At 52.2% G+C, this 139,031-nt stretch overlaps 6 protein-coding genes, 1 long non-coding RNA gene and 1 pseudogene across 12 annotated transcripts in view; 7 read left to right on the top strand and 1 right to left on the bottom strand.

Annotated features, from left to right (window-relative positions):
• The first annotated feature begins 17,995 nt into the window (after window positions 1-17,995).
• On the top strand, window positions 17,996-22,267 carry LOC112547168 (uncharacterized). 2 transcript variants are annotated; one of them, XR_012896292.2, is made up of 4 exons: window positions 17,996-18,428; window positions 20,187-20,463; window positions 21,188-21,785; window positions 22,103-22,267. It is a non-coding gene; the product is annotated as an uncharacterized LOC112547168 (long non-coding RNA). The 2 variants fall into 2 exon arrangements; XR_012896290.2 differs by having other exon boundaries at window positions 18,010-18,428; window positions 21,188-22,267.
• A 3,033-nt stretch (window positions 22,268-25,300) lies between these two features.
• STING1 (stimulator of interferon response cGAMP interactor 1) lies at window positions 25,301-43,373 on the top strand. Of its 3 annotated transcripts, XM_089769555.1 has the most exons (8): window positions 25,301-25,580; window positions 27,019-27,156; window positions 31,747-31,991; window positions 32,810-32,996; window positions 38,041-38,149; window positions 38,300-38,538; window positions 41,948-42,134; window positions 43,022-43,373. In XM_089769555.1, exons 3-8 carry the CDS (start codon window positions 31,747-31,749, stop codon window positions 43,204-43,206), a joined length of 1,152 nt encoding a protein of 383 aa, XP_089625681.1. In that variant the 5' UTR covers window positions 25,301-25,580; window positions 27,019-27,156; the 3' UTR covers window positions 43,207-43,373. The 3 variants fall into 3 exon arrangements, with proteins under 3 accessions (XP_089625681.1, XP_075756230.2, XP_089625680.1); XM_075900115.2 differs by lacking the exon at window positions 27,019-27,156; XM_089769554.1 differs by lacking the exon at window positions 25,301-25,580 and having other exon boundaries at window positions 25,598-27,156.
• Window positions 43,374-46,746: 3,373 nt separating this feature from the next.
• Window positions 46,747-50,923, bottom strand: SMIM33 (small integral membrane protein 33). The gene is made up of 2 exons (XM_025188735.3): window positions 50,716-50,923; window positions 46,747-48,227 (listed from the first exon to the last, which is right to left on the bottom strand). The coding sequence occupies exons 1-2, from the start codon at window positions 50,719-50,721 to the stop codon at window positions 47,784-47,786; spliced, it is 450 nt and encodes a 149-aa protein (XP_025044520.3). The 5' UTR covers window positions 50,722-50,923; the 3' UTR covers window positions 46,747-47,783.
• Window positions 50,924-57,654: 6,731 nt separating this feature from the next.
• On the top strand, window positions 57,655-85,141 carry ECSCR (endothelial cell surface expressed chemotaxis and apoptosis regulator). 2 transcript variants are annotated; one of them, XM_006110351.5, is made up of 7 exons: window positions 57,655-57,808; window positions 75,268-75,384; window positions 76,231-76,344; window positions 78,093-78,191; window positions 79,499-79,535; window positions 81,612-81,708; window positions 82,661-85,141. In XM_006110351.5, the coding sequence occupies exons 1-7, from the start codon at window positions 57,751-57,753 to the stop codon at window positions 82,667-82,669; spliced, it is 531 nt and encodes a 176-aa protein (XP_006110413.2). In that variant the 5' UTR covers window positions 57,655-57,750; the 3' UTR covers window positions 82,670-85,141. The 2 variants fall into 2 exon arrangements, with proteins under 2 accessions (XP_006110413.2, XP_075756233.1); XM_075900118.2 differs by lacking the exon at window positions 57,655-57,808 and adding an exon at window positions 73,549-73,689.
• Window positions 85,142-87,614: 2,473 nt separating this feature from the next.
• Window positions 87,615-115,771, top strand: DNAJC18 (DnaJ heat shock protein family (Hsp40) member C18). 2 transcript variants are annotated; one of them, XM_075900120.2, is made up of 8 exons: window positions 87,615-87,798; window positions 91,277-91,460; window positions 93,957-94,102; window positions 95,480-95,665; window positions 97,802-97,881; window positions 99,410-99,519; window positions 103,283-103,455; window positions 110,480-115,771. In XM_075900120.2, exons 1-8 carry the CDS (start codon window positions 87,762-87,764, stop codon window positions 110,602-110,604), a joined length of 1,041 nt encoding a protein of 346 aa, XP_075756235.1. In that variant the 5' UTR covers window positions 87,615-87,761; the 3' UTR covers window positions 110,605-115,771. The 2 variants fall into 2 exon arrangements, with proteins under 2 accessions (XP_075756235.1, XP_075756234.1); XM_075900119.2 differs by having other exon boundaries at window positions 87,617-87,798; window positions 97,769-97,881.
• Window positions 115,772-118,843: 3,072 nt separating this feature from the next.
• On the top strand, window positions 118,844-126,296 carry SPATA24 (spermatogenesis associated 24). The gene is made up of 6 exons (XM_006110349.5): window positions 118,844-119,002; window positions 119,583-119,648; window positions 121,476-121,606; window positions 123,244-123,314; window positions 124,137-124,239; window positions 125,383-126,296. Exons 1-6 carry the CDS (start codon window positions 118,907-118,909, stop codon window positions 125,477-125,479), a joined length of 564 nt encoding a protein of 187 aa, XP_006110411.2. The 5' UTR covers window positions 118,844-118,906; the 3' UTR covers window positions 125,480-126,296.
• Window positions 120,028-120,159, top strand: LOC112547400 (U4 spliceosomal RNA; annotated as a pseudogene).
• A 7,146-nt stretch (window positions 126,297-133,442) lies between the features above and the next one.
• PROB1 (proline rich basic protein 1) overlaps window positions 133,443-139,031 on the top strand; it is a 10,598-nt gene continuing 5,009 nt past the window's right edge. The window contains exons 1-2 of the mRNA XM_014577533.4: window positions 133,443-133,709; window positions 135,730-139,031. The exon at window positions 135,730-139,031 is cut by the window's right edge and continues 5,009 nt beyond it. Coding sequence (XP_014433019.3) covers window positions 135,940-139,031 — 3,092 coding nt within the window. The 5' untranslated portion in view covers window positions 133,443-133,709; window positions 135,730-135,939. The remainder of the gene's footprint in view (window positions 133,710-135,729) is intronic.

Below are 139,031 nucleotides of genomic sequence, written 5' to 3'. Positions count from 1 at the left end.
TTGGGAGGGTTGGACAAAACAATGTGGAAACTTCCTTAGTTGCACTCTCCCTAATACAATCCAGGTTAAATGTTCAACATCCTTTCAGGATGGGGTTGTAACAAGTACAAGACATATTCACTGGGGACCCTATCCTGAAGGAAATCTTTCCTGAACCTTCCTCCTTAAAACACCCCCAACATCTCTAAGATCATCATGAGACACAAGCTCCCCGCCAACCCTGCCAATACAGATGCAGAACCAACATATCAACACCACTGTAATGATCAATACCCCCCTCAACATACCTTTCAAGGTCCATGGGCCCTACATGTGCCAATCTCAACATGTGGTGTACTTTATCCACTGTATTACATGACACCAATCACTAAGTTCTCAAATGAGCTCACATAAGAAAACGATAAAAGTCAGAAAAACACTGGATTACCTATGGGTGAACGTTTATCACAAAGTGATCCCTCCATATCTGACCTATCAGTCCTCATCCTCAAAAGAAACCTGCACAGTACTTTCAGAAGATGAGTCTGGGATCTTAAAAGTCATAACTTTGCTAAATACTAAAAGGTATGTTCTTAATAAAGATACCAGGCTTATGGTTTATTGCACAATCTGAAACCTGCTAGCCCCTCCCCCTGCACACTTTATTTTTGGCCCTACACGGGTGTTAACAGGCCACTTCACCTTGAATTGTCCCTTAGAATATGTGCTAAACAATTTGGACTAATTTATTCATTTAATCTTGTATTTAGTTGTGACACTGAACTTTTCCCAGAGAGCTCTGTACCTCAAAACTTGTCTCGCCAACAGAAGTTTGTCCAAAGAAATTGTTACTCCCTTTGTTTTGCTAATACCCTGGGACTAACACAGCTACAAGACTGCATACAAACACTGAGTCAAATGCAGAACACTTGTTGGGTATGACACACCGTGCAAATGTTGCCAAACTTCTAAAAAAGGCAGAACTCCGAGATCTCTGAGCCAGATATAATGCTTCAAGGATTTGCCCAGGATAGGGTTTACAGTATGACTACGTCTACACTGGCATGATTTTCCGGAAATGCTTTTAACGGAAAAGTTTTCCGTTAAAAGCATTTTCGGAAAAGCGCGTCTAGATTGGCAGGACGCTTTTCCGGAAAAGCACTTTTTCCGGAAAAGCGTTCGTGGCCAATCTAGACACGCTTTTCCGCAAAAAAGCCCCGATCGTCATTTTCGTGATCGAGGTTTTTTTGTGGAAAACACTACTGTGCTGTGTACACTGGCCCTTTTCCGAAACAGTTTTCCGGAAAAAGACTTTTGCCCGAATGGGAGCAGCATAGTTTTTCCGGAAAAGCACTGATGATTTTACATTAGATCATCAGTGCTTTTCCGGAAATTCAAGTGGCCAGTGTAGACAGCTGGCAAGTTTTTCCGGAAAAGCGGCTGATTTTCTGGACTAACTTGCCAGTGTAAACACAGCCAATGTGTAGGGGTTAATCCTACACATCCATTTGTGATTAGTGCCTGTTTCTAACCCAGCGGCAAGTTGCCAGGTAACATACAGTTAGGCTATGTCTACACAGAGATACCAGAGGTATCTTGAAATAGCTATTCTGCATCTTGTGCCCATTATTTGGACATAATGGGTTTGCTGTTCCAACATCCCTGCAAACCTCATTCCACGAGGAGTAAGGGACGTTTTGGAATAGCGATGTATTTCCAAATGAGTAGTCTGTAGACAGTGCCAAATTTTGAAACTTGAAATAAGCTACATAATTTGCGTAGCTCAAATTGCATAGCTTATTTTAAGCTACAGGTACAGTGCAGACATACCCTTATACAGGCAGTCCCCGGGTTACATGGATCCGACTTACATCGGATCCCTACTTACAAACGGGGTGAGGCAACCCCGCACTAGCTGCTTCCCCCCAGCAGACCAGGGAGACGCGGAGCGGCTTTTCTCAGCAGACACCTCAGCTTGAGACTAAAGGACTGAGGGAAGTGAGGTGTGGGAGAATAAAACTGAGCTCTGGAGAAATGTTTGGCTAGAGTTTCCCCTACAATATGTACCAGTTCCGACTTACATACAAATTCAACTTAAGAACAAACCTACAGTCCCTATCTTGTATGTAACCCGGGGACTGCCTGTATGTGCAATTTCTCCTTTCTCTCAGGGTCAGGTGAAACTTGATAGGATAACAAGTCTTGTGGATAAGGGAGAAGCAGTGGACATGGTATACCTAGATTTTAGTAAGGCATTTGATATGGTTTCGCATGATATTCTTATCAATAATCTAGGCAAATACAACTTAGATGAGGCTTCTATAAGGTGGGTGCATAACTGGCTAGATAACCGTTCCCAGAGAGTAGTTATTAATGGTTCACAATCCTGCTGGAAAGGCATAACAAGTGGGGTTCCGCAGGGGTCTGTTTTGGGACCGGTTCTGTTCAATATCTTCATCAACGATTAAGATATCGGCATAGAGTATGCATATTAAGTTTGCAGATGATACTAAGCTTGGAGGGGTTGCAACTGCTTTGGAGGATAGGGTCATAATTCAAAATGATCTGGACAAATTAGAGAAATAGTCTGAGGTAAACAGGATGAAGTTTAATAAGGACAAATACAAGGTGCTACACTTAGGAAAGAACAATCAGTTTCATACATACAGAATGGGAACTGTCTAGGAAGGAGTACGGCAGAAAGGGATCTACGGGTTATAGTGGAGCACAAGCTAAATATGAGTCAACAGTGTGACGCTGTTGCAAAAAAAGCCAACATGATTCTAGGATGCATTGTGTTGTGATGCAGGTGTGTTGTGAGCAAGACATGAGAAGTCATTCTTCCGTTCTACTCTGCTCTGATTAGGCCTCAGTTGGAGTATTGTGTCCAGTTCTGGGTGCCACATTTCAGGAAAGATGTGGAGAAATTGAAGAAGGTTCAGAGAAGAGCAACAAGAATGATTAAATGTCTAGAGAACATGAGCTATGAAGGAAGATTGAAAGAATTGGGCTTGTTTAGTTTGGAAAAGAGAAGATTGAGAGGAGACTTGATGGCGGTTTTCAGGTATCTTAAAAGGGTGTCACAAGGAGGAGGGAGAAAACTTGTTCTTCCTGGCCTCCGAGGATAGAACAAGAAGCAATGGGCTTAAACTGCAGCAAGCGAGGTTTAGGTTGAACATTAGGGCTGCGTCTAGACTGGCAAGATTTTGCCCAAAAGCAATTGCTTTTGCGCAAAATCTTGCTGCCTGTCTACACTGGCCACGAGTATTTGTGCAAGAACACTGACTTTGTACTGTACAAAATCAGTGTTTCTTGCGCAAATACTCCGACACTCCTGCTCAGGGATAAGCCCTCTTGCGCAAGTATTCTTGCGCAAGAGGGCCAGTGTAGACAGACAAGTTAATTTCTTGCGCAAGAAAGCCTGACGGCTAAAATGGCCATCGGAGCTTTCTTGCACGAGAGAGCGTCTACACTGGCACGGATGCTTTTGCGCAAAAGCAAATCTTTTGCACAAAGGCACCTGCCAGTATAGACGCTCTCTTGCGCAAATACTTTTAACGGAAAAACTTTTCCCTTAAAAGTATTTGCGCAAAATCATGCCAGTCTAGACGCAGCCTAGGAAAAAGTTCCTAACTGTCAGGTTGGTTAAAAACTGGAATAAATTGTTTAGGGTGGTTGAGGAATCTCTATCTCTGGAGATATTTAAGAGTAAGTTAGATAAATGTCTATCTGGGATGATCTAGACAGTACTGGGTCCTGCCATGAGGGCAGGGACTGGACTCGATGACCTCTCGAGGTCCCTTCCAGTCCTAGTATTCTATGATTCTATGAAATTAACAGCAGTAGGAGTGCTTGCTTATGTCCTTTTGGGCTTCACACCCTTACTCATTGTTTGTATAGCTCTTAAAGTCTTCCGTGAGGTTGGGAGCCATATACTAGGTGCTGTGCTGACATATAGAAAGACAGACTCTCTGCCCCAAAAGTTTACATTCGTTAATCTGAATTTACTGCCGGCCTAAACGGGCAGCTCTGTCAAAAATAGTTGCTCACATCAACCCTGGAGCTTATTCCTTTGTCTTTCCATCACAGCTTATGACTGACCAAAAAAAAAAAAAAAGGGGGGAGCGAGTTATGGGAAAGGACGATGTTCAGGTGTTATGGTCACTGTTGTATTATAAATGTGCAGGAAGTCAGCCTAGAAGATCATGAGGGTCCCTTCTGATGTGAAAGTCTATGAGTCTAATCCTTTGTAGTCTGAAACTGAAATCAATGCCCTTTGCCTTTTTAGCTATCATACCAGCACTATGACTTCTTCTTGTAGGATTGCTCGAGTGTGTGTGTATACATGAACATAGGTCCAGATTTTTTACATAGGGTTCTGCCTGCACACCTAAAGCTGGGCTTTGGAGTGGGCAGGTAGGTTATCAAGGTGTACAAAAGAAGGTGAACATACACAGCTGCTCTGTGGACTGTGTATTTCACCACTGAAGTCATTGGAAGTTCTGCCATTGACTTCCTTGAGAGCAGGTTGGAGCCCTTATTCATCAGTGCTCAGAAACTGGAGGCAAAGGAGATGGTACAGGGCTTTGCAAAAAGTGCTGAGAGCAGCTCAGACAAAGGCCATGGCAGAAAATGGGAATACCCCAGAAGTGTGTTAAAGGAGAGGGAAACGTTTCTGGCCGCTCATTTTAACTGCTAGAATGGCTTTAATGGGCTAAATTATACATTTCCAGGTTTAGGAGGCATAATTCTGTGGCATATAGCAACTTGTATTTTTTAACCGCAAAATGAGACATTTTGGATAATTTTACAGCTTTGTATTATAAAGATTATATCAAGCAAGCAATATTTTACCTGCAGCAGTAAAAAATCTAATTTGTCAAGCCTCAAGCTTATTGAACTTGTCAATAAAGCAGTGTACTAAGGAAAACCAATCATGACATTATTTAAGCAAATATAATGCTTGTGGAAAGCACTAATTTGTTTGAGAACCTGGAGAATAAAGTTTTCTACACACACAGCAGCTACGGCACATAAAGCAGTAATGCAAGATTCAGTTCTGTGGAGTTGTTGGCCTCTCCATCAAGAGCACCAATAACCATGAAGATGAGAGTAGCAGTTTTGTGAGAGATGTGCGTCCAATACCTGTGTGTTTGGTTTCATGTAGGCTTTCATCAAAGAGTCCAATCGTAGCTTTTGATGCTTGTCAATCAGGAATGGAACCAAACCAGTAACTATGAGCTGTGTCAAGCTCTTCCTGTTTGTATAGCGACACTTTCACAGCATGAATGGATGAGCATCATGAGAGAAGAAATAAAAGAGTAACCTTTCTGTGCTGGACTAGCTAGACGCAGAGGAGCACCAGGGTTAGAAATAGTGACTGACTAGGTAAGTGTTACTGTGACGTAGTGGGGGTACTTGCTGGGCTGGGGTGACCCCTGCTGTCTGGAGCAAGACCCAGCAGGGAAAACCTCACTAGGCAGAGGTAAGGCCAAACTTGTTGAACCAGTGGCCAGACACCCCCCATGGAGAGGAACAAAGGAAGGTGGATGCTGCCCTGGCTGGGGGGCAGGGCTGGAAGTTAGTGAGTTGGTTGCTGGCTGTCGGAGGGCATGGAGGAGAGCCTAGGGGAAGGGGCTGGAGTTTAGGGGCCCAGTCTCCCCCATCTCAAGGGGGCCTGAGGCATCCTAGCCCAGTTCCTGTAACCAGATTACATCTGTGCTGCGCTGTGCTGGAGGAGCAATAAACCACCCTCAATTCCACTGGCTGGTGCAGTCTGTTTGTGCCATTTCGGGGTGCAGGAGACGGGGAACCCCCAACGTGCCGTCACAGTTACTTTACAAACAATATCCTTAAAACTGCCGTGTCTAGGAGCTCTTAAAACCCACTAAATGGTCTCCAACCATTTTTAAGCATGAGATCACTTTTTGAATTTAAGTGCAATCCAGGATCTACCTCAGACCCAAACACCCTTGCCCCATCTCCTTCCCACCCCTTCTCTGAGGCCTTCCCCCTGCTTACTGCATCCTCCCTCCCCCTCCTCACTCACTTTTATCAGGCTGGGGGCAGGGGCTTGGGGTGCAGGAGGGGTTCAGGACTGGGGCTGGGGTTCAGAATGCAGGATCCAGCTGGGCACCGCTTACCACAGATAGCTTCTGGGTGGTGGTGCAGGGGGCTAAGGCAGGCTCACCCCTACCTACACTGGCCCTGCAACACTCCCCAAAACAGCCAGCAAACTCTCTCCATACCTGCCCCTTCTGCTCTGTGGAGATGGGGTACAGGATGGAGGGAGGGGCACCCTGACATCAGCACCCCCTCCTCTTTTTCCCATGCCCTGCACAGCAAGCAGGGGGCTCCCGAGGTGAGGGGTACCTCCAAGGCAGAGGGCAGGAGCAGCATGGCAGTGCTGAGAGGGGCAGATGAAGGGCTGGCACTTGACAGCCTCCTGGCCAAACCTCTCAGGATCACCTGTCAACGGTTCCAAGATCTACCAGTAGATCCCGATCTCCTGGTTGGTGACCACTGCTCTAAATCAAACCTCTTACACACCTCCAGGCTTCTCCTCAAAGCTCTGAGTTACTCGTCACTTCTTCGACTAAATTAGATATTTAACATTCTTTCAGTTGTAGCGATCTAACATTTTCAGTGTCTATATTTCTTTCTTGGCCATCTTGGCACTGTAGAATGAGACTGTTCAGTTGCAACTCACCGTTGGATTTTCCTTTGGTTCTTACGCTGTTGTGCTTGGGCTCCTAGCACGGCAGGCAGGCAGGCAGGCTTCTCCCATTTTGGCTTTTCTTCTCTCGCTTTCGGAATGCTGAAGTTTTTGGTGGCGCTCACACCCTCTGAAGAAGACATCTGTGTCTGTTTGCTCGTGCGTGTGCAGGGGACGTCAAGCTTGGCTGGCCTTGTGACTTCCCCAGTTTTAAAGCAAATCCTGTGGTGAGCAAGGAGCAGAGGTCCCAGTTGCACGTGCTTAACCTGAAATTGGTGGGACTTAACGTTCAGTCATGATGCAAGGGCTAGCCTAGTGGCTTTCAAACTGTGGGTCTCAACCCAGGACTGGGTGGTGGAGTGTCGGGCGCTGGATCTCGCTGCTGCAGGGGGATCAGGTGAGCAGTGGGGGCTAAGGCAGCTCCTAGCTTGTCCTGGCCCTGCAGACTGCGCTGCGCCCCAGAAGTACCCGGCAGCAAGCCCAGCTCCTAGGTGGGAGAGCGCACAAAGCTTTTCTCACTGCCTCTGCCCTGAGCACTAGCTCCGCACTCCCATTGGCTGGGAACCTGCTGCCGGCTGCTTCTGGGGGCAGCATGGTCTGCAGGGCCAGGAGGAGCAGGAAGCTGCCTTTGCCCCCCTCCTCTTCCACTGCATCACTGTCCGGGAGTGGCTCAAGGTAAGCCCCTCCTGCCCCAGCCCTGACCCCCCCCACCAAAGTTGGAGCCCCCTCCTGTACCCCAAAGCTCTCATCCCCAGCCCCACCCCGGAGTCCGCACTACAGTCAGATTGGTAGGTCGCAACATCACCAATTTTCTTCAACTGGGTCAAGAGAAAAGACAGTTTGAAAACTGCTGATCGAGTTGACTGAATGGAAAGAACATCTCTGTCCTGATTACTGATGTTCAGCCTAACATTGCAGCCATTCATTCTGACGGAAAACAATGTGTGTTCAAACAAGCACCCGTGCGAGGCCGTGGGGGCTTCTGCCACTATGTAGGAACGCAATCAACAAAAGCAGAACCACAGCTGCTGCACGCTGCCAAGCCAAAAATAACCAAGCACAGCAAAATCAAGCCTGACAATACCGCCCATCTCTTGCAAACAAGAGCCTCTGTCCCAGCCCTCTTGCCTCCAAAAGCCTGGGCAAAGAGACATTCCTGGCAGACAGCCGGGAAAGTCACCAGATCCAGGCCGGAGTAAATTCTGGGCGGAAGGCCCTTCAGAGAGGATGCCTAGACAACATCTTTCATTCTTGTTTAGCCCCAGGGGGTTCCAACATCTCTGCTGAATATTGGCAGTGGGGCACAGAAGGAAGGAAGGTCCCTCAGAAGACAGCTCTGAAGTCAGTTAAAGCCAACGTACTGCATTCCACGCAGACGCCAAAAGGCAGGCGAACAGAGCTCTCCAGCCATCCCTGTCGCGGCCAGCCCCTGGTGACCCACACTGCCCGCCTCGCTCAGATGGCTTCATAGTCACAAACATATCCCAGGCTGTGTATCTTTCACTACACTGTGTATTTATTCCCCTCTTCCATAGGATACCAGGCAACTCAGGCCTCCTCCAATGGCAGGCTCCATGGGAGTGAGAACAGTTTGGATAATGGGGGTGCTGAAAGCCATTGAACAAAACTAAGTTCTGCATATGATGGAAACCGCTTCAAATTATGGGGCTACCACATCCCTGGCACCCCTAGTTCCAGCACCTGTGGTGGGCTTTCCTGCAGCTCTCTCCCTCCCTCCCCTCCCCCCCCGATTACCCTCTAAAAGCTTCTTCCGAAATACCCCTTGCTTCCTGTTTCATCCTCTTAGATTCCCTGGGATCGGCTGGCTCTCACCATCCAGTTTTTAAGTTCTCAGCACTCTTGTGCTTGTTTACACTTGATCAGTTACAGCTGCAGGACAGCATGGGATTTCCCCTGGCGTGACTCGGAATGGTGGAGATGATGGGAACGGGTAAGAGGAATGAAAGCATTGCCATGGTATCTCAACAGCTCGCCGTCTTTCATTGAATCGTGTCCCCCCTTTCTCCTCCACTCAAGCTCAGCTGAAGAAGTGGGTTCTTGCCCTGTGACGGACCAGGCCGGGTCTGGGCACCGCTAAGGGCATCCGCTCAAGGTGAAATGCTCAAAACCAGGGCTACTTACAGCCCTTAACTGGAGACCTTTCCCAAACAGGCCGCAAACCAGTCACCCAGAGCGCTTCAGCTGCCAATCCGGACAGCAGAAAGCCTCACGAGCAAAACCCCTCAGGGACCCCAGCTCCCCGTGTGCCACAATCAGCCCCAGGCCTACACACAGGGGAGGGGTTATAGGACCCAATCCCACCTACCCTGAACTGGTTCTCCTGGTCCCAAAGAACCAGCCACAAATCCCTGGTCAATTTACACTTTAGATCTTACCCACAAGATCATTCTGGGCCAACCCTTTAGAATCTAAAACCTAAAGGTTTATTAACGAAAGAAAAGGCTGAGAGTAAGATTGTTAAGGAGAATACATGACGTACATCAATCAGCAAGTTCTTGATGAGGGCTCTTCGCAGAGATGTTACAAACTACTAGCTTAGAAGTCTCTGGCGTACATCCTATGTCAGGGTGGGTCAGCAGTCCTGCCTGGCTCTCTGTCCCCAGCTAGGCTGCATCTGGGATCAGTAGCAAGATTGGAGACAAAATGGAGTCTGCCTCGTGGCACTTATATATCTCTGGTGTCTCCCAAACGGGAGCGGGTCACATGATGGCATGATTCACATGCTAGCAGCCATGAGCTACTGACTGGTTTGCAGGTTTCCGAAGCATTCCTCAGATGTGTATTGGGCCACCCTAAGGCTGTGTCTAAACTACATGGCTCCATCGATGGAGTCATGTAGATGAGGGTTGTAGGTAAAGGGAAATGAAGCCGCGATTTAAATAATCGCGGCTTCATTTAAATTTACATGGCTGCCGCGCTGAGCCGACAAACAGCTGATCAGCTGTATGTCGGCTCAGCGCGCTAGTCTGACGCTCCCACGCCAACTTGAAAGCCCTTTATCGACATCCCCGTTATGCCTCGTAGGATGAGGTTTACCGGAGATGTTGATAAAAGGCTTTCATTTCGACAGGGGAGCGACAGGATCAGCTGTTTGTCGGCTCAGCGTGCTAGTCTGACGCTCCCACGCCGACTTGAAAGCCCTTTATCGACATCCCCGTTATGCCTCGTAGGATGAGGTTTACCGGAGATGTTGATAAAAGGCTTTCATTTCGACAGGTGAGCGACAGGATCAGCTGTTTGTCGGCTCAGCGCGGCAGCCATGTAAATTTAAATGAAGCCGCGATTATTTAAATCTCGGCTTCATTTCCCTTTGCCAAAAAAACAAATCTACATGGTTCCGTCGACGGAGCCATGTAGTTTAGACGTACCCTAAGAATCCTGGTCCCTGCAGCCGTGCTAATTAGCATAGTCATTGACTAAACAATCCTTTACAACAGGCAGTCCAGGTCCATTGCTCCCTCCCAGGCAGAGAACATTCACCGTACAAGCACCGAGTCCATATTCATCACTCCACATACAGACATCACCCAAGTACGCGAGTAGCACACATAGAATCAGTAGAACATTCGCTTTCATTTGACACCTCACATGGCCCACTTTGTATAGACTTTGGGGCAAACACGCCCTGTGGGCGCAGCAGCGATCTGGCTGCTCCCCTTAAAATCCAATAACGCGACATGCCCAAGAACGCTCATGATACTGTATATATTTGTCACTTTTTAAGGTGACATAGGACTACTCATCGTTTTTAAAGCTACAGACTAACAGGGCTACCCCTCGGAGAGTCTTTAATGTGTTTGTCCTCGCAATGACCTTGTGAGGTACCGAGTAGGGATGTAATAGTGTAGTTGATTAACTGATTAACCGATAAACAAAAGCGTGTAGATTAATGCTAGAGACTACACACATTTCCCTTCCCTCCCCCCGCAGTACATTTTTTTAGCAGGCTGGCCAGCAACCCGGCTCAGTTGTGGCTTGCGCCAGGTCCAGAACCTACCCCTGCTGTGGCTCTGTATTTAAAGTGTATTAGGAGTCAGGCGGGCAGGCATCCTGGCTCAGTTCCAGCTCTCGCTGTATCAGAGGCAGCAGCACTGGGCGATAGGCAGCTGGCCCACAAGGGGAGCTGGCATTTAAACTGGCTCCCCTTGTGGACCCGCTCCCGCCAGGCACCCACACTGCTGCCTCTGATGCAGTGGCTGGTGGCCCTGCTCCTGGGGACCATAGAATAGTCGACTAACCGATAAGGACAGCAGCCCAGCTAAAAGCACTCCAGTGGCAAACGCACTTTAGAGGGGCCAGACACCAGGCAAGACCCTCTAACCTGGAGAAGGGAAATGTTAATTTTAAAACAGTGGGTAACCCATGTTAACTTTACCTCGCCACCAGGGCCGGCTCGAGCCATTCCTGTGTCCCGGGCATCAGGCGCGCGACGCATGCGCAGCTCTGCCCCCGGGCGCATGCGTGGCCCCGCCCCCTGGTGCACTGCGCATCTTACAGCTGCCATCATGCGCCCCCCATAGGTTGGCGCCCAGGCAACTGCCTGGCTAGCTCCCCCCTTAATCCGGCCCTGCTCGCCACACACAGGCTGTGCACATAACCCAGCAGTTGTGCAATGAGGGTTTGCTAACAATCCGGTTGTAAAATCAATCCCTTTCTAGTGTTACTCCCTGCAGCGTTTCACCATGAAATTAGCACAACAAACCAGATGAATTCCCGGAGTCAGTGGAGTTATTCAGCGATGCATTTGCCCCAGTCTGCTGGGATTGGCAAAGACAGCAAGCTCTAGAGAATATTGCAGGCTTAGTGCCTTCAGGGAGAAAGTCATGTTTTCCCTTCCCAAAACCACAGATCACATTTTTCTCACCCCAGCCCTTCAGCTTACCAACTTCAGAATGTGGGATAAAGTTCTGACAGTGCTTCCCTCCTCCTCCCCCCGCCCCGGCAGAAGGAGCTGGTAGCAGCTAAACCGATACCGTGACTTGGTAAGTGTCACCTGAGCTGATTGCTGAGCTATAGTAGCCAGTAGCCAGCTGTTCTCCTGATGCCTTTAGTCCCACCCAAGTTCCCACAATGATGTTCTCGAAATTTTTCATGGGCGATCAAGTTTCGGGTGAATGTCCAATTAACTCCTCTGCTTCTATGCATTTGGGTCCATGGAAACCTTGTTCTCATCCCTTACTTGCTGCTGCCTTTCACCCCTTTCTCTAGCCTTCATTCCACGTTGCCATTAGCACGTGGGTCTTAGCACCTCTTTTTTCCCCTCCACTGAAATCAGATCAAGAAGGCCATGTTGTTGCGTGCTCTGTTCCTTTCAGATAAAGCATTCAGGCTTGCCTTGCGTCCCACAAATTCCCCAGCGGCTGCTTTGGAGGAGACAAAAGAAGGCAATGAGCTCTCTTGTGCTCAGTGAACAATTGAATTCCCTTGGGGGAAGAAAGGTGTGATCCAGTCTCAAAAGCACCTTATCTTTGTGTAAGATGCAGCAGGACGGATCAACAGAGAGCGCTCCTCACTCTGGCACCCCTCTTGCAGAAGCGATAGTGCTCCAAAAGGTTATTTGGAGACAATGAAACTGATTTCATGGGTTCAGAGGGCATCGGCATGAAAGCACTGAGCAGAATGTTCAAATCCCCAGACCAAGCAATATGTGCTTTTAGGAGGGCGGGGTAGCTGACATGCTGTAATGAAGCAACGTGAGTCCTCATAGTGGGGAATGGAAGATTTTCTGCATATACTCAGAACTGAAGACAGTGCAGAAATGTGTGTTTTGAAGGTATTAGCCTGCAAACTGATATCGATCGAAGTCATCTTGTACAAACTCCAGAATATGAGATTTTGGCTACCTGATGCTGAATGGGTCTGTCTCTGTACCAGATCATGAAATAAGTCCTGTTGTGGTTGTTTATTCCTTGATGCTAATGGAGTTCCAGTGAGACCAGACGAGTAACTCCTTTCATTTTAGAAACCTCCTTTCAAACGCCAAGCTGCGAAGTTTCACTTGCTTAGATCCCCTTGAGAAACTGGACCCTGAGATACAGACCAGGAATTGGATTTGGGAACATTTTAATGAAGTTGATAGACCAATGTCTACTGGCCATTGAAGGGGCAACTAAGACCACTTCTGATTTCTCCTTGGTGAGCGCTGAAGGAAAAGCCTAAAGCAGGTCCTTTGGCTATTTCAGCAACAGGGCATTTGTACCTAGTGCTCTTGGCTCCATTTAGCTTGCAAAGTATTGATGAATCTGGTTTGCCCTGGATGCAAACCTGGATCCATGATCACTTGCTGGGTTCAGTTGTTGAAGAGCTTACTTTATTCCCCCCAGCTCTAGGAAATATTTTTCCCTTCAAAGAGGGTCCATTTGTACTACCAGCTTCTCAGAGAATGTGCCCCATCTTTCCAGGTAAACTTCTCTGGCTCTGTTCCATCTGTGCCACCCCTTCCCTGGAGTTTCTCTGGCCTCATCCAGCAAACCAGGGTCCTCAATTCAAATGATGGAACATTCACATTTCCGACACGGAAAAATCAGAAGATGGTGGGGAAGAGACAGCAGAAACCTCTGAAGTCCCAAGTGCATTCTTGTCCAAGTCTCTATGCCTCTGCAGGACATGGACAGCCTTAGGACACTCATGAGAGTGCCTATCCAATGACCTGGGACACCTCTGCGGGCAGGTAATTGTTTTGATCTCGTCCCATCTTTCAGATGACACATTTTGTGGGTCTCTGTGTCTGTCAAGGAGCTTCAGGAGGTAGCCGAGTTAGTCTGTTAGGGGTATGTCTAGACTACATCCCTCTGTCACCAGAGGGATGTAAATTAGACACACCGAAATTACCAATGAAGCGGGGAATAAAAATGGCCGCCGCTTCTTGCTGATGCGGAAAGCCTTTTCCGACCGATCCTGTAAACCTCATTGCACGAGGTATAAGGGATCGGTCGGAAAAGGCTTTCCTTGTCGACTGACACCTGTCTAGACTGCCGCTTTTTGCCAGCAAAGTGCTGTGTCAGCAAAAAGCGGCGGCCATTTTTATTCTAATGAAGCATGAGATATTTAAATCCCCACTTCATTAGCAATTTCAGTATGTCTAATTTACATCCCCCTGGTGACAGAGGGATGTAGTCTAGACATACCCTTACAGAAAAAAACAACAAATGGTCTGGTAGCACTTTATACACTAACAAAACATGTGATGGTATCATGAGCTTTCGTGGATGCAGTCCACTTCTTCAGATGATCGGAGTTATGAGTTTGGGATATGAAAACTCAAAATAAATAGGAGAGGGGAAGGGAAGGGGAGAGAGAAAAAAAGGGAGGGGGGTGAGAGACAGAGCATCATTAAGTACCTGGAGAATGGGTACTTAAACCTAAGCAGACAAAAATCAAAGTCAATAGATTCCCAAGACAGGAAGGGATTGTATCTGTCAACAGTCCTGATGAATAGGCTCTGAGTTGAGGCAACTCTTTCCAAAATGTACTGTAAATCCTAGGCTGTTGCAAGTTTTTAATCATTCACTGGGTCATTTGTCTGGACCCCTCTTCCGACTAGAATGCGTTTCAGGACAGGATATACTTGTAACCCTTCCTGCCTCAGAAAAGTAAGTCACCAAAGCAACAAGAACTATTGGGAACATTTGAGGTGCAGATGACAGTCTGACAGACTGTACAGAACATTATCAGTCCCATGAGTGAATCAAAATGTCCTTTGGCTGGTGAATTGCTACATGAAGATAGGCATCCTTCAAAGACCATTGACGTAAGATTGCTACTGCTACGGCTTGAAGTTCTTCATCTTAAATCAGTCCTCTCTATGAACTTATTCAGGGAGTTTTAAGTCTTCCCTAGTCACGTGGGTACCAGAAACAAGACTGAATAGTGGCTTCTGAACATTTCCACCTTAAGAACTCCATTGTGCTGTTTCACAAAATAGGATCTATGGCCTTTAGCATATTTTGCCTCTTTTGTAGATTTGAAGATTGTAGAGAAAGGGGGAAAAATCACAATCTTTGAAAATCCTGTGATATGCTTTTGTTGAACCACATCTAGGACCCCTCTGTCTGACGCGAAGGAAGGCCATTGGTCCTTGAATTTTATAGTCTCCCCTCAATGTGTTATGTGTTGGAATTTTCCTGGCTGTAGTCAAGAATGGTTTCTAGTGTTGGGTTTTGCTTAGCAGGAAACTGGTCTCTCCCCAGCTTGGAGATGTTCCATTTGCTTTGGCTGAAGTCTTGCCTTATGGACTTTGAGGAGTAGCCATAAAAAGTTTATCTTAGACATGTAGTAAGGGGCAACACTCCCACTTCCTGGATTTGGAGTTAGAAATACTCTGTAAGATCTTTTTGATTTATCTGAAGATTCCACCACAGATTTGTCTAACAGCTCCCAAAATGAGTGATATTCTGAATATTTCAAAGCTGCTAACATGATTTTGGCCTGTATCTCGCCCCTCCAGGCTCCGAACCAGACGTGCAGTTTGCTCTCCACACTGGAACCCGTGGACATCAAAGCATTCCTGGCTGCATTCAGGATGAATGCTGAAACTATAGCGATTGTTTTTAACGCTGATTCTAACCACGATGATTTCTTAGCCATTTTTAGTCAATCGGGCTGCCCAGTTGTTAGGTCAGGCTAGTACAGTTCTTGCAAAACATGTTGCAAAACCCTCAGCAGAAGATGCCGTCTCAGACATACAGTACAGAGAAAGTTCCATTCTGCTTCTGCGATCATTGGATTCTTCGGGAGGCAAAATCCCCTTCCATTAGACAGCCGTGTCTCTCACTAATTAAAATGCAAGTGTCCTGGCCACTTTGGGATGAGAACCAATATCTACTTTGCCGTGGTGCATTTAGCAGAATTGTTGTGTATGCCTTGTCAAGCTCATCGGCGTTGCCTGTGCTCCCCATTCAGCCTTAATTACCTTTTCCAAAAAGGCATGTAGGGGAATGTGGGGTTCTAATTTTGAAACATTTGAAAAATACATTTTTGTCACATAGAATCATAGAATCATAGAATAATAGGACTGGAAGGGACCTCGAGAGGTCATCGAGTCCAGCCCCCCGCCCTCAAGGCAGGACCAAGCTCCACCTACACCATCCCTGACAGATGTCTATCTAACCTGTTCTTAAATATCTCCAGAGAGGGAGATTCCACCACCTCCCTTGGCAATTTATTCCAATATTTGACCACCCTGACAGTTAGGAATTTTTTCCTAATGTCCAATCTAAACCTCCCCTGCTGCACTTTAAGCCCATTACTCCTTGTCCTGTCCTCAGAAACCAAGAGGAACAAATTTTCGCCTTCCTCCTTGTGACACCCTTTTAGATATTTGAAAACCGCTATCATGTCCCCCCTTAATCTTCTTTTTTCCAAACTAAACAAGCCCAGTTCATGAAGCCTGGCTTCATAGGTCATGTTCTCTAGACCTTTAATCATTCTTGTCGCTCTTCTCTGTACCCTTTCCAATTTCTCCACATCTTTCTTGAAATGTGGCGCCCAGAACTGGACACAGTACTCCAGCTGAGGCCTAACTAGTGCAGAGTAGAGCGGCAGAATGACTTCACGAGTTTTGCTTACAACACACCTGTTGATACAACCTAGAATCATATTTGCTTTTTTTGCAACAGCATCACACTGTTGACTCATATTCAACTTGTGGTCCACTATGACCCCTAGATCCCTTTCCGCCATGCTCCTTCCTAGACAGTCGCTTCCCATCTTGTATGTATGGAACTGATTGTTCCTTCCTAAGTGGAGCACTTTGCATTTCTCTTTATTAAACCTCATCCTGTTTACCTCTGACCATTTCTCTAACTTGCTAAGGTCATTTTGAATTATGTCCCTATCCTCCAAAGAAGTCGCAACCCCACCCAGTTTGGTATCATCTGCAAACTTAATAAGAGTACTCTCTATCCCAATATCTACATCATTGATGAAGATATTGAATAGTACGGGTCCCAAAACAGACCCTTGAGGAACTCCACTTGTTATCCCTTTCCAGCAGGATTTAGAACCGTTAACAACAACTCTCTGACTACGGTTATCCAGCCAATTATGCACCCACCTTATTGTGGCCCTATCTAAGTTATATTTGCCTAGTTTATCAATAAGAATATCATGCGAGACCGTATCAAATGCCTTACTAAAGTCTAGGTATATGACATCCACCGCTTCTCCCTTATCCACAAGGCTCGTTATCTTATCAAAGAAAGCTATCAGATTAGTTTGGCATGACTTGTTCTTCACAAACCCATGCTGGCTATTCCCTATCACTTTATTACTTTCCAAGTGTTTGCATACGATTTCCTTAATTACCTGCTCCATTATCTTCCCTGGGACAGACGTTAAACTGACCGGTCTATAATTTCCTGGGTTGTTCTTATTCCCCTTTTTATAGATGGGCACAATATTTGCCCTTTTCCAGTCTTCTGGAATCTCCCCTGTCTGCCATGATTTTTCAAAGATCATAGCTAAAGGCTCAGATACCTCCTCTATCAGCTCCTTGAGTATCCTGGGATGCATTTCATCAGGACCTGGTGACTTGCTGACATCTAACTTTCCTAAGTGATTTTTAACTTGTTCTTTGTGTATCCTATCTTCTAAACTTACCCTCTCTCTGCTTGTATTCACTACGTTAGGCACACCTCCAGACTTCTCGGTGAAGACCGAAACAAAGAAGTCATTGAGCATCTCCGCCATTTCCAAGTTCCCTGTTACTGCTTCTCCCTCCTCGCTAAGCAGTGGGCCTACCCTGTCCTTGGTCTTCCTCTTGCTTTTAATGTATTTATAAAAGGTCTTCTTGTTTCCCTTTATGCCTGTAGCTAGTTTGATCTCATTTTGTGCCTTTGCCTTTCTAATCTTGCCCCTGCATTCCCGTGTTGCTTGCCTATATTCATCCTTTGTTAGTTGTCCTAGTTTCCATTTTTTATATGACTCCTTTTTTATTTTGAGATCATGCAAGATCTCCTTGTTAAGCCAAGCTGGTCTTTTGCCATATTTTCTATCTTTCCTACACAGCGGAATTGTTTGCTTTTGGGCCCTTAACAACGTCCCTTTGAAATACTTCCAACTCTCCTCAGTTGTTTTTCCCTTCAGTCTTGCTTCCCATGGGACCTTACCTACAAGTTCTCTGAGCTTATCAAAATCTGCCTTCCTGAAATCCATAACCTCAATTGTGCTGGTCTCCCTTCTACCTTTCCTTAAGATCATGAACTCTATTATTTCGTGATCACTGTCCCCTATACTGTCTTCCACTTTCAAGTTCTCAACTAGTTCCTCATATATCAACCCAATTCTTTCCTCCCTTGCAATATTTTCTAATGGGCTCATCTGATGGAAACCCCAAGTATCCACTCCCTTCTCATTACATCGTCTCAAAAGATTCATTTGGGAACGGAACCGCTTGCTTTGCTTAATTCATTCTTGATCAACATGTCATTCAGACTCTGAGACTGAGATCTCTGGGGAAAGTCAGGATCTTCTTCTTGACTTCTTTTTTCCTCTCGTGGAACATGACTGAGCAGATTGGGTAGCCTTTTTCCCTGGTGGTGGCCATGAAGACAAGGATGAACATACATTTGTTGAAGAACCAGACCCATAAACAACTCTGTGTCTCTTTATGCTTTTTATTTCAGAGTATAAAACCTCACCAGCAGACCTTTCAGCTCTGGCACCCACTGGAGAGGAAACAGAGGAACAGACCAGTTTTCTCCTTAAGTTTGAGGTAAAGTCCTCTACCAATTCATTTTCCCTCTTTTAATTTCCCTCCTTAAGACAGGTGGGAATTGGGAACCTGAGTCGTGAGGCGTTCTTCTGCTAACTGACAGTTTTTTCAGCTTTGCTCCTTTGAGATAGGGTAGAAAGCTGCAGTGTTCCTTGTAGGCCACTACCCAGGGTTCACAAGATGGTGGCCGCTGATGTAAAGGCACCCTTCACACCAAATCCAAGAGCTCCCTCGTTGAGAGAATTTCTTCCTCAGGGAAGAGTCCCTTCTTCTCCCCTCCATGCACAATTCCTGACTTCCCTTGGGACTATAGACCAGCCAAGTTGCCCAGTGAGGGAAAGGAGAGGGAAATGATGAGATTGGAGGGTGCAAGTTCCCAATGGTATTAGGGCCTGCTCCTTAATCTGCCTTGAGGAGGCAGCCATCCCCTCTGGTTACCCTGTGAACGGTTTCCTCACATTGGGCCGCTGGTCTTTGACATAACTGCCTCTGGCCCGCAACGGGCTCTTTTCAGCTTCCCGCTCTCCCTCATGACATTGGCAGCTCACTGATGAGGAACTAGCTCCTGGATCAGGTAGAGCAGCCAAAGCGAAACCTTTCCAACCCAATGGATGAGGCACAAGCCATGCCTGCTCCCTCTGGAGAGACACGGCCTCCGTCTCCTGTGTGGACCTTTCTCCGCCCTCCTCCTCTCCTCTTACCTGAGCAGTCAGTGAGGGGTAAGCTGAGGGGGGCAGATCGCTGAGGTGCTGGGGTCATTTCATGCAGGAGACAAACACCCCTTCAGGGCGTTGGGCTGGCTGGTTTTGTTACGAGTTTTCTCTGGTGCCGGATTCCACTTCCCTGCAATAGCTACAGGAGGCAGAAAACAGGGCGGGGGTCCAAAAGATGGGAGCTAGTCTCTTGTGAGCTGTCCAGTGAACTCTGATTCTGCCTAGGGTCGCCAGGTGTTCAGTTTTGAACCAGACAGTCTGGTATTTGAGAGTTCTGTCCAGGAAACAAATTAAGAAAATACCGGACATGTAAAATATCCGGTATTTTCTAATTAGGTCAGTTTTATTATTATTAGGAGTATCAGTACCTAGTTGCAAACTGCCTGGCTGGTCAACACACTCACACTGCTTGAGTGTGTCTACAGCCAGGCAGTACGCAACTACACGAGGGGGCGCGGGGGCGGGGCCGGGGCAGGATGGAATCCCTGGGGCCGGACTCACATGTGCTTTTCCGGGACCGTGCGCAGGACGGGCAGCGACCTGGGATCTGCATGCACCCAGGCCAGCCCCGCACCCCACCAGCCAATTCTCTCTCCCCACTACCCACCCCAGCCAGCCCCACTTCCTCCAAACACCTCCCGGCCAGCCCCGCTTCCCATTAGCCAGTTCCCCCACCCATCCGATTTCCCATGGCCAGCCCCGCTCCGCCAGCCCCGCCCTGCTTCCCGCCGGCCGGTTCTCCCCCGCCCCCTCCTCCTGATATCCCCCAGCCAGCTCTGCTCCCCCTGACCCTCTCTCGGCCAGACCTGCTTCCCTCCAGCCAGTGGCCGTGGCCAACCCCGCTGCCCCCGACCCCCTTCCCCATGTCAGCCCTGCTTCCCACCAGCTGGTTCCCCCCTCTCCAGCCCCCCCCCCACATTGTCCCAGCCAGCCCTGCTCCCCTCCTGGCTGGTGCCCCCTCTCTCCCCCCCATAGATCAAGTGTGTCCAGTATGTTTTTGAAGCCACCTGGTAACCCTAATTCTGCCCTGTACCTCCACAAACAGGCGACTTCCCTGCACTGAGGCTCTGTGGACCTGGCTGCGCCAGAGAAAGGCCGTATTCAAAATGGCCAGGGGAAGACGAGCACAATACGCTGTGGACTTATTGGCCAAGATGGTCCTCTCTCTTCCCTCCAGAAGTGGGATGAAGGGGACTTGCTGAGCGGGGGAAGAGACCAGCTAGAGTGAGAACCAAACTTGAGAGCACTTTTCTTGCCTGGAATTCTGCTCCTCTGCAGAGAAAGCGCAGAAGAAGTCAGTAGGGCCCTGCAGTGATCGAGAGGTAGGTGCGTTCACACTGCCCTGGGGAGCAGCACCTTGTGTACTTGGCCTGAGCACACAGTATGCACGTGCACCTCGCGTAAACTGAGACCCCCGACCAAATGTCTTTTGCTGCGGTCTCCGGGAAGGGTGGATTTCCGAGCAAAAGAGCTGGGATTTCAGGGGCATCCTGCAACCCGGCACCTGCATGAGCTTGGCCTTGTGCTGAAGGAAACCCAGCATCCACATCCAGACCTACTCCTGTATCCTCCCCTCCTTCAGCTCACCTGTGCACCAGTGGTGGGGGGGACCGTAACATGCCTATATCCCCAGATATAAAAAGAATGAGCTTCTCAATCCAGTGAGCAAAAGCCAGTCTTTCTGGCCCTATGCAACCTGCAGGGCCATTGTTCGAATGCTAAAAAGAGAGACTCCCTGATAAGACACAATTGGAAAAAGTTACCTCTGTTCTGTGCACACATGAGGTGATCAGCTTCAAAGCCAACGCACAGAACAATAGGTGTGAAACAGCAGGGAAAGGGGAGCTAAGGGTTAGCTGGAAGAACCTGCTCTCTCTCTCCCTCTCCCTCAGAGATAGGCAGCAAAGCAGTTTGCATTTCCTTCAAAAGCCAGGCGTTGACAGGATTTAACTTGGCGCTGTAACTGCTTTAAGTTTTATGTCATTAGAGGTATGAGACAAAATCAAATGCAATGGCTCTCAAAACAGCCTCTCTCTTTTTTCCTAGCCGCCTCCTCTGTGTGTCGTCTTTGTGTGTATTCCAAGACCTATTTGCTGCCCAGTCTTGCTGTGCTAAGCCGGAACAATCCTTCACTAAGTATTTATACAGTACCTTGCACAACAGGGCCACAATATACATGTAGAATAAGAATAGGGAGGTCTCCCTACTTTTTACTCCTGTTACATTCCGGAAAGCCAACAGAGTTGGGGTCTATTCTGGTTCTTGCATCATCAATAGAATTGTTAACTACAGAAAGTTCCTCTGTGCAATCTGCAGGATTCGGATTTCAGAGCCAGAAAAAACCACCCTGATTTGACTCTCAGCTCCTGAAGGGAGGGGGTTTGCAGGGTCAGCAATTAGGGGTGCCATTTCGTTTGCTTGGGAACGAAACAAATTCAATTTAGAGACACTGAAACTTGGTGAGCTTGGCACTCCATGCGGCCATTATTACTGTCACTTTTCAGAGCAGGCCAGTAAGTCACAAGTCAAAACCATCATAAACCAATAATAATATTTCTCTATCTTATTTACTACATATTTTAGAGAGTGCGTGCATCTGTGTATCCTTCCGAGAGTCCATTTCTTCAAGAACTTCTCCTAAATGGTATGAGCTAGATTCACCACATTTGGCAGGCAGCTTCCTCTTATTCTAACTTAAAGCAAGGGCAGGGTTTGGCTGTGCCAGGACACTGGGACGTGCCTGGAATTTGATTGTTTCTCATAAAATGGAAAGGGGAGGATTTGATGGGAGGGACGGTTATACTTTAGAATGACCACTGGGGGCATCAAGGGGCCAGAGATGGGGACTGGGACAGCTATAATCCCACTGGGCCAGCAGAGGGCAGAGGTGGAGTAAGGGACAGTTATCTGCTCTACGTTTCAGAGAGTTTTTCTGTTTGTTTCTCTGCACCCCTCCTCCAGCTTCCACGGCCATGGAGAGGCATTTCTCACCTGGCCCCCAGCTACTGTGGTGAGAAGGGGCTGGGACTATCCTCTCTCCCCGGAACAGCCTGAAAACGGAACCCCTCCTCTCCTGCCGCACCCCAGAACAATGATTTACATGAAAAAAACCAAAACGTTTTTGAGCTGAGGACCTGAGCGGCGCTGGGTACATCTTTCAGTATCTGTACATCAGTACATCTTCTAGGCTGTCTGGCTGATTTCTATGTCATGAGCCCACTTCTCTTCTCGTTTCATTGGCTGTGTGTTCAGTTGACGCTGAGCACTTGGCTGGTGATGGTAGGGATGTGGAGAAGCCTTTTTTGTTATTCTGATAGCTGCAGTGATGTGGAGAGAGCAACATTTGTCGTCTCTCCTCATCTCAAGGGGAAAGATGATTGCAGCTCGGTAAGAACATGCTAGTAGGGTGAAGTGAGGATGGCAACTTGCTTTAGTAGATTTAGACTCATTTGATTTTTATACAGTATGTGAAATGCCCGAACAGTTGTGAATAGAAATAACGAAGACCGTCATGGCCAAATTACCTGCTCAAAAATGGAGCTAGAAATCAGGTAGGGCCAAGGCCACATGGTCTGGCAGGACATTGATTGTACAGGAATCGGGCACATGACCCTACTAGATGTTCCTTCCAAAGTGCTGCAGAGAGGCAACAAAGTATCAGGGACCCTGCCAGTGTGCCCAGGTGGAAAATGCCTTCCAGACGTCAAACCTGGCGATCGATTTCACTCTAGGAATGTTAGCAAAGCTTTCTAGAACATGGCTCTCGCATTGGTCCATCTACGCCAGCAGCTCATCCCCAACACCTGAATCTGGCCAATGTCTGAAGCTTCAGACAAAGGTAAAAACTCCAGAATAGTGCCCACTATACAGGAGTGGGAGGGGGAGAAATTCCTCCCTGGCTCCCCGGCACAATTTTTAAAACACATTGAATTACTGTATATTCCAGTTATTTTTTACCTCTATGTCCTTAACTACTTGCTCTTTCTAAATGTGTCCCAAGACCTTGCATACAACTGAGGTCAAACTAAAAGGCTTGTAAGTCTCAGAGGGGTAGCCGTGTAACTCAAACAACTTAAAAAGCAACGAGTGGTCCCGTTGCAGCTTGGAGATGAAACACAGAATACAGATGGTATCATGAGCTTTCGTGGGCACAACCCATTTCCTCAGAGTAAGGGGCCCAGGGGTACAAATATATAACAGAAAAAGTGGGGAGAGGAGGAGGGAAAAAGAGAAAAAAAGACCTGTCAGTTAAAGTGTCCCTGCTAAATGAGGCTAGTAGAGTGGGCTGTACTAATCCTTAGCTTTTGATGTCATTTGGGTGTTGAATATAAGGGCCATCCAAGAAATATCTTTGTTCAGTCCCTGGGTAAACGTGTCACATTTGCATATGAAGGCCAGTTCCGTAGTCCCTCTCTCCGGTTGGTTCCTGAAATTACTTTGTAAGAGGATAGCCACTTTTAAATCCATTAATGAGTGCCGGGACAGGTTAAAATGTTCCCCAACAGGTTTCTGCGTGATGGATTTCCACCTCGGATGTGGTAATTTCTACTCCCATATCCTGTTTCCATTATCCACCCTGCCACCCCCACAAGCCTCCTCCTTACTCTTATGAAAAACTCAGGCACTGTATCCGTTGAGGCGTTGGGCCAGCCATGCCTAGATTATCTTTAACCTCATGTAGCTGCATGGGCTTGTTCCTTATGTTCACCAGCAAGTGGAGCCAGAGAGTCACTTTTGGGGAGACAGCCTTGTCTTCAGTAACTCACTTGCTGTCAGAAGTCAGGGGACCTGACTTAAAAATGCCTTGCTTACAACGTAGGACATAAGCATAGCAAAGTGTCACAACGCTCTGAAAAATTGCCAACTTTCTCATTTTCACCATAAAATAAATCAATTGGAATAGAAGTATTGTACTTACATTTCAGTGTACAGTATATAGAGCAGCATGAACAAGTCCTTGTCAGAAAGTTTAATTTGCCCTTGCTTCACTAGTGCTTTTTATGCAACCTGTTGGAAAACGAGGCATGTATCTAGAGGAGTTGATGTTCCCCCCGTAGGCCTCTATGTACCCTCAGGGTCATAGGTACCCTAGGCTGAGAACCACGGCCTCTTTTGTGTGTGAACTGTGAATTCTATTTGCTGTCTTTGGGCCTGACCCAAACCCCATGTAGATGCTCGGGGACCTCATTGGGCTTTGATTCAGACCTTATTTCTCTCAGAGTCTGTCTACAGTGCAGTTTTTCCGGAAAAACTACACTTAAGTCCACACTGAAATTGTGTTCTTTGGACAGAAAGTCGAAAGAATGCAGGGGGTTTTCTGACAGCAGTAAACCTCTTTCTACAAGGAAGAAGCCTTTTTCTGAAAGAGCTATTTTGGAAAAAGGTGTGTGTGGACAGGGAAGAGGGTTTTTTTTTAAAAGAAGAGGCCTCCAGGAAAAAGCACAGGTGCCCTGGTGACCACTCCAACTATAATAATCACAGCTCAAATGCGAGATAGCAGCCAATCAATGTGGATGCTATCTTTCGAAAAAGCACATCCCCTTTTCAGTGCGCTTTGGCAGTGTGGATGCTCTCTTTCGACATAAGTGTTTCCGGAAGATCTCTCCTGGAAGAGCTTCTTACGAAAGAAGCCTGCAGTCTAGATTTAGCCTCAGAGAGGATTCGTTAGTGACTTTAATGATTAAGGTTGGGCTTTCTAAAACTAGGTAAGGTAATTAAGCACCCCAGCATCACTGAAATATTCAAGTACTATTTTCCAGTGTGTTTGGGGAAGCTATTTTGTGTGCATTGGAATTCCCCAATCTTGACTGCTTCTCGTCTGTGGACCTATAGCTACAGCAGCATGTGGCCGGGCATCCTTACATGTGATACCATTTTCCTGTAAATGCCCATTGTCTGTATATTGTCTGCCAGTGTTTACTTCTGCAAACTGCTGATCTCGACAAGTTCCAGTCCTGTTTGACTTCCTTTTTTCAGATCAAGAAAGAGGGGAAGAAAGGGCTGAGACGCAGACTCGTCTAGGAATGGCCAGTGCCTGTTTATCTCACAGACGTCTTCAGCTTCCCACGCAGCTTTGCAAAGACCCAGTCCCTGGGCTATGGATTGCCGGCGCAGCCACAGAACATGAGGGGCCATAGTTCTCAGTCAAGGGTGAACCTGTCTGGGCGGGAAGGTGGCAGGGCATTCATCACTGGTGCGGGCTGCTGGTTTCATTTTCGTTCTCTGTGCTGCTCTTCCCAATGAATCATTGGGCTCTGAATGCGTCCCTACATGCCCCCACCGTGGGTACCTTCCTGCAGAGATCTCGGTTGTGCGGCAGAGTGACGGGCTCCAGTGTCTGCCCTCGCCTCAAAGCACCAGGTGCAGTTGTCTGGGCTGGCGCAGAGCCCAGCACCAGAGCAGGAGACGTCAGGGCAGCATCAAGAACCACACTGCACAGGTGAGCCCAGCCCTCCCCAGTCTGGGCAAAGCAGCCCCCCTCCAGTGCCTGGGGAGGAGGAAGTCTGCCTCTGGCTTGTTCTTCTTCACTGGCCCAGGCCTGTCAGCAGGGGGGTGGAAATTACGCAGGGGCCCCGCGTTTCAATGGGGCCTCGAGCTCCTGGCTGCCCCCTTTGAATTGTTGTGGGAGCACCCCTCTGCGCGGCTCTGAGGGCTGGGGGGGAGGGCCCAGCACTGTGCTCTGGGCAATGCTAGGGATTGACTGCCCTTGGCCCCGCCCTTCTGCCCCAGGCTCCACCCCTTCCGGGGGCATGGAGCCAGGCCCCCCACCTTACCCCCGGGCCTGTGGTGGCCGTTGGCCCTGCTGCATTGGCCCTTTGAAGGCCCATGGCTCTGTGATCCCACTGGCAGTAGTTCTCAGCCTGGGATCAGTGCACATTGACCTGGTTGGGGGGAGCAGGGAACAGGGCTGGGAGGTGTCTGGAGGGGGGGGTAGCAGGAGGTGCAGGGCTTGGGAGGAAGTGGTGACCCAGGGCAGGAGTGTGCAGAGGGGTTGGGCGGTGACGGTGGGCGTGGGGCTACAGGGAGTTGGGGTGTGAGAAAGGGGCAGCTCTGGCCGGGTGGCGCTTACCTAGGCAGCTCCCAGCCAGCCGCCCAATGGGACCCTCTGCCGGGCTCCCTGCCTGCCGCAGTCCTAGAGCTCCGAGTGATTGCTCCATGTGCCTCTCTGTGCCACTGGGGGGGAGAGAATCTTCACGCACTGCCCCTGCCTCCAGCACAATCTCTCCACTCCCATTGGCTGCTTCCAGCCAACAGGAGCTGAGAGATTGTGATGGGGACAGGGGCAGCCAATGGGAACCAACCAATGGGAGCTGAACGATTGTGCTGGGGGTGGAGCAGTATGCAAAGCTTGCCCCCTCAACTCGTGCAGAGAGCTCGAGCGGCTGCTTGTTCCTGCCTGAGGGTCCCAGTAGGTGGCCGTGGGCCGGATTGAAAGGCTTTGCTGGCCAGATTTGGCCTACGGGCCGGATCTTACCCACCCCTGCCTTAGTGCATGAAGATTTTCAGCGACCGTATAAACATGTAGCTTTAAATGTATAAGCAACAGGAAAAAAAAGTGTTTCCATCTGGAAGTGCACAGACGAAAACCAACACAACCTCGGATTGTTGCATACGTAGCCGCTGCAGGCTGGCTTTGTTTTCGCGCCACATAAAAGCAGCTGTAAGTGGAAGCAGGGTCTGAATAAACTCTCCCTGACATCTAGCGATGAGCTGAGGAAAAGCATTTCAGGACCAGAGCTCGTCTGCACAGTCATGCCTCCTGGGCCTAGGCGTGTGGCCGGTTTGCCAAAAGGATGCCTTTGGCCTGGCGCTGGATTGCAGATCACGTCAGTACCGACAGCAGGGTAATTCAGTGCTATCCTTATCATGTGCATAAGGCAGCACCAAACAGCCAGGTGCAGAGGTGCACTCGCCCCGCCGACTGCTTGATGCCCCAGCCCTGTTCTGGGTGAGAGGAGAAGCCCTGTGAACACCCCTTGGAACTCAGGGTCTTTGCTAACCAAGGATCGCTACCTGTAAGTAGAGCGGAGTGAAGGGAAAACGGGGTGGTCAAAGGGTCATGCCTTTGTGGGATTGGCCCACCACTGTTGGGAAACTGAGGCAGAGGGCACTACCCAGCCTGCTGTGAGGCCAACTTCACTTGGGTTGTGTGCATTTCAATGTGGCTGTGGTGTTTTCCCAAACAAATGCTGGTTCCCTTTTCTCACGTTTTGTTCTCTTGTGTGATGCACAGATTTAGTGCTTCTGAGAGGGGAAGTGTTGGTTTTTAGAGGCGCTCCAGGGTGGTGGTAACTTTTCCCAGATTACTAGGTGGTGGCTCAAACTTGGTTCTGTTTGTGCTGTTAAGAGAAACCCCTAAATACCGAAGCCAGCGGTCATTGCTGCCAGTTTCCCTTGGCAGAAGGGTTACCTGAGCTTTTGGCTTCATTAACATCTCACAAGTTTAACAGCATTTTTATAACTTCTCATCAAATACAACGTGTAAATCCCAATTTTAAAATAAAACATTTGCAAACCTTAAAATACAATGGGTTTTCTGTCTGTGGCCTTACACTAAAATAAGGGTTGTGTCTATCATTGTGGTTTTATGAGCCAGAACAAAAGTCTGGGCCTAGAGGGAACTGATCAGTTAGAAAGAGGGATTATGCTGTAATAATTGGTTCTAAAAATGTAACTTACCTGTGAGCTCAACTGTAAAACAGACACGTTATTTCATGAAATAGCCTGTAATAACGCATGCAAATGGCGGAGTTGCACAAGGAATGCACAAAAACGAGATCAGTCCAAACAGAAAGGCTCCTCGCACAATTCCAGGGCGAGGTTCACATCTTTTTGGTGCACAAGCAAAGTGTAAGAGCAGCAAGCGGTGAACCAAAATTGGACAGTAGGGCTAATTGGAGGACAAAATAATGGGGGGCAGGGGCACCAGAAGGGGGAGCCAGGGAACTGTGGCGCCCCTCCCGACTGTTTGCCAGCTGCAAGAGTGGGGAAGAACGAGTGGGGGTGGGGTTTTAGGGGAAGAGGCAGTGTAGGCGTGGGGCTATGGGGAAGGGATGATGTGAGGGCAGGGACTTGCGGACAGGTCCTGGAGGGAATGGGTGGGGCTGGGGCAGGGTCTTGGGGGGAAGAGTCAGTGTAGGGCCACGATTTGGTGCTCGTGGCCCTCCCACTGTTAGAGACCTTCTGTCGCTCCTGCGGGAGGGGCTAGTCCACCTATGGCTCACATTTTGGATCCTTAAAGAAAAAAAATTGGGGGAGAAAAACTTGACTACTGGAGGGAGCTTCGTCCTCATGGGTGCCACCCTACTATGTCCTGGGACTCAGGGTCTTTGTTATCCTAAGCCGAAAAAATGTCCCAAGCAGACTGGGCCAAAAACCCCAAGCCAAATGACATTGTAAAACTTTCCCTGCCCCTCCCCACCAGCCTGTCCTTTTCCTTCCCCACCTTTCCTTCTGTGTGTAACCCTTCTGCCAGGTAGCGCCGGCAACAGCCAGGTCCGGGCTCAATATCTAGGGGTTCCTTTTCATCCATCTCGAGCCCCCACCCAATAGCCTGGGAAATTCACACATCCTGGGCACCTCCGAGAGGCAAGGCTTCCCCATTCACACACTCAGAGTCTGAGCATAGAAAAGAATTGTTTAATGAGAGAGAGAGAGAGAAGTAACATGGCATTAGCCTAGGAAAACACCATACCCAGAGTTCATAACCAACCCACGCATGAACAGCCCAGCTCAAATGGATTGATCAATGTCCTTTGCCTCTCAGGGTCACAAGTCCAGCAATGGACATGTCCCATTCACATGCCCAAGCTTTCTCCGTACCCCACTCACAGTAGCTGCCCATGGTCAGGGCAGATCAGAGTTCAGAGGTGATTTTCAGCGCTCACCTCCCACCCTTGGGGGAGGTGGGGATAGGAGGCATCTCACCCACTCAGTTGGCCTCTCGCTGCTGCTCCTGTCAGCCACTCCCGCCAGCTGCCCCGCTGGCTGCCTACCCCTGTTCCTATCACCCACCTGCCAGCTGCTCCTGCCAGCTGCCCTGCTGGCCGCCTGCTCCTGCCAGGACCGCTTGTTTCCACCAGCTGCTGCTTCCACAATGGGTCTGGCTTTGGGCTAAACCTAGTGATTCCAGCTCTTTGTCAGTTTCTCAGTGATTTCAGCTCTTGGCCCACCACCTAGGCTGGCTATCACTGGAATAATATTTCAGAATAACTAAGACCGCTTATGGAGTCTGTTTTAAGTCTATCCTTAGAACAGCAGGGGAGGCAGGGGGAGGTTGAACCAGTCTTACAGCTGACACCTGGAGAGCATGTAGCTGCTGGTTCGAACTTCTTCCCTCTCCCTCCCCCCATCCAGTTCACTTGAGTCTGGAAGGGGGAGGCTTGTCCATCCAAGACTCTTATCAATGGTGGTGTCTCTCCTGCAAGCACTGATGTCATATTTTACAATTCCTACATTTAGGGTTAACATGGTTTGTGACCCCACAACAGCCAAATTAGTTACAATACACTGCATTCCATTCCAACAATTGACCATCCATCAGGCCTATAGCATTGGCTGAACTGGATTTACACAACCACCCCTAGGATCTCTTTCCCATTCCAACATGAGCTGTATTTACATATCAAAAGTTGATTAACTTGCAGGGCTAAATGACTGAGTGAGCATAATCACACCCAGGGCTCCTTTCCCTTTTCAGCTGGCTGCATTGGAAGCAGTGGTTCAGACCCTGCTTACATGGGTAAGCAGAGTCTGGCTTAGCCAGTCAAACGAGTCAGAAGGTAAATTTTGCAACATGGCTGTGCCCTAGAACCAAACCGATGCAATGCCCGAAAGAGTCGAATGCTGCTAAAAGTTTGCCAGGTCCCAAAGTCTGGTAAAACTACCAGTGTTTTTCCAGCAGTAAAGTTGCAAGTAACAATCCACCGCAGAGACGGAAGTGGCATTTTTGATCTTTGCTGCTCTGTGCTTTCCCCTCTGTGTTTCTTTGTCTTCTAGGGAATAGGATGGAACTTTAACAGCTTCTGCATTGACAGCTCAAGGCCCTATCAACTAATTCCCCCCGCCCCCTTAAATCCCCTGTTATTGTAATCTTTAATACCATCTAGCAGACTGTCCATCAGGGTTGTTTTAATCTGAAAACCTCTCCAGCTAAAATGTAAACAACCTCAAATGTAGTTTTAAAAGCCTGTCTTAAAGTGTTTGGAATGTAAGAGTTTACTCTTCCTATGTATTCTAACAGAAAAGGATTTTTAATGGTATCTTTGCCATGGTACTAAGCAAACTGAAGTCTTGGCATCCGAAACCCAAAATCTTGTTTAACGTTAAACAGTGAGGCTACGTCTACATTGGCCCCAAATTCCGGAAAAGGGATGCAAAGCAGGTAAGTCAGCATAGGGAAATCCGCGGGGGATTTAAATATCCCGCGCAGATTTATATAAACATGTCCGCCGCTTTTTTTCCGGCTTGGGGAAAAGCCGGAAAAAAGCGTCTAGACTGGCGCGATCCTCCGGAATAAAGCCCTTTTCCGGAGGATCTCTTATTCCTACCTGAAAGTAAACTCTTACATTCCAAACACTTTAAGACAGGCTTTTAAAACTGAAAGTAGGAATAAGAGATCCTCCGGAAAAGGGCTTTATTCCGGAGGATCGCGCCAGTCTAGATGCTTTTTTCCGGCTTTTCCCCAAGCCGGAAAAAAAGCGGTGGACATGTTTATATAAATCTGCGGGGGATATTTAAATCCCCCGCAGATTTCCCTATGCTGACTTACCTGCTTTGCATCCCTTTTCCGGAATTTGGGGCCAGTGTAGACGTAGCCTGACAGTGTTGTGTTATCTCTTTTGGCCCATGTAATCCATCTAATTTAACACAGCAGTTTTGGTCCCCACAATGGGGCCTAACGGGTTAATACATACCTAGAAGCTAATATCTTAGCAAACACGCAATTGGTTTTAAAGCGGATTTTAAAACAATAGTTTTAAACATCTTTACATGTGTTACGCTAGTTATGCTAATAAGCAACAAAGCAAAACCATTACTGCTTGTACTTTAAAAAAAGCTAACAGTTGTTTTAAGCTAAAGAAAAACATAATTTTAAATTTTTGAACAAATGCTTTGATTTGTTTCCTTTTTCCCCTTTATTTTAGGAGTTGTTTGTATAGACTGCAAACACGTTAAAGGTTTAATGCAAAAGCATTTTTTTAAGAGGGCAAGTAGTAAAATAGTGTTTTAAATTGTTAATCTTTTACTGAAATAACATCTCAAATTACCCCCCTGTGGTAACAAAATGCCCACTTAATTAAAAGCTGATACTGCATTAACGATACAATACATTTCAAGCCACCAAAATTTATTGCAACACCAAACTTTACTTGCAACCCCAGGGAGCCAGAAGCTGCATTTTTGACATTTGCTGTTCTTTTCTCTCCCCTTTGTGTGTCTTTGTCATATTTTGTCTTCTGGGGAACAGCCGGTTTCAACTAACTTCTTTTCTTCCTTCTAAAATCTCTTTCCAGCTAGAGGAAAAAGAAATCGGTTGCAGAAATAAGTTTCACTTGCTATTGTATAATTAAAATGCTGTGACTGGGTGTGTCTGCTTGCTGCAGATGTCTCATGAGATGGAAAGACCCAACGTCCAAATCCACCCCCTCCTCCCCAAACCTCGGGAGAGAAGGGATTACTACATGGCCTACCTCGTCATGGCCGTCTGCGTCTTTATCCTGTACCTCCTAGAGCATCCCTGGAACTATATGGCCGAGTATCTCACCCTCCACGTCACGGCCCAGCTGATCAGCGCACTGCTCAAAGGGTTTTGCAGCTTTGCCGAAGAGATCTGGCACGTGTCATCCAGGTGACTGAGTTTCCAGCCCTCTGCTCTTGAGAGCCATGCTCCGGATGATGCTTGTAAATGGTGCAGCAATGAAGGGAAGGAACTAATCCTGGGGGAGGAAGGCAGGTGCCTGCTTCCTACTAGCGATGTAGGAGCTGTAAAGGAATCCAAAGAGGCATAAGCTTTGCAATCTGGTCTCTGCGGTGGTTTCCCATTCGCCCTCTCTTCTGTCTGTTGACGTCCCTCAGGTTTCTTTCCTTGGTCCCTACCTCTCCTCTCTTGTCCCTTTTAGCAGCTCTGCAGATGCCCTACCCATAATACTCAGGCAGGAAGATGCAAGACTATTAAGTCTCGTGCCCCTGTCCCACCCGCTATGGGGGCTCTGCCGGAGACGTCTCTGGAGGGCTCTCTCACGCATTCCTGGGGAGGGTCAGGGTCTGCTTCCTTCCAGCCAGGTTCATGTCTAAACCCACTAGGTCTCAGATGTCCCTGGATGTCACGTCACCTCAGTGAAGCCAGGCTGCCCGGGCCTGCTCCAGCTGAGGTAACCCCTGCCCCCCGGCCGCCATTGTGGGGTCTCCGTAGTAACAGCACCCCATGGGGGGGCCGGATTGCCTTCCCCAGGAAACTCTCCAGCACGGGCGTGTGCGCAGGGGGGACTATGTCACTGCCCCAGTGTGGGCCCATGTGCACCCTGCTGGCCAAGCCCCAGCCATTTCGAGGGCCCCTGGGTGGGGGATCAGTGCGGTGGGGTCTCTCCTCAGGGCAGTGGGGCGCTGGGCCTGGAGAGCTCTCTGTGTGCACAGACTGACCTGTCTCCTGGTCTCTCTTTCCCTTAGACACCGCGGCAGCTGGAGGAGGGTGGTGAGCGCTTGCCTGAGCCCCAGCCTGCACTACCACATGCCCCTGCTGCTGGTCAGCGGCTTCGCCTGCAAGGCCCTGTTCAGCGGGAGCTGTCTGCAGCTCTTCCTCAAACTGATCCTCGCCTGCCTTTGCCATCTCCTCAACTTCACCTTCGGGCTTCAGGTGAGGGCGGGACAGCCCAGTCCCCACGGCCCGGCAATGCGCCCGCTGCTCTCCAGAGAGTGTCAGGCCATCCTGGGGGCCTACGCTAGGCGGCCTCCCCGCTAGCGGACAGGCCGTGTATGGCACTTTCGGAGTTACTGGTCCCGGGGCGGGGTCTGTGCCCCGGCCACTGAAACAGTCTGTGCACCGCGTTTTCTGCACCATTCTGCGTGTTTTATTTGTCAGAATCACACCAGTTTCAGTTCGTTTGCTTGTTCATTTCACAGTGCCCCTCAGCAAGTGTGTCAGGAGCATACAGACACCAAAAAGGGTTGAGGAAATCGGTTTTGACAAACAGATCCCGTACTGGGCACATTGACACAGAACTCTGAGTGATTCTCATGTAAACTGCAAGACCGAAGTGTGTTTCCCGCGCCTCTCGGGAGCAGCGCGGAGTCAGGAGTAACGGAGGATGGGAGGGGGTGGGGAGTCGTTGCTGAGAAGAAGCCTGGGGGTGAGCTTGGAGCGGTTTGGGGTGAGGGTGGGAAAAATATGGAAAAGGTTCTTTTTAGGAGGAGGGATTGGTAGGGATTTCTTCCATGCAGACGCTGGCTGACCCCCAGCCTCTCCCATGTGTCCTTGCACCCCATGTTCACGTGTCCCTCCATCTCTACTCAGACACCCTCTCTCCCCCCCCATGCCTCCTTCATGTCCCCGTGTGTCTCTGAGCCCCCACTCAGCCATCTCCTGCCCCTGTGTGGCCCTACACCCCTCTCCTCTCTCTATGAGGCCCTGACCGTCCTCCCCTCCAAGGCCCTGCACTTCCATTCCCATTCAATCTCGGTCCCCATCTGTCTTCCCCACCCACCCTTATGAGCCTCTGCCTGTGTCCCTGTATCCCAGCTGCCGACCTGGCCCGGGATGCTATGAGGAAGTCGGGCTTTTTCTCTGCCCGGCTGCTGCTCTGTTCTAGCACCATAGCGCCTGGTGGTGGGCAAACGGCAGAATCGCTGCAGCTTTGGAGAAGCCCTTTTCCGAAATAACAGCGCGTGCAGCAGATGCAGTGGCCTAGAACTCCCCCAGCGTAGGGGGGGAGCCTGGGTTCCTTGGCTCACATCATGGACTCAAGCTTTGAGGTCCCAAAGTGCTACCAGTGGTGACCTTTCCCGAGAAGACTCAGTGCAGCTGCACATGGGAATTGCACCAACTGACTCTCACCAGTTTCTCAGTCAATTTTGTGAAATGGCTGCGGCCCCGCCGGGAGAGGCTGCTCTGAAGCACCGCGCAGCTCGCTCCCGCGGCCTCATCAGACGTCGGCTTAGGAGCAAAGGAACACTGCGAATGAAGACAGCTCACGTGGCGGGGGGGTGCTAGTATCGAGGGTGGGCTGTGCATCTGCCACGGCTGTGACAATCACTGGCACTACCGAGCATTATCACTGGTAATAGTTCATTACAACAGAGCCTTCTTCAGGGTGAGATCTCGGCGGAAGACACGCCTGGGTCCTTTATACCTGGACTTGGACAAGCCCGGAGGAGTCCAGTCCTGCAGCACCGAGGGCGGAGAGCTGAGCTGTGAGGTCAGGCCCTTCCCTGATGTCTCGGGAGGCTGGGTAGGGATGGTTTCCCTCTAGCCTGTTTGCCAGGAGCTGGGAATGGGCACCAAAGAGTGGTTGATGGTTACTCGCTCTGTTCGTTCCCTCTGGGGCAGCTGACATTGGGGCAGGATATTGGGCTAGATGGACCTTCAGTCTGGCCCGTCTTGTGGGTTAATCTGGACAAGGAAGAGCTGGGTTCGATCTGAGGAAACGCCGACTGTATGGCGAGCAAAGCTGAGGCCCGGGTTCCCAGGGGAGCCCCCCTCATTGGAGGTTTGTAGGAGCAGGGGGCTGGCTTTGATGACCTCTCGAGGATACACGCATGGTCTCCGCATGCTGCTCGTCTCGCAACGGAACCATTTTAGAAGCCTCGACGCAGCAGAATTCCTTTCGTTAGCACAGCCCATTAATATTGGATGCGTCGGCCGGGTACTGCCATCCATCTCAGCAGGGCAGCCCGCTAACGATTCAATCCGACTTGCTCTTAATGAGCACGGCCACCCCAGGTTCCAGCACCGCCCGGACCCCCGCCGAACTCCCACGGCATTCGAATGCTCCATGTTTAAACCTGTCACTCACGCCCGTGCTCGGGAGGAGGGCCCTCTGTAACTGCTGTCCCCAAAGGGTTAATTCACGGGTGTGCTGCAGGCTTAAAGCTGTTCTTTGTTCTCCGTCGGACCAGCGTACGTCCCGGATAATTCTTATGGCTTCTGGAGGGCTACTTTCAATCGATGTGCCACATTCAAGGGTTAGAACACCTGCCTTAGAGTAATAGACTCCCGAAAGCTCCGTCTAATTAGCTTAGCAAAGAGAAGCCTAAATGGCGAGTTGATTACACTCCGTAAGTACTTCCACAGGGAGCAAACATTGAATAATTGTGTCTTCGACCTAGCAGAGCAAGTAATAGAAGATTTGGTAGCCGGAGGTTGAAGCTACCGGAGATAAGGCACACCTTTCTAATGGTGAAAATAATTAACCCCTGGAACAATTCACCAAGCATTCAGTAGCTTCCCCATCACTGACAATGCTAAATCCAGATGAGGTGTTTCCTCTAAAAACTCTGTTCTAGGGCAAGTTTAAGGAGGGTTCCCTGGTCTGGGTTATACAAGAGGCCGGATTAGATGAGCGCTGTGATCCATTCTGGCCTTGGAATGTAAGGGACAATCAGAGAGCGGAGTTTGGCCCATGATGAGATATAGAGACCCTTACAGAAGTTTTGAACTGAGAGGAGCAAAAGGGAGATCTGGGACCCGCCTAGGGATTCGGACACCCAAACTATATAATGCGCTTCTGGGATTGTCACCTGTCTGTGTGTTACGCTACAGCTTAGACTGTTGAGTCAGGGTGAAATGAAAGACACAGCTACAAGTTCATTTGTTTAGAGCAGTGGTTCTCAACTCGTTTCAGTCCACGGACCACCAGGCCAATCAACACATTTTCGTGGCCCACCTCCTTTTTGAGACATAATAAAAAAGAGCAGACAACGAACATTTTGGCTTGAAATTTATTTCTTACTAACAGATTTTTGGATTCTCTTCTCACTCACAAGCTTTTCAATGTTTGGAGCGGTACTTGCTAATGCACAATGAATATCGTTTTCCACTGCAAGCCCATTCCTCTGTTTGGACTTAACGTGCAACAAACACGAAAATCCAGTCTCTCACATATGATGCAAATGGCAAAAGAAATCTGACTGCTTGTGCTGACAGATTTGGGTAACTCCCGGTCATGCTGGCCCAAAATTTCTCTATGGTAGACTGCTGGTACACGTCTTGAGCCGCAAAATCATTTTTCAGATCCAAGAATTCCTCCTGCAGATCCTCTGGAACACTATTAACATCTGTTGTAAATGGATTCCTGATGAAAGATAATCCACCCCTTCTCCTGACCACCTCCGGAAAGTATCGTTGGAATTGGTCTCGTAGCTTCTGTAAATGATCGAGAATTTGCGTCCGAATGGCTTCCTTTTCCCCGAGCATGGCATCCACAAAGTATTGCCTTCAACTCTTACGATCCAGAGTTCCAATTTGTCAAGAATAACCTTGATGATGCTTTGGTGAGAGAACAGATTTGCACCTTTCTCTTGCAGCTGAAGATTCAGTTTGTTCAAGATTCCAAAAATATCGACAAGATACGCAAGTTCTAAATTTGACTGCGTCAGCACATTTCGGAATTCCTCTTTTCCTTGAGCCTGGAGAAATAAATCCAACTCCTCTCTCAATTGAAAAACTCTGTTGAGTACATTCCCTGCTGACAACCACCATACAGAAGTCTAGAACAGCAACACATCAAAGTCGGAACCCATGTCCAGGCAAAATCTTTTGAACAGCCTGGTGTTCAGAGCCAATGATTTGATGTGATTCACCACTTTCACCAACCCTTTGAAAACGGCGTTCAGTTGATCAGGCAATGTTTTTTATGCCAAAGCTTCCCTATGAATGAAGCAATGAACTCCGGTTACCATAGGCGTGCGCTGTTTCACCAGAGTTTGGAAGCCTGATCTTGAGCCCAGCATGGCAGGTGCACCATCAGTGTGACACCCACAAGATTTACCCAATCCAGACCATGTGCTTCAAAGACATTGTTAACCATTTCCATCACAACCTGAGCCTTTGTGGTGGTACCAAGAATCTTACAAAAAAAACCCTCGTCTTTGAAGTCAACCATGTATCGTGCGAACACCAATAGCTGAGAGCACGAGAGCTTATTCCGCAGCTAATTAGCATGCAGCGGTTTCTTGGCAGTAGACACAGACTCAGGGCCTGCTTACAATTTATGGAGTCCCACGCAACTGAAGATGCCCCCCCCCCCCCGCCCGCGACTTCTGTGAGCTGCACTGGGACTTCCCTCCATGCCCCCACCCGTGCAGCTTCTACCAGATCTTGGGGGTTTTCCTGAGGCTGGAGCGGAGCCGCTGGGGATGAGAGCTCCTCTCCACTCCCAGGCTAACAGGAGGAAGCCCTCAGTTAGTGGCTGGCAGAGAAGGGGCCAGGAGAAGCCCTGGCAAGTGAGAGCAACCGGGGGAGGGCCGGAGAGGACCAGGCAGCAGAGGTGACAGGGCCGTACTTAGGCATACAAGGACACACAGCTGTGATGGGGCTCCAGAAAATGTGGGGCACTCAATTTTCAGGAGCCCCTATGCAGTCACATATTTTGCATATGCCATGGGATGACCCTGCACAGACCATGCAGATGAGGGATCAGGCGACCACACAGTCTTCCAGCCTCTGGTCCACCCTAAAATGATCAGCCCCTCGGGTGGCTGTGAGCATCTCCAGCAGGGTGCTTGCAGTCGGGAGTTCTCTTAGCCCTCAGCATGGTGTACGGCGGGCAGAGACGCTACAGAGCGCGTGATCAGAACTGGGCCCGCTCTGTGATGTGGAGGCGCAGTCAGCAGTGGGTGTGGGAGGACATCCCGCTCAGCTCGCGGGATGGGTGAGTGATGGCATTTCTTCCTTCAATCCGCAGCGCCCCTCCGCCGTGGAAATGTCTGAAATCTGCGAGAAGAACAACCGCAACGTGGCCCACGGACTAGCCTGGTCTTACTACGTGGGCTACTTAAAGTTTGTTCTGCCGCGTAAGTGACCGTTCCCCTGTTGACCTGGGAATACAAAATATTCCGTAATAAAACTCCTCCTTTGCTCACATTAAGGGAGAGCCAAGTAGCAAGTCACAAAGCTGCCACCCTCAAATCATTTCTCTCTGCTCCATGTTCTGTTCCTTGAAGGCCTCAAAGACTTGATCAGCGAGTTCAACCGAGACAATAAGAATTTGCTGGCATGCAAAGAGACCTGGAAATTGCACATCCTGCTCCCACTGAGCTGCGAGATCTACAATGACCTGGAGAAGGCGGACAGCCACATCCAGTACTGTAAAGACCTCCCGGAGCTGGTGCTGGACCGGGCTGGCACTAAGCGGAGAGTCTACAAACAGAGCATCTATGGAGTTATGGGAGAAGACAAAAAGGTACGTTTCTCGCCACGCGTCTCTAGCGGGAGAGCCACAAGGAGGACGATGTGAGCCGAGATGGGCCTGGGAGACACAGTTTAGCTGTGGATCCAAACTCCCCGAAGGGTTGGGAAATTCAGGTGCAGGATTTTGGTTTGGGCCCATCTCTGGCCAGAAGACGTGGCTAGTGTAAAAGTGGCCATGCTCCCAGACGGTGACATGTTCCCTGTGAGCTGTGCACTTGGGCAGCCTCTCAGGAGTGATTCCAATGCTGCCGAGCTGATTAGCGGCGCGCCCACTGCTAGGTTGGTTTCTACTGGTGGTGCACATTCGCACATGCCCCAAAATTATTCCTCACATCGATGGAAAAGATTAGCAGGAACGTTGTTGGAGACCCTCCAACGGGCTAGTTCAGGACAGCATCCAGCAGTTGGGATGGATAGAAGCACATGCCTCTGCATAGCCCTGGGATTTACACCAGGCCCCTCCTTGGAGCTCGGCAGGAAAATCCCACTTTACTTAGCTGGATGTAAACCCTCTGTGCAGCAGTAAACCCAGCTACAGCCAGGAGCAGACTGACCTTGTTGTACTGGCAGCAACAGTCATGGGCTTATACCCCCTGCAGCAGGATACGGCATCCCTCTCCCAGCTTCTCCCCCGCAAATCAGTACACACTCTGCCCATCTGATCACTGTCCCTGATTCCCTCTCCCTGTTCTAATCTGCCTCTGCCTCCGGCTGTGCAACGTACAGGCAGAGTGAATTTTGTAACGTGGTACTACACCACTGTGGGTTCAGCTCTGGCAGCTACAGTCTGAGGTGGAATTAAGGGGAAGTCACCTCTGCTACTTTCTTTAGAGTTAGAGTCTCTCGGCACACATCAAGACCAAGTGTACTGGCAAGGCCAGATTAAGCAGGGGGGCTAGCTGGGCAGCTGCCCGGGGCAGCCACCTATGGGGGGGCACCTGATTGAAGTGGTAAGGGGGGCCGCATCAGGTGCGCATGCCTGGGAGCGCAGCGCCCCGTACCCGTCAATCAGGTGCCGCGCGCCCGTTGCCCAGGGTGCAAGAATGGCTCGGGCCGGCCCTGCGTACAGGCGACCTCTCTAGTCCGGCAACATCCCGTCTGGCAGGACTGAGTGAGCTGCATGTCCACTGAGCTTGGGTGTGGCTAAGTTTCCCGGGGTCCCATAAAGTCTGTTTACAGCTGCCAGTCCTGGCTCTCAGTGTTCTGTGCTAATTTCCCCCTAAAAATCATCTAAAGGTCTAGAGAACATGAGCTGTGAGGGAAGCCTGACAGAATTGGGCTTGTTTAGTTTGGAAAGGAGAAGACCAGGAGGGGACATGAGAGCCGTTTTCAAGTATCTAAAAGGGTGTCACAAGGAGGAGGGAGAAAAACTGTTCTCCTTGGGCTCTGAGGAGAGGACAAGAAGCAACGGGCTTAAACTGCAGCAAGGGAGGAGTAGGTTGGACATTAGGAAAAACTTCCTCACTGTCAGGGTGGTTAAACACTGGGATAAGTTGCCCAGGGAGGTTGTGGAATCCCCATCTCTGGAGATATTTCAGAGCAGGTTGGACAGACACCTGTCCGGGATGGTCTAGACGGTGCGTGGTCCTGCCAGGAGGGCAGGGGACTGGACTCGATGACTCTCGAGGTCCCTTCCAGTTCTAGTGTTCTAGGATTCTAAGCACCCAGCGAGCAGGGGCAGTGCTGGTAATGCTGCTGGACAGTACTGTCCTGTGGGCCGGCAAATTCCCTGCCTCAGCATTTGTCAGGTCCCCAGGGTGCCGGTCTAGAGAGGTTCGACCTGTGTTGGCCAACAGACATTCACAAGCTCAAGGTCGCATCTTATGTACAAGTTTGATTCCAGGGTTACAGTGAGGGTTCTGAGTACCCAAGCCTACAGAAATTGAATCCAGACCTGTGCACAGGTTGCAATTAATACTCACATCCCTAACAGCAGTGCTAGGGTCTGATGGGCTGGGTCATCAGGAGAGGGTTGGCTTCTGCTGGTGTCTCTCTGAGGGAATTCAGTTTTCTTGTTCTTGGGCAACCCCTTGTATAATGTGATTCTGCCTGTACCTACAATCTGCACATGTCCATAAACGTGTCAACCTGCTTTTCTTTATTGGTCTGGGTTCCCTGGAAACTTAAGGGACCCTGATTTTCTTCAGACCGTGTGAGTTCTCTTTATTCTTGCTAGCTCCGATACACAACCTCAGTCCCGTGGTTATGTCTGAGAGAGTACGTTTATGAGCTAGTATTAGTCTTCTGGGTCATTCGATGCAATATTGATGCCTCTTGTCCCGTAATCCTTGGGCATTAGGTTATTTCTCGGTCCCTTGTGTTATCATCGCTTGTGTCCAAGGCCCAAAAGAGCTAAGCTAAACCCTTGCTGACCTCAACCTACAGGTTCTTGTGTTTCAGCTTGTCTCACTTACGTCTAACGCTTAGGCTACGTCTACACTGGCCCCTTTTCCGAAAGGGGCATGTTAATTTCAGAGGTCGTAATAGGGAAATCCGCGGGGGATTTAAATATCCCCCGCGGTGTTTAAATAAAAATGTCCGCCGCTTTTTTCCGGCTTTTAGAAAAGCCGGAAAAGAGCGTCTACACTGGCCCCGATCCTCTGGAAAAAGCGCCCTTTTCCGCAGGATCTTATTCCTACTTTTTCCGGAGGATCGGGGCCAGTGTAGATGCTCTTTTCCGGCTTTTCTAAAAGCCGGAAAAAAGTGGCGGACATTTTTATTTAAACGCCGCGGGGGATATTTAAATCCCCCGTGGATTTCCCTATTACGACCTCTGAAATTAACATGCCCCTTCCGGAAAAGGGGCCAATGTAGACGAGCCCTTAGTTCCTCTAAAAACTGATCAAGCGTACACTGGTATATGGTGTTCCCTGTAAGCTGTGTGCTTGTGCAGCCACCCAGGAAAGAGACACATGCCGCCCGGCTGATTATCAGAGCACCCACAGCTAGGTTTGTGTTTCTACTGATGGTGCACATTCACACATGCCTGGGTGCACACACAAAAATTTATTCTGCACACAGATGGACAAAATTTGCATATAGCTGGAAAAGATTAGAGGAAACATTGCTTGTGTAACCCTATGAATTGGCTGTAGCACACAGCGAGTACCTGTGATGCAGCAGATGGGTTAATAACATCCCGTGCCCATGGCTTTGGCGACCAGCCCACCCCGTGCTCAGGAGCAGGCAGAGGAAGCAGCTGTGGGGAGTCTGCTGGGTGAGCTTGTCTGGGGGGATTCACACAAGGCCCCCACAAGCCTTGCTCTGGCAGCACTGTGCAGAGAAGGGGCCCACAGGGTCTGGGATTCCCAGGGAGGGAAGGAGGGAGGAGGGGGCCGCTTTGCCGTGGTCTTGGTCCGGCTGGGGTAAAGCCTGCACGTCTCCCTCTCCCGCCCCGCCAGCTGAGTTACTGCGTTGTGGAGTACGCCACCCCGCTGCAGTCCCTCTACGCCATGTCCCAGGACGAAAGCGCCGCCTTCAGCCGGCAGGACCGCCTGGAGCAAGCCCAGCTCTTCTGCAGGACCTTGGAGGAGATCTTACAGAGCTCCAAGGAGTGCGCGGGCTGCTACCGCCTCGTTGTGTATGAGGGTGAGGCATGGGGGGGTCTCACGGGGAGGAGACACCCTGGGGTCCTCTCCATGCCCTGATCCTTGGGGGCCGGAGCTCACCGTGGCCTCAGGCGCATGCCCAGCCCTGCAGCTCGTGTCAGAGCCGTCCCGTCATCTCACAGGTGCTCCCTGCTGTTTACGCGGGGGCCCCGCGTCCAACTTTCGACAGAACACCAGGTCGAAAGGGGACCCTGGGGCCACGCCCATTTGCACTTTCTCTTTCACGTTTCTCTGCCGGGGAAGGTATTACACGTGTGCGAGGAGATTTTTTTCCCCACTGCCTCTCTTTTTTACACGTGTTCTCCCATTTTCCACAGGGGAGGAGAACTTAAAATGGGGCAGGAGGGTTCCCACCCGAAGGAAAATGCTCAACCTGTCTTTGAGAAATTCGTCAGTAAATGAACAATTTCCGCCCGTTGCGGTGGGGAGGGACAGCTGTGAGAAATTTTTCCTTTCAGTCCAAGGTTGTTTTCTTTCCCCTCCCGTCCCCCGAATGTTGGGCTGGAGAAAGCATCAGGCAGGTCGACATTTCACCCCTTCTTTTAGACGCCAGCCAGCTGGTCCCACGTCACGTGGCTGGCTGAGCTGGCGGACGCCAGGAGCCAAGCGGCGATCCTTACAACACCCCCACATCCGCTGTGTGAGGCGAAAAGCCCACCTCCCCTCGCCCATCCTGGCGCCGGCTCCCTGCCTCCGCCTGTGTCCCAGCCACGCCAGCGGGCCTCACCGAATGGGCGTGGGATGCCAGCGCAGCAACGGTTCCTCGTCTTGCCGAAGGGCTTGGGGACTTCGCTTGCTGGGGGCTCGGCTCTCCTGGATTCCAGCCCATGGCAGCCGGTCAGGTTTGTTTCCCGATTTGATTTCCAGACTCGGGAGACAGCAACAGCCATTTCCTGTCGAAGGAGCTCCTCCGGCACATCCGGCAGCAGCACCTGGAGGAATACGCCATGTGCAATGGGAGCCACCAGCCCGCCACGTTCCTCTCAGAAGAGCCCCTCATCATGATCAGCAACTCGGAGCTACCTGGGCCTCTGCGGAGCGACGGCTTCTGAGCCATGCGGCCGGACTGGCAGGTTCCTCCCGCTGCACGCTGCAAGGAAAACACCGAGACAGGGCGACATCCTGGCTTCATTCCTCCCTCCCTGGTACGAGCCTCTCTCCTCAGGCTTGTAACTGGGGTTTTGTTTTGAGAATAAAAGTTCTTTCTTTTTGTTATTAACCTGGTATTGGTTCATTTCTGTGCCCTGGAAAGTCTGTCTGTGGGTATCTGCATGCCTCTGACTAGGGGGCAGCTACCACAGCCTGCAGCTGGTATTTTCTCTTTTCTTTTTCAAGCTCTTTAGGGAAAGGAGCTTGAGGTGTCCCTGAGGTTTTTAAGAGAGGAGACTTCCCCGGTGATCTCTTCCCTGGGTTTTCTTGGAATACTTGGGTGGTGGCAGCGGTTTATATTCTCCAAAGGCCGGGTGTTAGGATTTCGGGGGGAGTTTTTGTACCAAAGCCTGGAGAGATCGGGTTTTGGGGTGCTTTTGTGGGCTCCCACTTCTGCATTCATCATGCCAGAGTGGGGAATAGCCTTGACACAGCTGATGCCCCGGGCGTCATCGTTAACCATTTCACTGCTGACCCCAGTGTGTCAGCACGGAGTGGGAGGGGGCCGTCCTGTCGGGGCTGCAGCTGGGCCAAGTGGGGGAGATGTGGTTGCTTCGTTCCTTTTCCCCGCTGCCCCCATGCAGCCAAACAGCCCAAAGGGGGGATGTGATGGGGCGCTTGCCCTGCACTGGCCCTTTAAGGACAAACCCCAGCCCTGAGTGAGGGCTGAGAGTGAAGCCCCAGCTGAGACAGCTCTGCTGATGAGGGCCCAGCTGGGGGTGAACTAAAGAAGGGATCCTGGAGGGATCCGGAGAGAGAGCAGTAGGGACCTGACTGCCAGGGAAGCAGAGCAAGGCTGGGGAAGCTCTGGCCAAGCAAACTCCCAGGCCGCAGGGCCTGAGGCTACTAGGGCTGCAGAGAGGCAGCGGATCCGCACCCCCTGCCGATGCTGAGGGGCCGTGCCAGGCTGCAGTTTGCCCCAGAGGCAGGGCTAGGGGAAGACAGGCCGTGGGTCACTGAGCCAAGGTGGGTGCAGGGAAACTGGGGGCTCTTGGAAGGGGAGGACCATGGAGAGCAACGCTGGATAAACACCCCTTCCTCCCCGCCCCCCGGCAGGGGGCTCAGACACTGGAGTGGCCCTGCCGGAGGGCCGTGTGCTGGAGAGGACGCCGTGGCCCAAGAACGGCGCGGTCAGGACTGGAGGGAGCAGCGAGACCACGGGGAGACGCCAGCCAGAGGGAGGCGTCCAGCGGGTCGACGAGCCGATTCCCAGGGCTACCTCGGTGAGTCTGCCCCGTGACAGGGGGCACAGCCCGGGGCCACCTGAGTCCCACCAGGGCTGAGTCCCGCAAGCGTCGGAGCCCACGGAGCGGCCGACGGAGCCAGCGGGCAGGAGGGGGAAGCCCGTAGCCTTGCAAGCTGGAGGGGCGAGGAAGCGGCTGGGGGGGCCGTGGCTCTCCCCTGAGTCCTTTCCTCCCCTTCTCTTCCCCACTTGGGCCCAGTTCCCCTGGGCTGACTTGCAGGGTTGATCCTTCCCCATCCAGAGAAGTGCTGGGCCCAGCAACGTCCCCCCCCCCCCCTCCCCCCGCTCACTGCCATGTCTCCCAGCAATGGCTGCTCTCCCGGCCTGTGTCAGGAGTGGCAGCGCCTCTCAGGGAACAGCCAGGGGAGGGCTGAGTTAATCTGCTCCCGTGGAAGCAGGGCCTGACGGGAAAGCGATTTGAGAAGCGCCGGCTAATTGACGCCTGCGGCGCGGAGCCGGGAGCAACGCCAAGCCTGGCCCTAGCTGCCCTCAGGCATTCTCTCTCCTCAGGCAAAGGGGTCGCTGCTGGTCACGTCCCCATCCCGCTGGCTCGCCCTGCCCTGCCCCGATGAGACGTGCGGCTGGCTGGGGCCTGCGCCACCCGGCACGGCCTGCCTGCATGCGCCTCGCCTTCCAGACAGAGTTCACCAGGCGTTTTGCATGGGTCTCCCCTCCCTTTTGCCCCCACTTGGTCTCCTTGCTACGAGCTGGCCAGCGAGACCGTAGTGTTCCCGTGCCATTCCGCTGGACGCCCTGACATCCCACGCTCGGGCAAAGCCTCACCCCAGGAAATCAATGAATTGGCAGGTGATCAGCACCTCGTGGCTTCTCCCGGTGACTTCAGCCTCAGGGTTCTGTCTGAGAGGCTGCATCTAGACGGGCGTGATTTTCCGCAAATGCTTTTAACAGAAAAGTTTTCCATTATAAGCATTTGTGGAAAAGAGCGTCTAGATTGGCACGGACACTTCTCCGCAAAAGCACTTTTTGTGGCAAAGCGTCCGTGCCAATCTAGACGTGGTTTTCCGCAAAAAAGCCCCGGTCGCCATTTTCGCCATCGGGGCTTTTTTGCGCAAAACAAATCTGAGCTGTCTACACTGGCCCTCTTGCGCAAAAGGACTTTTGCCCGAACGGGAGCAGCATAGTATTTCCGCAAGAAGCACTGATTTCTTACATGAGATCGGCAGTGTTCCTGCGGAAATTCAAGCGGCCAGTGTAGACAGCTGGCAGCTGCTTTTGCGGAAAAACTTGCCAGTCTAGAGAAAGCCAGAGAGAGTAAAACCTGAATAAGAGCCGCAGGGCTTGGCTGATCGGGCATTGGCCAGTGTCACCTCTTTGGCGACAGTTATAATACCTGAACCCCTCTAGTCCGGCACCCTCGGGACCTGACCGGTGAATTCACCAAACCACGGGACGCCAGTGTTGTCTAGCAGCATTACCGGCACTGCCACTGCTTGCTGGGCTCTGAGAAGATAACAGCGCCGGACAGAGCCAAAATGGGTGGCTGGCTGTAAACAAACTTTATGGAACCACAGACAACTTGGCCACCCCCATAGTAAGTGGACACCCAGCTAACTCCAATCCTGCCGGACCAGGGGTGTTGCCGGATCAGAGAGGTTCAACGTGTCATGATGAACCAGGGCAATGGGACGTTTCTGGAGGGAACGGGGCAGCTCAGGGAAGTGTTGAGAGCAGAGTGGAAAAGTCTCCACAAACTAGCATTGCTGTGGAATTTGTTGATGGGGCAAAATGGAAACGGTCCGTGGCCACAGGTCTCCTGCCGACGGCCTGACTCCTCGGCCCTGCCCGCTCTGTGGCTGGCTAGGCTACCCAGCGGGCCGGGTTCTCCAGGAAGCCAAACCAACTCCTTTCAGCTGGGGGGGCGGGGCGGGGAGGAAGCAGTTTGGGATCTGGGCCCTCTGCTGTAACCGTGGCTGGGTTGGGGTGCCCCGCCCCCGGGTACGACATGGCTGAGGACGGCCTCTCCTGGCGCGGCTTCCCCTGTGGCCTCCCCCGTGAGGAACGAACCGGCACCGGAAATCCAGCCACAGCACTCGGGGCAAGAGTGTCCCAGTCGGAGATGGAGAGGTCCTGGCAGGGCTTCGATCTCCCCCCCCCCCCGCTCCCAGCCTGGCCTGTGGAAGGCCCCAGAGAGGTCACCAACACGTGGGGCAGCAGCAAAGAAACGCGGAGACTCCCCTCCTAACGTTGAGCGAGGAGCTTTATTGGGAAACGGCCACAGTCCTCCGCCAGCTCCAGTCCTCTGGTTTCCTCCTGCGGCCTCTGGCTCCAGGGCAGGCCTCTGCCAGTGTGCCCGGGAGAGCTCGTCGGGTTACCCCCCAGTGTCCGGGGCAGCCCTGGGCGGTGACTCCAGCCCTGTCCTGTAAGAGGAGCGGATGAGGAGACCTCCCGCCCGCCCGGGCCTGCCCCCTGCAGCGCGGTTTGCCCTGGCGCCGTGGAACTGCCCCATCCTGCTGCCAGGGGCGGGTCCCAGGGAAGTGAATCCAGCCCCAGGGCTGTCCCAGGTTGAGCGGACTGGGGGTGGGTGACATGGGAGGCGATTTAAAGGGCCGATGGCAGCAGCAGTTGGGAGCCTGGACCCCTTGGAATCACCTTACACACCCCCCCTTCCCCGTCGAGGTCCCTGCTGAGGGCAGCAAAACGCTGGGGGCATAGACCGTTCAGCGGCCGTGCGAAGGAAGGGGGGAGCTGGGAGGGCTGGGCATTCACCAGATTGCCTAGGGCAGGAAATTCTCCCTGGCAGCAGCATTGGGTGCTGCCATCTGGTGGCTAGAGCCTGCCCTCTCCCCAAGTGCCACTGCCGCAAAGCTCTGTGCCTCAGTTTCCCCAAGTCAGTGAGAGGCTAGTGCAGTGATGTGTGTCATTAGCACATCACGTGGGCAGACATAGGGATCCGCCACCTTCCTGGCGCTGGCCGTCTCGTGTCCCGTCAGCCCTTGGGAGCAGGCCTGGTCCGGCCCCTCTGGGGTGCACATCTCAGAGCGTGTTTCAAACGCGCGTCGCGACAGCCGCCCGCATGAACTGCTTCGAGCCGCCAGAGCGGGCCCTTTCCCGGCCGTGAGTCTGACTCCTGGTGCGTCGGAGCCGCCGCGCTCCCGAGGCGATAGCGCCGCCGTGTCGGAACACTGGCGAGTCCAGGCAAATGCTCTGCGTCAGACCCTGCTCCCCTCCGCCAGAGCCACAGGCCCCCTGGCGGCTGCCCAGCCCCGGCGGGTGGGGTCACAGGTAGCTGATCTCTATGACGTTGGGCTCCGCATTCCCGCAGAGCGGTTGGTGTGCACAGGAGCACGGGACGGGCCACGTGGCGGCCGTGTGGCTGCCTGGCTCGCCCTGGAAGCTCGGTGCGGGCTGGGTGCTGCTTTTCCGCGTGGAGCCCAGTTTCTTCCAGTCTGTCAGGCGCACCCCGTGCTCCAGGTCCTGCGGCATGGGCTCGTGGCGCAGGGTGAGCTGTAGTACGCGCAGCTGCGAGCCGTAGCGCACCAGCACGATGATGAGCACGGCCAAGAGGACGAAGAGGCCGACGATGACGGTGATGGTGGGGAGGGCGTCGGCCTTCTTCGTCACCGCCCGGGTCACGGAGCCTGGCGTGAACCCAGCCATGTGCGCAGGCGCAGGCGGGCTGCTCAGGGCGGAGACGTTCATGGCGGCAGCAGGGACGCGCACCTGGGGAGAAGCAGAGCGGGTTGGGTGAATGGCGCATGGCGTTCTAGCCTGCTCCTGCCCAGCCACCACGTGGCCCAGCGCAGCAACTCGTCCGCTTCGCTCCGCGGATGGGACCCAAGAACTCGGCAAGGATGCAGCCGGTCAGGGCCAGCTGCAGCAGAGCCCTAGTGATGGGGGAAGCACGAAGAGTCTGAGAGCCACTAAAATCGCCCTGGGTCACTCGGGATGCAGGATGGGCAGAGCCCTCCGGGGCAGGGTAGAGGTCACTACAATTTCAGTGTGATGGGCCCTCCCTTCTGGTCCTGGACTGTCAGGTGACACCCAACCTTCACCTCCCTGGTCCTTCTGCATCAGAACGGCCAGACTGGGTCAGACCACAGCCCAGGGTCCTGTCTGCCGACGGTGGCCAACGCCAGGGGCCCAGAGGGAGTGAACAGAACCGGGAACCATCCAGTGATCCCTCTCCTGATACCCATTCCCAGCTTCTGACAGAGGCCAGGGACCCCTCCCTGCCCAGCCTTGCCAGCACCCAGGGTATGTCTATGCTAGCCTCCTAGTTCGAACTAGGGTTGTTAATGTAGGCATTCGAAGTTGCAAATGAAGCCCGGGATTTAAATATCTCAGGCTTCATTTGCATCTTCCCGGGCGCCGCCATTTTTAAAAGTCCCTTAGTCCGAACTCCGTGCCCGCGGCTACACGCTGCACGGAGTAGGTCGTTCAAATTAGGATCTCTACCGTTACTCCTCGTGGAATGAGACATACCGGTAGTTCGGATTAGAGATCCTAATTCGAACGACCTACTCCGTGCCGCGTGTAGCTGTGGGCATGGAGTCTGCGCTAAGGGGGATTTAAAAATGGCGGTGCCCGGCAATATGCAAATGAAGCCCGGGATATTTAAATCCCGGGCTTCATTTGCAACTTCGAATGCCTACATTAGCCACCCTAGTTCGAACTAGGGGGCTAGCATAGACATACCCCCATTGATGCACCCAAGCTCCATGAATTTATCTACATTTTTTTGGAACCTTGTTACAGAGCTTTCATGGGCAAAACCAACTTCTTCAGAGGCGAGGATCTTTAGTGGAGGAAAAAAGGGGAACCCTCAGCCCCCCCTTTTCTCCAGCTTTTTTTTCTCCACTCAAGATCATCCCATCTGGGGCAGGGGGCTTTGCCCACGAAAGCTCCTGATCCTAGAGAGAGATTTGTGGGTCTCTGAGGTGCTTTGAAAGTTACAGACTCGCAGCGGAGGGGAGAGAGGTCACGTTTCTTACTGGTACTGTCCTGTGCCACCAGGTCCCTGCCAGCTCTTGCGCTAGCTCCCTCTGGCCAGAGCTGTGCACCAGGGCGTCCCCATGTCCTTTCACCTCTGCTAACCCGGCTCCCCCCGAGACTGTTCCCCGTGTAAATGGAAAAGCCACAGGGCCCAGCAGCCACCCCATGGGGCGTGGAGGGAAGGAGGCCGGAGGGGCCGGGAAGATGAAGGATGCGCTGCACTTCAACACGCATTTAATGCCCAGCTTAGTCCCGCTGCAGCGAGGGGCCGTGAAGGGGGGTTAGAGTGACGTGGGCGCTCACCCGCCTTGCTAAGCCGAGGCCGGGAGGCGCTTGTGTGAGTTTCTCTAACAGCCACTGGGCCTTCCCCCGCTTGCTTCTCCTCCCACTGCTGGAGCTCCAAGTGCGGTGCGCTGATGCGTGCTGTCACAGACTCAGCCGCTCCCCGGCCGAGCCAGCCTCCACGGGCGGCCTGTCTTGAGCAAGCGGGAATGAAGGCCGCCGCTTTTCGGCACTGCCTGGCCCTCTCTCCCACGGGCCACACCCCCTCTCCGGCCAGGGCGCCCGGCATCCGTTCCAGGTGATGGAAATTCCATGGGAGCAAATCATTTGTTCTGCCGCTCACGCAGAGACGGCAAAATTCCCAGCTCCCTTCCTCCAGAACTGTGGCGCTCAGACCTTCCCAGACGACGGTCCCCTGGCCGGAGTCTGGTCTCGGACCCCCCGCGTTTCACCTCGCTTACCCGGCTTGCTCACACGCTCCGACAAAGGGTCAAAGCGCACTCGTGCTGAAAAATGGCCGACTTTCTCACTTGCCCCCTATCGTTCCCACGTAAATCTCCTGGCCCATAGAGCGCTGGTGCTTACACTGCTGCTTGGCTAGTGCTTTGCATGGAGGCTGTTGGAAACCTCGGCAAATAGGCCCCCCAGCAGAGACCTGCGTACCCCGTTCTAAACCCTGCGCCGGCTGGACAGTTCCTCAGCCAGGGAAGTGCTGGGGCACGTGCCGTCTCTTCCCAGGGCACCAGGATCTGGGGGCAGCGTGTGCCCGGCACACAGCGTGTCGCACAGAAAACGTGTGCGAATGAAGGCGAGAAAGCAGGTTGTGAGCCGGGGGGAGGAAGTGACTCGGTGTCAGGGAACGGGGGCGGGGGGCTGAGGGGAAAAGGAAGCTGAAGTGAAAGAAAACCCTGCAGCGCGGGGACTCTGGCAATACCTTCATGTCCCCGTCGCCATGGCAGTCCCGTTCATGTCTGGGGGGAAGCCCTGAGCCTCAGGGCAGAACTCGGCAGAGATGGCTCCCGGCAGGTCAGATGAGGACTGAGAGAGCTTGATTGGAACTAGACTCACCCAAGAAACTGCCACATCATTAGACACACACACCCCCTCGCCGGGGAAGAGGAAATGCCTCCTCGCGCTGGCTGGCCAGGTGCCATGCCACATCACGCTTAGGTACACACCAGAGGCACTCCGGGAAACACGGCGTCTCTGCTCTGTCACACGGGCGCCCGACACACCCTCCTCCACGCCCCCACGCAGCATTCCTCCGGCCGGGCGCACTCCTTCCTGCAGCACAACGCCCTTTCACCACGGCTAGTGTGCGCATGCACAGCGCACGCCCCACCACTGCGGCCTGTTCCCTTCGCCTGACCCCGCGGCCTGTTCCCTTCGCCTGACCCCGCGGCCTGTTCCCTTCCCTGCGGCCTGTTCCCTTCGCCCCGACCCTGCGGCCTGTTCCCTTCGCCTGACCCCGCGGCCTGTTCCCTTCGCCTGACCCCGCGGCCTGTTCCCTTCCCTGCGGCCTGTTCCCTTCGTCTGACCCCGCGGCCTGTTCCCTTCACCTGACCTCGTGGCCTGTTCCCTTCGCCTGACCCCGCGGCCTGTTCCCTTCGCCTGACCTCGCGGCCTGTTCCCTTCCCTGCGGCCTGTTCCCTTCGCCTGACCCCGCGGCCTGTTCCCTTCACCTGACCTCGTGGCCTGTTCCCTTCGCCTGACCCCGCGGCCTGTTCCCTTCGCCTGACCCCGCGGCCTGTTCCCTTCGCCTGACCCCGCGGCCTGTTCCCTTCGCCTGACCCCGCGGCCTGTTCCCTTCGCCTGACCCCGCGGCCTGTTCCCTTCCCCGCGGCCTGTTCCCTTCGCCTGACCCCGCAGCCTGTTCCCTTCGCCTGACCCCGTGGCCTGTTCCCTTCGCCTGACCTCGTGGCCTGTTCCCTTCGCCTGACCCCGCGGCCTGTTCCCTTCGCCTGACCCCGCGGCCTGTTCCCTTCGCCTGACCCCGCGGCCTGTTCCCTTCGCCTGACCCCGCGGCCTGTTCCCTTCGCCTGACCCCGCGGCCTGTTCCCTTCGCCTGACCCCGCGGCCTGTTCCCTTCGCCTGACCCCGCGGCCTGTTCCCTTCGCCCCGACCCCGTGGCCTGTTCCCTTCGCCCCGACCCCATGGCCTGTTCCCTTCGCCCCGACCCCGCGGCCTGTTCCCTGCGCCCCGACCCCGCGGCCTGTTCCCTTCGCCTGACCCCGCGGCCTGTTCCCTTCCCTGCGGCCTGTTCCCTTCGCCTGACCCCGCGGCCTGTTCCCTTCGCCTGACCCCGCAGCCTGTTCCCTTCGCCTGACCCCGCGGCCTGTTCCCTTCGCCTGACCCTGCGGCCTGTTCCCTTCGCCCGACCCCGCGGCCTGTTCCCTTCGCCTGACCCCGCGGCCTGTTCCCTTCGCCCGACCCCGCGGCCTGTTCCCTTTGCCTGACCCCGCGGCCTGTTCCCTTCGCCCGACCCCGCGGCCTGTTCCCTTCGCCCGACCCCACGGCCTGTTCCCTTCCCCGCGGCCTGTTCCCTTCGCCTGACCCCGCGGCCTGTTCCCTTCACCCCATCTCCCCGCCTCCCTGGGAAACACCCTCCGGCTCCCCACGGCTATGCTTTCCCTTCACTGCTATTGGGCTTCTGAGGAAACAAAGGGCAACACTAAGCCGGTCTCTGCACCGCACACCCGGCCGGTCTGTCCTAACAAACCCATGGGGCCTGGCTTGGACACACAAAAACAGGCACAAGCCCTGCCCAGGGCCGGCAGCTTTGCAGAAATGTTGGGGGGGGGGCCAGAAGCCAGACCCTTCCCCCACTCTCACTTTCCTCCCTCCCCGGTCTGACCTACGGGGAGGGGCTGCAGGCTCTAGGAGGGAGTTGGGGGGCAGAAGGGGTGAGGAGTGAGGCTCTAGGGGTGCTTGGGTGCAGGTGGGAGTTTGGGGTGCAGGCTCTGGAAGGGAGTAGGGGGATTGAGGTACAGGCTGCAGGTCCTGGAGAGAGTTGGGGGGCAGGAGGGGTGAGGAGTGTGGCTCTGGGGGTGCTTGGGAGTCTGGGGGTACAGGCGGTGGGAGGGAATGGGGGTACAGGAAGATAAGGGTGCAGGCTCTGGCCTGGGGCAGCAGTTCGGGTCCTGGGGTGCAGGCTGTAGGAGGGAGTTTGCGATCTGGAGGGGGAAGGAAGTTTGGGGGCAGGCCAGGATCATGGGGGGGAGCATGCAGGCTCTGGAAGGAGGGGTGCAGGAGGGGATGGGGGAGGGGAGGAGTGGGGTGCCATGCTTACCTGGGGCACCCCCTCTGGCAGTGGCTCCTGGAGCAGACGGGGGTCTCTGAGCACTGCTGCCCCCGCACAACCCCCCCGGAGCAGTGCACAGCACAGAGACCCCCCTGGGACACAGAGACACCCTTGCTGGCAGCCGCAGGAAACTGGGTGTTTTAAGTTGCCCAGGAGCGGCAGGCAGGGCTGGGGAATAGGGGAGCAGGGTGCGCAGGGGGCCCGGGGGACTCAGGGGGCCGCAGGCAGCAAGTTTTGCTGGAGCCCAGTCCGGGGCCAGGAATATTCCTGGTGCCAGGGCACCACGGAGCCATGTAACTCCCCGCCTGTGCCCTGCCATGCAGGGTCCCTGGCTGTTTTCTCGGTGCCTGTCTGTGTATAGAGAGCACAAGCAGCCTTGGCGCTCCAGCAGGACTCGGTCCTGCTTTGACATCCCCCCCACCCCGCCCTGCACGGGCACTGGGCCCAGGCTCGCCCGCACTGGAACGGGGGCACTTCGGGGGACAGAGCCAGCGTGACAGCAGCAGCCGCTGCCCTGGGGCGATTCGTCGGCAAGCTGCTGGCGTCGCACCGGCGCTGTCACGTGGCCCTGTGCTAGCCGCGTGCACTAACATCTCACCTGTGCTATTCCGCACCGCGCGGGTCGCTGGGACCTCCGCGTCAGTGTCTCAGGGCTTCCCCTCCCCTCTGTGCGGCAGGACAGCGCTGGGAGCCCCATTGCACAGAGGGGAAACCGAGGCACAGAGCAGCACCCCAGGTCACACAGGAAGCCTGGCAAAGCCGGGACTTGAATCCAGCTCTGCCACGTCCCACGTGAGTGCCCCCACCACTGGCCCAGGCGTATGTCGTCTCCCTGAGCCACAGGCGTGGTTCTCAGGTGCCCTGCCTTCCCCAGGCCAGTCGGATGGGCAGGAGTTTGCTCCGTGAGGCCAGACAACTGGGCGCTTCACACCCCATCCGCAGCAGCCCCTGCAGGGACCATCAGCCCCAGTGCTCCAGGTCTGCTGAGCCAGATGCACCTTCCACCCCCTGGGATCCTGGCCCAGCAGGATGGGAAAGCTGGTTCCCCCCACTGGGAAACCCTCCGCCCACTAGCCCCCGAAGCAGGCACTCCCCACTCATAGACCGTCCAAGTCCAGCCGCTCTTACCTGGGGTGGCTTTCAGAGCAGCGAGCCCTGGCGAAGGCGGGCTACGGATCTCATGTGCCGGGGGAGCCTGGGCTGGCTCTGTCCCTCCCAGCCCCCCTCGCCTAATGCCAGAGCTAGCGGGGCGGCGGGCTGCTGTGCCCGGGAATTTGTCCTAAAGCCTTAATCTAGAGCTTAATCCACGGCCACATCTGTGCAGAGGGTCATGTGCAAAGGCCCCTCTGGAGAGCTGGCTCCTCTCTCGGCCTCCCTGCCGGGCTGGGGGAGGAGGCGTTAAAGTGGGCCATGGAAATGCAAGGAACCGCACAGTGCCAGGCTGCTGGCAGCCTTGGCGCCAACGGACCGGGCTGCTCTTAAAGCGACGGCAGCGAGCAAGGCCCTGAGATCTCGGGGGGAGACTCCCAGGCACTTTACCCCAGACACTGGACCGTGGCGCTGGCTGGGACGCTGCCATTGACGTCACTCAGAGCCGGTCAGCGTCAAGGACGGCCTGTTTGGCTCCCAAACCGCAGGGCAGCCCCTGCAGTCTGGCTGGGCACTGCTGTGGTCCAGGGGCACCCAGGAGCTCTGGGCTCGGGTGCTGGCCTCTGTCCTGATCCACTGCAGGCCTTAAGAACATAAGAACGGCCGTCCTGGGTCAGACCAAAGATCCTTCTAGCCCAGTATCCTGTCTGCTGACAGTGGCCAGCACCAGGTGCCCCAGAGAGGGTGGACCCAAGACAATGATCAAGCGATTTGTCTCCTGCCATCCCTCTCCAGCCTCTGACAAACAGAGGCCAAGGACACCATTTTATCCCCTGGCTAATAGCCTTTTATGGACCTAACCTCCATGAAATTATCTAGCTTCTCTTTAAACTCTGTTATAGTCCTACCCTTCACAGCCTCCTCTGGCAAGGAGTTCCACAGGTTGACTACACGCTGTGTGAAGAACTTTCTTTTATTAGTTTTAAACCTGCTACCCATTAATTTCATTTGGCGTCCTCTAGTTCTTCTATTTTGGGAACTAATAAATAACTTTTCTTTACACCAGACACTGGACCGTGGCATAGGGAAAGGCTGTATCCTGCGGGGCTGAATGCCAGGAGCTGGTGGAGTGAAGGACACTCCCCTCCCCAGCCCGCTAAGAAACACCTGTCCTGCAGCCTGGCCCGGAAAGCCCCCGATGGGCGTGTCAAGGTGCGAAGCTCCTGCCCCCCACTCACTATGTATCATGGGCCTGCCCTAACAAGGGGAGGGAATAGGGGCTGTGTCAGGGTGCAGGCCACCGGCAGGGATACAGGGCAGTGTGTGTTTTAATCTGGCTCGGTGTCGATGTGCCACCTTGGACCAGGGCCTACGGGCTGGGGAACTGTCTCCTGGGACTCCGAAAAGTGTCTGGGTGGACAATCAGCTGGGCTGTGTACTGTGGGGGTTCAGAGGTTATTTTCCCTCTGTATCTGGTACCGCTGTGACCGCTGCTGGACTCCTGTGTCCAGGTCTACAGATGGAGAAGGAGACTTGGGGGGGGGGGGGTGTCGGAGAAGAGCCACAATAATGATTAACGGATTAGAAACCCTGCCCGGCGGGGACAGACTCAATCAGTGTTGCTTAGCAAAGGGAAGGCAAAGGGTGACGACTACGGCTTGTACCTATCTCCATGGGGAACAAGCATTGAACACCCGGCTCTCCAACACCGCAGTGAAAGTTCTATCATCCTCCTGGGGCGTGACGGTGAAACTAGACAACTTCAAACCAAAACTAAGGCACAGTCAACAGTGAGCATCACTAGTGGGGACAAAAATGGTGGATTTTCCATCACTGACCATTTTTACACCAAGACAGGATGTTTGTCTAGAACAGGCAATTCTTGAAAAAATATTTTGGGGGTGTTCTATGTGTAAGGGGACTGTTACCCCTTACTAAAACTCTGTGGGAGTTTTTTGGTTTACCAGCTTCAGAAGGGGAAGGGTTCATGAGACTGACAGACCCCAGAGACAATGGAAAGCAGCCAACACTCCAGCTCAGCCTGACTGACAGGTTGTAAGTGGGGATTGTTCTGGCTCTCTCTCTGAGCAAACAGGGAGCTGAAAGAGCAGAGCCAGCTGTGTGCAGAAGAGGTCCTGCAAAGACAGAGAGCTGAAAGAGGAGGACAAGAAGAAGTCCTGCAGCGACAGAACCAGACACAGACAGGCCAAGCAGTGCAGACCCTGTGTTGAGCAGCAGACTGGCAGTGCTCAGAAAGCCAAAAGGAACAGAGAAGCAACACAAGGAGCTGGAACTGGCCAAGCAGCACAGCCTGCAGCTGGATGTGGTGAGCTACTGGGACCTGCAAAGTGTGGGGAAAGGCTCTGGACTGGGAGAGGGGTCTGGCCACTTAGAGACTGAGGCTGTGTGGTCACTGCCAGTGCAAGCGTGTCCAGCCTGCAGCCCCTTGCAGCACATCCAGGGCTTCTAAGGAAGAGACTGTGAACTGTCCTTACACTCTGCAGACTGCTGTGTTGATGTCCCTGTGCTACAGAGCAGGGCTGTGTGTTCCCATTTAACCATTTTCATTGTTTCTTATTCTATTCTCTTTAATCAGTTGATGTTTAATAAATTGTATTTGCTTTGAACCTTATGAAGTGATCACTGGGCCAAGAAGGCTTGCAGTGTAAAGAGAGCACCTCGGAGTGGGGACACCCTAACTCCTGCCCCTAGTGACTACAAGGTCAGGGATTAAGCCCCAGGAAACCTGGGCCCAGCCTTGTTGGGGTTTCAAGGGCTCTGCTACTCAGGAGAGTGGAGGGGGAGCCCTCAGGATCAGGGAGCCGTGGGGTAAAGGAAGTGGGAGCGGGGACTCAGATCCTTTCGCTGGTTCATTTCACCGGGGTGTATAGAAGACAGGAAAGTTCCCCACCATAGCGGGACCATTCCCCCGCTTACATATGCCCTACAGTCCTGTCTGGCCTTAGAATTTCCCTGCCTCCGGCAGCTTTCAACACTTCTTGGGGGTGTCCACACTTAGAACCCCTGCCTGCAATGTGATGCCACCCCACAAAACCAGCCTTCACCCCAAGAGGGGGGTTTCCACTATCATGATGCGCATCTTTCCACACACACTCACCTCTGCGTCAGGCAGGAGAAGGGACTTGCTCAAGGCTAGTGTCAGGATTAGAACACAACCCCCTTTTGGCTCCTAGCCAGGTGCTTCGTCCACTAGCCACAACACCAAAGTGCTTGTATTGCTGCTACACAAATAAATACCAGCCAGAAGCTCTGTGTGAGCCCAAAGCAAGCCATTGTGCACTTTTTATTGCTGTCCTCCACTCCGAGAAGAGAGTCCCCCGACCAGAATGCTGCCAAGTTTCCTTTGCATTCAGTAAACGATGTCTCATATCCTTTGAAACCGTAATGGGCAAACCCAGAATTCCATGGCGCGGACTCTCTTGTGGATTCCGTCTGTTTCCTTCGATTATTTAACAGGAAGTTCCGAAAGAATCAACCCTGGCCAGCACATTTCTCCTCGCCCCTCTTTCCCTCCCAGTATGGACAGCGCGGGCTGGGCAGGCACAAGTGACCGAGAAGATGCTGGCGCTGAACGTCCCTCTGCTCGTGTGGATATTTGGCTGCATGTGTTCTCTAGGTAAGGCCACTGCAGAGGGGAGGGGGGGATTTTAGAAAGAGGGATTTTAGCTCCTGTTTAGGAGAAATGTCCGGCTTCTCAGAGGTGCCCAGTCCCCAGCAGATCCAACTGAAAAGCTGAGAATTTGCTTATGTGCTTACACTGGGAGATCAGCGTGTTAGAAATCGGGGCATGTTCACTCCGCTGAAGTTTGTTTCAGAGGGTTCACATTAAAAGAAACTCCTGTCTTGTGATAACGAAGGGGCTGTGTATGTGGCATGGAGGGGCTTGGGGGTTTTTAAGTAATTGATGCGTGCTGCGGCAGAGACATAGAATGACTAGAGCTACTGTGTTTTGAAATGGGCAAGGTATTATTGTCCTGCAAAGCATTTTGCCTCTGGACTGATTCCCTAATCATTTCTCATAGCTGTTAATAGAGATGATGTACAGCTGCAGACAAGACACTGACATTAGAACATGATTTACCATCTTTATCCAAAGAAAGTCCTGTCAGCAGATAGAGATTAGTTAATAGTTCAGCTTTTCACTACACGTTCACACATGCTGCTTAATGTGAGGCGGGGCAAGTGTTAATTCCATAGCCAGAGATTCGTGTTTTCGAATCTGGCCTGTGGCGTCCCCCTTTGTTCTAGGCACGCTGGGTGTGCGTGGTGTGCGTGGTATCGGCCGAGCAGGGAATAGCCCTGTTTCTGTATTCCATGCCGGCAGAAGGGGCTGCAAAGTTACTCGCTGCTGTTTCTAGAACAGATGACTGCAAAGACAATACCTAGTCCTGCATGTCGGGCTGGAAGGTTTGGATTGTAGGATTAAGTCCTAGGAAGAGTTGCCTAGAGGTAGAGGCCTGGCGATGGGGGAATAACAGGATTTGCAGAAAGCAGAGAATAAATCTGTGCTTGTCAAAGAATAACACTCTGGACTCTTCAGTTGCTACCTGCTCCGTTAGTTCCTAGGAGCAAGTGCCTAGGCATTTGCAATGGTATCCAAACAGTGACTGGCCCAATTCGTCCTGAAGTAGCACCGCTGACTTCAGTGGAGGAAGGCATTTTGCCCACTCGGGAACGAGAGAGGGATTTTAACAGACTCGGATGGGCTCCTTAGGATGCTAGGAAGCTTTTTAGCAGTTGTGGACAATTGGTCTCTCGGTAACAATGGCAGTTACAGCTCAGAATTCTCTCTTGGGACCTGACAGACCTGCCACGTCATCCGGCTCCAGTCTGGCCTTTAAACTCAAATCCAGCTGCCTCTTTACTCCTCTCCAGCAGGCTTGTACTACCCCCCTTGGACGTATCCACCACATCAACCGCTGTTGTGGGGAGGCAATCTTGCCTAGTGGGTAGGGCCCTGGATTGTCAGAACAACTGGGTTCTAGTCCTGCGACCTTAGGCACTTGTGTGTTTCCTTTGCCATCCAACTTGTACGCTCGTTTTAGGGGCTCATTTACAGCTTGTGGTCCGCGGGAGACCATTTAACATGCTGGTGTATTTTGTCTCGTTAGCGTGGCGCTGACATGGCAGTCCAGGATGTCGCAATTCTGGCTTGTCTGTTTTGCTTCAGAGCAAATTCCTATGCTGCACCTTATTTTGGTGCCCTAGCGTAGCACCGACAGGCAGAACCGAACCAGGGACCTCTGGAGCCTGGTGCATGAGCCGCTACTGACAGAGCTCAGAGCCAGCTGGCGCTTGGCTAAGGCCAGGGAGCGGACTTGTTCTCTGTCTGTAAGTGGCTCAGTGCCACTCTCTGGGCCAGCGCACCACACCCAGGAGGCGTGTGGGTTACACGAGCAGCTGGGGCTGTCGGAGGCGTAGCGCAGAGGGCAGGGGGAATACTGCGGTGCCGCCTGTCGCACATCATTTTCCGGGGGTAGCTGGGGTCTGGTTAGGGTAGCTGGGGGTAGCTGGGGTCTGGTTTTGGAACAGCGATCCCGTGGAAGAGCTGCGTGGGCCGGGCAGGCTGGGAATGCCCTGGGCTCAGCGTGTCCCGAGATACAGAACTACCGTCCTGGGGGGACGTGGAAGAAGACCAGGGAAAAACTCTTCGCCGTGGCACGTGGTCGATGGTGGCCAGTGCTCCCAAGGAAAAAGAGTCTCCCCTCCCCTCACTGCATGGGCCCTTGCAAAGTGGGCTGGGCCGCCTGCGAGCAATCTGGTGCTGGCTAAGGAAGTAGCGGGGGGGAGGGGAGGCGCTGCAGTGCCTACGAGTAGGGGTGTGGCTCCCCTTCTCGCGATTCCTGCTCATTCTCACTGCGCGAGGGTGGGGATAAGCCCAGCTGAGGCACAGCGCAGCCATGCCAAGTAGGTGCCCCCCAGGTTCAGCATCTTGGCACTTGGCCCGGTGATGGGCTGCCCGGGATCTCGCTGGCCAGGCTGGTTTTTAATGGATTTGTCAGTTACCCCAAAAAAATCATTGACTGGCCTTCGGAGCACAGGGCGCCGAGACGGCGCCTGCCCTCTGCTGTGTTCCCACTTCCCAGTGTTACGTGAGAACAGATCAGCCCCGTGCAAAAGGTGGCAGTTCCCTGCCCGCCAACATGCCAGGGCACTAGGCAGGCGTGTGAGTGGGTCTGAGTCGCCCAAGAGCAGGAAGCACCCAACGCTCTCCATCTTCTCGGTACGTGTGCGCTCTAGAGGTGGCTGATGGAGCACCGGGGCTCCTGGAGTTGCCCTGTGGTCATGGCTGGGTTGGCACCAATTTTGTTGCCTTTCAAAGGTGGTCACTCTAGCAACTCCGCTGCTAGTTATATCCAGCGCCGACAGCTTGTGCAAGTAAGTGTGCAATCGCACAAGGGGAGTGACTGCCATGCTCACAGTGCACACGTGGCTCTGGTCCTGAGCTCACTGCACTGCCAAGGGGAAACAGAGTCAGATCCCAGGTCTTGCTCCACAAAGCTGCTGCTGAGCCTTTTCCACCTGCCTCTCTGTGTTATTCCCTGGCCACCCTCATGACCCACAGGTCTTGAACCCAGGTCCCCAGGAGCAACCACACTGCAACCCTCCGCATAGCAACTGCTCACACCGGGTTTGAGGCTCCACCCCTGATGCCCCATTGGCAGAGTCCCAGAGCAGCTGATTGGACCGCTGGCTCTACTTAAGCTAGCAACAGACAGAGGAGGCTGGGATTCAGCGTGGTTTGCACTGCATAACATGGGGCTCCTGCTCCCCCCACTTGACTTCCCAGCCCCCTGACCTAGCCTGGCTCCAGACCTCTGACTTATGGCTCTGATCTCTGCTTTGTTTCCAGTCTCTGACCCCCAGTATCCCAGCTCAGTTCGAGTCTAGTTACTGACTTCTGGTTCTGCTATCCAGTCTCTGGCTTCTGACCTCCTGGTATCCTGAACCCTCCTGCGAACTCCAGCTCCAACCACTCTGTCTGCCTGCCCACAGGACAGCCACCCCTTTTGCCAACCCAGCAAGACCTGTGCTCCTTGGCCAAAAAAGCCCAGCCAGTCTGGAGGAGGAGGAAGGGGGCGGGTGCATACCAGGAGGGTCCCATATGCCAAAAGGGCTTGCTCACGATGCAGAACTTCCTGAGCTAGCCTAGCTGTGTTACATGCTCCACGTTCCTCTGAGGGGCCGAGGGGGCTTCTGCGAACAGTTAGCGATGACCAGGGGGCCGTGCGTCCCGGCATCGTGAGTCAGCAACAGGTGCCCTTAGGGGAAATGGTGCCAGTAGGTGAACACCAGGACGTCTCGGCTTCCAACGTGGATCTTTGCTGGAGCCCTGAGCCGGGAGAGGGGCCGGGCTCTGTCCACCGTAAGCAAGTGGCCTCGCTGCCGACACTCAGACTCGGGTGACCCAACTGCTAAGAATTACTGGCTGCAAACCATGCAAGAGCCTGGCTGGGACAAGCTTAGCGCAGCTGCTGCTGGCTTGGTGAGATGAACCGGCCCCCCTTTGGGTCCCTGGGCAGAGGCTGCCAGCTATCCCATGCTGGCTGTGCTTTGAGGGCACTTCTGGAGAAAGTACGGTGCTGACAAAGGGGTTAAATCCAGCCTCCTGGCTGAGCACCACAGGCCTGTGACACTGTTCATGGTCAAGGATGATGTGGGGCAGGAGGGTGTATTTGCACCGAAGATGTAGGAAATGGGTTCTTTGGGGATTAGAGCCAGCCGCTGCATGGAGTGCCGGGCCGTCCTGGCCCATGTAGCAGAGAAGAAAGAGGCACGTTCCAATGTCACCGCAAGAATTCCCTGCCAAGCTTGCTCCAAGTCTGGCAGTGTGCAGGCTGGGAGGCTGGTCCAGGCCCATCTTAGCAAGAAACAAGCGTGGTTTGCAGAGATCTGGGCAGAATTCCCTGTAAGCCAGGCGCGTGGGCGGCCACTCAGGAGAGAGTCAAATACCACCCAGCTGATTAGCAGAGCGCACACAACTAGGTTTATGTTTCTACCAGTGGTGCACATTTGCACAAGCCTTGGTGCACATTGAACAAAATTATTCTGCACATGGGTGGAAAAGATTAGAGGGAACATTGGACTAGATTAGAGGGAACTCTATCATTGCACGTGAATCACAGAGGTGGACTGGGGCACGCCACAGGCTGCTGGGGGGTGTCATCGAGAGGCGCAAAGGTCCTCCGGTGACAGGAGACATTTTACATCACTGCCTTGGAGGTCTGTGCCTAAAGCTAGCAGCTGTGAATTGCAGGCCCCATAACCAGACTAGTTAGCCACGCTCCTGTCAGGGGTGGACAGACCCATTCTACCCCGGGCACTAAGGGGTTAACGGGCAGGAGCACCTTGTCCTCAGCTGGGCTGATTGCAGGGCCAGCCACAGCCCAGGGGCTAAGTGCAGGGCCAGCCACAGCCCAGGGGCTAAGAGGCTGCAGCTCAGCGGAGTGGGAGGCTGCGAGAGACCCAGGGCACAGAGAGGCGCGGCCCTTGGCAGCAGCCTGGCAGGAAGTCGGATCCCCATGGAGGGAGAATCCGAGACTGTGAGTCTGCAAAGGGCCTATGCGATGGGTTGTGGGTCCCTGGGCTGGAAGCCACAGGAGAGTGTGGGGCAGAGGCTAGGCTCCCCTGCCAGCCCCCAGCAAAGGGGTCAGGACTCGGCAGTGGCCTGCGATTATTGGGTCCTTATTGCCCGGAGGGGGAGAGACTACAATGACCCGGCTGCAGTCATAAGAGGAACCTGCTCTGGCACAGAACCCAATGATGGGGGTGGAGTGGGGGAAACTGAGGCAGGGTCGTTGATGATAGGCACCTTGGTGAGAGGACCCCGGCTGGCAAGGCCTCTGGGGGCCGGGATTGAACGGTGGGGCTAGCGGGTGGAACTTTGCATGAGCCGCGGGTGCGCTGGTGTTTGGCTTCCCGTGGGCAGGAAGTGCCAGGAAGCAATAGGGCAGGGCAGCAACAACAGAGCCGTATGCGGCCCCTCCCCGTAAGCGCTGTACGGGAGCCTGAGGGGAGCTCACAGTGAAAGCCTTTGTCTTGCTGAGATGGAACAGGACACTAGTAACCTGGGTGACCGGACAGGCGCCCTGCTCACACATGCCTTTGCTCTGGTCCCGTGCAGGGGGTTAGCCACAGTCCTGCCACACTCCTTAGTGCAGGCATGACTCCCAAAATGGGGGGGACAGAACCCCTCACCCCCTCAGCTTGCCCTGCACCCCTATGGCGTGGCACAGTGGCTGTGCCGTCTCAGAGCTGCCTGGCCTGGGGCGCTTCGCCTCCTAGAGCGCCTGAGGAGGTGTCAGTGTGGGCCCCGCCTGGCCCTTAGGGCTGTATCCCCCCCTTACTCCTTAGCACTTCTACAGCTCAATAGCCACAGGGATCGGCTGCCATTTTGTTCTCGGAGCTGCTGCTGCAGGTTACAGAGGAAACCCACCCTGTGCTCTCTCCTGGAGACGGGACTTTGGTTCTTTCTCGTTTGCCTCTGCCTGGCACAGCAGAGAAGACTGAGGGGGGACATGAGAGCCGTTTTCAGGTATCTAAAAGGGTGTCATACGGAGGAGGTAGAAAACTTGTTCATCTTGGCCTCTGGGGATAGGACAAGAAGCAATGGGCTTAAACTGTAGCAAGGGAGGTTTAGGTTGGACATTAGGAAAAAGTTCCTGCCTCTCAGGGTGGTCAAACACTGGAATAAATTGCCCAGGGAGGTTGTGGAATCCCCATCTGTGGAGAGATTGAAGAGCAGGTTAGATAAATGTCTATCAGGGATGGTCTAGATGGTATTTGGTCCTGCCATGGGGGCAGGGGACTGGACTCGATGACTCCCGAGGTCCCTGCCAGTCCTAGTGTTCTGTGATTCTGTGATTTCCCCATCCTGGGCGCTAGGGGCTGGGGCAGGGAGATGCACCATGTTCCGAGGGAATGGTGTCAGAACCCTGCCCCACCAGGGTTCGGCGCTGGACGGGGGGCGTGCCGGGGGTTTCTGGTCCCAGCCAGAAGGCTTTCCTCAGCCTTTTGCACGCCAGCCTGGCTAGCAGCAGCTCCTTCCCCGGGCCCCAGCCAGACAGACCCAAGCGGCCATAGAGCGGAGAGGGGCAGGCCCGAGAGCGCCGCTGCCATGGCAACCCAGAGCCAGCTCGCCGCGTGTGCTCAGGAAACTGGCCGCGCTAGCAGGGCGGGGGGGTCGCCTGGCAGCGGCCGGGGAGTGAGCGGCTTCCCGGCGCAGGCCTGTGGTGCTCGGACGGCTGGCGGTGCTGAGGACTGTTGGCGCGGGGGCGGACAAACGCTCGCCAGGCCCCTCCTTCACTGCTAGCTGCTTCGCTGATGCTCTGCCCCGGATTCGCCAGATCCCAGCCCCGGCTGGCCCGTCCCACGCACGCCGCTTCACGGCATTGCTTGGCGTTGCTCACTGCTCCCTTCTCAGAGCCAAATGGCTTTGCCCTGCCCTCCCACAGAACGCTAACCCGGCCTGAGCCGCGAGAGAGCAGCCCCCGGGAGGGTGGACACAGGCGAGCCGGCCCTCAGCCAGGAGCATGGAGCTGTGGTTAAAGCTCTTGATTGGGACGCGGGCGTAGGGGGCTCAATTCTAGCCTCTGCTGCAAACCTTCCACGTGACCTGTGGTGACTCACTTTGTCTAGGTCATAGCCAGGGCTGGCCACAACATTTTGGTACCTGAGGCGGGGAGCTGAAATGACGCCCCCAGGCCCCCTCGCTTGGGCCAAAACTTTGCAAGGTCTCAATTCTGCCTCCTTCCGGTTCCGCTCCTCTCATGGGGCTGTTCCGCTACCTACCCCAATAAAGGAGAACTAACAGCAGCAGACACAATTTTCTACACTCTGGGTCCTAGTGGTGCCCCCCCCCCCCCCTCACAATCTGGCACCTGAGGCGGCCGCCTCAGTTTGCCTCATGGTAAGGCCAGCCCTGGTCATAGCCCCCATCTAGGAAATGAGGAACGGGGTGCCTCTCTTCCACCCATGTTCTGTCTTGGCTGTTAGATGGCAGACTGCTCTGAGCAAATTTTCCTCTTGCTATGTGCATGGAAGGGTCCGTGACCGGGCACTAGTCCAGTCCCCCGCCCTGAGGCAGGACCAAGGACCATCTAAATAAGAGCATCCCTGCCAGGGGTCCGTCTAACCTGCCCTTTCATATCTCCAGTGATGGAGATTCCAAAGCCTGCCCAAGGCCCTACCCCTTTCATGCTCACCAGAGTTTTTTGGGGAAGGCAATCCCTTTCTTTGCCTGGCTTACTCACCATGCCCGCACCGTGGAGCTGTGTGCAATCCCCGACCCTCAACAATGTATACATTGTTCATAAACGCCAAAGCCTATGGCCCCCAGAGCTACGGAATGTGACTGGAGTATGTCACAGCAGAAACTACACAGATTACCCATCCGATTACATCTACCTGTCACTTCAGCGAGATACCAGATATTCCTTTATTGCCATCGTAAACTGTTCTTCTTTGTTGCTGGGCGCTGTTTAATCCTGCTGTGTTTCACCCGAGGAGTGGCTGCATGGCAGCGTTTTTGAAAATTGGGTCACTTATTAAGTGACTAATGAATTTAGAAGGCTGCCGTTAGGCTCGCAGTTAGGAAAAGCTTGGCCAAAGCGCTTTGAAAAACTGAGACAAAAGGTCAAAGAATGAGGTGATGATCGTGATTCCACTGGCTTCTTTGGACACACGTGTTCTCCACCTGATAAAACCCAAAGGGGGCGTGGAGAGGACCACCAGAAGGTCCCACCGGCTCTGTAGCTACCATGTAGAGAGCAGAGTGGGAGCTCCCTGCACATCTGGAAAGGAAGGTTTTCACCCCACAGCCAAACAGGCTGCTTCCATGACAGTCCAATGACGTAACACCCTCCATGTCCTCCAACCTCTCCCGCTGCACAGATCCGAGATCTGAGCCTGTTCATGAGTAAAAGAATTCCCCTCCCTGAGGAATCCAGCAACCTGCTAGCCCACGTCACTGAGCAGAGTCCATCTGAGGCCTAATTCAGAGCCCAGTGAAATACTGAATCTGAACCCCAGCTGTTGATTACGTCACTGCTGCTGCTGACTGTAACCCTCTTAAAAGAGATCAAGCGTCTCTCCTTATGCTGCAGCTGGGAAAGCCGCCTGAGAGCAAACACTCTCGAAACAGCTGACGTTCCAAAAATAAAAGCCGACTGAGGATCCCTCAAACCCACCAACTCCTGGTTTTAATGGATATGTCTTGCTGTCTACAGAATGAAGTCAAAGAAGAAATCCCACAAATAGAATCTCAAATTCTCCTGCTCTCCCACCCTTGGGGAATTAAAAAAGTTCTCTCTAAGGGAGGGAGGTGACATGTACCCCTAGCCCTGGGGGGAGCCGGGGTTGGCGGTAGCAGGCCTTTCCTGTTACAGCAAGGCCAGAGCAAAATTTCCTGTCATGAATCACTCAGCAGCCTCCCAGCCCCCACACATCACTCCAGGCTCAAGAACAGGTTATGGGTCTGCCCTTAAATTCAGGGGCAAGTCATAGGAACGGCTCCGATGGGAATCGTAATTGCAGCCCTACCGGAGGTGGCCTGCCTTTTGCTGTTACGGGTTTGTATTTCAGCAGCGCCTGGGGCCGTTGTCGGGGATGGGACCCCGGTGTGTTGGACAGGCCCTCTACAGACAAACAACACATTCTTCAGCGAGTGGAGTTCGCCCCGCCCCACGCCCCGACATACCACACACAAGTTCTTTGTCACCGTCGTTCCCCTCCATGCACACGAGGACTCCCCGCTTGGTGAGCTTGGAGCCATGCCTGGAGGGTTGGCATTTCCTTTGTACACACCCTTTGTGGCTGTGCTCCTGCTCTGTGGCTTCAGCTGCCCTTCGCTTCCTCCCCAGCTCTGGGCTTAGCAGTCTCTCGGGGCAGATCCATTCAAGATGGAATTGAAAGCTTAGCTCCGGTGCAGACACGGCTTTCGTTGTGACAGGGAATGCTGGGTAATAAAGAGATCTTGAACCTAGGGGAGGAAGGCTAAACAAACAAGGGCTTGTAACCTGGGGCAGGAAGGGGTGCTGGGGATTGGGTGCAAACTCCATACCTTTCATTCCCCTGTGAAACCCACACACCTGGGCTATGTCTACACTCGCGGCTTCTTGCGCGAGTAATATGCAAACGAGGCTAAGTGTGGAATATCGCCGAGCCTCATTTGCATACCTAATGAGCCACCATTTTTTTCAGAAGAGGCTCTTGCGCCAGATGGAGCAACTACACTGCTCCTTCTTGCGCAAGCCGTTACACCTATTACTCGACAGGAAGAACGGCATTGCGCAAGAGGGTTTTTCTTGCGCAAGAAGGGGCAGTGTCGACGCTCCTTCTGGAGCAAGAGCCTCTTCTGAAAAAAATGGTGGCTCATTAGGTATGCAAATGAGGCTCGGCAATATTCCACGCTTAGCATCATTTGCATATTACTCCTGCAAGAAGCCGCGAGTGTAGCCATAGCCCTAGTGTGGTTACTGGGCAATGCAAGTGGTACCTAGACCACAGCAACAGTCAAGATCAAGAGACCTCTACAGCTTAGGCTGGGAGCCAGCTGGCTTTTAGCTCGGAGGGTAGAGGCTCCTAGATCTCTGTTTCAGAGGTCCCAGGTTCAAATCCGCCTAGTGGCGGTTACACCTGCACTGGCTGCAGGGGCCATGTGTGGCTTTGAATGCTGCGAGCCTGAAGGGGGAGGGGTACTTTGTGCACTGTGTTGCCTGCAAACAGGAAGCTCCCATTGGCTGGTTTTGGGTCAGTGGGAGCTGTGAGATTATGCTGGGGGCGAAGCAGCATGTACCACCCCCCTCCCTCTGGGCTCACAGTGTTCAGAGAGCTGCTCTGAGCAGCAGGCAGGGAGCCTGGTGGAGGCTCCCATGGGCTGCATTCAGCCCCCAGGTCATGTTTTTCTCGCCCCTGATCTCATGGCTTGGGGTAGCCATCACAGTCACCTTCCCCTTTCTTTTGTTCACTAGGAGGCAGCGTCCTCCTCTTCCCTCCCCCCGCTTCCTCATTCCCACGTCTCCAATGTCTGGGCTTAACTCTTGAAGGCTTCTGTTCAAGTGAGCTGAAAGTCAGATGCATCGATTGCCAGCTCGGAAGCTGGTTCTTTCCAAAGAACATTAAGCCCTGGTGAAGCTGGCTTGGCGTGACCAGGTGTAAACTGCAGCTACTGTAGAGATTCCAAGTGCTTGGAATGATGGGCATGCTGTACATTTTTGGCTTCATCTACAAAGCAAATGCAGTATTACAGGCAGTTAGTCCTCCAGGCAAGGTGACCGGACGGTGCCCTGCCTGTTTGGGAAAGTGATAGTGTGGGGAAAGAAGAACTCTATATTTTTGGGAGGGGGGAACTTTTGTGGAACATTTGCAGTGGAGTATCGTTAGGCTATTTACACCCCCCATGCTTAGGCCATGACTATCCCCTGATGCTTGCTAACAGGGGCGGGAGAGATGGCAGCACAGGGGCTGTTGTCAGGGCAGACGAAAACTTTGCAGAAGCCTGGGTTCAGGGACAGGATGGGATTTCCTGTCCACACCCAGCCCAGTGTCCATGGCTTCATTGCTCCCCGGCATGAGCTGCTCATGGGATCAGGGCAGGCCCTGCTGGGGCACAGCTCCCTTCCCATGCAGATAGGCAAGGGATACCTTGGTGCAGAAGGGGAGCGGCTGGAGCTTTGATGCCACCCCCAGTGGCCGGGCAGAGTTGTGCTGCTGGGGAGCAGATCTGAATCTGTGGAAGGCACAGCCAGGGCCAGATGAATGGACAAGCAAACGAGGCACGTGCCTACCGCCCAGGTTCTTGGGACGCCTACATGTAGAAAACGTATTGATTCTGTTTAGCGGGCGCAGATCTGCCCTCGGAGACCCTCACTCCTCTGCGTGAATGGCGCTGCGATCTTGTGAGGCCGCTCACATTTGGCTGAGGGTTCACTCACGCGAGGGAGGGAAGTTCTTTCCATTCACGTGCAAACTGGTTCCCGGTGGATGATCACGCCCAGCTGTGATCCCCTTTGCGTCTCCCAACCCTGCCAAGGAGAGAGCAGGGGGCTGGGTAAAGAGATCACTTCCTCCTCCAACAGGGAGGGGTCCAGGATGGGGGTGGGGGAATCTGCTTGGGTGCAGCGATGGGTTAATCCTGCCCAAGGGAGTGGGCTAGTTTAGATCACTTCTCTGTGGGCAAGGGGAGAACCTGACAATGAGATCTAAGCCTCCAGAACAATTTCAGCCAGATTCTGCATTTACACTGCTGTCCAAGAAAGCAGAGCGACTCCCGAGTCATTCCCCAGAAGTCATTCCTGCCAGTGGAATCAATCCAGATTTACACAGAACCTGGCTTTAAAAATAAACCGACGAATAAAGAGTGTTCCTCATAATACACAGCCTGACTGATCTTTATCACTGGGCGGTCATCGAGTTCTGGTAGAACTTCCTGCAGTGGGATTATGCCCAGGAGGAGTCTGGCCCGTTCTTTCACATACCTTGGTGCTGCGGGGCATTTCTGGCTGAGCTGACGGGATTAGGTCGGTCCCTTTGGTGCCTGGTGGAACCCGGCGGTTTGTAAGTTCCTTTGGCACTCTAGTGACTTTGCATTCTAGTGAGTATCCGTTTGGGTATTGGTGTGTAGGGCATGCGCTGCCAACGAGCTGTCTCTGCCGTTATGATGTTTCTGTGCCGGAGCTTTTTGACTAGCAATAATGAGAATGGCTGCAATTGTATAGGATACTCAGGAAGGGTTTTAATAGAATAGATTGAAAAAAAAATTATTCCAGCTAATGGGTAACGTACTCTTTCTTTGAAACCAGGTCAGTGAGAAGGCAGTGTACATCTGGGGTCATGCGTGGCTGGTGGGAGAGGCCAAGTATCGGTTTACACGGTTCGCAAGATACACAGCGCACGTACCAGCACTGCCCCAGACCGAGGGGTGTGGTTTTGACACGTTGGTGAATAAGTGTTCTTGGGTATGTCACCCAGGGAGAGTCTAGTGGGGGTAAAGCTCATGGGCATGTGGGTGGAGCGTGTTCCTGAGTCCGTCACCAGCTGACGGGTCTTCTATAAAAACGATTCTGTCTGTGAGGGAAGGGCCCGCTCCTGTGGGATCGCCCGTCTGAAATGCTTCGCCACCGTGCATGACGTCTGCCAAATCGCACCCTCCATGCCATGCATCTGGACAGCGGCAGCTGTTCAGCAGATCACAGCACCATTCAGCAGCCATGTGGAACACTGAGGAAGGGCCCTAGGCCCGGTTCAGGGCCCAGAAGCAAGGGAGATGGGCAGAATGCAATTCCCCATCACTCGTGGTGGGACGTGAGCAGCAGGTGCTGGAGCCAGCCTCAGGAGCAGGTCTCCGGCCAAAAAGAGGGGCCCTGCAGCAGCACAGGGGAGCCCCGGGCTAGGCACAGCCTCAGATAAATGCCACCTACTAAGCCACCGCTCACACTGGCGTGAAACTCCCTGAAGGTAACAGACGTGAGGATCCGTTACTCTAGCCCTGCATAGGGGCGGGGGGGGGGGGGATGAGAGGTTGGGCCAGAGGGGACACGGTGCGAGTGTGTCTGCAGCACATTCTAGGTCCAAAGACAGTGGTGGGGAAGCAGCTGTAAGTTAGAGCAGCCCCAGGGGCAACTCTGATCTCGGACTGGGTCACAGCAGGTGCTACCACCTCCCGCTCCTTTTGGGCTGCACCTTTTCCAATGCCCCTTCCTTTTCCTCCATTCATCTCTGCATGAGCAACTACACGCATCCCCACCCCTAGAACTGTACAGCCGCAGGATGGGCAGAACCCGGCCAGTGACAGCTAGTGCATGGAGCGAGGACAGGGCAGTGAGGGCAGCCATCTCAGTGGCGACTGTCTGATTTACAGGCTAAAATAGCTGTCTAGGATTAAAGGGTCCCAACACTCCGAGGCCGAGCCCGCACAGACATGCACACACAGGGGGCATCGCTACAAGCACTCCAGTAAGCCAAAGAATTCATGACGATCCAATAATTAGCCACTCGTAACAGTTTGCACCTCATTCTCTTTGTAAATTGCACGGCAAACGCCCATTGTAACATACCCCGGGCACAGCAATGCTGAACTCCGGCACAGTGTTTCCCTGTCCCTCGCTCCAGGGCACGTCACAAAAGCTGGTCAGTATCGTTCTGTTTGGAAGCTGGGCAAACAGAGGTGAGGAGAGATGATGTGAGCAGCCCAAGGTCATCCAGTGAGTCAGTGGCGGGAAAGAAGCCAGGTTTCCTGACTCTCTGTCTGAGGCCCTACCCCATTAATTGAACTGAAACTCAAAGTGGGGGAGGTGGAAAAGATTTCCTGAGGCATCTACTCTCTCCAGCACTATCGCAAGATCATCCCTTATATGAAGTCCAGGGAGTTTTCCTTAATGCATAAACGTAATAAGAAAAATGGCCCTTTGTGTGACTCCACCCTCATCCGTCTCAGGCTCGGGCATGGCCTCTTTATTTAAACAACAACAAACACCTTGTACTGGAAAGAGTTGTAAGGTCAGGCCGTGTCTCACCCAAATAAAACAACACTTTAAAGTTGTGGCACTTTAAAAGACTAACAGATTGACAACTCACTTCCTCGGGTGCGGAAGAGAAAAAGACAGGAAGAGAGACGAGGACAAAAACAAGACAGAGATGGGACTGTGACGTCAGTGCTAATTAAATCAGAATGGATGTGGCTCATCTCCGCCCGTGGTGAGAAAGCGAGGATACCTGGATGTGTTTGTTTAGAGCTGGTTCAGGGTGTCAAATTTGCACGTGAAATCCAGCTCGGCAGTTTCTCTCGGCAGTCTACCTTTGCCGGGTTTCTGTCTGAGAATGACACCTTGCAAGTCCAAAACGGTGTGTCCAGAGAGGTTAAAGTGCTCCCCACAGCCTTTGGCATGTTGGCATGTTGTGTGTTGGCTTTCAATGTCTGATTGGTGTCCAGTTATTCTTCTGCATAGAGACAAAGTCCCGGTGTGTGCGCTGTATATGGCAGAGGGGCGTTGCTGGCCCATGATGGCCTATATTACGTTAGTAGATGTGCAGGTGAAGGAGCCTTTGATGGTACCGCTGATGTGGTTAGGTCCTGTGAGGGTGTCACTCGGGTAGCCAGACTTGGCAATGGGGTTTGTCGCAGGGATCAGTCCTGGTTATTGTTTCTGTTGTGGGGTGTGAAGTTGGTGGTGAGTCATTCTGCAGCATAACTCCCTCTTACCAGATCCCTCCCTTTCTATTTTATGAGAAACAATCAAATTCCAGGCACATCCCATTGTCCTGGCACAACTAAACCCTGCCCTGGCTTTAAGTAACGAGAAGAGGGAGCTGCCTACTGAATTTGATGGTCTAGCTCAGCGGTTCTCAAACCTTTTGGGCTCCGGAGCCCTTTACATGCGTAAAAATATATACGGAGCCCCAGTGGTCCACTGATTGTATGTGTTGTACCTATCGATGTTTCTAGTTTGTCAACCTCACAGAGCCCCTGGAGATGTCCAGTGCTCCGCGGAGCACAGTTTGAGAAACACGGATCTAGCTCTTACTGTTTAGGAATTCTTGAACACACGGACTCACAGAAGGCTGGACGGACAGACAGACAGACGCACCTTTCTACACTACATAGTAAGATTCATTAGTCACGTGAAAGCTGCAATTCTCACATAATCACAAGTGTTGGGGGAGCTGGAGCTTGAATAAAACAGCAAATGCCTATTGGAGAGGCTAGGCGCTCCAGGGAACCCCAATGATTCCTGTTAACATTGTTAGTTAATTATTCTTGGTTCTGAACTCCCATCTTCTGGGCATTGTGGAAGGTCAGTTCTTAGGAAGCCGGCAGGCACATGACCAGCTTCTGCCCTCCGTTCCTTCTCTCAGGGCTGTTCTCATTCCTGCTCCAACCCGCTGGACCAATGGCAGTAATGTGGTTTGCACAGCGACAATGCAAGAACACGGTGTCAGCTGCTCACTTGTCAGGCTGCTCCTTGGCTTCCAGCCCCGGGAGCTGAGCTGCGTGGGAGGAGAGGCCCAGCAGTTTCATTCCATAACTGCTTCGTCCAGGGAATTACAGCCATTCATTTGCCTGGAGGCCTAAAAAATGTGACCTTTGTAAGGGATTGTTATCATTCCTGCTGTATCTTCCCCTCCTCTTTTGTGCGGGTGTGCACAGGCCTGCGCACAAGGGCTGGATAACACCCCCGAGATGGGTTCCCTGGGTGCGTGATCACCACCACGCAGGGTGCGCATGGTATGCGTGCGCACGCACTGTGTGCACAACCACAGCAGCACTAGGGGACATGCGCGAGCCCAGCTCCTGTGTTGTCATGGGGGCTCTGTCTCTTGGCACCTGCAAAGCCGTTTTCACCCCGTATTGAAGCCCTGACCTGCCTGGGTGCAAACTCTCTGGGCCTGGGGCCTGTTTGAGCTGGGATTCCATGCATTGAGCCTGCTGTGCACGGGACTGCCTGGGGCAGTAGGACCCTAGGGATTGCTTCGCCTGCAGGATCTGCTGCTCTTCGAGCTGTATGTGTCTGCTCCCTCCATCGTCTTCTGCTTCTCTGGTGGGAGGCCGGGTTGTGCCTAGAGAAAAGGGGCGGGAAAGTCAGGACCCGTTGGGTGCTCGTCCGACATTCCAGCAGCAGCAGGTCCCTGGCTATGGCTGTGCAAAGCAGCTGTAACCTCGGTCACCCCCGGGCTGAGCGGAGGAAGGGGGCACGGCTAAGGGTGACAGGAGGCAGTGCTGCTCCACTGCCTCCCATGTGCAGCGCTGCCCCAGGAACTAGACTTACGCCCCAGCAGAAATCTGGGGGAAAAGGGGGGAACAGACGAGAGTGACACCCTCCATCAGGATCAGGACGGGCGAGATATTTCTGGCTGCACCCGCTTCTCCACCCCTGATCCGCAGCATGCCCAGGGGCAGGCGCCTGGGGTGGATTTGGAGAGACCTGCCGCAAATGGAGGCAGAATGGCCTGAGGGGCTCTGCCAAAAGAATCCCTCTCCCTGGCAGCCTGAAGGAAAACGCCAGCCTCTGGTTTCCTGGACAAGCTGCCTTCTCTCTTCCAGAGGCAGAGCCTAGCACTGCATCTCCCAGCTGTCCAAGAGCTCAGCCCCTCTCAGAACAGCCGCTGCGCTGAAATCAGCTGGGAGTGTGAAATTCACCCCCTGTCCATGGGCCAGGCCTGTGGGGGGAGGACTGGCTTCCAGCCCAGCCTGTGGGGAGCTGAGATCTGCAGCTTTGGAGCCCTAGATATCTGACCCCAGTGCTCAACAGTATCGGGTCCCGACTGAACACGGCCCCTGCACACGTGTGTTAACTGCGGCCGTGGCTCTAAAGCCGGTTCCAACAGCCTTTCTCTGCCAAGCGGGACCAGTGGGCAGTCGCTGCTTATTGCACCATGCAAACCACTGGAAAGGACGCACAGAACAATGAAAGACCAGCAGAAAATAAAGTTACCCTGGGGGCCGGGGGCAACTGAGCCCACCCCACCTCTTCCTGCCTCTGCCCCACCCTCTGCCCCACCTCTTTCTGCCCCTGCTTCACCCCCCACCCTGCCTCATCTTGCCCCTGCTCCCCCCTGCCCCACCTCTTCCTGCCCCTGCCCCACCCCCTGCCCCACCTCTTTCTGCCCCTGCTTCACCCCCCACCCTGCCTCATCTTACCCCTGCTCCCCCCCGCCCCACCTCTTCCTGCCCTTGCTGCACTCCCTGTCCCGGCACTTCCTGCCCCTGTTCCACCCCCACCCCGGCTGCCCCAAAGAGCTCCCCGACAATACATATGATGAACCAGCTGGTGGATAAAAACCCTAACCCCTGGGGAGGAGGAGGTGCACACATGGGCAGTAGGTGAACGCAGGGCTGGGGGAGGCACACCCCCAGTCCCGCCCTTCCTGCCCAATAACTCCTGCTAACATCACAGGCACCCTGGTCCCTCAAGCAAAACCGGAAGCGGTTTCCTCAAGCAGCTCTTTCTAACAGACCACCCATAACTCTCAGGAGGCCGGAGGGCTTCAAGAGAAGGGCACTGCCTTGAGGGGAGCTGTTTTGGAATGAGCACGGCGTGATGAGAGCGACTTAAAAATAACCCTACGTTCATTCCACAGAGGCTACGAATGGGTTGACTTCAGCAACACTAATTACGCCGTCAACATCCAGGCCCGCACGGCAGATGGCAGAAAGCCCTCCCTCTGCCCCAGCTGAGGGGAAACCAACTGCTGGCGGTAAGTGCCTGCCCTGTTCCTAGCACGGTACCGCGCGCTTCATTGCAGTGACTTTGCGCACACACAGGGCATGTCTGCGCTGCAGGGTAAGACTGTGGCCCAGGTGGGCAGATCCGGCCCAGCTTTCATCTAGTCGGCATCGAGATGCAGTCGGGTTGCTGACCTGTGCTGTGCTGTCTGCACGGTTACTGTGTACCTGTGCTAGCTAGAGTCAAGCTACCCCCGGCAGGCCTACAATCTCACTTTTCCTCGCAGTGACAGATACACTGAGCGTCAGATTGTGCACCCCATGCTCCTGTCCTGTCAGCGGGCGCCTCTTTGTACAACGGATGCCAGGGAGGCAGGGGAAGTGAAGGCCAGACTGTTGCATGCCCAGTGCTTTTGGGGAGAAGGTCTCTAAGCACTCACCAACTGGAATACGGCCCTGTGGCAGGGAAGCTGCTTCAGCCTGGCTGTGGCAGGGCTCCTTCAGTCCAGCCGAGCCGGAGCAGTCCCCCGACCCGCCCTTTAATCGGCTAAAGATTAACCAGTTAACCAATGAAATGGGATTTTACTTCCCTACCACAAGTCCTTCTGCCTCTCTGTGCCGGCTGTGAAGCGGGAGGTTGTGAGCGTTCGCTCAGTCATGTGGCTCTTTGGGGCACAGAAGTGCAACTTACAGTCCCACTCCTGCTCCCCTGGAGGCCACTGGGAAGTTTGCGTGGACTTCACCAGGAGCCGCTCAGTCTCTCTCTGCAGTCAGGCTAAACAGCGCCGTGGGCGAACGGCGGCACTGGCCCCGGAATCGCGTCCTTCCCAGATTCTGAGGAGAAAGCAAGCCGTTCGGTAAAACTGCCTTTTCCACAGGTGCTTCAGAACAACTTCCCTCTACAGCCTCCACCTCAGACCGGAGCACCAGCCCAGCCCTCCCCGACCCTGCCCCGACTGAGGAGAAATCCGCCCTGACGATGGCAGCCTTTGGTAAGGGCCAGGCTTTCGGGGGCGCGGAGGTGGAGCTTGGGGATGTCGTTGGCCTCTCCCCAAGTCTGCTAGCCACCTTTGGAGTCACAGGTTCAAAGCCTGGAGGAGCACATCAGCTGGCTCATCAGCTTTCCTTCTCGGTGCGTGTGACCCATGGAAACAAACAAAATGGCTTTGCATCACTAGGACACGCAACCTAGGTGAAACCCCCAGCCTGTGGCCTTCTGCCTGTCCCCAGCCTGAATACCAAGCAGCTGCCTGTTCTCGCTGAGAGCCTGATTGGACCATCCCTCCTAGCCTTGTGCTTTATCCTGTCCACTCGTGTCAGTTAACTCCCTGTTTGCCTTATGCCACGCACAAGATGGGGTAAAGAGGTGCTGTAGATCATCCCCAAAATAATGGAAATGATAATGATCCACCTTAAGATGCTTTTCAATTGGCCTCCCCCTCCTGCCCAAAGATAAGTGTCCAATGACAAGTGAACATGGATTCGGTAGCCTCCATTGATCCACACTAGGAAAAGAGCGAAAAGCATCTGCTTCTTTATCGTGTAAAGTAGGAGAATCCTGGCTCATGAGCAGTGTTCCCTGTAAGCTGTGCGTTTGTGCGGCCCCTCGGGAGAAATTCAGATGCCACCCGGCTGATTTTAGCAGAGCATCCATAGCTAGATATTGTTTTTGTTTGTTTATCCTAGTGGTGCACATTTGCACATGCCTCAGTGCACATAAAATTATTCCACACATGGATGGAAAAGATTACAGGGAACATTGCTCCTGAGTGGCTGAAAAGTCATGTGTTGACTCAATAAATTTCATTTGTTTATGTCCACAGAGGTAAGCACTCGGGAATCTGGAGCAGTATTGACCAATTGGATCACGTGTGCCAATGAACACATTCTGATTTACCACAGACTGTTGTTGTTTGTCAGCCAGATGTCCTGTTCAGATTTAGGGTTGGCTTCTCAGGGGCCGATGACTGATTATTCAGGGTCTCTAAATATTGTCTCCACTTTAAAAACAAACATTCCAAAGCTTTTAGGAATTTATGGAGATACTGAAGAGATTTCCAAATAGTCTGGACTGGAACTATTGGCCTACATTCTTCCCTGCTGTAATTCCAGTGACTTCAACCAAGTAGAATTATACTAGGGGCATGGCTGCACTTACTGGAGATCGGCCCTGCAGTGATCAACCCTCACAGAAGTCAATTTAACAGGTCTAGTGAAGACCCGCTAAATCAACCGCCGATCACTCTCTTGTTGGCTCTGGTACTCCACTGGATCAAAAAGCACAAGGGAAGTCAGTGGGAGAGTTTCTCCCATCGACCCTCCCGCAGAAGAGACCCTGCAGTAACTTGACCTATGGTAGGGCGATTCCTGCTGTGATATTCACACAGCTGGAGTTGTGTTAATTAGGTCAACTTTGCTTTGTAGTGTAGACCTGCCCCAGGAGCTAACTCAGCCTTTTGAATTAAAGGTTAATTGAAAATCAAGATACATTGTCCTTTGAGGACAATACCAGCTAAAACAAAAGAGCAAGAGGTTTCTCATTCTAGTCAGTATCACCTCTCTGGCCAATACACTTCGATATTCATTACAACAGAAATAGAAATCTGCTTCATGTTTTTCCTTGGGGACACAATCAAAACCTTGTAGAAGTCAACACAGCTAACTCATTGACTTTCAGGAGGAGTTAGACTGGGCTCCGTTACGTTATCATTGACTAATTATTCCTTTCTCCATTCCTCAGGTGTCATCAGCTTCATAGTCATTTTGGTAGTTGTTGTTATCATCCTGGTCAGCGTGGTCAGTCTGAGATTCAAGTGTACTCGTGCCAAAGATACAGAAGGTATTTGTATGGGCTTGTGTGGTTACAGGCATTCCAGCAGGGCCACAAGTGGATTGTGTATGGAGATAAAGGGCGTTTCTGGTCCAGATCCCTGTTTTCAGTCACAGATGGACTTCAGAACTGGGCCCATGTAATTGTAGTATAAAAATTCTTTGTAGGCTGAAACATGTGATGTTTGGTCTCATCCTGCAATTATCTTCTCCTTTACGCCTACTAATTAGCAAAAAACTTGATCTGCCTACTTTGAGTAGAGGGGGAGGGGAATGAGTTTAAGATGCTTTTATTAAAAACAGCTTTGTCTTGTGCAGTGGCGAATAGTCATTGTTGCCTATGTAAATAAAACAATGCAGTGTGAACATATAGGCTATGTCTACACTAGAGCCTCTTGAACAAAAAATATGCAAATGAGGCAAAGCGTGGAATATCACCATGCCTCATTTGCATAATTAATGAGGCGCCGTTTTTGTGCAAGAGGCTTTTGTGCAAAAAGGAGCCGTCTACACGGCTCCGTTTTTGCGCAAAACCCTCCTCCTGTGCAAGAGCCGTTCTTCTGCATTTTTTTCAGGAAGAACAGCTCTTGCGCAAAAGCCTCTTGCACAAAAACGGAGTCTCATTAATTATGAAAGAGGTGCGGCGATATTCCACGCTTCGCCTCATTTGCATAGCATTTGTGCAAAATGCGCGCAGTCTAGACATAGCCATAGTGAAAGACCAAGTTCTAACCCCACACACAAGGGACAGAGATAAGCCTGCTGGCGCTGTCTCGATGCAATTGGCTACGTCTCCCGGGTTTCAGCTTCTCGCTCCACACCGCATTAGCATTGCATTCCCATGTTTGCACGGAAAGTGTAGTAAGATTTCCAGGTGATGCCTATGTTGCAGCTCAAGCAAGCAGTGCCCAGTAGGGGGCAAAGCTGCTCCAGTACTGACACAATACTTGATCAGTAGCTTCAGAGGGGTAGCCAGGTTAGTCTGCAACGGAAAAACTTAAAAAACAACAAATATCAGCACCTTGAAGACTAACAAAACATGCAGATGGGATCCTGAGCTTTCGTGGGCACAGCCCACTTCTTCAGATGAATGTTTGCCAAAAGGCTTAACCGAAACAAGCAACACAAACATCAGCTCACTCAGTTGTAGACCGTGAGGTTGGAGACGTTTTTTCTAACTGGGCTGAAATACCTGACAGAGGCTTTAACATTCCATTGATTGACTCGTGTGGTGGTCAGTGGCATTCGGAATAAATCTCGCTTTGCTCAGTCATAGAATTCCACACAGCACCAACTTTTTTTCCCTTCTTCCAACAGATAAACAGAAACCGGGGAGCTCCGTGGTGTCTGAAAGGTAAGGATGCTAGGGAATCGCAGCTTTCTGCAACACCCGTGATGAAGGAGCCGACATTGGCACAATTTATTTGTAGTGCTGTTGTGCCTATTAGCACCATAGAATCATAGAACACTGACAACTGAAAGGGACCGTGAGAGATCAAGTCCAGTCCCCTGCCTTCATGGCAGGAGCAAGCACCATTCTAGCTCATCCCTGACAGGTGTCTATCCAACCTGCTCTTCAATATCGCCAGTGATGGAGATTCCACAACCTCCCTTGGCAATTTATGCCAGTGTTTAACCACCCTGACAGTTAGGACCCCAATATCCTTTTTTCCAAGACTCATTCTAGCAAGGGAAATGGTTAGCAGGGGACTGTCAGGAGATTTATTTGGAATTGGTGAAAAGTGACACTGAGCCTTGTCCTGCCCCCGTGGAGTTAATGGAAAAGTTAACGGAAAAATACCTATTTGGGTACCTCCTTTCAGAGCTGCATTGAAGCCAATGGGCAGCTCAGAAAAATCCACCTAGTTATATTCCAGTAGCTAACTATGTATTTAGATGCCTACGGTTAGGCCCCCAGATTTGAAAATGTCTTTGGTGAGACAGAAGTGGGCCCAAAGACTGGGGGTACGTCTAGACTACATGCCTCTGTCGCCAGAGACATGTAGATTAGGCTACCCGACACAGGAAAATGAAGCGGCGATTTAAATAATCGCCGCTTCATTTAAATTTACATGGCTGCCGCGCTGAGCCGACAAACAGCTAATCAGCTGTTTGTCAGCTCAGCGCAATAGTTTGGACGCGCGGGTGTCGACATCAAAGGTATTTGACGATCACCCAGGTAAACCTCATCCCAGGAGATTTACCAGGGTGGTCGACAAATACCTTTGATGTCAACACCCGCACATCCAGACTATCGCGCTGAGCCAACAAACAGCTGATCAGCTGTTTGTCGGCTCAGCGCGGCAGCCATGTAAATTTAAATGAAGCGGCGATTATTTAAATCGCCGCTTCATTTTCCTATGTCTGGTAGCCTAATCTACATGCCTCTGGCGACAGAGGCATGTAGTCTAGACGTACCCTAGGTTTTGTATAACAACCCAGCCCCCCATTACCACAGTAGCTGAGCACCTTGCACTCTTTAGTGTATTTATTCCCACTTTACAAATGAGTGATTGGGAGGCTAAGGGTCATGCCCAAGGTTACACAGAAAGTCTGTGGCAGGGAATTATTAACTCAGGTTTCCCCAGTCATAGGCTAGAGCCCCAACCACTGGACCACCCTTCTCTAATCTGACAATCCAATACGAGTCAGCAGAGGAACGGTAAAGGACACCTCTGCTGGACTCGCTATTTTCATGCTCCTCCACTACATGGACTATAGTGATACCCCTGAATGCTCCTCCCATTTTAAAACAATATGTTCCTGGGGTTCTTTGAACAACCAGGCCCTGGAGGCTGAACTCTGTGTAGCCCCCGGAACAGGACGCAGCATGAGCAAGTCAGTGCACGACTCCCCAGGCCTAGCAATGTGTTCAACCACGATGCTGAAGGACCACGTGGGGAAAGGGCAATTCAGGCTCCATCCGTTCATTGTGTCCTTGGCCTCTTCACTGAGTTTGCCCAAACCGGTGCTACCTGTGCCGAGAGTTTTGTTCCGTGCACATTTATCTACTGAGGAACTGGTGTGAAACCACAACTCGTTCCCAGAGACCGACAAGGACATGCCGCATGAGAAGATCTTTCATTTGTACTGGCAGAGATGGGTCCAAACCAGAACGATTCCAAGTTCAGATCCAAATTTCATAGTCAGTCACTCACTGACCCAGCTGGCTCCATTAATCCAGAAGCCATAACTAGGGGGAGAGCAAGAGCCAGATTTGAATTCTACAGCTTGGGCTTCTCTCTGGTAGTGGATTAGAAATGAACCAGTAAACAAGAGAGGAAAAACGCCAGCATCTAGTTCTAGTCCACTGAAGTCATCCCCCGTTTCCCTAGCTAGGTCTGATTGTGCTGGGAAGCCCTCTCTCCTCTGACAGTTGCCTTAGTTTCCCAAAGACCGTAATTGACCTGCACCTTCTCTTGTTCCGTAGTTGCTCTGCAGCGACAGCTAAGAAGAGCAGCGTCACCCTGATCTCCATGAAGGACTTGAGCATGAACAACAGTGCAACTTACCCCACTTCGGAAAAGGTTTTTCTTTCTAGCCTCTCCTTGTAAAGAGCTGCTGGGGATGTCATTTCTCTCCCGAGGGGGAAGATCCTTTTGTTTTCTTCGTCCGCTGGAAAAGTGGTAATAAGCAGGTCCATGCCCACATGCAGAGGTCTGCGTTGCTACACACCAGCAAGGACGAAATTGGCTGCTTATCCAAAACTCACCTGAACTATCTGACCTGTGAAGCCCTGTACTGTCTTTGTGGGTATAAGGGAGGGTTATGTTGCCATCTAGTGGCCAGATGACAACACAACTGGGGGGGACTACCACTAGTCAGGCGAAAAGAGCTCTTCTTCAGCTCAAGAGGGCTGTTTAAGAGATCAGGGATCACTGTTCTCACAGGGGTTGGGATCGGTGCTGGTGTTTCCAGTACATGGTTTCATTCACATTATCTTCCTCCCCAACAACTGGTCCCTCAGCCCTGGTCTACCCTAGGACTTTATTACGAAATAACACCCCCAAGGCTGAATTTATAAGTGGGAGTGTCCACATGAGCAAGGCCGTTATTTCAAAATAACAGACCCCGGAATCTGAAATCTGTACTCCTGCCTTTCATTGGGAGTAGCGCTAATTCAGAAATAGTTATTGTGAAATAGAGGTAGCGTGGACGCTCCGGGGCTGCTATTCTGAAATAATTACTCCCCAGAGTAATTCAAACTCCCCAGTGTTTCCTGGGGCGCCAAGTCGAGATAGCGCGTCCACATTAACGGAGCCTGCTTCGGACTCATTTTGAGGCTTTCCTGTAGCGTGGACAGTCTAGTTTGAATTTGTTAAATCGGGGGTTAAGATGAAGTTAGTAATTTCAAAACACTTTCCTAGTGTAGACACGGCCTCACTTCCCCAGGGGGGTTACTATTGGACAACTACTCGAGCATTTGGACTTGGGATTGTTGGACGCCTGCCGAATCCTCGTGTCTTGGTTCTTTTGTAGGTGCTATGAAGACAGTGCTGTGACGGGAGCCATGAGGAAACACAGCTAGCTAATCCGGACTGACTTTCTATTATGGCAGGGGGAGGCTTTCCCTTTGCAAGTTATTACATCCTTTCCAGTGAATGCATGTATCCTAAGGCCGAGCAAAATAACCCTATGGGGGCTATCAGAGTTTTCTCCAGCTGACTTCAGCCTCTTGCAATGTTTGATGTTCTAACTACATTTCTGGTAAGCACAGAACTTTCTGTGTGTTCTAGAAGCTCTAGAGGGAGGAGAGCCAAACAACCCAGTGACAAAGACCACTCCCTTAATGACCCTTTGGCATCCCTGCCAGACAGTCAGTGGTTTGTCCCACAGCTGATCACATTCACAGATGTCCCAGTTCAGCCTTGCACTGAAAGGCATGATCCGAAGGCTACTGAAACCAACAGAAAGACGCCCATTAACTACAGCAAGTGTGAATCAGGCCTGAAGTCAATGGGCCTTCAGCAAATGCTTACCTGCTTTGCTGAATTGAGGCATAATTGCTGAAAGTCCCTCACTGTGCCTCCGTTTGCCTGTCTGAAGCAGGAACGACACTTACCTACCTCCCAATGGTGTGGAGAGGCTGCACTGATGAATGCCTGGAAAGCGGTTGGAGATCCATGAAGGAGAGCTGCTGGAGAAGTGCAAAGTATTTTTATTATCTTTACTATGAATTAACCTTCAGCCAGGCAGATCAGCACAGTATGCTCCAGGCAGGGAATACCCATAAGCCTTATCGGATGGCAAATGTGGTCTCTGAGTAGGTGATGCTTCCAAGAGGTCTGGGCTCTGATCCTTTCTGAATGGCGACAGAATGAGTGGCAATGAGCCGCTTCTGCTCTATTTCAGCAACAGCTGGCAAATAAAATGGTTCAAGTACTTGGAATAACAGAAGTAAAGACACTTTTTGGCGTGCAGTCTTGTCTTTTCTGCCACTCTTTGGGGCCTCGCTAACAGTGCCGGCGAGCCACCGGGTGTAAGGCTATGTCTCCATTTAGAGTGCCACAGCGGCATTGCTGCAGCTCCTCCGCTGTAGCGCTTCAACGGTACTTACAACAACCGGAGTTAATAACTGTAGTTAATCCGCCTGCCCGACAGGCGGCACAAGGTAGACAGAAGCATCCTTCTCTCAGCCTCGCACTGGCTTAGGAGTGTGAATTGTTCACATCCCTGAACGACACAGCGGGGTTTCCCATCTTTTTGATGTAGACCCAGTCCTCAGGTGGAGAGACTTTGGCGCATAATCACTGCTCACTGGTGGACAGAAACACCAGCCTGGGACAAACAAACACACACAAGGGTGGAACAGTGACACAAGCAACAGTCCTGGTCCTGACTGACAACTGGCCTTCAAGGTCTAATCCTCTCCAACCTTGCGGGTCTGCTTGCCCCTTAGAGCCTTTGGCTGTAGCCACGGGAGAGGGTGCGTTGGACTCTCTCCTAGACCTTCATTGATGCCCCTCAACTGGGAATCTGACCAATCATTAGCTGCTGTTCAGCTGATCTGCTGCACCTGTCTGTGGGGCTTCCCTCCAGAACAGGGCCCGGTGCTCCTTGGCCCAAAAAGGAACAAGCCACTCCCTTCTTACAGTACTTATACTGCACTTACATAAGAACAGCCACACTGGGTCAGACCAAAGGTCCATCCGGCCCAGTATCCGACAGTGGCCAATGTCAGGTGCCGCAGAGGGAGTGAATAGAACAGGGAACGATCAAGCCATCTCTCTCCTGCCATCCATCTCCACCCTCTGACAAACAGAGGCTAGGAACACCTGGAAACTCCAACGAGACGCTCTGCCTAGGCATTTCTATAGTGCTCTCCACCGGGATAATGGCCCAGCCAAGGTTCCTGCAGCCACGCCATCAGAAAGGTTCCTGGGTGAGCACCACAGAACCTGGAAGGACCCAGATGCCTAATGCTGCCCTATCTCCGATTTCTCACTGCATGCAACGTGTGCTGCGTGAGTGATGAGGCAGTAGCTTGGGTAGGGCAATGCAGTTGCTCTCACTCAGCTTAGACTAACTCAGGTGTCCAGAACTAGATGTCGTTCCCTCAAGTTTAGTCTGCAGTGAAAACACACACATACTAGCTGAGATTCCCCAGGCTGCCGAGGGGATCTGGACCCCCAGTTCCCATTTGATTGCAATGAGGATTTATCACTCAGATCCTTAGGTAACTTTGAAACTCTTGGGTGCTATATTTTGAAATTGAACATTTTAAAGCCAAATTCCATGTCTGATAACGACATTCCTCTCTGCCCAGCCTACACTCATGACTTGTGCTAATAAACTTAACTTGCTTCATAGTCTGAAGGAACAGACTTTTATAAACACCTTATTTATATACTGCAAAACGTGCAGATCTCGACTTCCCTTGAGGTGAACGTCAAGTTATATCGACCCTCAAGATAAACACTGATGGCAATGAAAGAAAAATAAATCTCGCTTTCAATGACAGTGTCAATATATGTGTTGTTACACATACTCCATTGCACCAGTCAATGGGGCACAATCATTTAGCTTGATTTAATTTCATAGGGTGATTTAAGGATGTATTCTGGAGACTGCAGGATTGAAACATGCTGATAGCAATTATTGACTTGCAGTCAGGTTTTACAGAAGATAATAAAGAATAAAAGCAACATTTTCACAAGTAACTATCGATTGAGTTTCTAAATAAATCCATTAGGGTTATAATTTAAATGTGCCTAAAAGGTGGACTGCAAAGGTGTTTTTTAAACAACCAGCCAAACTCATCTGTAAAATTATGAAAGGAAAAAGCATGTAGTTTGGAGCTGGTTTTAAAATGGAATTTTTGCCCCACTGAAAATTCTGGCTGTCACAGTCTGATCTGGACAGACATCAGTCTCTTATGAGTGGACATCAAAGACTGGAGTCCATGTATTTTTTAAATACTTGGGTCTGACTCTGGGCAGAGCAGGGTCCTTATTCTGAGCTCTGAGATTCTCAGACACACTATCAGGCAGACCGTGTGTCTGCCACCCTTTGTTGGGATGCAGCGCCTGCTGTCCAGCTGCCCCACCTCTGTAGGTCACTTTTAAAACGAAATTACAAAAATAGAGTAAAAATGTTTGCAATATTGAATACTACAGTGAGGGTCAAATTCTAAGAATTCTACTTCTAGCCCAGGGGTGGGCAAATACTGGCCCATGGGCTAGATCCAGTGCAGCCAGGGTTAGCTCTTGGCTGGCCCCCACTGCCATATTTACCTGCACAGCCGGCCCACAGGTATCTGCAATTGCAGCTCCCATTGGTCATGGGCATTGTTCCCAGCCAATCGGAGCTGTGGGAAGTGCTGTCCCGGTCTGCGCCACTTCCTGCCGCTCCCATTGGCCGGGAATGGTGATGTGCAGCCAGGGAGAGCAGTGATCACTGGTACCTGCTGCAGCTGTGCAGGAAAATATAATGGCGGTGGCCTGCCAGGGGCTAATCTTGCCGTGTTATTGCCCACCCCTGTTCTAGCCGCTGATAGCATGTGCATGGGAAAAACTGTCCCTTTGTGCTAATTGTCCCTTGCAAAATGGTGTCTCATGCAGCATGACCTCACAGGCACCATGTGCGAGAAGTTACACTGCAGGAGGTAGGGTCATAAGGGTGGTGGCAGGGACAGCATTGGGGCCCCCTTCCCCTCATCAGTCACATCTGTAAGGATCCACTTTTGCCATAAAATCTGCCAGGGGAAGAGGAGTATCAGAGGGGTTACTTGTATCTGCCAGGGGAAGGGGGTATCAGAGGGGTCGCCCGTATCTGTGGAAGGGGTAAAGAGGGGTCACCCGTATCTGCCAGGGGAGGGAGTCCAGAGGGGTTGCCCGTATCTGCCGGGGGAGGGGTACAGGGGGGTCACCCATATCTGCCGGGGGATACAGGGGGGTTGCCCGTATCTGCGGGGGGAGGGGTACGGGGGGTCACCCGTATCTGCCGTGAGGTACAGGGGGGTCGTCCGTATCTGCTGGGGGAGGGGTACGGGGGGTTGCCCGTATCTGCCGGGGGAGGGGTACAGAGGGGCCGCCCGTATCTTCCGGGGGAGGGATACAGGAGGGTTGCCCGTATCTGCCGGGAGTCCAGGGGGGTCGCCCGTATCTGCCGGGGGAGGGGTACGGAGGGGTTGCCCGTATCTGCCGGGGGGGGGGGTACGGGGGGTTGCCCGTATCTGCCGGGGGGTACGGGGGGTTGCCCGTATCTGCCGGGGGGGGGGTACGGGGGGTTGCCCGTATCTGCCGGGGGAGGGGTATGGAGGAGTCGCCCGTATCTGCCGGGGGAGGGGTACGGGGGGTTGCCCGTATCTGCCGGGGGGGGGTACGGGGGGTTGCCCGTATCTACCGGGGGAGGGGTACGGAGGGGTTGCCCGTATCTGCCGGGGGGGTACGGGGGGTTGCCCGTATCTGCCGGGGGAGGGGTACGGAGGGGTTGCCCGTATCTGCCGGGGGGGTACGGGGGGTTGCCCGTATCTGCCGGGGGAGGGGTACGGAGGGGTTGCCCGTATCTGCCGGGGGGTACGGGGGGTTGCCCGTATCTGCCGGGGGAGGGGTACGGAGGGGTTGCCCGTATCTGCCGGGGGAGGGGTACGGGGGGTTGCCCGTATCTGCCGGGGGGGGGGGTACGGGGGGTTGCCCGTATCTGCCGGGGGGGGGGGGTACGGGGGGTTGCCCGTATCTGCCGGGGGGGGGGGCGGGGGGCGCAGGGTGAGTCTGGCCGGAGCGCAGGGGGACCGGTGGCCCGAGCCAGCCCCCCGAGGGCCCCAGCGAGCCGTGTCCGGGGGGGTCGGTGTCTGACACCCCTCGAGATGGGGGGGGCGGGAGCGGCCTCCCAGCCAGCTCAGCGCACTGCGCCCGCGGGGCGGGGCACCTATGTGACGTCACCGAGAGCCTCAATGATGCCACCGCCTACTTCGATGACGTCACCGCGAGGTCCCAGCGAGGGGCGGGCCCGCGCCCAACGTTCTTCCCGCCTCTTCCCCCCACCCCCAGCCGCGCGGCGTCCCTGGGAAGTGGAGTCCAGCGGCGGGACTACGCTACCCAGGGGGCTCCGCGCCACGCCCCCTCCTCCCCCGGACAACATGGCGGGGCTGGGCAGCGGGGAGCGCTGGGCCGAAGGTAGCGCGCGCTGAGGGCAGGGGGCGCTGTGGGGCCGGGGACAGGGAGGGGTCGTGGGGGGAAGGGCAGTGGGGGGAAGGGCAGGAGGGGAGGGGTCGTGGGGGGATGGGCAGTGGGGGGAAAGGCAGGAGGGGAGGGGTCGTGGGGGGATGGGCAGTGGGGGGAAAGGCAGGAGGGGAGGGGTCGTGGGGGGGATGGGCAGTGGGGGGAAAGGCAGGAGGGGAGGGGTCGTGGGGGGGATGGGCAGTGGGGGGAAAGGCAGGAGGGGAGGGGCCGTGGGGGGGGATGGGCAGTGGGGGGAAAGGCAGGAGGGGAGGGGTCGTGGGGGGGATGGGCAGTGGGGGGAAAGGCAGGAGGGGAGCGGTCGTGGGGGGGATGGGCAGTGGGGGGAAGGCAGGAGGGGAGGGGCCGTGGGGGGGATGGGCAGTGGGGGAAAGGCAGGAGGGGAGGGGTCGTGGGGGGGATGGGCAGTGGGGGGAAAGGCAGGAGGGGAGGGGTCGTGGGGGGGATGGGCAGTGAGGGGGAAGGCAGGAGGGGAGGGGTCGTGGGGGGGGATGGGCAGTGGGGGGAAGGACAGGAGGGGAGGGGTCGTGGGGGGATGGGCAGTGGGGGGAAAGGCAGGAGGGGAGGGGTCGTGGGGGGGATGGGCAGTGGGGGGAAGGCAGGAGGGGAGGGGTCGTGGGGGGGGATGGGCAGTGGGGGGAAGGACAGGAGGGGAGGGGTCGTGGGGGGGATGGGCAGTGGGGGGAAAGGCAGGAGGGGAGGGGCCGTGGGGGGGATGGGCAGTGGGGGGAAGGCAGGAGGGGAGGGGCCGTGGGGGGATGGGCAGTGGGGGAAAGGCAGGAGGGGAGGGGTCGTGGGGGGATGGGCAGTGGGGGGAAGGCAGGAGGGGAGGGGTCGTGGGGGGGGATGGGCAGTGGGGGGAAGGACAGGAGGGGAGGGGTCGGGGGGGATGGGCAGTGGGGGGAAGGGCAGGAGGGGAGGGGTCGTGGGGGGGATGGGCAGTGGGGGGGAAGGCAGGAGGGGAGGGGCCGTGGGGGGGATGGGCAGTGGGGGAAAGGCAGGAGGGGAGGGGTCGGGGGGGGATGGGCAGTGGGGGGAAGGCAGGAGGGGAGGGGTCGTGGGGGGATGGGCAGTGGGGGGAAGGACAGGAGGGGAGGGGTCGTGGGGGGGATGGGCAGTGGGGGGAAAGGCAGGAGGGGAGGGGTCGTGGGGGGGGATGGGCAGTGGGGGGAAGGACAGGAGGGGAGGGGTCGTGGGGGGATGGGCAGTGGGGGGAAAGGCAGGAGGGGAGGGGTCGTGGGGGGGATGGGCAGTGGGGGGAAAGGCAGGAGGGGAGGGGTCGTGGGGGGGGATGGGCAGTGGGGGGAAAGGCAGGAGGGGAGGGGTCGTGGGGGGGGATGGGCAGTGGGGGGAAAGGCAGGAGGGGAGGGGTCGGGGGGGGATGGGCAGGAGGGGAGGGGTCGTGGGGGGGGATGGGCAGGAGGGGAGGGGAGGGGTCATGGGGGGAAAGGCAGGAGGGGAGGGGTCGTGGGGGGATGGGCAGTGGGGGGAAGGCAGGAGGGGAGGGGTCGTGGGGGAGATGGGCAGTGGGGGGGAAAGGCAGGAGGGGAGGGGCCGTGGGGGGGATGGGCAGTGGGGGGAAGGCAGGAGGGGAGGGGTCGTGGGGGAGATGGGCAGTGGGGGGAAGGGTAGGAGGGGTCGTGGGGGGGATGGGCAGTGGGGGGGAAAGGCAGGAGGGGAGGGGTCGTGGGGGAGATGGGTAGTGGGGGGAAAGGCAGGAGGGGAGGGGTCGTGGGGGGGGATGGGCAGTGGGGGGAAGGACAGGAGGGGAGGGGTCGTGGGGGGATGGGCAGTGGGGGGAAGGGCAGGAGGGGTCGTGGGGGAGATGGGCAGTGGGGGGGAAAGGCAGGAGGGGAGGGGTCGTGGGGGAGATGGGCAGTGGGGGGGAAGGCAGGAGGGGAGGGGTCGTGGGGGGATGGGTAGTGGGGGAAAGGCAGGAGGGGAGGGGTCGTGGGGGAGATGGGCAGTGGGGGGGAAAGGCAGGAGGGGAGGGGTGGTGGGGAGGATGGGCAGTGGGGGGAAGGGCAGGAGGGGAGGGGTCGTGGGGGGGATGGGTAGTGGGGGGAAAGGCAGGAGGGGAGGGGTCGTGGGGGAGATGGGCAGTGGGGGGAAGGGCAGGAGGGGAGGGGTCGTGGGGGAGGTGGGCAGGGTGAGCTGTGGGGGATGGGCAGGAGGGGAGTGGTCATGGGGGAAGATGGGCAGGGGTCATGGGGGGGCAGGATGTTAGTGTGGGGGTGTGAGGAAGGGCAAGGGTTTGCATTGCATTTTTCTCTGCATTGCATTCTGTGCAGTCAGGCCCCGGAGCAATGTTCCCTGTAAATTGAGTGCTTGGACTGCCCCGCAGGCGAGATTAAAAAGCCACCCTGAGGGAACATTGCCCTTGAGCTGTAGTCTGCAGTCCCTGCATCATTTATATTATTCTATTTTATTAATTTGCATTGTGTATTTGCAACTTGCTTAACTGATATAGCTGGTGAAATTTAACCTTTGTTTTACCTATTACTTGCTCTGTGGAAAGTGTTTCTTGGATATACCACCCACGCACCCAAAAAAAACCCATTAAAGATAATCCATAGATAAGACTGTGATGAAGGATGGATTTTTATTTCATGCATTTTTGTATGTGAAAAGATGTTTCCATTAGAATGAATACTGAGGTTATTTATGCAACACTAATTTAACCATAAATCCTTTTATTGAATACAAAGGCTGACTGGTAGTTACACAGTTGCTCTAAACATTCCTTAATAAGCAGTGTACTACTTACTCCAAACAATAACAAAACATTTATAAGCATTTGATCAAGATAGTTACAAATGGGGTAAACCCAGGGATGCATAGACTCGTAATGGGAGGCTCTAACTTGGTCAGTTGGTTAGGCAGATATTAGCAATGACCCCTTCTAAAGCTTTCCTTTCTGTACCCTTTAACTAACAAGTGATGTCACTCAACAAGAGAAGTCAATTGCTAACTTCAGTGCCTTTCTTCCTAAGGCCTTTTCTTGCTGTCTCCTCCTTGATAACAGTTTTTCCTTTGCATTTAAGTTCACACAGGGCCCAGTTCTTGAGGGCACTAATAAGTGGGTTGGGAAGATCCCTAGTGGTTATTTTTAAGACAGCTTGTCTTCTCTAAAACCATCTGTGGTCACTGCTATTGGTCAGAGGCTTTCTTCTTGGGAACATCCCCTCATTTTATTCTTTGAATGAGGCATCCTCCCTTCTTCATTACTTCCAGCCTTATCATTAGTTTCAAGACCCTTCATTTAGGTCTTAAGGTCTTTTTTTTTCCCGCACTTTTTTTAAATCAAATTGACACTAATTTTAATTCTCTAATTTATATTGTACAGTAAACAATGCAGTAATGTGTCACTGCATTTTTGGTAATACATTCATAACAGGAACATGTTGCTTTGCAGCATTAATTGACGCACTCAGAAGGAATGCCTGCCCAACAGAGGAAACCAGCGAGAGTTCTGACTTCTGTGCTTGCAGCGACTGTATGAGAGTGAAGGAGAAGAAATGTGACAGTGAGAGGGGTCAGACGTGCTCTGGAGAGGCTAGTATGACTTACACAGAGGAGCAGTTGTATGGGGTACGAAGGTAAACAAACTATTTTCAGTGGATCCTACGTTAAATTGTATTGGTGGAGGGAAAAGTCTCACGGAGGTGATCTTTTGGTAACCACATTTCAGCTGCAAAGCTGCTATAGTCCAGAGCAACTAATGTGCACATGTGGTCTGATTCAATGACTTTTATAGGAGTTGTGGATGCTCTGTACCTTTTGAAAATTAGGCCCTTTTATTGTATCTCTGACTGGCCAGATCTGCAGTATCAACTATATTCTGAACCCTGACTTAAACTTCCTTGAGTTCGCATGGGTCTAAGTCATAAATAATGAACAATTATGTGTATTATGATTATCTGTATGCAGCCGTTACAATCATAGGAAGGATGTGCATAATAATAAGTGATTAACAGAAATTGCTGTATGTGAGCAGAAGCTGATTTCCAAACGTTAGTCACTTTGCCTTGCTAAATATAGCTGTGAATGTTTACTAAAAATACGGCAGCCACTTTGGTCTTTTGAAAGTTACAGGAGCAGAACCTTTCCTTTTTTAGATTACGAGGTTTTAAACTTTAAAAGGTAGAACCATTTTTAATTTTTGTGTGAGCGGAGGAGCCCTGAGCTCTAGCTGAGACTTGAAGTTTCAGCCTAAGCTCATTTTTCCAGCTGAAACAACTCCCTGAAAAGGAAGATTTGATGAAAATAAGCATAACTGTGTGTTTAAGGCCTCATTCCTACAAAGACCTCTACGTGGGACAGACCCCTATTTCTGTTTGACTTCACAGGGGCTCTGTGTGGATATGTGTGTGCAGTGCTTCACTGGACTGGGGTCCTGCTCATGAAAATGAAGCCTGGCTGAGGCACAGGATAGTACAGTCAAGTACTGTTCAGTCTCCTGCCCTCTGCATTGTCAGTGCATCTCAGTGGGGTCTTGTGTCTGTAATCTCCCAGTGGGGAGGCTCTTGACTTCCCTTTCATTGAGGTTAGGTCCATCCATGGCTATTAGCCAAGATGGGCAGGGATGGTGTCCCTAACCTCTGTTTGCCAGAAGCTGGGAATGAGCGACAGGGAAGAGATCACTTGATTATCTGTTCTATTCATTCCCTCTGGGACACCCTCCATTGGCCACTGTTGGAGAACAGGATACTGGGCTAGATGGACCTTTGGTTTGACTCCTTATGGCTGTTCTTGTGTTTGCCTCAAATTTAGCTCTTCCAAGCTGAGTAGAGACTGAGGAAGAATGGTTCAGTGGTTAGAACGCTAGTCTGGGTTGAGAGACCTGCGTCAGGTCCTGCTCTGCCATAAACATCCTGCATAATCCCTGGATGTCAGTTAGTCTTCTCTGTGCCTTCATTCCCAATCTGTAAAATGGGAATAATAGTGTTTCCCTACTAGGGATGTGAAAATTACATGGTTAACGGATCTGTTAACCTTCATGGTTACCTGCTTAAAAGCCATCTTCTGGCACGCACCAGCTACCTTCTTTCAACCCTACCCCTGTGCTGTGTGGCCTCTGTAGCAGCAGCAGCAGCAGTTGTGTGGGGAGGCAGGTGGGAACCACCTCCCCCTCCTCTCAGCATATAACCCCTGAAAATTAAGTCAGCAGTGGTTACATGCTTACTTGAACACATTTTAACATCCCTATTCCCTACTTCACAGGCTGTTGTGAGCATATTTGAAGGGGGGGCTCTGAAATAGAAATAACAGGGGAACACTAAACTCCTTTTCACTTGTTGATCAATGTCAGGATTTTAAATCTAATCTTCTCCTGTGAAAGTAATTTAAATAAGCGGCTGTTCTGCAAAGGATAAGAACATAAGAATGGCTTTACTGGGTCTGACCAAAGGTCCATCTAGCTAGGTGTCCTGTCTTCTGACTGGTCAATGCCAGCTGCACTAGAGGAATGAACAGAACAGATAATCAGATGATCCATCCCCTGTCGCTTATTCCCAGTTTCTGACAAGCTAGGGTTGGGGACACTATCCCTACCTATCCTGACTAACAGCCATTGATTAACTTAAACTCCATGAATTTATCTAGCTCTTTTTTGAATACTGTTAAAGTCCTGGTCTTCACAACATCCTCTGGCAAGGAGTTCCACAGGTTGATTGTGTGTTGTGTGAAGAAATACTTCCTTTGGTTTGCAACAGATGGATGAACATGAAGACTAAATTACATCCAATCCCTTTCGATCTCCTTTCGGTAGAGGTTTAGCTGGACTGGTGGGAGAAGCTTGCATTACCTCTGCCTACGTTGTAACTGCTTTGTGGTTAAGCAGGGACTTTGCTTTCTAGGGTGCACAATCTGGCACCTTTCTTCAGCGCTTAAATATTTAGTAAGTGAATGTTAAGGTATACCCATGACCACCATCCCTGAGAGAGTGCTCTGCTTCCTCATGCATACAGCCTGTGTCTACTGCTGCTTTTCCCTTGCCTATGTTAAGTGCTGTCTGGTATCTTGTAAAATGTTCTCTCAGCTGTATTGAGAGAGTCATTTAGATTTAAAAAATTCCAATTTTGTCTGGTTTTCAGAATAAAGAAGTGTAGCAATTATTATGAAATTTTGGGAGTTGGAAGAGATGCCAATGAGGAGGATTTGAAAAAAGCTTATCGAAAATTGGCCCTTAAATTTCACCCTGACAAGAACTGTGCTCCTGGAGCAACAGAAGCTTTTAAAGGTATGTGAGATGAAGGAAGGAGATTTTCAACAAGGATCTTTCAACAAGGCTTCATAGAACTATAGACAAGAAGACTTCATAGAAATATAGACAGCTTGTAATTTTCCTAGGCAAGGATAGTGCTGAACCAGAGAAACTGGCCGAAGCATGGGAGGTCAATGTGGTCTAGCAGCATGACCAACACTTCCACTGGTTACTGGGCTCTTAAAAGACATGTAGGGGTAAATTAGCAGCACAGAACACTGAGCCAGGACTGTTGGCTATAAACAAACTTCATGGGGCTATGAGGAAACATGGCTGCACCCATGGTAAGTGGACATGTGGCAATGATGCCAGACCACGGATGTTGCTGGACCTAAGAGTACCGGACTAGAGAGGTTCAACCTGTACAGCTACTTGACCTTCAGAAATTAGTATCTGAAGATGTTGGTGTGTTTTGGGAGACCTAGTGGCTGAAGAGTTCAGTAATAAAATATGAGGTCTTTCCTCTTTGGGGCACTAGTTTAGAGCCAGCTTGGGTGGCTACCTGCATGGTGACCAATGTGAAACCACTCTCATATTTCAGGTCCTGGTAGACACCCAGGTGTATCACTTTGTACCTTTAGTTTCAGTCTCAATGAAGTGGCTACAGATTGAAGAGGCATCATGGACATCAAACCTGCCCTAATGGTGGCTCTTGTAGGTTGGAGTTGAGGCATGTGGAAAACAGTAACTGCCAGTTTCATCTGAAGAAGTGGGTTATGCCCACGAAAACTCACATTACCGCCTACATTTTTGTTAGTCTCTAACGTGCTGAAGGACTATTTGTTGTTTTTAAAGTTTTGCCTGTGATGTACTTCATATATGAAGAAAGGTTTCATTCTCCAACACCATTTCAGTGCTAAACATAATATGGCTAATGGATTGTCTTTGGCCTTAAAAAGCAAATTGGGCAATTTTGAAAGCTTCTGCTTATTAATACAAAGGTGTGAGGGCACGTGTTTTATCTAAAGCCTACCATGTCACTAACTGGTTTCAGACTTGGTAAAAAGTTGTATTATCTCTCAGCCATTTAACGGATTCCCAGAATGGCCTCTTCCCCACTAAGTTTGAGTATTTTCAGTCCTTCCATATGCTGTAGGAGATGTTTTAACTTCCCACTTCTATCCAAAATGAGTCAGCGACTTTCATCAGTGCTAACGCAATATCCACAAGAATAAGTTGAAAGGAACACTCACTTTGCTTTTAAGAATGACCCCTCCAATGGATATCTAGTCTCTCTGTCCAGCAGAAAATGAGCCTCTATCAACTTATAGCTAATTCAGCTTATGAAAGGCATGTTGACTTAAAAAGATTGTGTGAAGTACATGTGTAAAATTGTTCTCTTTTATTCTGTAGCAATAGGTAATGCTTTTGCCGTTCTGAGCAACCCAGAAAAACGATTACGATATGATCAGTTTGGAGATGAGCAAGACACTTTTAGCAGTCCCCGGGCCAGGAATTATGATTATTACAGGGAATTTGAAGCAGACATCACACCAGAAGAAATATTCAACATGTTTTTTGGTGGGCATTTCCCTACAGGTCAGTGTTCTGTCTATAGTGTCTGTAAAGTGTCAAGTGTTGAAAAGTTAGCTTTGATACTGCTCAGGAATGTAACTCCAAGTCTACATTACACAGCTAAATGGATACAGGCAGCTTACGTCAACCATACTGTGGAGGTATACACATTGCAATGCTTCTCTAACCGATTTAATTCTCTTGCTGTGCTGATGTAATAAAGCCATCTTCATAATTGGCTGCTCTGACCATGGAAATATTTTCTTCATTCTGGTCTAACCAGCCAAAAAGGCAACCCAGCCCCTTGCGCCACCTGGCTACTCTTCCGTTTTTGGCTAAAAAATCATGCATTTTGAAGATGCACTGGGTAAAAGATGTTCTCCTTTCTAATGCTGGAATTCAGACCTCTCTTGATGTCACAATGTTTAGCACCTGTGTAGTGTCAAACAGACATCACCGTAATCACTAATACCTCTAGCAGAGGAGGGAGCTACATTTGTTATAGCATCCTTCATTTCCTTCATTGTAGAGCAATGTCCTTTACAAATGTTACCAGCAAATTTACAAACTCTGAGCCAAATGCCTCATGGCATAAACTGGCATCATTCCCATTGACTTTGCTGGAAGTTACACCTGCTTACCCCAGTCATAAAATACAACCACTTCTGGCATGTGGCAGCTATTCAACAGCACACAGCAACATTACACAGCAGTTTCGGTTGGGAAGTGGAACAGCATTTCAAACTGCAGGAGGAATTTAGATGTTAGTGATGCCAGCTGAAGGACCACCCCATGTTGATGTCAGTGAAGTGCCCGCTGTTATTCACAAGCGACTCCCAATACTATACTCTATCGTAAGACGGTTGAGGGCCACAACTGGAATATGCATACCACCTGCCGCCCCACTGAAATTGAAGTATTCCATTGCCGCTTAGCCATTCAGGATTTCACGCCCTTTGCTAAGAGTGTTGGTCCTTCGTAGCGGGATGTAGTTAATGGCCCTGCACACTTGCGTTAATGCAGCCCCACCAGTGAACTTCCTGATCCCAGCTGATTTTCAACTGACTGGGAGCAGTCTGGAGATACCAACTTCCCCACAGCAATCCACATGTGCGTCTCCACCAAGAGGGCAGCTCTCACTTTATTGTAAGCTCTGTACATTTTGGGGCAAGTTCTGTACACAGTTCCAGAAGGTGACTTTCTGCATCTGAAAGTTGTGCAGTCACTATTAATCACCCCAGAACTGTGTAATGAGGTGACCTCACCACTCAGGGCTCATTTCCTGAGCCCAAAAGCAACTGTCCACTGTGTGCAGCTGCTCCGTGAATGTAAAAGTAATCTGAGGTGGTTTCTTTTCATGGCACGCAGCAGGTCAGACACCTCTCATTCCTGCTCAGATTGGGTGCTTGTGATATACTGCACGGCCAGCCATGACGTGCTCATACTACAAAAGAGCTCTGAATTAATAGAGAGAGCATCATTATTCCAGTGTTCATGTGATGTAAAATCCATAGCTTTCAAAATTGGTAGAGCTTGTTAACACCAGTCTGTGCTGCTTTCTTCCCCCATCTTAGAAGTTCTAAAGTAAATCAACTACATATAGTGTCTCTCTTTAGCTTACAAAGAAAGGAAACCCTGAATTGCACCCTTTATCAAAGAGGTAGTTCTCTGTAGTATCTTCCCTCATTACAAAATCCTAATTGGATGGACAAAACCTATTACTTATATTTAGAGCCCCAGGTTCCCATGCAATGTAGGCTCTCAAAAGGACATGTTAAAACTGATATAAAAGCAGGAGCTGCAGTACTAAAACCCTAATGGATTTCTGGTTTTTTTTAATTAAATGAGAGAGTTTTACATCAAGTTTTGCTCTGCTTCTTTTTTTTTTTTTAACATTCCCTTCCTCCTGCCGCACCAGTGCCCCAAGATGCTGCATACTGGCTAGCTCCCAGGTGCTGTTTTGAAATCTCAGTTCTGAGGTGTGTTATGTGAGGTTTATAATCTGACCTCTGATGACTGTGCCTGGTAACTCATTTACTATAAGGTTGGATTAGCTAACTAGAATCTCTGAGGAGTCTGCAGTTGAATGAAAATAGCTAGTTCACATCTTTGTTTTGTTTTTAACAGGAAATATTCATATGTTTTCAAATATAACTCCAGATGCCCACTATTATCGACGACGACACCGAAATGAGAGAGCATGGACGCAGGAGAAAGAGGAGGAAGAAAACAGGCCTCAGGTACCATAGGAGGGAGCTGTTAGCTTTGACTATTGTTCACAAGTTCAGTGGGCACACTTGAAGTTCATCTTGGTGTCAACAGCATTCCCAGTACAGTAGAACCTGAGAGTTATGAACACCAGTGTTACAAACTGCTCAGTCAACCACATGCGTCATTTGGAATCAGAACTGCACAATCAGGCAGCAGCGGGGTCAAAAAACAAATACAGTACAGTACTGGGTTACAGGTACACTTTTAAAAGAAAAAAAAGATGTAACAAGCTACTGTTTCTGTGCTTGTTGCATTTAAATTAAAATGCTTAGAAGAAGCATTTTTCTTCCACTTAATAAAGTTTCAAAGCTGTATTAAGTCACTGTTCAGTTGTAAACTTTTGACAGAACAGCCAGAACATTTTGTTCACAGTTTGACCTGTCAGTGTTACAAATAACCTCCATTCCAGAGGTGTTCATAATTCTGAGTTTCTAGTGAACTTCAAATGGGGAATGCCTCTAGAACCAGTAATAGGTTTACAGTCAGAATGGACTTTTTATGTGGGACACTTTAAAAAGTGCATTTGACACTTTATTTGCTCCTTTCAAAATGTATCTTACCGTGGTGGACTCAGAAAAAAGCAATGTCTTCTCATCAGTTGAAATGGCCCAGTAGGGGCTGAAAGTCATTACAATCCAGTGTCGGTTGTGTAGCCTAATGGGAAATGCATTTGTGGTGTGGACAGACAAGTGAACACATCACATACTGTTGCACTGAGCATTCTTGTTGGTAATCTTGAGCCAGACACCAACGACTGCCTAGCTACAGATTGCTTTCTGCTCTTCCCTCTAAGGGAGAAGGTTGAGGCAGGTGGGCAGAACAGTGTAAAAAGAAAATTAGGCTTTTACTGCCCATGCTGTTTGTTTTATGGAGTAGCAGAAGAATTTTGTCCCTAGAGCTATCACTGTTTCACCTGCACTAAGTTCACTTTTCTTTGAAAAACATATTCAAATCAATAAAAGAAAATACACCTACCTAGTGCCAGAGTGCACTATGTGTTGCTTATTAGCCTGTGACGTTCTTAAGAGTTTTCGTCAGTGGGTAGAAAATAAATCTTAGGCATTTTATGGGATTTGAGAAATAAACATTGTCAATTTTAGAAACTGCAGGGAATCTGTAGATGACAACTGTATCCAAGCAGGGAAGTCCTGGCCTTGCATTACCTTCTAGCAGCGCAGTGTGCACTTACTTTCTGAGAGACCATGTCTTAGACAACTGGATGGAACTGTGCATTAAAGACACGTTACGAACATGTGACTTAACTTAAATTTCCAATAAATAATTTTCTCTATTAAAATGTTTTTCTAGTAAAGGTAATTTTGAAATGTAACTAGTTTGAAATTGAAATGTCATATTTCATCTGTAAATTCAAGCGGCGTCTCTGTCCTTGTTGTCTAACCATCTGATACATTGTGTATCTACAGTCTGCATCTTGCCTTTTATGCCTTTTACTTACAGACCGCATCCTCACCCACTAACTATGGTTGTCCTTTTCAGAACACATACTCTGCATTTATTCAGTTGCTGCCAGTTTTGGTGATCGTAGTTGTGTCAGTTATAACTCAGCTGATGGCCACGAATCCACCATACAGCCTGTTCTACAAATCGTAAGTCCAATTACTGAAAAGTTGTTGTTCTGGTTCAGGTTATTTCGGGTAGGGAGGTAGAGGGATGTTGAACATAGCAGAGAATTCACTAACTTTTTCCACCCACTCTCTGCAGAAAGCATTATTATTGTGTAATGAAGGGACTGGGGTGATTTTCCCCTTTTATTGGCTGGTTTTCCTAGGCACTACCTTAATACAAAACCATCCAAGAGCAGGGCCCTATGGTGACAGTCTACATAGAGACAGGTAACAGAAGACTGTCCCTACCCCAGAGAGCTCACCATCTGATTTAAAACACTTTCATAAGGTGATCTAATACTATTTAGCACCTTCTATGCCAGCCGATCTGGAGCATTACAGAGCAACCTGGTTAGCCCTGGAAGGTGTGAGGAATGCCTAGCATTGTTCTAGGCAGGGTTGGGGAAAACCCACTTGCCCATTCACCCAGCTCAAGGAGAAATGTTACCCAAGAAGAGTAAGCCAGTTTGGGCTGGAGAACTGGTGGAGGGGAGGGGGAATTTTCACTGCGGGAAGAGTAGAGTCACCCAGATCCACTAGTTCTCTTTCTGGGTGGTGCCTGGTTGGAACAATGAAGCATGAGAACTCCTGTATGCTTAGGATGGCAGAGATGGGAGCAACAAAGGACTATGCAGAGGTTTTGTGAGGGTATTGCTGATTTGAATGGTAGGAAGGATGTGCATGGCTGATTGATACGGCCAGTGTAAGTTAGATATGTCTGGGCTTGGGCTGGTGAGGTTGATGGCCTGCCTGCAGGTATCTTTCAGTTGAATGAATAGTTGAAATGGGTGACAGGGGAGGGATCACATGAGGATTACCTGTTGTGTTCCCTCCTCCGGAGCATCTGGCATTGGCCACTGTGGGCAGACAGGACACTGGGCTAGATGGACCTTTGGTCTGACCCAGTTTGGCCGTTCTTATAGGATGGGGGGCCATTTCAAGGGGATGCAGGAAGGGACTTCTTGCAGGAATCCAAGGACTGCTTAAGTGCCTGGCAGCTCTTGGATTTTTTTTTTTAAGGATAAAAGATAAAAATCTCTCTGTGTCAGGAGTGTTTGTTGTGTTTATTTCCTGTATCATTGTTAACAATGTATATAGGCTTTCTACAGTACCAAACTAAAGGAATCTGTGCCTAGGACCTGTACCAAATACAACCTAACTTTCAAGCTTATAAAGCAGCTAAGTTCAGAACACACAGGAAACATGTAGCAAAATATTACTGATCCCACACATTGACGTGTCAGTCTTTTAGTCTTTGCACAGGTAGCCGTGCATTTCACACAGCAGCCAGATCTCTCTGAAACGATTGTACAGGATCATCTGTCTTTTATTTTGAAACTCTAAAGGCATGACATTCAGTGATCACACCATACTTTTTAAGACCTTCTTTTCAGCCTGGTACCTTCCTGGCTTAGGACAAGAGTCCAACAACAAAACCCACCGTCTCTCTGGAGCCCTTGATTTAAAACATATTTTGCTTTCATTTGAAAAATGGGACCAGAAATCATGAACTTCTGTTGCTGTGTGACAAGATAACTAAAGTGAAGGTCTAATGATAAAGTAACTGGAGGTGGAGAGAGGGGAAAAGCTTGAGGCTGCGCCTTTGCTTTGTGCTCCGTTTCTTGGCAAGCTGCGAGGGAGGAGTCAGCTGTCTGGCCTCTGTCACTGAAGGGAACGCACATAGATGAAAGCGGGATTTAGGGGCCAGTGAAGTAGAGAGATGAATCCAGTCACTGCAAGCGGCTCACCTGCTGGAACAGAGGTGAGCGCTGAGATCGAGGGGCTCCGTCAGAGACCATGACACGAATACAATATCCCCGGGCCACTAGGCTACTGTCAGTTTTGTATCCGCCTCCATCCTCTTGGCAGAGACAGCCTTCCTGGGCAGCTCAGAGGCAACCGGCAGGATAGGGTTTCACCAGGACCCCCTTGTGGGCAGCTTGCTCCCTGTCCTGCTGCGTGGCTTGGCGTTTCCATGCTTTTCAGTGAATTTCTGAGGGATTTGCTGCCTGCCTTTCCCAGCCCCCACTCCCCTGCGGCTCGTCCTAGCATGTTCCCTTCAGCAGGGCAGATGCCTGGCAGCCAGGCTACTCTGTGCCCACCCCACGGGCTGTGCCAGCTGCAGATGGCCCCTGCTGCAAGGTACTCGCAGGCCCAGAGGTCAGGAGCCCAGGAGGAGGATTCCTTCTCGCCCCTTCCCCAGCGCTAGGGAGGGACAGTGATGCTGAAGGAGGGGCTTTGCTTTCTGCCTCTGCCTGTCCTCAGTCGCATGCTTCCTTTAGCGACAGCTGGGCCTGAGGCACTTCACAAGGGGTTGGGGAAAACCCGCTTACCCATTCACCCAGCTCAAGGAGAAATGTTACCCAAGAAGAGTAGGCCAGTTTGGGCTGGAGAACTGGTGGGGGGCATTCACAAGAATTGCCCTCCCAGCCTCACGGATGTCCTGTTGGGGGGAGCTTGAGCTGAGGCTCGCTTTCGGCCCATTTTCACAAGGCCTTGTTCTTCCAGCTGCCCCAGCATTCTTATCACTGCAGCCACTGGGTGTCAGCTCGCATGTCGGGCAGACAGCAAGAGATTCCCTCAGCCAGTCTTTGGAGTTGTGCCAATCCTACCCCAACTGAAGCACCCTGGCTGCTTCCAGGCTAGGCAGTCCCCCTACTGCCTCTGGCCCTTGGGGGCAGGAGACTCACGCTTTAGCCCTGAAGATAGGCGCGCACACCCTGCCTCTAATCCTGAGCTTTAGGAATCCTGCCAACTCCATTGTTAATGCAGAGAAGAACCCCCTCAGTTCTGGCGAGGGGGAAGAGATGAGGGTTTTTAATAACCCGAGAAGGAAGGGACAGGCTGCGCTATGGAAGGAGGGAGAGGCAGGTCAGAGTGACTCTCCCTTCATGGCTGCTTGAGCCTCGTCCAGGGCAACAATTCTGACGATGCGAGGAGACAAATCGAGACGATTAGAAAGAAAAACGTGGTTTAAAGCTGTGGGCAAGGCAGAGAGGCCGGCTCCATGCAGCTCTCCTGACTGCAGGCAATTTCAAAACACTAGCAGGGTGTGGAACCCCGATTACCCTGGCTTAGGCAGCGTTCCACAGGATTCCATCGTTTGCCTGTGGGTGGCTAAAGAACATGACGTAATGTGGGAAAAAGCTGCATGGAATAATGGTCTGTATGATTACAGTCACATGGCAGCCTCAGAAACTTGGCCCTGCGCCCTGTGTGTAGCCTGAAGACTGCTGTCCTTTCAAGTTTGTCCAGTCATTTCACGCTGACGTGGGCAGGGGCTGCTGGAAAGTGCAGGCAAACCCAAAACAAAGGGATGTTTTGACCCCTTTATATTTGTTCTTCTGTCTTGGAAGTGACTTGGCTTTGTTACCAAGAATGCCTCAGAACAATGTAGTGTGTCATGAATGCACACTGCACTTGAGTTTGGGCATTGTCTGTTCGGAGGCTGCTCCTTTTTATTTCCTTTTTCATTTTAAATCTCTAGCTATTGTGTCCTTGCGGTGTTTTTCTAGCCAGTCGTGTTTATTTCATCCCCTCTGTTCAGAGGGTGTAAATAGTGATGTGTACTTTCTTTAGTGAATGGGTGAGGGCGCTGTAGCTCTACAACAGCTGCTGTGAAGAAGCTATAGGCATTTCCTGCTGCCAGTATTAGAAAGAAGGAGCACATCTCTCCTTCCTCTTTTTAACATGCCTTGATATGTCCAAGCTGCCTTAAAAATGTGTCTCTGTGCTGTTTTCACAGGTCCATAGGCCACACTGTTCCTAGAGAAACACAAAACCTGCAGGTGCCTTATTATGTTGATAAATACTTTGAACATAATTATAAAGGAGCAGAACTTCAAGAGCTAGAGAAAGCTGTTGAAAAGGATTATATAGACTATATCCAGACCAGCTGCTGGAAGGAGAAACAACAAAGTAAGTAATCTTTGTTCCTTAGAAGTGTGTTGGTTCACATCACATAAAGTCAGAGCGTGGCTTTGCTTTGGAAGGTACTTCCATTATTAAGCCCTAGCTTACAGGAATAAGTAACCATCTAAACCAGGGCTACTCAACCTGGGTTTACATGGGGCTCAACATGCGGCCCGTGGGTGGATCCTTTGAACATGGCCTCCACCGGGAACACGCTCTACAACGGCAGGCATCTTCCAGGCGGGGTGAGCATTGAAAGACACAAGTGGACAGGCTGTCCGGAGCCAATGGGTACAGGGTGTCGGTGTTATTAGTCCCCAGGGAGGAGTGTCGGGGCTTTGTGGGAAGTGCTTTGTATTCATGCCCGTCAGTGTGAAAGAAGCTATTTGCGTATATTTGCATATGTATTTGCATGTATACGCAACCACACTTAAGTTGTGGCCCTTGGCATGTGCTGTGAGTTTCGTTGTGGCCCCCAGGGCTTCCAAAGTCGAGGTGCCCTGGTCTAAACCATTGGTTCTCAACTTGCAGCCGAGGCAGAACAGAGCTGCGGCCCATGCGACGTCCTTGGGCCATGCAGGTAGAGTAGGTATTGTACAGATGCAGCTCGCGTAAGAGAGAGATCTGCATGCGGGGCCTACCGTGGCCACTGTTTAGAGCAGTAGTTCTCAGCCTGAGTTACCTTTGCACCAGCTTATGCCACCCTTGCTCTCTTTTGTCAGCTGGTAAATTTGTTGTTGGAAGCATGGCCTCATTTGCTTTGGCTGATGGTAAGAGATGAGTGTGAAATGTTTTTCAGCAGAAGACAGATGTTTCTAGGTGCTTTCTTTTACCCTTGGATAACTCAGATCAGCAATGTTCTAAACATGAAATCTGCAACCCACGGCTGACACCACAATTACTACGTGACCCTGGGGATCGGGCCAGAGCCTGAACCCTGCTGCCCTGGCTGGGGAGAGAAGAGACCAGAGCTAGAGCCCCACTGCTCCCAGTAGGGGGAGAGCTAAAGCTTCAGCTTCAGCCCTGCATCCCAGAAAGTCTGATGCTGGCCCTGGTGACCCCATTAAAATGGGGTCATGACCCACAGTTTGAAAACTGCTGCCCGATAGGCTGTTACTGGCTTTCAGCAGCTTTGAGGGTGGCCTACCTTGGCCTGGTCCAGCATTGCCTTCAGGCACCTGTGGCATTTTAAAGGGCATTGCAAATTACTTCAGCTGTATACTTGAATATGGCTTTGGATCTTTTCCTTTCATAGAATCATAGAATAATAGGACTGGAAGGGACCTCGAGAGGTCATCGAGTCCAGCCCCCCGCCCTCAAGGCAGGATCAAGCTCCGTCTACACCATCCCTGACAGATGTCTATCTAACCTGTTCTTAAATATCTCCAGAGAGGGAGATTCCACCACCTCCCTTGGCAATTTATTCCAATATTTGACCACCCTGACAGTTAGGAATTTTTTCCTAATGTCCAATCTAAACCTCCCCTGCTGCACTTTAAGCCCATTACTCCTTGTCCTGTCCTCAGAAACCAAGAGGAACAAATTTTCGCCTTCCTCCTTGTGACACCCTTTTAGATATTTGAAAACCGCTATCATGTCCCCCCTTAATCTTCTTTTTTCCAAACTAAACAAGCCCAGTTCACGAAGCCTGGCTTCATAGGTCATGTTCTCTAGACCTTTAATCATTCTTGTCGCTCTTCTCTGTACCCTTTCCAATTTCTCCACATCTTTCTTGAAATGTGGCGCCCAGAACTGGACACAGTACTCCAGCTGAGGCCTGACTAGTGCAGAGTAGAGCGGCAGAATGACTTCACGAGGTTTGCTTACAACACACCTGTTGATACAACCTAGAATCATATTTGCTTTTTTTGCAACAGCATCACACTGTTGACTCATATTCAACTTGTGGTCCACTATGACCCCTAGATCCCTTTCCGCCATGCTCCTTCCTAGACAGTCGCTTCCCATCTTGTATGTATGGAACTGATTGTTCCTTCCTAAGTGGAGCACTTTGCATTTCTCTTTATTAAACCTCATCCTGTTTACCTCTGACCATTTCTCTAACTTGCTAAGGTCATTTTGAATTATGTCCCTATCCTCCAAAGAAGTCGCAACCCCACCCAGTTTGGTATCATCTGCAAACTTAATAAGAGTACTCTCTATCCCAATATCTACATCATTGATGAAGATATTGAATAGTACGGGTCCCAAAACAGACCCTTGAGGAACTCCACTTGTTATCCCTTTCCAGCAGGATTTAGAACCGTTAACAACAACTCTCTGACTACGGTTATCCAGCCAATTATGCACCCACCTTATCGTGGCCCTATCTAAGTTATATTTGCCTAGTTTATCAATAAGAATATCATGCGAGACCGTATCAAATGCCTTACTAAAGTCTAGGTATATGACATCCACCGCTTCTCCCTTATCCACAAGGCTCATTATCTTATCAAAGAAAGCTATCAGATTAGTTTGGCATGACTTGTTCTTCACAAACCCATGCTGGCTATTCCCTATCACTTTATTACTTTCCAAGTGTTTGCATACGATTTCCTTAATTACCTGCTCCATTATCTTCCCTGGGACAGACGTTAAACTGACCGGTCTATAATTTCCTGGGTTGTTCTTATTCCCCTTTTTATAGATGGGCACAATATTTGCCCTTTTCCAGTCTTCTGGAATCTCCCCTGTCTGCCATGATTTTTCAAAGATCATAGCTAAAGGCTCAGATACCTCCTCTATCAGCTCCTTGAGTATCCTGGGATGCATTTCATCAGGACCTGGTGACTTGCTGACATCTAACTTTCCTAAGTGATTTTTAACTTGTTCTTTGTGTATCCTATCTTCTAAACTTACCCTCTCTCTGCTTGTATTCACTACGTTAGGCACACCTCCAGACTTCTCGGTGAAGACCGAAACAAAGAAGTCATTGAGCATCTCCGCCATTTCCAAGTTCCCTGTTACTGCTTCTCCCTCCTCGCTAAGCAGTGGGCCTACCCTGTCCTTGGTCTTCCTCTTGCTTTTAATGTATTTATAAAAGGTCTTCTTGTTTCCCTTTATGCCTGTAGCTAGTTTGATCTCATTTTGTGCCTTTGCCTTTCTAATCTTGCCCCTGCATTCCCGTGTTGCTTGCCTATATTCATCCTTTGTTAGTTGTCCTAGTTTCCATTTTTTATATGACTCCTTTTTTATTTTGAGATCATGCAAGATCTCCTTGTTAAGCCAAGCTGGTCTTTTGCCATATTTTCTATCTTTCCTACACAGCGGAATTGTTTGCTTTTGGGCCCTTAACAACGTCCCTTTGAAATACTTCCAACTCTCCTCAGTTGTTTTTCCCTTCAGTCTTGCTTCCCATGGGACCTTACCTACAAGTTCTCTGAGCTTCTCAAAATCTGCCTTCCTGAAATCCATAACCTCAATTGTGCTGGTCTCCCTTCTACCTTTCCTTAAGATCATGAACTCTATTATTTCGTGATCACTGTCCCCTATACTGTCTTCCACTTTCAAGTTCTCAACTAGTTCCTCCCTATTTGTTAAAACCAAATCCAGAACAGCTTCTCCTCTGGTAGCTTTTTCAACCTTCTGAAACAGAAAGTTGTCTCCAATGCAGTCCAGAAACTTATTGGATAGCCTGTGCCTCGCAGTGTTAGTTTCCCAACATATGTCTGGATAGTTGAAGTCTCCCATCACCACCAAATCTTGGGCTTTGGATAGTTTTGTTAATTGTTTAAAAAAGGCCTCATCCACCTCTTCCACCTGGCTAGGTGGCCTGTAGTAGACTCCTAGCATGATATCACCTTCGTTTTTTACCCCTTTTAGCTTAACCCAGAGACTCTCTACACAGCTATCTCCTACGTTCATCTCCACTTCAGTCCAAGTGTGTACATTTTTAATATACAAGGCAACCCCTCCTCCCTTTTTTCCCTGTCTGTCCTTCCTGAGCAAGCCGTACCCTTCCATACCAATATTCCAATCATGCGTCCCATCCCACCAGGTTTCTGTAATACCAATGATATCATAGTTGTATTTATTGGTTAGCAATTCCAGTTCTTCCTGCTTATTACCCATACTTCTCGCATTTGTATATAGGCATCTAAGATACTGATTTGATCTTGCCTCCTTGTTGTGCCCTGACCCTCCTTTCTCCTTGCCATTATAGGCCGTAGTCCCCCCCATTTCCAACCCATCTCCCAGTCCCGCACATTCAGCACTTACCTGTGGGCTTTGCTCACCTGCCCCCGACAAACCTAGTTTAAAGCCCTCCTCACAAGGTTAGCCAGTCTGTGTCCAAACAAGGCCTTCCCGCTCCTGGAAAGGTGAACTCCATCTCCGCCAAGCAGTCCTTCCTGGAAGAGCACCCCGTGATCAAGGAAGCCGAATCCCTCCTGGCGACACCATCGTCGCAGCCAGGCATTCACCTCCAGGATGCACCTCTCTCTGCCCGGGCCCCTACCTTTGACAGGAAGGATAGAAGAGAATACCACCTGCGCTCCAAACTCCTTCACCCGTACTTTGCCATAAAAAGATTTGCTGAATTGATGTCCTGCATGACGTAGGAGGTAGCACTTCCCTAGGTGAATTCCTGCTTCAGTCCAACATGCTCTAGTCCAGCCACAGCTGTCTTTTACAAACCTTCTGATTTTAACTTTGCAAGTGACACAGAATCCACCACAACCTTGTTAATTGCTCCAGTGGCTAAGGCCTCTCACTGTTAAAAATGTCTGTCTTATCGTGAGTCTGAATTTTCCCTCTTCAACTCCCAACCATTATATATTTGCCTGCTAGATTGTGAACCATTTATTGTAACGTTTCTGTTCCCCAGGTCAGTTCTCATAGACTGTCATCGAATCACTCTATACCCTTCTCTTTGATAACATATGTTTGTGATAGGAAACAGATCCTCAGCTACTGTAAATTGTGGAGATCTGCTGATTTCAGTGCAGATCTACTGCAGTTGAGGGTCTGCAAGTTTAAAGCTGAATTTGACATTCTCTTTAAAATCAACATACAGTGTTAATCTGAGAGAGAGATGTCCAACATAGGAAAACGTTACTGTTTTGCCATTTCATTAATTACAGAGTGAAAACATGCTCCCACAGTTAGCCAGGTATAGGTTAAAAACACATCTGCAAATATATTTACAGTGTTTCAGATTAGCAGTTGCCTGAGGGTATCACCATAATTAAAAACCATTTAAGAATGATTATCATCTGGTCCGGTGTGCCCATAATGAATACAGCTGAGACTGTGCTAACTTTAGTACATCCAAGACTAAAAATAAACTCTGTTGAATGCAAAACACAGTCACAGTGAAAAGTTCTCTGGAGACCTTTAATCAGCTATTTTGTAACTTTGGTCCATTAATTCCTTTTTGCTCAGATATTTAGCCTCCTTTGGGCCATGCATTTTGTTAAATGAGTAATTATTGGTAGTAGGGAACTTTTTACTTAATGGAGGTTTTGTTGATGATGGATATAGGTATACGCAATTTTGCAGAGTTAAAACTATAGGAACAATAGATATTGCATGTCTTTGATCTGACAACTGAAAAGTTTTGTCTTGTGTCTGCCTATCTCATTACTGGGGTCTGTAAATTAGTCATTCAGCAGCCTTCTAGTCCACTCAATTACACAGCTCCACTTGTTACTTTTTTAGTGACTCTTGTCTATTTAAAAAGATTTATTGGCAGCTGCAGAGAGCATTTCTCCTCTTGTGGCTTAGTATTGCACATTAGGCGGCGGGTGCTGTGGCTTTTTGTCTTCCTTTAAAACATCTGCTTTAGGCCAATGCAGAGGAAGGATACAGGTTTGGATGGACAGTTGGTTCTTTGGGTAGGGCAATTTCTACACATTCTGAATTTTGTTAACTTCAGTAATCAAAGAACACTGAATAAAGGCCGTTGAAAATAGAGGGTTCAAATAGGACATTACCTATGTGAATACCATATTACATTATTTTCCTTTATAAAAAGTAACTGGCTATTAAAAATTAAGGACAAATCAGCATTAAGAATCCTATAAAGAATAGGAAATTTACATGATGTTCATACCAGCAAGGAGTCCCATTGTGCTGAGACTAGCCTGGTCTTGTCAAACATCTGAAAACATGTTCTGATACACGTGCCTGCTGCAAATCGGCGAGTGTCTGTCAGGTGCGTGTTGTGCGCAGGATGGTATTTTCCGGGTTAGGGAATGGAGGAATGGATTCTTGACTCAAAATAAAAATCCTTGATGCTTTGTCAGTCTATAGCGTCATTCTGTAAATACAAAGCGCTATAGTCCCTATTTGTGCAAAACTCCCATAGATTTCAGTGGGACAGAGTAGACATTGCAAGACTCGTCCCATTCTGAATCTGCCTGTTGAATGTGTGGCCAATGTCATGAGGTACATTGTGCATAAGGACATTTTTCTGCCTTGTCCAGAAATTCATGTTTCCCATTCTCCATATGTACGTTTAACACTGTTTTCAAGCGGTACATTTTAAAGGAGAATGTTACGTTAGCGAAACTTCTTAGCTAATCAGAAAGTCTGAAAGATCATTTTCAGGAAACTCAGAGGATTTTAGCGGGATAGTCGTTCCCTTTTTCTTTTCCCTGCCATGCACCTGCCCTCATCATTGTTCCTCCATGGCCTGCAAGGGGTGCACATCCCACAGTCTAGAGACCACTGCACCATGCTGTTTGTTTACATTTTGCATTGTTCTCTGTGTACAATGAAAATAGACAATCAGTTTCATTTTTGATGTCTACCCCATTTCATTTTCTGGTTCCTATGCAAACGCTGCAGGAGACAGCCTATTGGATATGGTTAAATGTTTAAATGATGCTGGAAATTTTGTTTTTACTTTCCCAAATGCCCAGTCCAATGTTAGTGAACAGGGTCTCTTTCTAAAGATAACTGCTAAAGAAAACCACAGGATAGGATTTTATTCATCGTACAAAAATGTATCGAGGAAAATGAGGTGCTAAAAATATTGTCCACATCGGGCTCACTAGCTTTCTTCTAATGTTACTTTTTCATCTTTCAGAATCCGACTTGTCCAATTTGGCCAGATTATACAGAGATGAGCGATTAAAACAGAAAGCGGAGTCACTGAAACTCGAGCACTGTGAAAAGCTCGCCAATCTTATTGGACTGCACAAGGGGGGCTGACCGGGCTCCACACATTCTGGGTTATTTATTGCTGTTTTAACTTGTTTCTAGTTCCTTTTATATTTATTTTTAAAAGAAGAAACAAAGCTTAATACAGAGAGTCTTAATAATTGGTAACTTTGTAATGTGCACAGAATTGGACAACCATGAGCCATAGAGCCAGGATTTGCTCTAGTATATGGTATGTTCTGTTTGGTTCCAAGGACCAGTCGTATTCAATATAAAAGAACTCCCTAAAATGTAGCTTAGCTTGGTACCTGTCTTCCTTTTGAGAGACTATTTCTGCAACCAAGCAATAGATGTATACTTTCCTGGGAAGCATCGTATCCCATATGCTTGGTATTTTATTTGGACATGGACATTCATTCATTCATTCATTCATTCATTCATTCAGGCAATTACTCTTTCGTTATATGCTGGCATTCCCATAGTCATCTGGAGTCAATGTCCCTGGATCCAAAAAAGCTTGTGAAAAGAACCTGAGAGAAGATATACTCCCTGCTCCATGCCACTTGCCAGTTCTCAGTACCAATACTCATCTAGGCCCTGATTCAGTTAAGTACTAATCATGTATTTAGGTCTCATTGAAGTCAGTGTGATATAAGCACATGCTCCAAAATTAAGTATGTTTAGTACTTTGCTGAATTGAGATCCAAGCCTGCACTGTTCTTTTATAATTAACGATGTCATTAACCCAGATTGCAAGTAGGAACTTGGAAATGGTTTGTTCTTGCAATAGTATTGTTCAGTTCCTAACTTTCATTTCTGTGCACCTGGGATGTCTTGGAATCCCTGCTCTTCCCACGTTCTCATTTGAACCGACCCATTCAACCTTTTCTCTCGTGTGGAAAACTTTTAATTCTAACGTTGGCTGTGAAAATGACAGCTCTTCTGTAGCAGAATTTGAAGGATGCCAGTAGACCTAGTGAAGCAAAGGTGTGTCCTGTCTCTCTTGCAGTGTGCAAGAGAAACTTTCCCACCACTAATAGAATCAGTTCAGACTTTGAGAGTTTCATTATAATGAGACATTTATAAGAGGGTAATTTGTGTGTTAGATTTCCAGTAGGAAAGAACTCTTAGATGGGTTCTTATGACTGCCAAGCCACTGGAGAAAGAGCATGCAGCAAGATACACTTTTGTCATGTATTCTATTTAGTGGCATATTGTTTTTATTTTTAAAGCTTATTGTCTAGTTTGACTTTTATCTCCAAGCCTTCTCTCTCTTCTTGCTCTGACAGAGAGTCTGCATACCATTTCTGGTCTAGTTCTAATTTAATACTTTCTTGCTTAGATGTTGGATTGTCATGCATGTTTCACTCTAGACTAGAGCTTGAGGGTTTTTTCTTTGTGATACTAATTTATTACTCTCTTGGTTTATAATCCTCCTTTATAAAATCTGGCATTTAATGGAAGGCAGAGAATGAGATGTATTAATAAGCAGCCGAGAACAAAACGGTACGATAAATAATCAGGTTACTGGCTGTGTTTCTCTAGTGCAGGGTAGCCACTGCGTGCGGCGCTACCATTGTAACCTAGTTTAACTGGCATAGGAACCGGTGTAGGGTTGATGCTCCACTGGACTAGAGCTGATGGAGAGGCTCATGCCACACAACCTGCTGCCAGGATAGCAGGAAAAAGAGGGCACGGCCCAAGATGCTTCTGCAACGTGGCAATCCCCCTGTAACGATTGCAGCCAGGTGTAAATTAGAGAATCCCTTGCACTTGACCAGGACAAAGAGAGCAGCCTAGATGCAATCACAGGAGGATCAAGACCACCCAACGGTGGGCTTTGAACCACTCCTTATGCAAACTCCCTGAACAGGACTCTACAGCTGAGCTGCACGCCAGGTCCTGGACTGTTGTATTAATCTTTGATTTGACTTAGCGGCAGGGGTAGCCCCTTGTCATTCTTCTCTCTCTTTCGTACCTCGACAGAATTTGTTGAGGATGAAATTCTCTCTTTTCCCACAGACTAGGTACATTATAGGGAGTGGCAATGCAGGCTTCTCCCTGCTGCCCTTCTAAGTTGGGGTGGTAACTCTTTGAAGGTGGTGACACCTCTCCCCTAAGAACCAATCCCATACTCGACCTGTTTTAAAATTTCGCTGTATGTCGTGCCGGTAGCCACAGATCGCTTCTCGTTTTTAAATCTAGCAGACCAAATAGAAAACGCCACATTAGAATAACAGTAAGATTAGAAATCATGGGCTGCAAAGTTAAGCAATGTCAGGATTAAGATTGTCCCTGCAGCTCCAACGCAGCCTCTGTGTATATGCATTATGATGCAATTTGTAATTACAGGGTTGCATGCTGGTTTTAACACAGTCAGTGTACAGAATGTACAGTGCTGAGGAAAAATGTAGAGGGGACAGTTGTCTGTAGGACATTGGGAGGTGCGAAATGAGATGACAGTAAGAGAAAAGATGGTTTGATAGTTGAGTGCCGCACTGAAGACCTTGGATTCTGACCCTGCCTCCGCCACAGAGTTTGTGTGATCCTTGGCAAGACCTAAGCCAAACGTTTTTCACAGTTGGCCACTAGTTTATTTATCTTCTGGATGCCTGATTTGAGGCACCCGGACACTGATTTGCAGAAGTGTTGAGCACTCACAACTGTAGCTAACGTCTGTGTTTTGAACATATAAAGTGCTATAAAATGCTATGTTTTTTGAAACGTCAGATCATAAGTACGTTGGGCACTTTTGACAGGAAACTTTTCCTCAGCTCCCGAGACGTGAAATGGGAGTACCGTGAATGAATGATGATACATTCATTCTTGGTTGTGAAGCATTCAGTACTATAGTGCTCTATATAAAACCCACAAGGGAATTAATTCTGTATTTGTGCAGGGTTTGCTGGTGTGCAGTATAAATCAGAATGGAAGCCACAGATTGCTCAATGAAGATACAAAATATTGAATAACGGATTATTTAGCAAGCACTGTCCATTCAGTGTTCTGAATAAGGCAGGGATCCTGGGGAGGGCAAGAGAAACACTATGTCATCATACAATTCAAGATTGTATCATTGCTCAGTAAGGGTGCCAAATTAACATTTCCCAGGCAACCTTAATTCTGATTTTCCTAATCTGAGTGCTGTACTTGATGTTTTTTATAAAGTTTTTAATATAGCATTGTGTGTGTAATTTGATATCTGCCACAATAGATTTTATGTGACTAGCAGATCAGTGTTTACACTGTATTTAGTATCCTCCATTAATTTCTAATTTACACTCCAAGTACTATAAAAATGGGGTAGGAAAATTGAATGCTACAGTCTGATTAGACATATACAACATGTACAATATATATCTTGAATAGCTACATAATATTTTGCATTTGCTGTGTATTGTACTTTTCATCCAAAGATCTCAGTGTTTTATAGAGGCAGGACATGATCTACAAGAAGCCCCATCATTTTAGGAGACTTCTGTGAGACTAAAAAAGACATGAGTAAGTGGAAAACAAGACTGAAAAGTAAAAAGATGTTTTAAAAAACAGTAAGATGTTCTGTATTCAGAATCATGGCCAATGATAGCAGAGATTAATCCTTCTCCAAGACTATTTCAATGTCAGTATTCTAGGTTATATGAGTAAAGACAATTAGCAACATAAAATATCTTGTGCTGATGTTTGTCACTAGTTCTGTTACAATTGATGTTATCTAGTCAATCATTTCTCAAAGTAACCATAACTCTTAAAATTAACTGCTTTCCTTAACGAGCCTGATCACTAATTTCTTTGTTTTTCTTAATTAAAGCAGCAAGTAGGATGTGTTCATTTTGATTTAGGCTTCTAATATTTCCTGTTATGGTATAAATATGAGCTGTGTAAGGTTATTTATTACTTTTAATAGAATGCTTGAAACTTTTTACATCCGTTGGGATGTTTCTTTGAGAATTCCAATAGATTTGTGAATAGGATTATATTTTTAGCAATGAAAAATTTGACATTCTAATTTATGTGCACCCCCTGAAGAAAAGATACTGAATATGAACAGAGACGTGGTTATGGAGTTTTGGCCTTTATCATGTGAAATTGGTGATGTGCGATGATTTCCCCAAAGACGTGTAATGAAAAATGAATTACTGTCCCACTGGGAGCCATAACCCTGAGGCAGTGGTACATCAGTTTCTTGTGAAAGTGGAACTCTCTTGGCGCTTAAGCAGAGTAGAGGGGAAGGGAGGAGGCAAGGCAGGCTTGCCCCTTGAAAAGCCTCCATTTTCCTCCAAGCAGAGAAAGCAAAGCAGTTTTTGAAGGCTGTCCTTGAAGATTCTAGATTACCATTTCAGACCAACCCATTACACTGTCGTCCTATCTAAATCCATTAAAATTCCCTGTCTCTCTTCCTCTTGCCAGCCTCCCCAGACAGTGTAAGTTACAAACTTCATCCTGAGATGTATTGGCACAAATATCATCAAAGCCAATGGAGTTGCATGCCTGTATCTAAAGGGAGAATTTGGCCCCCCTACGCTTTGGAAACATGGCTCTATTGTGTGATCTTCTTTTCTGATGCACTAGATTTTGGTAGGAGCAGCCCACAGTAATCACTTCATTGATATATGAGGCAGTTTTGCACTTTGTTGCAAACTGCAGTAATGTTAGAACATGCAGGTTTATAGTCTGGACTAATTCTGTATATTCTTGAATATCTGTCAAACTAAAGAGATTCTGGGTGAATATAGCTGGTAGTGTAAACTAAAGATTTGCATTTCCTGGTGATATTATTATACATTATTTCTTACCTAAGCATGCATGACACATCAAAATATGTAGTATTTATTTTGTTGTTTTCAAACTTTTATTTAATGGAATGTGTGTGCAACCTTAGTATTCTTATTTATTTAACTTATTTCAGCAGGAGATGCTAAAGTATTTATTTTCGGAATGGCCATACTGTAATAGTGTATCAATCCATTGAACCTTGACTGTACAGTTCCTATTTAATACATTGTATATTTGTGTATATTTTCTCGCCGTACTGTTATACTAGACAAGTAGAAAATAAGCTATTGAGTCCTTACTATAGTAAGAATTCTGGAAAAATCCATTCTGTCTTGATCAGTAGGTCTAAATAATGAGTTCCGTTCTTAAGACCGTCATTTGTTTGGACTTGTGTACTTTTAACCAAAAGATAAAGTTTTTTTTTATTAAATGTATTGGAGTCACACTTCATCTTGGCAAGTTAATCACAGGTATTACTGCGCTTCCTGAAGCACTCCTTTGGGTTAGAAGATTTAACAAGGCTGCATCTAAAGCTAATGCCATCAGAAGTCATCAGTGGGAAGTAGCAGGTGAAGCTACCATGCCATCAATTTTGGGCTTGAGCTAAGTAAGATCTGAATAAGAGGTGCTAAGGCCAAGGCTAAAACCAGATCTAGGGAACAAACAGCTGAATAAGTGCTCAGTGTGTTTCTGCCCCCTATCCCTATGGAGTTTGTGAGGTGCTGCAACAGCCAAACCCATTGTACTGCTTAGGTGCAGCCAAGGCTGTCTGTGCTTGCATAGATTCCAAAGCCAAAAGGATCATTGTGATCATCTGATTGATCTCCTAAGTAACACAAACCACAGAACTTCCCCAAAATAATTCCTAAGGCAAATCTTTCGAAAAATATCCAATCCACTCTTGATTTAAAAACTGTCAGTTCGGAACAATCCACCACAACCCTTGGTAAGTTGTTCCGGCAGAATCATAGAAGTCATCAGTGGGAAGTAGCAGGTGAAGCCACCATGCCATTCATGTCTAAATGGATTAGTGTATGTTTTTCAAAAAAGTTCACCGCTGAGGTTAAAAGCCAAAGTCACTTCAATATTATATTAGGGTGGAAAATGCCCTCCCAAGTTCTGCAGTCAAACTAAAATTACCTGAATTTCTTGGTGAATCACCCATCCCGGAAACTGTTATTTCCTCACTCAAATGGTTATTGAAGGAAATGCCAAAGTGACATTCTTGTCAATTTCACTGACCAGCACTGCAGGAAGTCTGGATCTAGCTGGGCCTCTTGGGCTGTTAGGCTCCCATCTCTGGCTGGACTCTGAAACGATTGGCAAATTCCTTGCTATGAAATCTAGCATCCCAGAGACCCACCTCCAGCCAGGGCTCCCATAAAACCTGCTACCTCACAGAGCCCTCCCTCCAGCCAGGGATCCTAAGGCTGGCAGGCTGCCTCCTGTGAGTGGAAGTCTTCCAGGGTTCTGGGGACTGATCGGCTGCCTGCCAGAGTTGGGAACGTTCCAGTGGAAACCTGCCTGTGTTAAGGCAAACGGTTCCTGTCAATATTTAACAGATTCAGCAAAACATTTTGCTGCCACCAAGGAGCATTTAGTTTGTTGGAAACTTTCTGGCCAGCTCTGATAAGGAGCTAACCAGTTGTAATTAGGAAAGTACTCCCAAGGAACAAGTCAGCCTTTCTATACAGAGTTGATCTATTCCCTCTTTCCAAATCTTTGAGAAATATTTCACAGTTAAGTCACATTTGCAAAGCAAACTTAACAGGAGCAGACGCAAGCACCCATCAGCTGGAAACTGGCCTCATATGAAGAAGTTCCCATGCAGCCAGAGGCATAAGTCCCAAAGGCCTGATTGTCCCTTATGCCTCACTAAGCCCAAACCTGCCTGTACAGGTGAAATGTAAGATCCACCCTTTTGAAGGTGCTTTCCTGTAGCAACAGTACCCATAACCAGCCCCAGAACAAACCCAAACATCCATCTCCAAAGCCAGCTACCACGTTGGGCTTTTGTTAGACTGGAGATTTACATGGCGGCAAGGAGAGGAACGCCTTTCACATGCTGTCAGTATTGGCAGCAATTTGCGATATTCCTGTAGCACCTCTCAGCCCTAGTTGCACAACAAAATTGCACTGTGCTAGCTGCTGTACCAACCCTGACAGAGGAAGGATGGCCTTTACCCCAAAGAGCTTATAATCTAGGCAGATAAAACTTATCCTCCATTCCGATCTACCTCTGAACCTGCCTGACAGCTCCACTGTCAGCTCCATGAGGCTGATGTTCTGTTTGCTTCACATGGGTGGAAGGAAACCATATCCGCACTGACTGTATTGACCAGTGTAAATGGGGGTTTAGTCCTGACATGTCTACGGTTGACTCTTCCTACCCAGCATCCCTTACTCAGTGTCAGCGATCCCACGAGCTGGCTGCCTAGCCAGGATGCTGAGTAACTCCTCCAATCCCATCCAGTAGCTAATGTTACATTGCCCCCCTTGGCTTGTCTTGACCTTCCTTACCAACCTGGCCACCCTGCCCCCAGCCTGTCCTGCAGGCCTTTAACCCCTTTGCCCATGGTACTCCCCCTCTTCCTCTGGAGAAAGTTCCTAGAGGGGCCATGCTCAGGTCCTGCACCAAGGCTGGGGGTGCCCCGCACCCTGGGTTATGAGTTAGGCCACTCGGCTTCTTTCTCTCTAACTCTCTTCCACAACCCCCCCCCCCCCACACACACACACACACTTGCTGTCTTGCCTCTCTGCACCCCCTTGTTTTTCACACTGTGCATGGCTGTGCTGGAGCTGCACGCCTGTCGCACGGCTTTGCTGGAGCTTGCACGTCTGCGCTGGAGCTGCATGCCTGTTGCATGTCTGCACTGGAGCTGCATGCCTGTGCTGGAGCTGCACGCCTGTCGCACGGCTGTGCTGGAGCTGCACGCCTGTCGCACGGCTTTGCTGGAGCTTGCACGTCTGCGCTGGAGCTGCATGCCTGTTGCATGTCTGCACTGGAGCTGCATGCCTGTGCTGGAGCTGCACGCCTGTCGCACGGCTGTGCTGGAGCTGCACGCCTGTCGCACGGCTTTGCTGGAGCTGCACGCCTGTCGCACGGCTTTGCTGGAGCTTGCACGTCTGCGCTGGAGCTGCATGCCTGTTGCACGGCTGCACTGGAGCTGCATGCCTGTGCTGGAGCTGCATGCCTGTTGCACGGCTGCACTGGAGCTGCATGCCTGTGCTGGAGCTGCACGCCTGTCGCACGGCTGCACTGGAGCTTGCATGTCTGTGCTGGAGCTGCATGCCTGCTGTTGCCCATGCCTCGGGCTGGGGCCTGTTTAACTGCCATGTAGACGTTCTGGCTCCAATTGTGGGCCCTCCCCCTTCGAAGGCCCCAGCCTGCCTGGCTTCCCCGCGGAGACCCCACCTCACGCCGCTGCGCGGCCCCTTTAAGGAGTGGGCGTGTCCCGCGCCCGGTTGCCGGTGGGCGGGGCTTGGCTGCTCCCGTTGCTAAGGGACGCAGAGGGAGCGGGGCTGTGATTGGCCGGCAACGAGCGGCGGCCATTTCCAACGGCGGGCTGAGCGCGGAGCGATGGCGGCGGGGCCGCGGCCCGAGGCTCTGGCCTTCCGGCAGCTGCGGGACCTCGCCGCGACCCAGGCGGCGCTCATCGAGCGCCTGCGGCTCCGGGTGCGGGCGTCAGCGCAGGGCGGGGGCGGGGCCTACGGGTTGGGGCGGGGCTATAGCGAGTGGGCGGGGTCACCAAGAGGCCCCGCCCCTACAGCCCAGCGCTGGTGGCTCTTGGTCCCAGGGGGTTCCACAGCCCCCCCCCCAGGATCAGCCCCCCCTCCCCCCCCCAGTGCGCTGCGAGCTGCATCCGGTGCAGGGCTTGGGGCTGAGCAATCGTGTGCAACGTGCACCATTGTGCCCGCTGTGCACCAGGGCTCTGGCCCTCGCACGTTTTCGTGTTGCCCCGTTTGCGATGGAGATGGAGAATTCCTCCGGAGACGCCCCCGCCCCGCACACTGGCTGGCAGCAGGGTCCTGGCACCGCGCTTGGGGTTTATGGCCAAGACTGAGAAAACACCAGCGATTTGTCTTTCGCTGGGTGGCCAAGCGGAGATGCCGAGAAAAGGGCTGGCGATCAGGGGAAAGAAAAGGCTTCTGTAAAACGTGCGAAGGTGGCCGCCCCAAATCACTAGTCACTCTCGGAGGTGTAAGCCCCATCTGTGCATGTAACTGATCTATTGAACTTCAAATTCCCTCTGCAGATAGCAACACAGGAGGAGAATTTTGTACATAAGGAGCATTTCGAGGCTGTGGTGAAGAAGTTGGAGGCAAGTAACTCCTAGGCGGTGGGGACTACGTCTTCGTGTGTTCTGAGCAGCGTCTGGCACCACGCAACCCCAGTCCTGTTGGAGGACTCGATGAATAATGTAACGATTTCCATTCCTGTTGGAAACTAGGCCAGACAGATGGAAATTAGTCTTTCAGTATTTAATCAAAGGTAGAAGAGCTGTGTTTGGACTCCAGGGTAGTCTTGATGCAGCTTAGCAGTTCTAAAAAAATTCTGTGATACTGTGTTAATTAGACACCAAAGAGAGTGAAGCTTGTGGAAAAGAGTATTGTCAGCGGTCTAGAATTCCATGGGGCTACAATTGACACAAGGAAAAAAAGACTGTCTTAGTGCCACTAACAAGTCTTTTCTGGGTGTATAGCTTTGTGCGGTGGCAGCATCGTAGCCAATGAGGTTAATCCGAGGCACGATTATTGCTAATTGAAAACTCCCTCTACCACAGCCTCTCTTTTTGAATCTTTCTAGCTAATTTCAGGGTACTGTACTGGAGGTTCATGCTTGAGCCACATGTGGCGAGCTGCCTAAGGAACCAGGGCCGTGCCCTGGAATTCACTTAGATGTTTGACGTTTTAACTTTCCGTGGCACCTGAGGTTATGTGGCCAGGACCCTACCAAATTCACGGCATGAAAAACACATCACAGTCCGTGCAATCTGGCGTTCTGTGTGCTTTTACCCTATACTGAACAGACTTCACGGGGAGACTGGTGTTTCTCAAACTACGTGTCCTGATCCAAAAGGGAGTTGCGGGGGGGAGGGAGGTTACAGCATTGCCGCCTTTATTTCTGTGCTGATTTCATAGCTAGACACCTGGAGGGAGATGGCTGTTGGCCGGGTGCCCAGCTCTGAAGCCAGCAGCAGCACACAAGGAAGGGTGATAGTACCGTACCATGCCATCCTGATGAAATGTGTCTGTCAAGATCTTTAAGTTCATGTAAAAATTGTGTGACTGGCTAATTCAGTGTGTGGCACTCATCTCTCAGTAGATATTGCATTCATATTCCCGAGTGAGGCGGGGGCCACTGTCTCGCCAAAGGTGTTGTCTTTTGGAAACCAGACAAAAGAGGGGATGTGTAAGCTTGTGGTCAATAAAGATCCGGTGACTCAGTTCCTAGGAGTTCGGGTGTTAGCCCCCGTGGCCTGGCCATGATAGGGTTTGCATCCTGCCTCCTTCAGCTCCCTGGCAAGTTCAACTGCCTAGAGTCATTTTTTTACACTTCTCCTCCTAAATTGCTTTGTAACTTTTTTCTGTGCACTTGTAATAGCAGCCACCATCCATCCAAGGCATGGCTGCTTTCCATTAGTGGGCAAAGTGATGAGACTGCTCATACCAAGCTGTGGCAAGTTGGGAAATGAAACGCCCTCTGGACCTGGAAGATATTGATCAACACGGGTTTGATTTGGAGGGGGGACCTGATAGCAGTCTTCAGATATGCTAAGGACTGTTCTAAAGAGGATGGTGATCAGTGATTTTCCATGTCCATTGAAAGTAGGACAAGAAGTAATCTGCAGCAAAGGGGATTCAGGTTAGAGATTAGGAAAATCTTTCTCACTAGAAGGATAGCTAAGTGCTGGGACAGGCTGCCAGGGGAGGTTGTGGAATCCCCGTCACTGGAGGGTTTTAGGAACAGGATGGTCAGTCACCTGTCCAGGATGGTCCTGGTTTCCTTGGTCCTGCCTCAGCACAGGGGGCTGGGCTTGTTGATCTCTCCAAGTCCCCCCCAGCCCTACATTTCGCTGAGTCTGTGACTTGCCCTGTGGATTGGTCTGGGGCTGGCAGAGAACACAGGGACGCTGTGTGTGTTACAGAAGGAAGAGGAAGAGCATGCCCAGACCAAAATGCTGCTTGCCAAAGAGGCCGAGAAGCTGCAGTTTGCCCTTGGGGAGATCGATATTTTGTCCAAGCAGCTTGAAAGAGAGAAACAAGCCTTTGAACAAGCGTAAGTTGGAGGAGGGGAGGAGGGAGAGAATGTGTTGAATGTTCAAAACCACTCAGCAAGTACTTTGTCTCGTTAGTAGCCAGGCTGGGTCTGGCAGCAATGCACTTAACGAGGAGCTCCATTATCGGGGGGGAGCAAACTGAATAGCACCGGAGATCAGCAAAAAGCAAAGCAGTCAGAACCCAAAGCTCTTAGCAACCATCTGTGGTTCTGACTGGCCCACACAATGAGGCCCCGGTCCGTCACTGGGGCACGTGGCCCTTCCAGTAACGCAAGTCATTACATCAGCGTCACAACAAACTCCCTCGCGCACTATATTGAACTAATACTTCATTCAGTGGCGGTTCAATGGGACTTGGGTTTGGGAGATCAGGCTCTGTACGTTGCTCTACCATGCGCTGCTCATTGTTATTTAAAGGGCAATTCCACCGACAGCCCCAGCCTTGTAACTAGGGATGTTAAGGGTTAACCAGTTAACGGGTGGGGCTTACCAGTTCTGGTTATCCAGTGGGACTGGAGCAGCTCCCCGCCCGCCCTGGGCAGGGGGCTGCTCCGGCCCCACGAGGCCCACCAAAGGTGTGTCTAAACTACATGGCTCCATTGATGGAGCCATGTAGATTAGGCTGATCGGCAAAGGGAAATGAAGCTGCGATTTAAATAATCGCGGCTTCATTTAAATTTAAATGGCTGCCGCGCTGAGCCGACAAACAGCTGATCAGTTGTTTGTCGGCTCAGCGCGCTAGTCTGGACGATCCCGCGCCGACCTGAAAGCCCTTTATCGACATCCCCATTATGCCTCGTAGGATGAGGTTTACCGGGGAGGTCGATAAAGGGCTTTCGTGTCGACAGGGGAGCGTCCAGACTGCCCCGATCTGCCAACAAACAGCTGGTCGGCAGAGCGGGGCAGCCATTTAAATTTAAATGAAGCCGCAATTATTTAAATCGCGGCTTCATTTCCCTCTGCCGAACAAACAAATCTACATGGTTCCGTCGACGGAGCCATGTAGTTTAGACGTACCCCACAAGGCCCACTGGCTGGAGCAGCCCTTGTTCATGTTGGGCCTGATCCCCCTCTCCGCCGCAGGCTGGGCTGGAGTGGCCCCTCCCGCCCATCCCCCCTTTAATAATGTTTAACCAGTTAAACAGGAGTTTACATTTTACATCCCCACTTGTAACGTGATCGGGGTGTGGAGATCTTGAAGCCCCTGGGCCTTTGCCTGGGCTGACCGGCCTGCCCACAAGTGGATTGCTTTGCAGGATCAGAGCTTAAGTATCTCGTTCTAAGCAGTGTCATTTGGATGCCTGATTACACACGAGCAGCCAGACGGGTCGGCCCAAAGGCCCATCCAGCTCAGGTCCTGTCGGCCCACACTGGCCAGTTCCAGGTGCCCCGGAGGGAGGGAACAGAACAGGGAACCATCCAGTGATCCCTCCCCTGTTGCCCGTTCCCAGGGTCTGGCGAGCAGGCCAAGCGGAGTAGCTGCCCTGAGGGTGAGTGCACACCGGGTAAGGGGGTGTGCGAGTGTGGGGGCGCCTAAGGCCACGCGGGTGCAAAAGGAAGATCAGCCCTTGCGAACGGGACGGCTCTGAAGCATTTCGAATGAATCTGCCGCTCATTTGTGTTGCTTCTGTTACAGACTTTCCAGTGTTAAGAGCAAAGCACAAAGAGAATCCTCCCAAAAAGACAAGCTAAGAAGCAAGTGCTATGGTAAGTCGGCCAGAAGCGACATCCGGGAGGCGGTGCTCTGCCAGCTTAGAAACAAAAGGCCAGAAACCAGGGTTTGCTTTACTTAGAAAGTCTGACATGATTTAACACTGTACTCAGGCCACGTCTCCACAGGCGTGTAAAGGGGAGTAAGACAGACGCCTGCCGCCCCCACCATCCCCGCTGGCTCTCACAGGACCGTAGATCCAGGGGCTGACCCTGTGAGGTACCAGGCGTCCCCTGAGAGATCCCTGGGACCTTCAGCTGGCGTCAGTGGAGCTGAGGGCATCCGGGGGGTGCTCAGCATTTCACAGGATTAGCCCTCTCACCTCTCTGCGCTCCAGCATCTCTGGCTGTGCTCTGTGGCTGGTGGGGCCTACCTGCCTCTCACGGGCGTTGTGAGACCCACAGACACCCGGGCAACACCCTGATGCCTTCCCATGGCAGGTGCTAGAGACGGGAACCTTTGTTTGAGTTTTTCTGTTTCACCAGCCGTCCTCCCTTCGCTGCCCTGGCTAGGGACTGTGCCGGCGCTGCAGACAGCTGTGGGTGTGAGCAGACGCACAATAATCCAGCACTGACGGGCTCTGAGCCCCCAGTATTGCAGGCGGCGTCGATGCCACTCTTGGCAGAGCTCCCCTCCATTTCGGGGTCCAGGCCATCTTCCCCGTGGCTTCTGTGTCGTGTTGGGAGCTGATGCTGTACGAAAACAAAGGCCAACCAATAAAGTCCCAGCGGCAGGGGCGATAACAGAGGGAACAGGACCGCACCTACGGTTGGCTGCCCCCCTCAGGCGTTTTAAGCCTCCCTGTTTTTCTCTGGTAGAAATTGAGAGCCACATTATGAAACAGGAGGGTCTCCTCACCGAGAAAGAGAATGAAATTAAGGAGCTGCAGCAGTGCATCACCAAGCAGAAGGAAACTCTCAGGTACGTGCGACCTCCTGAGGCCCGCAGCCGGGCCTGGGGCAATCCCCCGCTGCCGGCCCTGCTTCTGCTCCTCTCCCGGTCCAGCCTTCCCCCAACCCCCTCCCCCAGCAGCGGGGGTCGCCCGTCCTCCACTCACCCGGTGGCGGAAACTGGAGCTGCTCTGTCCTGCCCCGCCACCCGCGGGACCAGGCCACTCCGCCTCCCGCGGCAGTGGAGCGTGCAAGGGGGGGGCTGGCTCCTGCTGCCGCCCTGCGCCAGGCCCCCCCTCCCCCAACCCTCGGGGCCATCTTGGGACCCGTCCATAGGACGCTGAGGTGCTGCCCCGAATCGTCCTATGGACGGGGTGGCTCTGCCCTCAGGTCGTTGTCAGCCTCGCGCTGCCGCCACTGGGCGTCTGGCCGGAGCTCGGTGGCCGTGCCGTGTCTTCTGGAGTTTAACGCTCGCCAGCAGCCTTGGACGTCACCTCCTGTCACGTTCCCGCCTGCTAAGCGAAGCCCCTGGCTCCCCTGCCCCATTGCCCTGTCAGGCCCTCCCGCCCCAGAGCCCACGCGGTGCCCAACAGGCCGGCGCTCCCTCAGAGCAGGCGGGAGGGGAAGAGGCGCCAAGGCTGACGGCCCCTCACGAGAACACCCGGCATGCAAAGCGAGAGGGCTCTAGCTCGGTTGCCTCTGCTGACTCCAACCAAGGCGGTAGTGCGGGGGAGGGGGATAAGGCAGGGACAAGGCATGTCAGCCCCATGGATCCCCGCGGCTGTTGTGTCCGCACAGCTGGGTCACTCTGGGGTGTGCTGAACCGCTCAGCCAGGCAGACCAGGCCTGAGCCTCCCCGTGACTGAGCAGCGAGTCCCGGTGCCTGTCGTGCCTGGCTCTGACTTACCCGGCTCACCCTGGACACCAGGGACAGGGCATCACCTGACCAGTGCCAAGGCCTGAAAGCAGCGGAGCCCTGGCTTGTGAGGGCTCCCACCTGGGCACCGTTCGCTGTGGGGAAACGGAGCCTCCTCCTTACGCCGGCCACTGATCGATTCAGCGATTACTTTGAAGGGCCCTGGTTACCCTGGGCAGGCGGCGACCCGGAGAATGGCTGAGGCATTAGCAATAGCCCGGCCGCTTCCTGAGGGGCCGGCTTGTTTCTGTGTTGCAGGACTCAAGTGTCCGACTTTCAAATACAGAAGCAACAGGAGAGTTACATCGCGCAAGTGCTGGGAAGGAAGGAGAAGGGTTCGAAGCGACCGGGTTAGACACGGCGCTCGCTGCGCCCCCCGCAGCCACTGCAAGAGGCCTGGCTCGCGGGGCCCGCGGCGGCCAGTGAGGCCGGGCCCCTCTTCCTGCAGGAGCGGCCTGTGGATTCAGAGACTCGCCCGCCGTGACCGTCTCAGGCATGTTCCCTGGAGTTAAAGGAGGTTCTGACCCGCCCCCTCAGCAGTGGCAGGGAGACTCCCTGGGCTGCCATGTTCACCATCGTGGGCCCGGGCTTTCCAGGGCTGGTGCAGCGGGGAGACCCGGGAGAGGGATCGGGGAGGGGTTGGAAGCCGAGCCCACCCGGCCCTCCTTCATGGACGGTGCCTGCCCCATGGGGCTGGGCCCGGATCCCCATTCGGGGCAGTGCAACCGCTCACTCCAGGGTGGCCAGAGAACTGCCCGGGCCCAACCTGAGTGCAGCTAACGGCCTGCTGGAGCGCAGCGGCCTTTCCGCTCGGAGCCGTGGCTGGGAGCCACCTGCACGTGGAGTTATTGCCATGGGCTCCCCTTGTCCTCTGGCTGCCTCACACAGCCGCCCCCAGCTGGCTCTGCCCAGCACCCGCCCTGCATGGCCGGAGTGGCTGTTCTTTACTCCCTGCGGGTGTGCGGGGGCTTGTCCACACATGCTCCCATTGCAGCCACGTTCTGCCCCTGCCTAGCCAGCACTGTTCATATCTCAGCTTCCCCGGCCTGGCCCTTCATGCCGTGACAGCAGGACAGTCTCACGGAGCTCAGCAGATCCTGCTGGAGCCTGGCAGGCCGACGGGCTGCATGGGTAGAGCGAGCAGCTTCGAATAAATGGTTTTATGCTGAGTACCTGGACATCTGCGGCCCCTTTTCTGTCCTGCCCGGCTCTGAGCTCAGTCGTGCGTGTCCCTTCCTGGCAGCAGCGTCTCGGCCCCACACCGCTTCTCAAGGGAGGATGGGACTCCGCGGTGGTTCAAGAACTGCTGGTCAATGTCCTTGGTCTATTGGACTAGCCAGGGACTTTTGGCTCCGCATTGCGGCTCCCAGTCTTGGTACCCAAGATGCAGTGTGGAGGACAGGCTGTGATTAGACTCTGACACCCCTCCCCCGGCAGCGAGACACCCCCAGAGTCCCCTCTGAGGTGCTGGAAGGTGCCTGTGGTGGGAACGCAGGCGAAGCGGGGCTGGAGTCTGCCCCCCTTCAGCCCCAAATGCTGGGCCAGGGGTGCCCTCTCCTCCCTTTCCTCAGCTTGCCCTGGAGTTTGGAGTGTCCCCAGCCCCGGTGGAAGACTGTCAGGCTGGGGGGGCTGCATGAGGAGCAGCCGAGGGAGGGAGTGGCAGGTTACGCGGGAGTGGCGTGGCCAGGACAGAGGGCCCCTGTCTTGCGTGAGAGGTGCTGGGGGGTGAGCTGATAGTACGTAGCGGGGTGGGGCACAAGGAGATGCGTAGAATGAGGCAGACAAACCACCCTGCAGGTGCCTGCTCTCCTGCCCCACACAGCCAGGGGGCGCTACCTCCCGGCACAGTGACGCCCCCTGGGGAGCACAGACAGGCCCGGGAGGGACAGGGACACCCAGGAAACCGAGGGGCTCCCCACAAGCAAATGCCTCCCTCGCTCTTCCCTCGACTGCCTTAGCCACGGGCAGGGAGCTTGTAAGCTGCCCGTCTGATCCCCTGCCGTGGGGTGCTGTGGGTCGAGGGTCCGTACGTCTGCGCTGCTGTCGCCGTACCTGACAGGACAGCGCTGGAGTCCACGTAGCTCAAGTAAGGCGGAAGCCCAGGGTCCTCTGTAGCCATGGCTGCCGAGCCCCTGAGGGCCGCGTTGTGAGTGGCTGGAGGGAAGGGAAGCAGACGTTTTATTTCTGGGTTTCCCATCGGTTCGACACACGCTCGTTTGGCCACCGGCTGCAAGTGTGACTCCCCTGAGCACATCCCTGCTGTAAACCGGAGTGACCCCGGCCGTGCGCGAGGCTCCCTGAGAGCAGGGGCCAGCCCCAGGGATGTTCCCCGCGTATCCGAGAGCAGCGTCCTCGGGCAAAGCTCTTTCTTAAGGCAGGTCCCCCTCACCCTGCCTCGGACGCCAGCCTGATTAGAAATGTGGCTAATCACCCAGGGAGGTTATTATTCTACCGTGGCCTTGCCTGGCTGACCCGCCTCAGACAGGACTGGCACAAAGCGGATCCACCCAGCTACAGGGCTCAGGCTGTGAAAAATGTCCCATCTGGCTCATTCCTTAAACCGCTGTGCAGTGTGGTGGGGACCGGTGCACAGCCGCTGCCTCGCGCTCCTGGGGGCGGGGGAGGATTCTCCCAGGGGCGCGTGTCCCTGGAATCGCTGTCAGGAAGCCGCCGTTGCTGTCAGTAAAGTGGGATGCGAGAGCCGTTGCTGGGCGCCCAGGCTCAGAGTCCCTAAGCCGGCGCTCACAGGTGGCCAGCAGCTCGTTTCATTACTGAAGATGACTGACCCGGTTACAGATCTGCCCTGCTCTCCCGGCAAGGACGGGCTCCGGGTGGGCAAGGATTTCGTGGCCCTCCAGCCCCCAAGCTGAGCCAAAGCAGCTGGGGAGGACAAGGGGTAGATTCTCGCTTTTCTCGGCGCTGCGTTCAGAAATCCGACGCTGGGGAATCAAGGCTTCAGCGCAGAGCTGGCTGGAGCCGTGTGGTTGACGGGCCGTCCGTCCGAGCCCAGCCCCATCCCGCCCCATGATGGCGCGTCCCCTGCCTGCTCTGCGGGGTGTTGTGCCCCGGGGGAGGCGAAGTGGAACAGCAAAGCGATCCAGGTGCCTGGCAAGCTCCTGAGAGCCCTGCGGCCGCTGCCCTTTATTCCTCTGGGGCTATTTATAAACGGTCCCATTCAGCAGCGCTTGGGGTGCCTACTTCTCCCCTCCCCAGCGATGGTGGCGTGAAATCGCCCTTGTGCTACGTCACCATGGCGCTGTCTGAGGAGCCCCAGGTAACGCGGAATCACAGGGCCCCCCAAAGGCTGGGGCCGTGGGGCAGGCATCCGATTCTGCTCCCCTCTGGACTTGGAGTGGGGCAGCTAAACTCCCCAAACACTCGGTCCTCACTGAGCACGCTCCAGCCCCTCTGTCGGGCCAGGCTGCAGAGTGACCATGCCTGACCAGCCCAGGACTCACGACTTTCCCGTAACCGGCACTGCTGCGTGCCCCACGAGCCTGTCTCCCTGCTGTCTCTGGGGCCCAGGCAGAGAGGAGAAGGGCGGGGAGACTGAGGCCGTGGGACGGGACAGGGGAGAGTGGGACAAAGAACCGGGGAGTGGCTGGGAAGAGGAGCCGAAGGAGGTCGGCTTGGGGCCTGGGATGGGGAGCTGGGGGGGGGATCGGATTGGAAGGTTGGACCAAGGCAGCGCGTCCATGGGAGTGGGACACGGAGCCAAGGGGGAAGGGGAGACTGGTGCTGGGCTAGGCAGGAGCAGAAGGGGCCAGGCTTGGGGCACGGCCCCACCGCATAGGTCTGGACACGGCACATCAATGGTCCTGTCCCCGTTTGACACGTTGAGCAGCTCGGTCGGCAGGCAGCTCCCTCAGTGACGGTCCATCCCAGCTGCCTCCCCTCCTGTGGGGCTGGCCCTTTCCCCACCGCCCTCCTGCCAGCATCCCTTGGAGAGCCGCACTTGGCTCATTCGGCCCACGTGCTGCCCAGAGGCGCGGCGCCATTAAACCCGGGCAGGGGCAGCCTCGCCGCCAAAGGACGGCTGGGCTCCGTCTGGGACCTCCCCTGAGGGGCGGCACTGGTGGGCCATTGGACCTGGAGCTGGCTCGCCCGCCTTCACCCCGGCAGGAGACGTTCACCGTGGCACGTGACCGCACGAAGCCACGCCAGAGGCGCCCGGCCCGACTCTAGCGCGTGAGCCAGGCACTGACGGGCGGGGGAGCAGGTTATTCTGTAATTTTCCCCTCGGGAGATTCTTGCACCTTGCTCGGGAGGGTCTGCAGCTGGCCGTGGACTGGCTGGACCCCAGGGCGGCTCCCTCTGGCCTCCACTTTTCCAGCTGTGTGACTGAGGGAAGCGTTTGCCCCACCACACAGTGGCCCTGAGTCCTACCTGTCCTGGCCAGGAGGCCTGCAGGCTCCCGCTGCGACTCCAGTGGGACTCTGCCCCGGCTCGCACCAGGTGAATCACTGGTGCCCTCCAGCTGCCTTCCCCACAGCTGCCACCCGGGCCCTGAGCCTGCAGCGTTGCTGAGCTCCTGCTCGCGGGCAGCAGCGCCCCAGGGAAGCCCAGGCCGCTCTCAGCAGGATCGGGCCCGCTTCTTTCAGAGCTTGGCTATTTCCCGGCCACCCTGGGCTGCCCGGTGTAGCTCCGCACAGCTTCTCTGGCACTGTCCAGCCCTGAGCACTCGCCCAGCGGTGACTCAGCACGCTCCAGACTCCCCCTCCGGCCGCGGGAGCGTGAGGACACAGATGGGCCTTTCCTCCTGCTCCGAAGGGCACTGCACGGACGCTGGCCTGGCCGCGTCTCAGGGCCGCACGGGGCGTCTCACGGGGCTCCAAGGCCCTGGCACCAGGGTGCCTCGCTGCTCCATGACCTAAGGAAATGGGAGGGCTGGGCCCTTGTCTCAGAGCTGCCTTTCTAGGGGGTCTTCTTCACCAGGGTGCAGGCGCGAGAGCCAGGATGCAGGCCCGTGGCTCTCCCCCAAGCGTGTCTCGTATTTCATCTCCCAGGGCAACGAGGCTCAGTATGTCCAGGCCTAACTGGCTGCCCCCAGCAGAGACGAGCCCTTCAAAGGGCTGAGATTTGCCAACAGCGCCTGCCAGCAGCTCTTGTAATCAGACCTGCATCGTTGTGTGGCACGGCCCTGCTCTTTCACGGGCCTTTCAGCTGCCTCTTTTCGGCTTGCGTCCTCCGGCCCCCCGGGGCTATCTGCCGCCTGCTCCTTCCCACCTCCTCAAGAAAGGAGCCAGGGCTTGGATCAGCATTTGCGGCGTGATTATTGGGAGGGCCTAGGTCGGATATAAGAGGCGGGAAGATGGGGACGCACACGCACCGAGCGCCAAAAACGCCGAAAGGAAAAAAATCCACCTTCGCTATAAAACGTTACCCGGCGCCACGTTCCACCGCTGCAACGGCCCGGACACGCTCCGGGGTGTCCGAGCGCCCGTCAGCCCACGCTGCACAAGGCCTGCGTGTCGCTCTGTTTCCCACGGCAGCGGGTGCATGGCGGACTGCGCTCCGGCGCGTGGCTACAATGGGCACGTGTATTTCCACCTCCCGTGGCTATGTCGGAAGGAACCTTTTATGGCTACGAAAGCCCAGGACTGGCGGGGGGATTGTTAATATAATGTGAACGCTCAATCCTTGTTGTTTTCATAGAGAACCCGATACGTTGGCTCCATCGCCAGGACCTGAGAGTGGAGCCTGGAGCAGGGAAACGGACTGTGCAGGCCTCACGCTGGCCTGTGCGTGAGGCGGATGCTTCCAGCGTCCGCCCTCTGGAGCCCTTGGTTGCAGATTTCGCGCCGGGGCTCCCGTGTGCAGCGCCCCTGCGGAGGTGTCAGAAAGAGCGACGGTAGCACGGGCCCAGGCTCCCTCAGACGCTGAAGGTTTGCAACAGGCCACGCACGGGAGTGGAGGCTGGCGGCCGACCCCAGGCGCTGATGGCAGGTGTCCCCTGGGCGCGATCGGGCCTTCACACGGAGCCCCGAGCAGGGGGAGATTCCTACATGACACCCACCCTCAGGCGCAGCCTGGGGAGATCCTGCCCCGCACAATCCCTCCCCGGTTCCCCACAGAACGTCTGACCAGCCATGCTGGGGGGAAGGGTTGGGAGCTTTGGCTCTGTGCACCCCATTTCTCCTCCCCCCGGAGCAGGGGAGCCGACAGCCTCCACAAGCCCCTGAGCAAGGGGGGGGGCAGCTCCATGCCCTCAGAAGGGGCAGGGCCTTGGGTGGAAGGGAAGGGGCCGGAGCAGCCAGCCCTCAACGTCCAGACCATTCCCCCGTCCCCTCCCCCCACCTAAGCCCTCAGAGCTGCTCGGAGCAGGCTGCATGCTGCTCCAACGGTGATTTAAAGGGCCTGGCCTCTAGCCGCTGCTGTGCCAGGACCCCGCGCCCTGTTGAATCATGGGACCGTGGGGCAGTTGCCTCCTTCCCCCACCTTGGCGGGCCTGCCCAGAGGATAGCAGAAGGTGCGGGCTCTGCCCCACACCAGGCTCAGGCGGCTCTCAGCCAGGTGCTTGCACGACCCTCGTCACTGTAGTCTCAGAAACCCTGCACCCAACAGCCAGCCAGGCTGAGCCGCGTCACGCATGGGTGTAAGGCTGCGCTGCCCATGTCGCTTTGTAACATACTGTCGATACGCTCCTGGACGCCAGGGCAGGCCGCCAGCGCGCTGCGCTCCTGCAGGGCCGGGCCCACTGTTTCGCTAGTTTCGAAAATATTGCAAATACGGGCAAAACCGCCCCTCGGGACCTCCCCGGTGCCAAACCAGAGAACGTGCCAGACCAGGGGAGGTCAGTGTTGTCTAGCCGTATCACCAGCACTGCCACTGCTTGCAGGGCTCTGAGAGACATTTAGGGGTAAATTGGTGCGAAATAGAAGCCCAGACCACTGAGAGCCAGGGCTGGGGGGTGTATGGGACTGCAGGAAACTTGGCCACCCCCGTGCTCCGTGGACAGGTGGCTCGCTCAAACCCTGCTGGACCACGGGTGTTGCCAGACTAGAGAGGTTCAACTATGTAAAAAAATGTTTGGATGAAAAATGCCGAAAGAATAGGGCCAGTATGAGCTGGTTGGTTTAGCCCACTGGCCTTTCTCAGCACGCCCCTCCCGCCCCTCCCCTCCCCTCCCCTCCCCTCCCCTCCCCTCCCCTCCCCTCCCCTCCCCAGGTTTCATAGGGGAAAAGTTCCATTCTATAGGGATTGTCATCCCATCCTATAGAGTGTAACAGGGAATTACATAAGAACGTCAGTACGGCCAAACCGGGTCAGACCAAAGGTCCATCAGGCCCTGTGTTCTGATAGTGGCCAATACCAGAAGCCCCAGAGGGAGTGAACAGAACAGGGAATCCTCAAGCGATCCCTCTCCTGTTGCCCATCCCCAGCTTCTAACAAACAGAGGCTAGGACCACCATCCCTGCCCATCCTGGCTAGCGGCCATTGATGGACCTAACCTCCATGAATTTATCTAGCTCTTGTTTGAACCCTGTTTAAGTCTTGGCCTTCACAACATCCTCTGGCGAGGAGTTCCACAAGTTGACTCTGTGGGCTACAGAATTCTACAGGCTGTTTATAAAAACTATAGAAAGGACCTTATTGGCTATTAAGCGCTGTAGGTTTGAGAGGTCTTTCTGTAGAAGCTTCTTGTTTCTTTGCTTGTTAAAAGCTGTAGGACATTCCCAGAAGCACCAGCTGCCCCAAACCCAACTTGCTCAGGTGTCTGAAAATCCCTTCCTGAAACCATACAATACAGCTCACAGGCCCTAGCGTGTCTGTCAGCTCCGGGCATGTCTATTGCAAAGGGATTGACTGGAGCAGGCATCTCTTCCCGTAAGAGTTTACTGAGTATTTAGCCCTGATTGTGAGGATCCTGCTGAAGCTCGTGAGCTACATCAACTCTCAGAGACTTCAGCAGTCTAGGGTGGGCCAGGCCCCAAAGGCTGCACCCAAAATAACCCTGCGGTGAGCCAGCAAAGCAAACACTCCACCGTTTGTTTGAACACAGAAGAGTTAATCGCCCTCGGAGCTATTTCTGGGCATGTCTTGTTTTAATTGCCCAGGGTTATAGTTACTCCCCTATGTGAACCCAACTGACCGGGCATCTCCAGTTACTTCTGAACCTCGGATGCAGCTGCACCTGCCGCTGTTATTTTGCTGGTCTATATTAAAAAAACAACAACCCCCCAGGCCATAATCTCCCCTGACACCACACTAGCGCATCTGGTTGTATTCGCTATAACGCTGCTTTGAAGCCCACCCAGAAAATCTCGCTTCACTTGACTTTTTCCAGCCCTGGGTGAGCTCGGCGCCATCCATACCAAAGGCGGGTTTGGTTTCAAGCTCGCCAGCGAGAGAATTCAGCCTTGGCAGGGAGACACGCTTGGCACCCACTTGGGGAATGGTGAGGTTGGATCTCTCTGCTGCGAAATGCCTCTCTACATCAGTGTCAGATAGACGCCTGCCCGTCTCGGCTCGATCCCGCTCTGGAGCCGGTGTGCGGGGAGCTGGATAGAGCCTCTGGCATTTGGACACTGACATGCTCGGAGGAACGCACGGTACTTGCCACAGTACCCTGAGTACTTCCAAAGGTAATTCTAACCTTCTTCAGCCAGCAGTCACTTGTACACAGAGTTGGGTCCTCCGCGTACAGGAGAGGCTTGGGGGGAGTGAAGGCATCTCAGAAATGAGCCATGGAGAAAAGCCACATTAAAGAAGTGATTAGGAGCAACTGATTTTAACGGTGTGTTTCCTTCTGCCAGCGCTTAGGGAAAACAAGCCAGAGCTCTCTTGAGTATAAAAAGGGGGGGGGGGTCTAGTAGGGTGGTGTCTACAAAAGCCCTCGATGTGAGAGCTTGGTCCAAAACCATTTCCATGTGCTGCCCCTTGCATGCTGCAAAACACATCCGTTGCCTGGCTTTTGGGGTGTCGGCCGGGGGGGGTGTTTGCGCCTGCTTTTTGTCACTGCTGGTTGCGGGAGCAAGATGAAACCAACGGATCTGTAGTGATAATACTTGTGAATATGCCCAAGGTGCCTGGAGCTGCAAAAACGCAGTTGCTCTGTGGTCCTGAAGGGAAATAAATACACTCAGCGTGACTCTCCTGTTCAGACAGGTTTGACCCGCAGGGTTCAGCCTGGCTGAGTCCAACCTGCCTCAACGTCCAGTGGGGTTCAGCTTGAGGCTTCGAGTGCAGCTGTTAGCCTGTTCTCAGCGGGCTAAGGGCCAGATCCTGTGCTCTTCTCCTTGTGCCCGATCCTGTTCCGATTGCAAACAATGGGAATTTTTTCTGACTACAGAACGAACAGTTCTACACCTGCTCCCCTTGAAACCAATGTGCAAACTGCCATTTGGCCTTCAGTGGAACCAGCGCCGATTAACGGAGGGTTTCATTGGGGCTTGTTAGCAAACCACAGCATGGGCCAACCACAACTCCTGGTGGAGAGGCTGGATTTTGTGTCACAGAAACTTTTTTTTGTTGCCAAAATTATTTTGCTCAAAATTGGGCCATTTGTGGAGAAATCTGGACATGGCAAGCGTATCCGTGGCAACCGTTGTGGGCTTTGGTAAAGATCGTCACGTTTTTACGTTTGAAAGCAACCTGTTTTGCTGAAAACGGTGGCTCTGAAGCCACACGTTGGGGGTTGGGGAGGAGGGAGTTCTGGTTTTTGTTGGAAACCCAACAAAGCTTTAATTGGTTAAAAAAACCCATTGTAACGAAAAAAAAAATTCAAAATGGACCATGAAAAATCCTTGTTCTTTGTCTCAGCCCTGAGTGAGAGGCATCTCATCCCCTTTGGCCTGCATATCACATACTCATAACACAGGGATCTTTTGGGTGAATGTTTGTCTGTAACATAAAAAAAGTGGGCATGGTTATTCCTGAGCAAAGAAAACTGGGGGGAGGCCTGATAACCGTCTTCACATACGCTAAGGGCTGTTCCACAGAGGACGGTGATCTGTTCTCCATGTCTGCTGAAGGCTGGGTGAGACGTGATGGGCTTCACGTGCAGCAAGGGAGGTTTGGCTCGGATAGTAGAAAAACCCCACCAGCAGGCGAGTGACGCTCTGGAATTGGCTTCCAGGAGAGGTGGTGGATCGCCTGCCCTGGGGGGCTTGAAGAGCAAATTAGACAAAGACCCCCCAGGGATGGTCTAGCTGTGCGTGATCCTGCCTCAGGAGGCGAGCAGGATTTCCCCAGGACGTGAAGGCCCTTCAAGCCCGACATCGCTAAGATCTTTAGCTGTGGTTTTAGGTTTGTTCTCAGCACCCTGACCACTTCTGGCAGGGCAGCTGCCGAAGCGCTACCCTCGAAAGGGGCCAGCTAGGTGGAGTCCTATTAGCTGCTGGAGCGGGTGCCGCCTCCCCACTCCCTGCTGAGTAGCCGGGGCACGAGAACAAGGCTGGAATTTTGCGCGGGCTGCATCCCACAGCTGTCTCCCGGTGCAGCATGGCTCGCTGGCTGCATTTCCAAACTGCTTCCTGAAGACGGACGCTTGGTCCAAACTCTTCATTCAGGCACGTTGCTTGAAAACAAAAAGGAGCCCCCGGGCCCCGGTTATTGTGGGTCGAGCTGCTAACACATGATCTCTGTTTGTTTCTCTTTTCCTAGGCTGGCGGCCCACGCCACGCATGTGAAAAGGATCTTGCTCTTTCTCCTGACCCTGTCAAACGGCGGGGGTGGAAAATGAGCCCCCTGGAGAAGATCAGGTGGCCAGGTCCCAGGAGAAATCACTCCAGCCGCAATGACTATAAGAGAAGGCTGAGTGGCGTGGTGTCAGATGGAGCCCTCTGGCCCTAGCATGGGCGGCATGGAATAAAAATGATCCTCGTAGTGAATAACACTGCCCAGTTCTCCCGGCCAGCACCACCCCCTACGCCCGACGGACTTTTGCACGGGGAGGGACACTTCCAGGACTCTGAATGCAAAGAAGCTGCTTCAGAAAAGAACAACCACACACCCGGCCAGTCCCAAGGGGACCCCCTCAAGGACACGTCGGACTCCTCCGTTTCTTCCTATCACACGGCTCCGGGCTCAGAGGGGGCGGAGAGTTTTAAGGACTGTGTGGAGTCCCTGGACAGCAAAGGGGGCGATCTGCTGCCCCCGCCGCCAGACGGCGACCCCCAGGGCGAACGCGGTGCCAAAGCAGCAGTGCCGGGGAGCTTTTCTGAACGGAACCCGGCTGGCAGGGAAGGTTTCCGGGGGGACCCTTGTGAGGACGCGGCGGGGCAGCTCCACGGGGCACCACGGGATCGTGTCAAAGCCACAGGGGTGCTGCCGGATCAAACCTGCAAAGGGGCTGGCCCGGCTTGTGCTGCTACCTCCACAGCCGTAGCTCATTCAGCTTTAACTAGACCCCGAGCAGAGAGGACATTCGGCCTCCGGGCAGGCAGGGAGTGTGTCCCCAGCACGCCAGGCTGCAGAGACGGGGGATCCCTCCGTGCCAAGGAGAAGCAGCCGGCTCAGCTGTCGATCACAGCTAAGAATAGCTTGGCTCCGGGGCCCAGCGGCAGGACGGGGCTAGCCACAAGAGAGCTGCCGCTTGGAAACAGGGGCTCTAAATATTTGGGCCTGCCTATACACATCGATGCACCGGACTCCAGGGCGATGTTCCTCCAGGCGGCTCCGACAAAGGGCAGCAGCGCTCCGGGGGCAAGCAAGGCCGCCTGCCCCCCAGGTGGTGCGGACAGCGACTCCGAAGAGGCAGATTCCGAAGTGCAGAAGCTCACCGCCCTGTCGTTCCGGAGCCTCTCGTGTCCCTACGGAGGTTCCCTGGCTGGGTGCAGTTCCAGCAACCGGACGTCGTCGAGCTGGTCCAGCTCCTTGTCAGACGACAGTAATGGAATGAACAGGTGGCCGCCGCGTCATGAGCTGAGAAGAGCCGAGGTGCGCAGCCGGGCAAAGGGCAGCAAACAATTCCCGCTTGCCAGCCAAGTCCCCGAAAAAGATCGGCCCGGTGACTCATTCGGGACGGCGCCGTTGGAGTGCGTTGCTGTGGCGCCGGAGAGTGCCGATGGCAGAAGGGGCCCCTCCCAAAAGCGGACCGTGCCCAAGCGGCAGATTCAGCTGAAGCCGAGGGACAGAGAGGAGATGAGCTTCCTGGCAGCAGGGGACCGTGCTGCCCACCAGCCCTTTGCAGCACCCAGGAAAGAGCCCTGCCCAAAGCGCAGGACCATCCGGGACGAGTTCAGGCTCAGTTACAAACAGTTTATGAGAACGGCGTCATCAGACGACTCGACCGGCCAAACCAGGATGGCCTCCTGCCTGGTGAAAAATGTGCTGGCCAAGAAAATGCAGTATGAGCAACGGCTCCGAACGGAGCAGAAATCGAGAGAGGGCGGCTCCACCTCGTCGGGACCCTCCTCCGTAAGTACGGACCTCGTGGGGGATTTCCCGGCAGGGAAGTCGAGTTCCTTCTCCAGGACCGACTGCAGCCGTTCGGCTGAAGATCTGCTCGGTCATTCAACGAGCGAAAGGCCTGAGTCCGTCGCGATGGGCCCCGAGAGCCCCGATGCCCTGCAGCTGGCCAAGGGGGTCGTGCTGAGCGAGCAGCAACGGGAACCCGTCTGCAAGCTGAAGAAGACGTTCAACGAGCTGAACGAGAGACTGAGAGAAGCCGACCAGTCCAAGCCCCTCCCCATCTTGGCAGATGGCGTGAGCAGGGATTCGAGCGGAGGCAGGAAGCAAGCGGCCAGCGAGCGGAAGGAATTCCGGAGAGCCCGGGCCCTGTTTGAATCCATGCAGGCCAGCACGGGGGCGGCCCCGACGCTTTCCAAAGCACAAAAGCCCTGGCCCAGTTTGAAGCAGCGCGCCATCTGCAAGAGCGAGCACCCGTCGGGGAACGAGGGGAAGGCCCCCGTCCGGCCCAGAAGCCCCCTGGTGCCCGGGGATCCAGCCAGCAGCCTCTTCACGTCCACCACGCCGGAGGTGAAACTGATCCCCCAGAGCGCAGGCGAGCAGCAGCAGAAGACGCTTCATGTCTCCAAGCCCCGGCCCTCGGAGGAAAGCTCCGAGGAGAGGCCGGCAGCGGTGCAGCGCCCCCGGCATTCGTCTCTCATTCTGCCCACGTCTTGCAGATCTCATCACGACGGGGAAAGCAGCCCCCACGCTCAGGAGTCCAGGGAGACAGGGAGCAAAGGGGCGGGACGGATACACCACCCCAGGGACGTCAGAAAGTTAGTTAAAAACACCTACAGCTTGTGCTTCCAGTCTTCAGACAGCTTCCCTGCAGACCAAGAACCCAGCCCCGAGGACGCCGTAAGCTTGTCGGCAAAGGAGTGCCCTGCGACCTCCCCTCTGTTCATACACTGCAGCTCCGTGCGGCGCAAAGTCGCCGCCCCAGCGGAGACCCCTTCCCAGGACAAAAGCCCGGAGCAGCCGTTGAACGTGGATGTGTCGGCCCTTGCCACGCCAGCTCAGAGCGCGAGCGGCCCACTCCCCCCTAAGTCCCACGTGGATGGACCCGTCAGGCTGACCGACCGCACAGGCGCCCCGGGGGGCGGCTCTCCTGTGCACATTGCTCAGATTCAGTCCAGGAAGAAGGTGGTGACGGGGAAGGAAGACCCCCGGCTACCGCCTGACAAGAAACCAGCGCATTACGAGAGGAGCGAGCTCAATGTAGCACCCGCGTCCAACGCCACACGGAAAGCCCCCCCGATGGAATCCCAGCTTAATATCAAGGTCAACAGTCGTCTTTCTAAGCACCCACACAAACCACGCGCTGACCCCTTCTCTGCTCCAGCGTGGCCAGCTTCAGGGAAGGCCACGAAAGACTCCTCCACCCAAGCGAACTGCCGCTCCCTAGAACAAAGCGAAACTCTTCCCTTTCCAGTTTCAGCATCCTTTGGAGGCACCAAGGGCCCCTCCGACGTCACCCGCAATGCTGCCAGGCCAGGTCATTTTCAGGAGGCTCA

This window comes from Pelodiscus sinensis, chromosome 16 (genome assembly GCF_052426305.1).
Source record: "Pelodiscus sinensis isolate ZL-2025 chromosome 16, ASM5242630v1, whole genome shotgun sequence".
Classification (NCBI taxonomy): Eukaryota; Metazoa; Chordata; order Testudines; family Trionychidae; genus Pelodiscus; species Pelodiscus sinensis.
Note: the sequence above shows the minus strand (reverse complement) of the source record. Positions and strands in the feature narration are given on the sequence as shown.

Excerpts from the sequence above, each read along its gene's own strand:
- STING1 (XM_075900115.2), top strand. The coding sequence starts at position 31,747 with ATGTCTCATGAGATGGAAAGACCCAACGTCCAAATCCACCCCCTCCTC. Across the intron at positions 38,150-38,299 it reads CTTAAAGTTTGTTCTGCCGC|GCCTCAAAGACTTGATCAGC; the intron begins GTAAGTGACCGT and ends TGTTCCTTGAAG. Across the intron at positions 38,539-41,947 it reads TTATGGGAGAAGACAAAAAG|CTGAGTTACTGCGTTGTGGA; the intron begins GTACGTTTCTCG and ends CCGCCCCGCCAG.
- ECSCR (XM_006110351.5), top strand. The coding sequence starts at position 57,751 with ATGCTGGCGCTGAACGTCCCTCTGCTCGTGTGGATATTTGGCTGCATG. Across the intron at positions 75,385-76,230 it reads GGGGAAACCAACTGCTGGCG|GTGCTTCAGAACAACTTCCC; the intron begins GTAAGTGCCTGC and ends CCTTTTCCACAG. Across the intron at positions 78,192-79,498 it reads TCGTGCCAAAGATACAGAAG|ATAAACAGAAACCGGGGAGC; the intron begins GTATTTGTATGG and ends TTCTTCCAACAG.
- DNAJC18 (XM_075900119.2), top strand. The coding sequence starts at position 87,762 with ATGGCGGGGCTGGGCAGCGGGGAGCGCTGGGCCGAAG. Across the intron at positions 87,799-91,276 it reads CGGGGAGCGCTGGGCCGAAG|CATTAATTGACGCACTCAGA; the intron begins GTAGCGCGCGCT and ends GTTGCTTTGCAG. Across the intron at positions 94,103-95,479 it reads AGCAACAGAAGCTTTTAAAG|CAATAGGTAATGCTTTTGCC; the intron begins GTATGTGAGATG and ends TTTATTCTGTAG.
- SPATA24 (XM_006110349.5), top strand. The coding sequence starts at position 118,907 with ATGGCGGCGGGGCCGCGGCCCGAGGCTCTGGCCTTCCGGCAGCTGCGG. Across the intron at positions 119,649-121,475 it reads CTGTGGTGAAGAAGTTGGAG|AAGGAAGAGGAAGAGCATGC; the intron begins GCAAGTAACTCC and ends TGTGTGTTACAG. Across the intron at positions 124,240-125,382 it reads AAGCAGAAGGAAACTCTCAG|GACTCAAGTGTCCGACTTTC; the intron begins GTACGTGCGACC and ends TCTGTGTTGCAG.